General features: G+C 42.7%; 7 protein-coding genes across 27 annotated transcripts; 4 read left to right on the top strand and 3 right to left on the bottom strand.

Moving 5' to 3' along the window:
* Positions 1 to 62,151: 62,151 nt before the first annotated feature.
* Positions 62,152 to 89,481, top strand: iqsec1a (IQ motif and Sec7 domain ArfGEF 1a; the record flags this gene model as incomplete). Of its 4 annotated transcripts, none has more annotated exons than XM_083975493.1 (14): positions 62,152 to 62,202; positions 74,298 to 74,577; positions 74,907 to 76,186; positions 76,777 to 76,938; positions 77,206 to 77,328; positions 77,675 to 77,841; positions 78,116 to 78,255; positions 79,352 to 79,381; positions 80,977 to 81,102; positions 81,200 to 81,299; positions 81,546 to 81,707; positions 82,105 to 82,281; positions 84,027 to 84,076; positions 85,469 to 89,481. In XM_083975493.1, the coding sequence occupies 12 exons, from the start codon at positions 74,913 to 74,915 to the stop codon at positions 86,090 to 86,092; spliced, it is 3,135 nt and encodes a 1,044-aa protein (XP_083831619.1). In that variant the 3' UTR covers positions 86,093 to 89,481. The 4 variants fall into 4 exon arrangements, with proteins under 4 accessions (XP_083831619.1, XP_083831618.1, XP_083831617.1 ...); XM_083975492.1 differs by lacking the exon at positions 62,152 to 62,202 and adding an exon at positions 68,344 to 68,408; XM_083975491.1 differs by lacking the exon at positions 62,152 to 62,202 and adding an exon at positions 73,503 to 73,769.
* Positions 89,482 to 90,349: 868 nt separating this feature from the next.
* gp9 (glycoprotein IX platelet) lies at positions 90,350 to 91,508 on the top strand (the record flags this gene model as incomplete). The annotated part of the gene is made up of 2 exons (XM_083975504.1): positions 90,350 to 90,480; positions 90,800 to 91,508. Exon 2 carries the CDS (start codon positions 90,801 to 90,803, stop codon positions 91,506 to 91,508), a length of 708 nt encoding a protein of 235 aa, XP_083831630.1. The 5' UTR covers positions 90,350 to 90,480; position 90,800.
* Positions 91,509 to 91,961: 453 nt separating this feature from the next.
* Positions 91,962 to 98,061, bottom strand: LOC310988774 (haloacid dehalogenase-like hydrolase domain-containing 5). Its single transcript, XM_083975500.1, has 8 exons — positions 96,970 to 98,061; positions 95,877 to 96,080; positions 95,642 to 95,754; positions 95,448 to 95,541; positions 95,306 to 95,339; positions 94,702 to 94,876; positions 94,407 to 94,595; positions 91,962 to 93,248 (listed from the first exon to the last, which is right to left on the bottom strand). The coding sequence occupies exons 1-8, from the start codon at positions 97,087 to 97,089 to the stop codon at positions 92,852 to 92,854; spliced, it is 1,326 nt and encodes a 441-aa protein (XP_083831626.1). The 5' UTR covers positions 97,090 to 98,061; the 3' UTR covers positions 91,962 to 92,851.
* Positions 98,062 to 98,151: 90 nt separating this feature from the next.
* On the bottom strand, positions 98,152 to 102,369 carry cnbpa (CCHC-type zinc finger, nucleic acid binding protein a). 14 transcript variants are annotated; one of them, XM_083975512.1, is made up of 5 exons: positions 102,265 to 102,369; positions 99,919 to 100,039; positions 99,589 to 99,654; positions 99,239 to 99,455; positions 98,152 to 99,140 (listed from the first exon to the last, which is right to left on the bottom strand). In XM_083975512.1, the coding sequence occupies exons 2-5, from the start codon at positions 100,034 to 100,036 to the stop codon at positions 99,023 to 99,025; spliced, it is 519 nt and encodes a 172-aa protein (XP_083831638.1). In that variant the 5' UTR covers positions 100,037 to 100,039; positions 102,265 to 102,369; the 3' UTR covers positions 98,152 to 99,022. The 14 variants fall into 14 exon arrangements, with proteins under 14 accessions (XP_083831638.1, XP_083831632.1, XP_083831641.1 ...); XM_083975506.1 differs by having other exon boundaries at positions 99,239 to 99,437; XM_083975515.1 differs by having other exon boundaries at positions 99,925 to 100,039.
* On the top strand, positions 101,035 to 116,013 carry raf1a (Raf-1 proto-oncogene, serine/threonine kinase a). Of its 4 annotated transcripts, XM_083975496.1 has the most exons (19): positions 101,035 to 101,658; positions 104,074 to 104,174; positions 107,146 to 107,372; positions 107,536 to 107,648; positions 107,791 to 107,893; positions 107,984 to 108,141; positions 108,590 to 108,679; positions 110,290 to 110,443; positions 110,926 to 111,045; positions 111,228 to 111,252; positions 112,070 to 112,179; positions 112,301 to 112,418; positions 112,622 to 112,706; positions 112,825 to 113,001; positions 113,086 to 113,132; positions 113,257 to 113,375; positions 113,461 to 113,592; positions 114,508 to 114,642; positions 114,752 to 116,013. In XM_083975496.1, the coding sequence occupies exons 3-19, from the start codon at positions 107,172 to 107,174 to the stop codon at positions 114,890 to 114,892; spliced, it is 2,028 nt and encodes a 675-aa protein (XP_083831622.1). In that variant the 5' UTR covers positions 101,035 to 101,658; positions 104,074 to 104,174; positions 107,146 to 107,171; the 3' UTR covers positions 114,893 to 116,013. The 4 variants fall into 4 exon arrangements, with proteins under 4 accessions (XP_083831622.1, XP_083831623.1, XP_083831621.1 ...); XM_083975497.1 differs by lacking the exons at positions 101,035 to 101,658; positions 104,074 to 104,174 and adding an exon at positions 104,933 to 105,424 and having other exon boundaries at positions 110,926 to 110,985; XM_083975495.1 differs by lacking the exons at positions 101,035 to 101,658; positions 104,074 to 104,174 and adding an exon at positions 104,933 to 105,424.
* A 7,816-nt stretch (positions 116,014 to 123,829) lies between these two features.
* syn2a (synapsin IIa) lies at positions 123,830 to 134,751 on the bottom strand (the record flags this gene model as incomplete). Its single annotated transcript, XM_083975501.1, has 12 exons — positions 134,628 to 134,751; positions 131,955 to 132,324; positions 126,536 to 126,593; positions 126,335 to 126,426; positions 126,002 to 126,158; positions 125,799 to 125,888; positions 125,604 to 125,666; positions 125,298 to 125,440; positions 125,131 to 125,205; positions 124,469 to 124,571; positions 124,182 to 124,328; positions 123,830 to 123,964 (listed from the first exon to the last, which is right to left on the bottom strand). Exons 2-12 carry the CDS (start codon positions 132,314 to 132,316, stop codon positions 123,830 to 123,832), a joined length of 1,425 nt encoding a protein of 474 aa, XP_083831627.1. The 5' UTR covers positions 132,317 to 132,324; positions 134,628 to 134,751.
* Positions 134,752 to 135,312: 561 nt separating this feature from the next.
* vgll4a (vestigial-like family member 4a) lies at positions 135,313 to 142,815 on the top strand. Of its 2 annotated transcripts, none has more exons than XM_083975502.1 (6): positions 135,313 to 135,419; positions 136,009 to 136,165; positions 136,916 to 137,078; positions 137,728 to 137,947; positions 138,905 to 139,019; positions 140,449 to 142,815. In XM_083975502.1, the coding sequence occupies exons 2-6, from the start codon at positions 136,084 to 136,086 to the stop codon at positions 140,646 to 140,648; spliced, it is 780 nt and encodes a 259-aa protein (XP_083831628.1). In that variant the 5' UTR covers positions 135,313 to 135,419; positions 136,009 to 136,083; the 3' UTR covers positions 140,649 to 142,815. The 2 variants fall into 2 exon arrangements, with proteins under 2 accessions (XP_083831628.1, XP_083831629.1); XM_083975503.1 differs by having other exon boundaries at positions 135,383 to 135,502.
* The last annotated feature ends 472 nt before the right edge of the window (positions 142,816 to 143,287 follow it).

Here is a 143,287-nt window from a genome sequence, read left to right as displayed (position 1 = left end):
GAACGACTCGGTGGTGGTTCGACTTGATCGCTTGTACTCGTACAGTTGTAGAGCTGTGTTTCTACAGCGGCTGCCAGTGTGCGCTGCTGTTTTGTGTTGCGTGTAACCTCGACTTTACAAGAGATTCTGAGAACCGCCTTAAATCCAAGCAATATGTTGAGGAATGCAGCCGGAGTGAAAGTGAGATTTCCTTGTATCCAGCTCTCGGTGTCGGGTCAGGTGCTTGCCGCAGTCAAGGTTGGATCGGTCCGCCCTGTTCAGCATCAGCAAGAGCTTTTAGGATCTGAGATATAGATGTCGGATCTAATAAGATCAGACTCAAACATTTCTGAAAAACAGACACAGAGGAGTTGTTGTTTGTTGTTCCTTTTGGGCACTTTGTTCAAAAATAACAGAATAAATCTGCAGATCTGAACTGCAACTTAAAAATGTCAGATTTCACCTTGGTGTGCGTAACCTTAAATGTGGCCAAGACAGATGAAATGTCTTCCCAGTCATCAATAAAGGCACCGCTCCCAGCTTGACAACGTTACTGATGAGTGACAATGAGTCGGTGTATCAATCTGTCCAGCAGCCCCCCCCCCTCTCCCTCCACCCTGCTGGGGCATCTCACACTTCTTGGCATTTGTTTAAACAATATTCTCTGTCGAATCGAAGGGCAACGTCAGCTGAGAGGGTGCGATGAAAGCTTTAAAAAAAAACGAAGGATGCAGGTGCACTATTTTGAGCTTTTTCAGCAATTGCACCAGTATGTGTGTGTGTGTATGTGTATGTGTGTGTGTTTGTAGAGGACTGCCAGCCTCCTTTTGTGCAGGGGCAGACAGCAAAGTGAGGTCACGCACCAGTAACTCCTTAGAGATACACAATTTGACAGCAGCATGAGAAGCAAACCACTACAGCGGACTGGGCTGGCTCATTAGATCTGCTTTGCCAGACACGTTTCTTTCTGTAATTAGCTGCTGATTAATACAGATCATTTAGGTCTCAGTGCTATGGACACCACAAGTACAGTATAAGCTATAGCGCGCCGAGGAGCCTAACACATGATGAATACCTTTCATTTATGCACTGGACTGAGAAAAAGCTTTAAACCAAGGGACGGAGGCATAAATCCACACATGCATGTCACTGGAGACGCGAGAACAAAAATCTACATCATGAAAAGCCCCGTGCTTCATCTCGGCCCCTGTTTTCTTTCTTGGAGAAATGTATCTTATAAAATACTGACAATAAATATGAAATACTGTACAAGAGCGTCAAGCTTCAGTGTTCCTTTGAGGAACCTGTCAGCGTGAGTGAGCTGTTTTAGCGGACCGCAAGTTCAAGTCATTGATCATTTGGTGACATCGTAGTGAATGGAGGCAACAGCCACAAAATTGCAAGATGTGCTGTGCTTCTTCTTTTTTTTTTTTTGATAGAAAGTTTTGTAAATGCAGCGTTACTTTGGAAGTGATTTATAATTCTTTCATCACAGCTTGAAGGGGTTTGTTTGCTAAAGCTTAAAGTTTTATGGTCGTCATGGTTGCAGCCACATGATAAAGTATATTCAGTAAACCTAATAACTGTTGGGGTAACTTTGGAAACAGCTGTGTGGCTCATAATTAGTTGGCAGATTCAGAGATGAAGTTGTGTGCCCTGATTTTTGACTTGAAGAATCGAGGAAAAAATGTAGCAGGAGGAAAAGTTGGCATCATTGTTTTGTGTGCGCTATAATTTCCAGCACACACACACACACACTTACTTGGAAAAAAAGCCCCACTTAGAAACGTCTCATGAGTCACACAACTTGGACAAACTGTAATTATCTGATTTCCCTCTGAATGGAGGGAAGGAAATAGCCACACATGTATTTCCTTTATTGCCTTAGCACTCTGCTTTTCCTTTCTTATTGCCTTAATAAGGGCGGTAATGTGATGAAGTGCTAGAAGCCATTTCTTCATACTCAATATTTTACAGAGAAAAACAAATAATGGGTTTATAATTACAGTGGTGCAGGTCTTCTCTGGGGGGGGGGGGGGGGGGGGGGTGAATAAAACAGCTTTAAGAGAAAGTGTCCGTGCGGCTTCATGATGCACGGTGCCGTTTTTGAAATTACAGGAACGGTTGCACTATAAATAGGCCACAAACACTTTTGAGAACAGGGGAGCGTGGACATCAGGAATGGCTGCAGCTGTGTGTGGCCTACAGTGTATATGATGTTCCAGTTCATTTGAAGCGAGGCCGGGAGCTATGATTAAATGAGCCGGCTCGTGCGTTTCTGCGGTCGTGTCCAGTTGCACTTACTCTTGCAGAAAGGCAGATTGATAAACTCTGACTCAGCATTTTTTTTTTTTTTTTTTTTGCGCTGGGTGTGCCCTCTGTCCAGTCTCTCTCTCTCTCACACACAACAGGAAACAGACTGCCCTCATTGCAACAGACTCTACATCTGAGGCACAGAAAGGGAGTATACCACATGTATACCACACACATGTGCTCATGCGTTAATGTAAAGCGCAGGCCCAAGACGCAGACATGACAGTGAAGACAGCAGTGTAAGGTTTGATTTAAGGAAGCAGCAGCTGGGTTGGAGTCTTAATTCTGCCGGTTGAGATCTGACATCTCTGTTTGGCGCTGAGGGGGAAACCAATCTCACAGCTTGTGGAGGCCTTCCTGTGGAATGATACGTCCAATGGGACTCGACATTTCATGCATTATTTAAAAGGCTTTGGGAATGTACCTGAGTAAATCTCGGCTGAAAGTATTGTTTCTGCGCAGTGCAGGAGATAAACAGTTTAACTTCCATTCTAACTTCCAATTGCATATCTATCATCATAAGGATGATGGATTCTGCTCGGATAAGGCAATAAAACGCGGAACTCATTCATTTCATGACCAGACAAATGATCCTTGTCTAGACAGCAAGCCATATTAATAAATACTTCATCAAGGTGCCTGCCTCATATATTCATATATTCTGAAAGAGCTGTGTCACTTTTGTTATGCCCAATATATGGCAATTTACCTCAAATCAAAAGAAGCACATCCCCGAGAGGTCTCTTGATTCTCTTTCACTCATGCAAATTGCAGCTCTGCAGGTGCCACAGAATTTGGGAATAAAAGAAGATAAGTGAAAGTAAAGTGTGTCTCTGTTGTCCCCCCGCAGCTTTAACTTAACAAGCCAGTGGCTCAGAAATGAAGGGGAATGAAGTGATGAAGTTGTGCCTGAAAGCCAGTGACTGGTGACGCCTCGCAGTGAGGAAGATGTAGCAGACTGTCCAGCTGTTTTCTGAGCAGGTGTGACACTCTTTGCACAATGGACTAAAAATAATCGAGGCATGACCCAGATAGTTGTAGCGTAGTAGTGGGAGAGTTGTGTCTTTCTTTCTTTCTTTCTTTCTTTCTTCAGGACAGAGGAGCTGTCCAGGGTTCTGACCACTTCTTCTTCTTCAGCTGTGTCTTTTTGCCCTGAGGATGTTTGGACTGCAAGAGTGGGCAGGAGGCAGTGTAGAAGATGAACATATCAGTCAGTGAATGATTTCTGAAATATGGGTTTGGTTTGATCATTTCCTTTTTCTTTTTTTTTTATGGATGATGCATTGTATACACAGCAATCGATGGCTTCTGTAATTGCCATCGGATCTGGACTGCAGCATGCGTGTCAATTAATCTCACTCTACCACTGCATTATATTGACCCAGCTCTGGTTTTCAGCTGAATTCCACAGTCATAATGTGGGTTTTGCTGTAATGAAAGCAGCACTGCCGGCCGGTTTCAAGTTTATTCTGTGCTTCATGGTGTAATTAAAGGATACTTGGACGTCTTTGTCGATATGAGAGACGATGGGAAGTAGATGCTCAATCGCTAATCACTCGTCGTATCCCACCAGTGATTCTGGAGTAAAGAGAAAAACAAACAAGTAAAGTTACCAAGAGCGGTGAGAGAGGAGGGGGAGAGAAATCACCCAGCCGACTGAGATTTAGCCAAAAGCATTACGCAACAGAGAGCATCATTATCTCCTCAAGCCAACTCAACATGAAGCTGAACAGTGCAGCCCTTTGCAGCTACAACACCTACTGGTATCGTCAGTCCCCGTATTGTCTTCTCACCATGAATACCTCATTGTTTTCTTCATGTGGAAAGTGAAGAGGCAACAAGGGAGGGGGGGGCTCATAAATGTTGCCCTGATGCAGCCATGCAGTTGTTTTACTACTTCCCAGTGCTATGGTTCACGGAACAGGCTATGTTTTATTTCTGTGGTGTAAAGAGTACTTCCCGTGCTGTTAGAAAGCCATTTACTGCAGACCGTCTCTAAAAAGGGTCTATGATATTTCACGATAGAAACGCAGAGTGTATATAGCAGCATATACACTCACCCGAAGATGCATCAGACTGATGGGTTGATGTGTTTTTACTAGTACTACATGGTGCGTTTAAAAAAAGGTTTGTTGTAAAGTATGTCCTCAAAATATCCATATATACATCCAAGTAAAGTGAGCTCTGCCATTGAAACACTCAGCACTGTTGGAGGCTTTATTGCACCTGCAGCAGAATGGGAAGAGCACCAGGACACAGTAGCGTTAACTACATAATCCATGACAGTGTGACAGTGCAACGACGTGAAAGAATCGGGTTGAGACGTTAGAGGAGCCACAGATTCAGAAAGTGTTTCTTCAGTCTTTCAACCCATTTCATTTGATTAAATCCTCAATGTAGCTCATTTCGGAAACACAAGTCTATGGTCATATAATGTTGCACTACATAGGCGTATAGTATTCATATGCACACACTGTATAGTATACAATACATGAGCCTTGGCTGCTGTTGCTATGGAGAAGAAGCTGAAGAAATGCTTCATCATTGCAGCTATAGGAATAAAACACAGCCCCATCACTGAATTCATCCAACGTCGTCCCAGAATCCAATTTTTTAAAGCTGTAGATTGCCTTTTCTGTTTTCATTAGAACTTAATGTAACAAAATTTTAAGCTCGGTCATTGTAATTTATGTTTTTAAGACTTTTAGCGCCACGGTCATTGAGGGCATGGAAGAGCTCCAGCTCTGAGGCTTTGAAAATTGTCTCTGGTGAAAATGAATAGGACTTCAAAAAGCAAGGCCACCTGGAACAGCGCTCACATTGTAGCTTAATGGAATTCAGCCATCAGTATTTGTATTATTTACACTTCTTGTTCTTTTTCCTACTTGTGATGTGTCGAAATATTTTTTGATGAAACCGAGCTGTGTGATGTCTGAGACCGCACAGGTGACATTGTTCTGTTGCAGCAAAAAATCCCCGGCCGGTCATCAGTCACAAACCATTGAAGGAGTTCATATGTTCAGTAAAGGACACATAGAGTAGTGGACCCAGGAAATTCACCTTCCTTCCTTCCTTCCTTCCTCTTCCCACCATCAAACTGATGGGAAACAGAGAGAAAAGGTTTTTTTTTTTCCACAAGCAGACCTGCTTTTAGTGCTTCAGAGAGACGTACGACCAGACCATGGGTCAAATTGTCAGAGCCATGAGGATCAACAAATAGACACCAGGCAAAATTGGAGTAAACAAGAAAAATCTCCCTTTTGTAACAATATGACTTTATCCCTGGTGTGATCTCTGGACTCACACACTCAGACTCACACTTACACACACAAACTACTCTCAGTCCCTCTTAAAATAATAGAATCATAAATCATAAGCCACACGCCAGCCCTGACTAGAAACCTGCAGTTTCCTCTCTCAGACACACACCTAAAAACATAACTCTCCAACTATTCTGTAAATCATCTAATGTTTTATATATAATGTAGCTCAATTTACAGAATATAATGTATAATATTATTATTATAATGAAAACATTGCTGAGTAATGCACATTCATTTATTTTGAATTTTGACTGACAAATATTATATCCACATGGGTGTCGATTATAATAGAATATTAATGCTGTGCAGATAATTACCTGCCTCAGGTTTAGACTAAAGGAATAGACCTGAAATGTGCGGCGGCCCAGAGGGAAATGAAACAGCTAGAAACACTTCTGTAATGTTTCCTTTACTGGAGTCGTTATCATCCATGTGTTTTTTTTGTTCTTTCTTTGTCACGTTTCCCTTTGTTCTTATGCACAATCTTTTACGTCTACAAGCTCTAGTCCAATGCCAACTCCAGCAGAAGAAGTGCATTAGAACATTTTTGTAATTTTTCATTATTTTCAGGCTCTGACCAGGAAAATGTCCATTGAGGCATACAGAAATAAAGATTATATAATTACCATGCTTCATAACTGGGTTAACAATGAGAGATGAAAATATTTAAACTTTAAAATATAACTTGTAGGTACAGTATCATTAATGTACTAATAATGTATTTTGGCTATTTGCTATAAGACTTTACTGGTATATATGGCTGTACTGATTAGTATAACCTTATAGTAAATAGCCAAAACACATTGTTTCCCACCATCATTCATTACACAGTTCATTTTATTAGCTATTGATTAAACCTGTTCTTTTGCTCTTTGTCTCTTGGTGATAATCAGACATTAATCTGTTATTACTTTTCTTAACTGGTTTCAGCCACGGTTCATTAGAATACCTTTGAACTAGAGATCTGAGATAATTAACAGCTTTTGGTATTAGACTGATTGGATTTATAATATTAATCAATAATTCCCTTATAAACTGGAATTCAAGTGTGGCCTTTGAAATGACATTGAACTGCACGTTAATAATAATAGTAGTATAGTAGTTTCTCCTTATCCAATATCATACAGCTGCTAACTATGGCCTCAGAGATGACCATAAATCTGATCAAACCTAATAAAGGAAGCTGTTTGTATCCACACGGGCAAGATGCTTTGTATAAGCACGGCATTGATGGAGGAGACATTTTTTACACATTCAGAATATCAATGTTGACATATCTGAATGTCAACATTTAAGTTGTTGCAGGAATTTAAACTGCAGCTATGTTTTTTTTTTCTTTTTCTGGGGAGCAGTTTGATCTTCTTCAAAGTGGAAGACAGCTAAACTTTAACCACTATAATGCAGTTGCTGAATCAAGTGATGGTGGTCACTGAGTCGTTTTATATCACTGTACATGTCATTAGCTTCATTACAGCCGTAGTGCAGCACCCTTGTTTCTATCTGCTCAACAAAATCTTTGAACCAGTGTTTTTTTTTTTTCTTTCTGTCTTGCAGGTCTGAATGCGACGCATCCAGAATGGTCAGGTACGTCCAGCTTGAAGAACTTATTCTGTCCTCATCTTCTCTGGATTTCACATCAGCCTGTTGTTGTTATACTTCTCCTTTTAAAGTCAAACTGCTTGGAAAAAAAATGTACTGGTGAAGACTGCTGGTGTTATGTAAGTCTTTTGATTCGGCATAAAGCTGAATAACTTAAGGATCATCGTGCTGTTCAGAGTGAGCTTTTCCTCTGTCTGAGGGATTGAAGCAGGCCTGACGTGATGCCACGTTGTTGGTGTTTGTGGAGGAAATGATGAGTTTTTTAGTGGAGTGGAGGCCAAGGTCACATTCCAGTGTTGTTAGCTTGTCAGGCCCTGTGAACTTCTGTGGCTGGAGATTTGTAGGGGTGTGTCTGCTGACAGTGAAGATGGATTCACTATACAGCTTTAAGGCGGCCCACATCTTCACCCTGAGTTAAAGAAAATATTGCTTGCATGTAGAAAGTCGATGTTCTTCTCTCAGCTGGTAAACACACACTTCTTATCTGCAGCTTCTTTCTCTTCAGGGAACCAAACAGCCTCTTCCTCTGCCTCCGTTGCACTGTGTATCAAGGACCCGACGGTGTCTAGACAAGTTGAAGAGAGTGTAGCAAAGCCTGTCCCGTGTTTTAGTCAAAGTTTTTCAGGCCATGCTTGTTCTTTCCTTAGGTGCTCCACTGTCTGTGCTGCTCCCCAGGCCGCGTTCTCTTCTGCTCTAAATGTCCCATTACAAATTTGAAGCAAATCTACAGGGCCACAGCCTGGAGATGTGTGTCAGTCTTTGTCTTTGTACCATCCCAGCAAATGCTGTGTGCATGCAAGAGGGAGAGATGAGAAGTGAACTCTGTAGCATCCCCACCAACTGTAGTGTGCCGGGACAAAAAAGGAAAAAAAGGCGCAGAAGTAGGTTATATCAAAGTTTAATATGAACTGTATAAAATGAGTTGAATAACAATGTACTTCATGAGTTTTTAACACCTTTTGTCGGAGGTAGGAACTCACCCAAAATGGCTGAATGATGCGATGTGTGTGCTGTTTGAAGATTCAGAAAGTTAGAAAGTGTTTTCGGTTGCAAAACTTTTTTGCCTCGGGTGGAATTGCTTGTGGACAATAGAGGGATTTTCAGAAATACTAAGCAATTCAGCTCTCAGTAATGTACTGTTTCACACTGGTAAGTCTTAAACATGAGGGTTGCACAATCAGTTTCACCGCTATCACCGGCGTTCAGTGTCACTCTGCAGCCCCCAGTGTTGATAAATGAAAACCGTCAAAAAGTATTTATTGGAAAATGGGACCAACAAAACAAAACAACCAAAATGTTAGTTTCCGGCCTTTTTTTCCGACTACATTTGGGCAACATGATGTGGCTGAAACCCTGTGTGGTGACTGTAATGATTTTTAATTTTGACCATCATCATTATCGACGGTTTCTTCAATTAATTAAATGAATAAATGTCATGATTCAATTGTCAATTAAAAGTGTCAGATTGGTAAAATAGCATGCCATGCTGAAGAGGAAATATTTTTTATCATTATCATGCAGAGGAAGTCGTTTGGGCTATTTTCTTCTTCTCCTGCAGACAGATGCAACAGATGTGTTATAAAGTATAACTATATTGACATCATGAGAAGATCTAATCAGATCAGGACACATATTTTTTTTCTGTGTCTCACAGGCCGAGCTGCTGCTGCTGCTGCTGCTGATGGTGCTGCAGTATAAAAGCATAGAAATAGAAATAGAGGGCAAGGCTTCAGAAGCAAACAATCCCATCTCACCAAATTGATGCTTTGATGTGGTCGGACACCTCCGGGATGGCAGCGGCGTTCTGTGTGCCGTCCTTGGTTCTGAATTTGGCCACAGTTCCCAGAATCCCCCCTTCATTAATATGAAGCTTGTGTGCCAGGACTGTCGCTGTGCTACTGAGCTGCAGGTTCAGTCCTCCAATGCCACAGTTTGGATCATTGGACATGTTTGGTAGCCTCATACATGAGTTGGATGCAAAAAAGCTGTGACATTTTTGAACTGATCTGCTGATTGTAGACAGAGTGAAGACACTGACGGTAGAAATCCGTGAAAAGTCTCAAGACAATCAGACAAGACTAGATCATTAGTCAATAACAATTTGGCAAACCTATAAAGAAAGTTGAATGGAAGACATCACAAAGGCATCAGTTAATGCATTCAAAGGGAAATTACGACTTTAAATTATAGTAGGCTATGTGTATTTTCTTATTTAAAAAATCATGTAATAATTAAAGAGGAATTGCCGTTTTTTACAAACTGGACCTTATTTCTAGCATAAAATACGATCATTAGCCTAACTCACCCAGAGAACTTTGGTGTCATTACAAGTCCTTCCGACGAAATTATCCAGGTCAGAGGTTACAGTAGGTAACCCCGGACTCAAAGGGGAATAGCAATGGCGTATCATAACAAAATATTGGTGAAATGAACAAGTTTCACTGTAGATAATGTAGGCTGCATTCCGCTGCCTACATGCCTACGCTGCCTTCCGCTGAGTGGATTTATACAACAGGTTCCGACCGTTCCGACCGGTCCCAACCGAGCAATTTGATTGGACAAGAGACGTTCCATGAGTATAGAGTGCCGAAGCGGAAGCAGGAAGTAACGGCCCCATGGGTCCTCAATTCGAAAAAAGGCTCCATAGAAATGAACGAGACTGCAAGATTTATTTCGTGATCCGTTTGAATTGTGCCATGACAAAAAAATATGTCCTCTACCTGTTTAAAACATCACGTTTCATCCCGAGAAATCAGCAGTTTGTTGTAAAACTATTGTAAAATAAAATTCGGAAGAATCCGTAACCAGAAAGACTACAAGTCGCGTAGGTGACGTCACACACCAAATGCCGCCCTTTCCCGTGTCAGTTGGTGACGTATTTTTTGTGGGACACAGATCTGTAGTCCGTAGAGCGTCGTCACACAAAATACATTCTTCTGTTGCCGTTTTACGATAAACTGCTGATTTCTCGGCATGAACCGTGATGTTTTAAACAGGTAGAGGACATATTTTTTTGTCATGGCACAATTCAAACGGATCACGAAATAAATCTTGCAGTCTCGTTCATTTCTATGGAGCCTTTTTTCGAATTGAGGACCCATGGGGCCGTTACTTCCTGCTTCCGCTTCGGCACTCTATGGTGCTGATATACACTGCGACTTTTTACAGACATTATCACTCCGCTGTTCAGCTGGACAGGAGCTAAGTCAGAGCCACGCTCCCCATACAGGAGCTGCCCCATCTCTCTGCTGCCTGCTACTAGAGTTATAAACGAACCTGAACATTAAAACCCGGACCGGACCTGACCTGGTCCGTCTCATTGGCGATAAATCTTTACTAAACCCGGCTGGAAAAAAAATCGCCGCGAGGGTAAATACGTTTTGACGGCGATGTGTTTTGATATTAGCGTTAGCTGTTGTTAGCCACGTAGCTCAGCTACTTAGCTTCAACTGTGTTTATATTGATTACATAGCAGATAAACAAATGTAATACGGTATCGATAACGTCTCTGTATGTCTTCACGCTGTTGTACCGTATGTCTACACGGGTGTGATTATCTGCGGCCTCGTGCCTACTACCGAATCACACCCGTGCTGATATACAGTACAACAGCACTCCCTCTCGTGTGATATTGCTTAAATACGCGGCTCTCGGCTGGAGCTAATTTCATCGGAAGGACTCATAATGACACCAAAGTTATCTGGGTGAGTAAATGATCATATTTTATGCTAGAAATAAGGTCCAGATTGTAAAAAACGGCAATTCCCTTTTAAATAAATTATGGGTTTTGAAACTTATCCTACAAATAGATTTTAAAATTAAGCATCCCCACTCTGTGAATGATCAGTTTAATTAAAAGTTTTCCCTAAATTTCTTTGCCAACTGGTTATTTATGTAGTGCTCTGGGGCTTAGTTTTGGTTGAAAGTGGCTGATTCGATGAGGATGCACCAGGAGCCCTCATTGGTTTTCATACTTGACACACACACACACACACACACACACACACACACACACACACACACACACACACACACACACACACACACACACACACACACACAAGGACAAGTAGCACAGCAGAGAGAGCTCAGTGTGGATCAGCAAAGTGGTTCCTCAACAAAGACATTAATGGCATGCTATAAAAAACAGGCCCATATATTCAAGAAACACACCAGTAGCCAGAGAAGAGCTCCAATACCTTTGCTGCTGCTTATGGAGGCAAAGAATTTGAATCATGTGAAAACCTGAACACACATAACAGAATTTGTAGCATAGAAATATTTCACTAAATTTGTGCAGATTGAGTTCCCCTCTTTAAAATTTCAAGAGGACAATTTCAAGTTGTACAGTCTCAAATACTTGATAATTAGAGCCCAGACACTGAAGAGTGTGGACTGTTGAGGCCTTACTGTTTCTCATTATTTCTGAATGAAAATCATAATTTGACAATCTTCTTAGGCTCAAATACTCATGAAACATTTAGCACTACTGTACACCACAGTGTGTTTCACCTACAGTACATGCATGAAATTCAATAGGCACATCTACCATAGCAAGAAAACCAAAAGAAGGTGCCTCTTGCACCTACTGTATAGTCTAAACTCAACAGGAAATCGGCCAACATCTTGTTTGACCAGTTTAATCTTAAAACCCTAACAGTGTTCAATTGCAAAGCTTTTGAGGTTTCGTCACAGAGCCTAACCTGTGACATTGCTGCAAATTTTGATGATTCACCATGAAAAACTCTGGGACACACTGTCCAAACTGCTCCTCCAATATTTCACCAAGACTCCCACTCTTAACACATTTATTTGCCAATATTCAGTAATAGTCATAGCAAAGCCTAATGGCAAAATGAAATATCATGTTTCACTCTTTGATTTACTCTTCCAGACCCTCTTCAAAAATACTTTGTCAAAGTCTTGATGATGATTTAGTGCAAACATTGTCAGCAGTTTTATAAGGACATGGTCATAGCGGTGTCTTATATTCCCGACAGGAGTTGCATTTAGCTCCATTATATTTTGGTGTCTTGGCGACGCCCCCGCTGCTGATGCTACATTGTGAAAATTGTAGCATCGCCCTTGACTACAAAAGTTTGTAGTCAAGGGGAGCTGTGAAGTTTGACACAGGAAGTGGCTTTAATTACATCATATTGTCAGCAGCAATTGTTGGATGACAATATTTTGGTTTATTTTACATTTTCTTTGCGTGGTCTGAAACGTGCTCAGTTGTACCTGTTAAGTGGTGTCCAGCTCTACCTAGTGGACACAAGTGAAAGTTCATAATTTGTTCCGATCCACACTGTTTGCAGCTTAAATAATAACTTTTGTTTCATTTATCTATTCTATTCTATAACAACATACAGTAGTATAATCCAGTCAAATTCAGTTTGTATTTTTCTTACTCTAAATTTCAAGTAAAGTAGATTAAAATGCTCAAGTTGGATTTGTGAAATTTTTTACCAAAACCAAGCAGTCAGTCTCAAATGGGTCAGATTTGGGTCTGATCGGTCAGTCGTTCCAAGGAAAAGCATCTAGATAATTGAAAGCTTGAGTTTCAAATTAAGATAGATAAGATCCAAAGGAAATACGTCAATGCCGTGATTTCAATTTTTAATATTAAGTACTCAGTAGTGGTTGAATTTCATAATTGGGTCTCCAGTTGCTCATAAAAAAGTCCATGATTTACAGTACGTATCTCCGTCCATACTGTGCTGCACTATTATAAGCGGCAGTGAAAAACGTAATGCTTTCCCCTATGATATGGATACAGTATAAATATATCTGTGTAAATATTCAGCAGCGTGTCTCTTTAGTGTGAAGCATCAGCCAGTTTCAAATTACTGTGACTGTTACTGTGAATTTCTGTCACGTGGCTCATCTTGGCACTGAGTTCCCTTTTGTATCAGAGCTGAGAGCTGTTTAAAATCGCTGCAACTGCCAGCACAGCACTCAGCTGACAACACACAGCAGACTTACAGTCACTTACATCTCTCGCCCTGTTAATATGCCACACCATGACACAACCGAGCTCCGACTGTTCTAAAAAAAAATGTGTGTGTTACATGGCTTGGTAGGTTTCATTATCATTAATAATGGAAAAGCCACTGAACTTGGCACAGGCGCTATAAATAAATAAACCGGGCTCCCAAAGGATTTCTTTGCACTGGTTTGATAGAAGTTTGAGTGTGCATGTGTATGAGTGTGTGTCAAGAGAGAGAGATTGGCCCTGTCGGTGATTGGGGGGGGGGGGATTATTCGCATACACACTCCATGGCTAATGAGAGAGGAATAACAACATGGCGCTGTTTAATTGGTGTGCTCTTCTCTAATCAGAATGGATGGCTTCATTCAGACGTGATTAGAACCTGGGTGAGATAGGCAGCAACGCAAAGCACTCAACAGCCTCAGTGACCCGCTTTTATTGGATTGTTCTTCAGTGAATGTCTGATGATAAGATGTTCTCCCGCTCCCTGATGCACTTCTGTACAGCCCCTCATTCATAAAGCCAGACTGACTATAGCAGCACATGACAAAAAGCCTTCATCTGAGGACCAACCTGACACTTTATCACTCCAATTGCCATGCGAGTGGAGGATGAGAGTGCTCTTGTCTGCTGCTGAACAGTTTTTGAAAGTCCATTTGTGTTATTTATACCTGTTTACTTGTGCCTGTTGAGCTTGTGTATTGTGATGGATGGGAGTTGTCTCATTTGGAGTGGTCGGCTACAGAGAGACTAATTGAAATTTCATGTGGCTTGCGGTGGTATATCCATGACTGCCTGGTCTTGTGAACAGTGCACTTTCTCTCTCTCTTTTTTAATTGCACATGCTTGGTCTGATACATACGAAGGCCAGAGCAGCTTGTCAAAGAGCTGCAGTATAGTGACTGACTGGGGCTGTTCTGGAGAGCTTCTGCGGCTCTTTATTTCCCAATAAAAATCCACAGAGAGTTGGGCAAACAGAGGCAGGGATTATAAAGCCCTCCCTGCATTATTGTTGAGATGACAATGAGGAGGGTAAAGCTTTGCTTGGCTGTTGTTGTGGAGGTTAAACCCCCCTCTAACAGTGTGTCTCTAAAGAACTCTAATAAGCAAAGTGTTTCCAATCAATTTAAACATTATTTCAGGCCAACTTGTTGTCATATTTACAGCAAAAGGATTGTGGGATCATTTATAAAGCACAATGACACGCTATAGGAATTACCATACGCTTTTCAAATGGAAGCAAAGAAGCTGTGCTCATGCGACATCTTTTGCTTCCAACAGACGAGGTATTTGCGGAAACGGCTTTGGAGCTGCAGTTTCCTACCTGCAGGCAGGGCATTTCTCTAAAACGCCACAATGTGTGGACTGAACTGTGTTTAATTCACACACAAAAATCTAACTTTGAAAGAGGCAGTGCGGTCGCCTGGTGCAGCAACAGTACGTGTCAGGGCAGCTGAGCTGATTTCTGTCTGCAAGGATGCGAGCGGTGACAGTGCGACTGTGTTCGAGGACCTGCCTATAGTTCTGTCTCTCAACCTCAGCCTGCGCTCTCCAGAGGGATCACACAAACCTATCATTTTCTCTTGTGTCCTTCACTATCTCTTGTTGCTATGGAGAGGGATGCTTAACCTGAATGAGTGGGACTGAGCCTGCCATCTTTGTGCTTGTACGAGTCTCTTTTGACTGAGCAGACTGGATTTCAGCGCTTTCCATCAGGCATTGTGCAGAAAACAACTTCCCTCCACAAGAATCGTGTTCAACGCAGCATGTCTGTGCAGTGTTTGCAGAAATAAAGTAAATACACTGAATGACATGGGTGTAAAAGTCATAATACATCTCTGTCTGGTGTTTTTTCTAATGAACCATGGGTGCTTGTGCTTGAGTCATTGCATTGACAGGTCTTGAACAAGGCCTGACACTCTGCAGTACTATTACACTAACTAATTGCGGAAATTTCAGACTAATTCAAGGTTCACAGCTCCCAACTCAGCCAGAGCAGAGACATTAGCATTTTTGAAATTAATAATTCATTATGCCGAAACAGCAGCAAATAGCAGCAGCCATGACACAATTAGCCACTGATATTACACAGGGCTTCAGTGCAGGGTTTGTTATACAGAGCCGCAGTACAAGCTGTGTGAAAGAATGAAGGATAATTATATTTTTGGAACAAATGCTTTTTACAAAGTGTTTAACTGTAATTTAAAGGGATGAAGTCGAGTGTTATGTAATATTTGGAGTGTGGTTTTATTTGCTTGGATAATTACCAGTTAGTTGTTTTTACATCTTCACTTTCTTCATAGGCTTGATGGTGCTCTGTATCAAGCCAGATGTAGCTTCATGTTTTTGATGAAGACCTCACTCCCGCAGAGAGATGGCTCGGTTTTTGGTGTTTCACTCCAAATTGACAGCCTGAGAAATGTGCCTGGCCCGTCGTGGGACAGCTCGCCCAAAGGTGGCACGGCTCAGTGAAAACCTTAACAAACAACAGTTTGAAAAAGAAAATGTCTCTGCAGAAAAGGTTGTCCAGTGGAAGGAGATGAGACTTTCACTGAACAATCAGGAGGATCAGAGGAGGACGAAAACGCTTTAACCTCAGTGCGCTGAAGTGTGAAGTCGCACATTCACTGCAGATGAAGCTTCCACACATGAAACCTTTTCTTTGCTCTGGTCAATTCTTTTTTGTGTGTGTAGCGTATTCATATTTCCTGAGCGACTTTCAGCAGTGGTCTGTTACTTTCTATGTTTTTCTATGCACTGGTCCCAGAATCCAAAAACATTTTATTAGGACTACAGGATAAGCCAGCGCGCAAAATACATTATCAAAGTTCAACTTAAATACACGGTACAACTTAATAGTTTTTCAGAAGATGTGCACGTAATTGTAATAAAGTTCATGTAAAGTTGTACAAATAATGCATAGGTTAAACTTGGGCTTTATAAACAAAGTAGCTCAAAACATTTAGCCTAGCATTAAAAAAGAATGACATTTTAAAGGAGACATTTGAAAGATTTCCCACTGCTGTGTAGCCAGTGTTAGCAATAACAGCTATTTAATCGCCAGCCTTACTTCAGTCATTGTTGCTCTTAAAGACAGGAGGTGATTATATTCCCACTGAGCAGCGCTGCTTCCTCAGGTCAGATAGGACACTACGGTGACTCAGTATCGGAGCTATCTGTTCAATAGGAGAAAGGAAGTGATTCATTTCCGGCACAGGAGATGAATCTTTGAAAAAATATAAGGTTTGATGCAAAGCTGGACTGGTATAACAGCTGTAATGGTCATGTTTGCCTTGTAGCAATAGCAATACTTACCAATAAGTAGCAAGTCTGAATAAAACAAGGCAGAGCTACTTTGTTAGCTTTCCAAAAGAGTGGATTTTTTTGGATTCATCTGTGGGTTATGTAAGAATACTGTAACAAACAATTATAAAGTGTGATAGATGTCTTTGGATGTGGGGCTGCACGCACCACCAGCAGGAAATACACATTTAATCCACACAAAACACTGATTTTGTCTTTTAGGTTGTAAATTTTACAATAAACTCAGCTCAGCTTTGCTCTCATGTGTCATTATGTATCAGTCATGTCACATGTTATGGCGTGTGCTCTGGTTAGACACATGTTTTACTGTTTATCCTGTGATCCCCGCTCTGTTACGAAGAGGCAGTGACATGTACATGTTTGCCACATGTATTATATAACAGGACAGGAGTATGATACAGCACCGTTCTGCAATGTTGAAAAATGAAGAACACAAAAGTGAAAAACAGACCAAAGTCAAAGAAACCCCCAGTGGGAACCCTCTGAGGGAAAAGGGATGATTTTCATTCAGAGCGCGGTTTCTTTAATATCTGTCCTTGTAAATCAACAGTCTGAGAAGTGTGCCCTGTTGTAATACGTTTTGTCCTTCTGCAGGAGACATGCGTCCCTGCCCGTGGAAGTCAACGAGAATCCTGGGAGGTTGGTGTCTGCAGGCTGCAGAAGAGTCGTCCCCTGCCGCAAGTGGAAGTCGGCCTCCTTTGGGTACAGTAAGATATTATCTTAATGATTACGTCCATAATGTTTTAGTTTGCCCCCATGAGCACCGCAGCATCTCCAGTAATGTTTTCCTTGTCCTGCTCTGGCCTTGTTAATGTTTACAAGTCAGCTCTTCTCAGTGGCCCGCTAATTAGCCTTTCTCTGGCAGATGCACTGCTCGTAACAGCTTGACAGTTGCAAACTTTGCTTCGTCCTATAACGTCCTGAGTCTGGAGCAGCTGTCCCGCAATCAGCAGCTTTCTTATGACGCAGCACTTTTTAGTTCTGCAATGTTGTGTGTTTCACTGATGTGTACAATGAAGTCCAGAAACCAAAATGCACTGCAAGGCGCGATCATTTAGCCTTGCCTTAATGAAACATAATGAAATATGATCCCTGCGAATATGAGCCTTCATTTGCCACTCGCCCATTAGCCGAGTGCTGAGCTCGGAGCTCGAGACAGCCTCCGAACAAACGAGGAGAGATGAGCGCTCAGTCGCATCGCTGGGACAGACGAGAGGGGGCTTCAAAAGGCTGGAGAGAGTTTCAAAGACGCCTCCTACTGCTGTGTGCTTCATCATCAAAAAGCAAAGTGTGCCTAATCCATAGCCCACTTTTGGCTCGTGTGCAGTCCAAAAATAAATCCCAGTGCATATTGGGAACATATTCTATTTTTAAAGAGCAGTGTTCAGAGGTTTTCTGAGGAGTAGAAACATCTATGGGTTGTTTTTAGACTTTGGTAACATTGCAGAATTGAGGAATTTGCTGTTTCTTGCTGATTAATACCTCACTCATTTGTGCTCTCCCTCTATTTGTCTCGGAGCGATTGTTTCTCTGTAAGTAATTTTCAAGCGCAGCTGAGAGCTAATAGGTTAAATGGATCATGACTGTAAACAAGATGATGGCTGCGATCAGGGGTTGATTGCTTTCCTCTCCAGCTCGGCAGCATTGTTTGCTCCTGTTGGGGCTTTATTATGCATCTCACACAGGCACACCGTTGAAATCCCTTAATTGACAAACATTGACAGTGCAAGTGAAGCCCCCGTCAAACACCTGATCGTTTTGACTTTGCAGATTTATTTCAAATGGATGTTTTATTACTGGGCTCCAGACGTGATCATTAAATCAGATGAGTTTTCTGTTGCTCTTTCACCCAAAATCAATAATTCACCAATTTTCTACTCACTGTCATGCCAAGGAAGGGTTTGGAGAACTTTCGTAGTCATCAAAACCCTTTTGGAGTTCGGCGGATAGAGTTCACTTTTGAATCGTCCAAAACACACACTATGAAACATCCAAATACCTCCATACTGCTCGTCCGTAGCCTACTGACCCAAGTGTCCTGAAGCCGCCACATGAAAAAATTGTTTGGAAAAAATGTATTTGATCTCTGTTTTTAGCCTTGTTCTAGCAATAGCTCCCAGTGACTGCGTGAGATGCGTGAGATTTGTTGCAAGATGTTCTTCTGTGTTTACAACATACTGTAGCTACATCCAATGGTTTACAACGACGAATGAACATCTCGCAGCAGATCTCGCGCATGCGCATCACAAACATCAACAGAGTCACTGGGAGCTACTGCTACAACAAGGCTTAAAACAGAGATCAAATTTATTTTTTCCGAACAACTTTTTCATGTTGCGACGATTCAAAAGTGAACTCTATCCGCCGCCATTATATGAAAATCCGTTGCAGCCGGACCCCCCCTGGAACTCCAAAAGCATTTTGATTAGGGGTGGGAGAAAAAATCGATTCACATAGATATCGCGATATCTTTTTTGACGATTTTTAAATCGATTTTTTTTGTCAAAAATCGATTTTTTTTTTTTGGATTTTTTTTTTTTTTTTTTGGATTTTTTAAAATATTGTGCAATGTGTATTTGTTACCCTCTTTTACATACAGAGAGTACAGGCTTTGAAAAGGGTTCACTTTATAATGGAGTATGTTAATGTATAGGCTCCTACAGTATTTGTGTGCAGATAAATGTTAAAAATGCAACTAAAAATCGAGAGAATCGGCAATATCGTAGAATCGCAATTTAAATCGAATCGCCATCCAAAAAATCGTAGAAGAATCGAATCGGGAGAAAAGCATATCGTCCCAGCCCTATTTGATAACTCCAAAAGTTCTCCAAACCCTTCCTTGGCATGACGGTGAGTAGAAAATTGGTGAATTACTGATTTTGGGTGAAGTATCCCTTTAATTTGGAAAATAGTCTGTGTCACAAAGCAGCAATTTGAAGAATGATGATACATGCGGGTGGGCAGTGTTAATACTGACACTCCCTCACACTGAACAGAACATAACTCGCACTGAAATCAAACAGTTATCATAAAGGCCTTGGTTACTGCTGTTTGTTGTCATGTCTGATTCGTTTTTGTGCATCATTTCCTGTAGGAAGACGGGAAGCTCGCTCCACATACCATGTCAAAGGTCCTGGGCCAGATATGAACCCAGGATGTTACAGTTATGCACTATGCACTGCTGACCATTGAATCAGAAGAAAACAAGATTTTCCACATTGTTTTTCAGTAGAAATGCCCAAAAAAACAAGTGTTGGGTAATAACAGTTATTCTCCACTGAAGCAGAGTGGCTGCGTGAGGCTCTCGGTGAGCGATTGATCTCTGTGGTTGTATTTTTGTTTGTGTGGCAGTAAAAAGGAGGGAAGGCAGGAAATGAAATATTAATTATTATGCCATTTGCGAGGTGCTGTGCCGTGCCCCGCAGTCGTCTGAATCACTCCACTTGTTTTAGATATTTTGAACGAGCATATTGGAAAAAATTTGAAATGAAACTTTAATTATAGGAAGTGTTTGTGGTTTGTGGAGTGTTATTCGGGAGAAACGTCTGTCGCGAACAGGAAGTGTGACTTGCATTTTAGTTATTGCAGCCCAGTCACTCGAAGCCTGCGTATAGGTTAGATGCTGTCATTGTCTAAAAGGTTCAGTAATTTCCGCAGACTTTTGGAAACTGAGTTAAAGAAGGGGAATTAGGACTTAATGGGGTAAGTTCGGTGTCGAAGCAGGGTTGTTCACGGAGAATGGCTCGCTCAATGTGCTCAATGCCAGAACAGGGGCGATCTCAGGGGACGACCAGTAACACTCAGAGCAAGCAGAGAGGCAGCTGGATGTAATAGCAAAAGCAGACCCCAGGGATGGACTTCAATAGTTGCTTCTATTATATATTTTTCCTCACCTCTCTCTCCTTGTGACGGCCCCTGGGCCTCAAGACCAATTTCCTGTTTATTTGGTTGCTGGGATCTGGGGAGTGGCTCATTAAGAGTGCTAGCTGACGTGACCGCTCACCTATATACTATAGGAGCCTTCAGTCTCTCTCTCCTCTCTAGATTACTAGGCTTGGTTGGACTTCGGTATCTTTGTATCTTCTGCACATATCCACACACTGCGCTACACATAACTGATGAACCGACAACACCATTAATTTACTTCAAAGTCACGTGTGGTCTCCGCATTTTGTCCTTCCTGCGAGCCGGGATGGGACATCCTTTTATGCATTCATCATGTATAACTCTGTACCTGCTCTTTCTCGCAGTCTGTCTCTCTTCCCTAGCTGGCTCCTTCCTGCTACCAGCCACAAAACAGTCCCTCACAGAGGCAGTGTTTAATCAGCTATAGTGCTGCACAGACACTGTAATAGCTCAGATTTTATAGCTTATTTCACAGGCCTGAACGTGCATATTTGAGTCAATGTAGTTAACTAATGATGCAGTTGTTGGACCGCTGGTTATGATGATCCTGCCACTGAGCCTGGCAAGCAGTGGGAGTACAGAGTAAATGAGCTCAGACTTAACTTCACTAGAGTGTAAGAGGCAGCTCATCCAAATGTATGCAGTACAAAAGGAAAATTAATTTCCTTGTTATGTTTTTGCACAAAACCTCTTCAAATATAATACAGTAATTGCAGGAAAACGAGTAAAATCAAAGGGAAGTTTTTTTTTTAACTGTGTTTTTAAATTGTGTCTTGCATACATCATATTTTGAAATGTAGCATTAAAATAGTTTAAAGCTACATCTAAATAGTGAAAACAGGTTTTTAGATGTCTTGTTTTTCTTCAGCAGTCCACAGTCAGCGGTCCATAAAATTATATTGGAATTAAAATATAGAAAAACAGCAAATCTTTCATATTTAAAAAGCTGGAGCCAGATAATATTCTCCTTTTTCCTTGATTTAACAACTGCATTATTATTTAAGTAATTATTACAACAGATTAATAGTCACAGCAAGATCTGGTTAATTAACCAAATCACATTGCTTTATCTTAAAAAAAACAAAAAAACAAAACAAGGTTTGCTTGAAAACAGGATTTGCTCAGACGATCCAACCAGATGGTAATGGGGGGTGAGAATAAAATCTGAGATTCAGGACCTTGGACAGCGAAATGTCTCGGAGGCCTCACATTGCTAAAAGCTCTTACCATCCAGCCAGTTTAATTACTGAGATGTAACAGGTAAGAGATGCTGCCTCTGGTTGGTGCAATAGAATATCTGAACCAGAACAGGGGTGGGAGATTACCTGACCTCTGTCCAAATAACCCACATCAAATCAACGGACGTGGTCCTCAAGGTGTTTAATGTCTTTCCATTCTGAACTCTCCGGCACAGTCAATCAGCAGCCGGCAATAAAGCTGAGCCTGTAGAGCCCAGAGCAGAGAGCAGAGAGCAGAGAGAGAGAGAGGAAGAAAATCCCTGCAAAATAAAATGTGAAGCATAAAAGATGTAAATGTTAAAACAGTGAATAAAATGAAAGAAGGTGAATTACTTTAAGACATGAATTATGAATCAGATACTTTAATACTTTAGTTGCCATTAGGCACCAAAATGTTTCAACTGGCAGTATAAGTAAAAGAAATGAAAATGGCTTCTTGATTTGCTCCACTCCATCTGAATAGAAATCTGTAGTCAGACTAAAGCACTTACATGTAGACGCCTTGTACAAGACAATTTTTACTAGTCAGAACTTAGAACTTAAATTTTTATTCATCCAGATTTCCATCAGTTTAGCATATCGCCTTAATGTAAACAGAATGAACGTGCTGCTGTGTTAGTCTAGCAAACAGCTGGCATTAGTGAAGGACATATTCAGTGTGTGATTTGGTTCAGTACTGAAACACATGAAATAGAGTGAAGCGACTGGTTGGTAGTAAATCCTAGAAGAAACTCCTGCCAGGAGCCTGTAGCTCCAGCAAACAAGATGGACGTGTCTCTGTTGTGCACCACAGGAGTTTTGTCTGTGGGGTTGTGTTTATGTGCATGTGCAGCTGCTTGTTTACTTTGGTGATGTCCTTGTATGTTACTGAGGCTGCTACTGACAGTTTTTCTCATTACTGACAGAATTGCAGACCATTTTCTTTATCATTTAATATTGGTTCAGACTATGAAACATGATAAAATAGTAAAAAATACCGATTACATTCTCCCAGGCTGCTTGTTTTCCAGCTAGCAGCCCAGAGACCATTTTGAAGACTTCTGCAGCTATGTCAGAATTAGCTCACAAGTTAAATGAAATAGCTCCACAGAAATCCCAATCTAGGTTTGCAGTCATTTATAAACCTCATAGTTTGTTCACCAGTGAGCAGAAACAAGATGTTCTTTTAACCTATCAGTCAAAATGATCAGAGAAAGACAATTGAATGATTAATCGCAATTATTTTTATGGCAATTAATCAACTAAACTTCATGATTGTGACAGCCCTAAAAACAATCAATAAAAACATTCATTTCTAATGGGACTGTGTCCAAATTGCTTAAAGTCACTGGCTGATCTAAATGTGAATATCAGTATTCAGTGTCCCTCTGTGTGACGACCCACTAAGCAGGCCTGGTGCTGCAGGAGCAAAGTGGGCGGAGCTCACTTGGTCTGGCTTCATGTGTGGTCTCCCCTCCTTTTGTCCAGCCTTGTCTGTGTAAAGTTGTGCCAAATTGTGGGCTCATCGTTTTGGGGTGTAAAATAAATCAACAGTTTCAGCTTTAAAATGTTATAACAAAATAAAAATGTAAAACTCAACAAATGGGGGTGGAATCAGATTCCAAAATTGGGTTGCATGGGCCTCCAATAGCTGGGTTTACTCCGAGTGAAAAATATGTAAATATTATAAAGAGATTTATAGCCAACCCGACCCAACTCGGTATATGTTATACCTACTGAATATAACATCAACATTTCAACTGATTATGAAGCCATTTCTCGTCCACCTGTCTTTTTCAGTCTGAGATATTTTCTTGTACCCTTCTCTCCAGTCATCTCCCACACTGCTGTGTAGGAGTCCATTTCAACAGGAAACCCTCTGTGAAAAATACCTCTTTTGTAGCTGCTACTGTTACTGTGGTAAAGTCTTGTGGCTCTTTTTTCGTTTTGACGACGACTCTCCTGCTCTTATTATCCTCACATGACTGTTGAGTGTTATGTGAGGTTCTGTGCAGCAGCGAGAGGTGAGAGCAGGAAGGGTGAGTGAAAGTGGAGCAGTCGTTGGCCCGGGCCAATAGAGATGCAGAATGGCAGCTTATTGTTGAGAGAGGGGTAATTGCTCTGTATGGTTTACAGAGGGGTAAAGAATCACAATTTATCTGAGGGCATGTGGCTGCAGCTCGGAGCCGGACTGGCACAAAAGCAGTTTTATGACGTGACTTTTAATTTAAATCATAATCAAGAGGAAAAACAACTTACTTCATCTTTTTTTTCCAGTTCCTCTGTGATAACTGCCACATGAACAAAATGCAAGCATGTTTTAACTGACTGGGGCGCTGCCTGCCTGTGCAGTTGTATTCATTGCCTGCAGCTGCTTTCTAGTTCAGTCCTGTCCAGAGTTAAGACCTCTCTGCTCTGATCAAGCCCAGCTCAAGGCTGAATGAATGCTTTTAAATACCCAAGATGCTCTCCCTCTCCTTTTTTTTCCTCTCCCCTACACGCCTTTTGAATCCTTTTTTTTTTCTCCAGATATTCTCTTTCTTCTTCTACTCAATAAAAAACCATCTGCTGCTCTGTATTTTCTGTTAATTGTGCTGCTGCCTGTCACTCTCATAAAAGAGATTTCTCATCTCAGGGGCACTTTTTTCCCGGTTAAATAAAGGTTTTCACCTTCTCTCACTTTGTTTGTCTACCTAGACCTCGTTCTCCTTAATTGAAAAAAACATGCCTGACCTGATTAGACACAGACAGGGGCTATAGGGAAGGTAAAGGTATAGGTATAACTATGATATAAAGGTATAATCATAGTGTAGTGTTAATCTTTCTCCAAGTGTCACCCCCCTCCTCTATCTTACCAATAGGTCATAAAGCTTCAACTATCACACGGCTGTATTTATTAGTGTTCTGGTTTCTGACGTGACCATTAGGACGGATCTGAACCAGGAACTCCATTTCATGTATAAATAATTCAGATGCTTTATGATCTTCATTATGGTGAATGACTGTTTCAGAGCAGAACCTGTGATTATCTCCAGGCCTTCTAATAATACCACTGCAGAGCCCGTATTGATTCATGGGAATGGCCTGCATGCCTTTCCCCCGGATCACAGACCCCCCAGCCCTGCCCATGCTACAAACAGCCCGTGTGTTATTGGCTGATGGTCGGAGGCTGTTCATGAGGCTGTGGTCCAGCGGCTAGGGTGAAGAGGCTGCATGGACAAGTGACACATGCAGCAGGAACGGAGAAGTGTTACCCTGTGTAGGTTCTTGGATGTTAAAGGGATAGTTCACCCAAAATTCAAATTTCACTCATTATCTACTCACCCTCATGTCGACTAACTGTGCGTTCACACCAAAAGCTTCCAAAGCGTCAAAAACGCCGGAAGTCAATTCATTTTCAATGAGCGCCCGGAGACACCGAGCGTCCAAAGCGTCAACAGGCGTTGCCGCGCTTCCAGAGCGTCCAAAGCTTCCAAAGCGTCCAAAGCGTCACCAGATGAAAAGTTGAGCCAGGTTTAACTTTAGGGTAATGAGCTATGACGCGGTCAAGCGGCAACCGGCGGCAGCCTGTCAGAATAGAGATGTCCGTCGGCTGCCTTTTTTTTTTTTCTTTTTTTGTATTTCGGCTCCCCAATGACCAGCGCGATCGAACTTTGACGCCAGTCACGTGACGAGCAGCCAAAGCGGCTGAAAATATTTGCCGTTTTGGGAGCTGTCTTGTCTGACGCCCACCCTCGAGCGTTTTTGAGGCTTGGAAGCTTTTGGTGTGAACGCACAGTAAGAGCTGAGAGAATTTTCAGAGTCCTCCGTGCCTTCTCTGAGTTACGAGGGGGTCCGCGCAGCAGTATTTGTCCATATAATGGTTGTGAATGGATACCAACTTTCTTCGTCCAAAAAGACACACCAAAAAACATCCAAATACCTCCATACTGCTCGTCTGTAATGTCCCTCTTGTATTGAAGCCCCGACATGAGAAATTGTTCCGCCGGTCAGTGCAAATCACGCAAGATTTGCACTGACACGGGAAGAGCAGTGAACTGAGACACTGGGAGCTTCCGCTACAAACAAGCTTAAAATATAGACTTACTGTATTTAATTTTTTTCGGAACAATTTCTCATGTCGGGGCTTCAATACGAGAGGGACATTACAGACGAGCAGTATGGAGGTATTTGGATGTTTTTTGGTGTGTCTTTTTGGACGAAGAAAAGTGGTATCCATTCACAACCATTATATGGACAAATACTGCTGCGCGGACCCCCCCGTAACTCAGAGAAGGCACGGAGGACTCTGAAAATTCTCACAGCTCTTAGTCGACATGAGGGTGAGTAGATAATGAGTGAAATTTGAATTTTGGGTGAACTATCCCTTTAAGGGCGGTTTTCGTGTGTTTCCTCCTGCAGCGTTCCTACTCTGCGCAGCCTTGACGACATCAGAGGTCATTTAGAAGAGGGCTTAACGACACAGTTAACATTTATTGTATGTGGCAGCAACCAGTCCTTGGTAAATGAGGGAGCAGTTGTTGTGTGGAAGAGTTAGTGTTGGTTGAAAAAAGAAAAGAAAAAGCGGCAATGAAAATGCCTTCCGCTTCCCATAAAATCCAGCCAGTGGTATGAATTTTTCTTTATTGGCCCCTTTTATTTACTGCTGGTATTATTGTAATGTTTTGATTTCACCAGATGGGAAATTGCAACTGCACAATGATTTTTAATAGGCCTATGAAACACAGGGCCCACTTCCATAATGTGTTTGAACTCTTGGGAAAGCTCTCCGTTGTCTTTGAAGTTCCCAGCTTCTGTTTCGTCATCACATTCTCTAAGAGTTAATTACAGGCTCCTTGCTGCGCTATGAAGCTGGATCGCTGGAAACACACAGTTTTGAATCTGGCGTGCACACGGTGCCATGTGGCTTGTGATAAGTTGCTTTCACTCGAAGTAACGGAGGAGAATGTGAGGCTCTTTGTACCACGGGGCCTTTCACTTGACTCAGTTTTGCTGTTGATCCTTTTTTTGGCCGAGAGAGAAAAATGCATCAATTGTGTGTATTTGCATGAGTCATTGTTCTGCTCTGTGTATGTGTGTGTGTTATGCATTGTAAACAGTTTTGTGGGATCATGACACAAAGACTGGCCAGCATTCAGTTGTTATAACTGGCAGTGTTATTTTGACTCCCAGTGGCATTTTATGATTCTAGATCAACTTAAATTCCTATTGTACACAGATGAATTTGTGATAATATGATACACAGTCATATTCCCACTGCAAAATCTATTTTCATAAAGAAACTTTTTCTTAAAATTGTCAATTGTGCTTAAAGCAGAAGTAAGTGATATATTTGTGTTAATATAAGTCTTAAATAGTTATATCTTCCGACAGCAATCACTTACATAGAGTGTTTGGTCTGAATCACGGGTCTCTCAGTCCCTCTGCTCTGCTCTGAGTCGAGGAGAAAACATTTATCGTATCCTACAGTTTTTATCCAATGAGGAGAGAGAACGGCATGCAGGGCTGTGTGTGCAGCCAAGGGACGCCGTGAATGTGGCGACGTAGCGACGAGGACTGTTATGGTGCGTTCAAGGAAACTCGTTTTTTTCCGACCTGTGAAGTCATACCAGTTCGATCTGGTACATAGACTACAAAAAGACGTACTGGTACGATTTCACGGGTCGGAAGTTACGAGTGGCCGTTATAGTGACTTTCACCGGTAAAACAGGTCGGAAAAACACGAGTGGGTTGCCTGGAACGCTACAAAGTCGTAAGTTGTGACTTGAAGCTGTAATTTATGATTTCAAAAGCCTGCCTGGAACGCAGCATTAGCGAAAACTAGGGATGTCCCGATCCGATATTGATATCGGATTTATGTCCGATATCAGCCAAAAAAACGAATATCGGATTATATCGGACTGTATCTAAAATCTCCGATATAAACGCTCCGATAAAAGCAGTCCATTATTCCGCTCCAGCACTTCTGTCCTATATGAATAGGTGACTCTCGTTCACACTCCAAAACAGTAGGTGGCGGTAATGCACCTTAATGTTGGTGCGCCGCCCGCCAGAGAGGAAGAGCGGCCGGCTCCAGCATGCAGAGATCACATGATCACAACAACAACAGCGTGTGTGCGACACACACACACACAGACACGGGTGCATGGACAGGTCGCGCTTGCCCGCTAATAAACGGTAAATGCGCTATATTGCTCTAGTCTAAATGTACAGTTCAAATTAACCACCGACGGGGTCGGTGGTCAGATTCTTCTGGAGGAAGACCAGCTGGTCCACATGTTGTGCCGTGTTACGGTGCGTTCACACCGGGCGCGAGTAACAGTGCTAAAGTAACAGTGCTAAACCAGAATTAAATTAATGATGCTAATTTCTGTTAGCCCGTCTATGGCGTTTTACATTATACGTTAGCATGAAGCTAGCGGGCTTTATGCTTAGTTGTGACACTGGCTGTGTGTTTTGAACGTTGTTTCAAACTATGTGGGTTTGATTAAACATCTTTGATGCTTAAATATTGCTGCTTAATATAATAATGCATTTTATTTATAGGCGCCTTTCAAGACTCTCAAGGTCGCCTTACAATTGCTTTACTCCTCTTTTTATTGTATGTATGCCATTTTTACTGTAGGGCAGGCTATAATCTTCAATTTGGAGTGACAAATAAAACCTTGAAGCAAGAAGATTTTGCCTTTTGTTTGACATTGATGTACATACAGTAATTCAATAACAGTTGTAAATAAGGTTTATTTTTTTTAATATTTTACAGTTCAAAAGTAAGCTCACTACTGTCTGTCCCATAGAAGAACATGACAGCAGCAGCCCAGTCAGCAACAGGAGGACTAAATATTGCTGCTTAATATAATAATGCATTTTATTTATAGGCGCCTTTCAAGACTCTCAAGGTCGCCTTACAATTGCTTTACTCCTCTTTTTATTGTATGTATGCCATTTTTACTGTAGGGCAGGCTATAATCTTCAATTTGGAGTGACAAATAAAACCTTGAAGCAAGAAGATTTTGCCTTTTGTTTGACATTGATGTACATACAGTAATTCAATAACAGTTGTAAATAAGGTTTATTTTTTAATATTTTACAGTTCAAAAGTAAGCTCACTACTGTCTGTCCCATAGAAGAACATGACAGCAGCAGCCCAGTCAGCAACAGGAGGACTCTCCTTTGTATTAGAATATAAAAAATATAAATAATCGTTTTTTTTCACCACCCCTAATATCGGATCAATATCGGTATCGGGCCGATATTGAAGGCTGCAATATCGGTATCGTATCGGAAGTGAAAAAGTGGTATCGGGACATCCCTAGCGAAAACGACCGGATCACTCACTTCTGCTTTAACTTCTCAGTTAGTAAAATTGCCTTATTATAATCACATTCAGATAAATATCACTGAAACTTGTCTATTCATTAGTTGATGACCAAATAGCTAATTGCAGACAAGTCAAAAAACTGATTAATCGTTCCAATCATTTGTCAAATAAAAACAATAAAGACTTGCTCCATCTTTTCAAATGTAGAAGTTTGCATCTTCTCTCAGTTTTATAACATTGTATATTTGATATATGAGATTTGTTGGTTATATCATAATTGGTAATTTCAGTGGAAAAGGATTAATTGTATGTTGCAGGCCTCATGATGAGTCTGGTACAATCCTCAAGGTCTGCTGCTGTGGCAACTTGTCAAGACATAATTTTCCTTCAATAATTTTCTATTCAGTTTATTCTGTGCTCATTCAAAGGCTGAGAGCTGTGAAATACAGCGGAAACATAACATTACCTTGACTGCTTGTTGAGCCATAATAACCAACATGTCCTTTGACTCGCTGTTATCACCACAACAAACACACATCACAGTAACAGCTGCAAGCTTGAACCTTTGAATCACATATCTCCCAGTAATTAACCATGACATTATCTATAATGTAGTCACGGCTGAAGACGATACACACGACGAGTGTTTATCAATCCTGAATCTTGATGTGTTTGGAGAAGTGTCTTAATTATAGGCAAGTGTGCACGTTTTTGCTCCTTCTTCAGAAAGGCAGCAGTTTATGTTTGAGTCAAGGTTGAGTAAACCCAATGTGCCTCCGGTAAGTGTCCCTTCAGCGGTAATGAAACGATACCAGGTGTGTGGTGACAGTGCACAGGTGTTACATTTCACCACAAAATCATATGTGACACGAGTGTGATTTTAAAAGCCATTATCGTGATAAAAGCACAACCGATGCACCTCCGGCCCAGTGGAAACATGTCAGAGCATCCGTTTTCCTCTTTTCTTAAACAGCGCTTTGCTCGCAGTGTAATACCCACTGCCTCTTTCCCTGCTAAATTAGATGTATTGGGAGATTAGTGATACACTCTCACATAGCTTATCCTTTCATCAGCTCCATGACACAGTAATATCAGGCAAAAAAAAGGGGCCTCTGAGCGTTTCAGATCTCTCCCCCCGGTCCGATAGGAGGCATTTGCAATTCTGCAGCTGCATCAGCGGTCAGATGGAGCAGAGGGAGAGCTGCAGGCGGTGAGGTGAGGTAGCAGGGAGTCGCACACTTTCCCCCAGGAAATAAGAGTGGAGAGCATGATCACTTGTTCTCAGCCTTTTTTTTTTCAGCTCTAGTACTCAAGAGGAGGGATTTGTCTGTGTATATGCGAGGCTATAATGATATACAAGATGCTGCCGCCGCCGCCGCTGCTGCTGAATGTGTGATCTATTTGTGTGTGGAGGGTGTAATCTTCTGAGAGTGAGGAGCAGAAAGTGCAGATGACAGTGGGATTAGATTAGGAGAATAGATTTTTTTTTCTTTCTTTTTTTTTTTTATACTTCATGGGCCATAATGAGAATAAATGAGACATGCACGAGCAACGCAACCTGTTCAAGGAGCTCTGCTTTTCATTAGGCCTTTGTGTGTGTGACATTGCATACTGATAGCATAATAAATACTAAATCACCATCTCATTGGACTTGGACTTAAAATTCACAAGCAATACAGTGGAAAACACACACGAGTCAGAGAGCATGGTAAGGAAATAAGATAAATGACTTATTATTTACAGCAGAAAGCAGTGGAGGAGAAACTCAGGCATTGAAGTTGATGAAGACAAGATGATAGACATGAGACCCGTGTCAGCTGCCAGCTGGCTGGAATGATCTTTATCACTGAAGGAGTGATGAAAAATTTTGTAATTCCAATGTCCCTTAAAAGCAAAGACATTTGGGGAGCATAACTTTATTATTTCTTCTTCTTTTATCATCTCACAAGTCCACAAATGTATTTTTTGGCCCTTTGAAAGGAGCCTGACCCCGTCACCATCAGTATTACTGCTGGCATCAACTTATTGAGAAGACTAAACTTGCGCAATGGCGGCATAGAGCATCAGTGGCAGGCCTGAGGGGTCAAGAACGGGTTCTGTCTGTACTTCACAGTTCGCAGCAGAGAGAAAGCTCTTTGTTTGGCCTGCTATGAAAAGCTCGTCTGTCTTCTGCCTCTGATGTTCTGAGGCTTGAGGCCAAGTCAGTGACAGAAGGAGCCTTCTGCACAGCGCTGTGCCCTCTGCCAGGGAGCTACAGAGAGGCTGAGCTGCGCTGGTACATGGAAAAACAGCAGGGAAAGTAAAAAACCTCTCACCTCCCAGCTCCAGTGTAGAGAGCAGAGGTCGCTAATCACTGGGGAGTTGAGTTTTTCCAGCTGCTGAGCCTAAGAGGAGTGCTTAGAAAAATGTTTTCATGGAACAAAAACTTTTATTTGTGTACGTTTTAAACAGAGCAAGTCACTGATATGTGAACATAACAAAGCTGAAATAACTGCAGGTAACAGGCGGAGTGGTGTTTTTCTATCTGCTGTGATGAAGCACATGAGCAGGACGTGTGTCTGTTCGGTCCCAGGACTTTGTGCAGTGTCTTCAATCTGCATTTTTTTTCTCTAGTTGCTAAAGCAAGCAGGCAAGGTGTGCTTTGCCTCTGTTGGCCTGTCACATGTGGCTTAACAATAACCCTCCTGAGGGAGATGTTTTCCACACATCACTAACGGTATCGATCACGCCAGCGCAGCCGTTTTTCTCACTCAGAAGAGGTGATGCACTGCCATCTAGTGGTGAGCCGTTTCTAGTGCTCTGATAAATGACAGCTCCCTCCCACTTCTCTCTCCCTCTCTCTCTCTCTCTCTCTCTCTTCTCTCTGATGTGTTTGAAATGGGAGGAAGTCTCATGGGAGGAGACGGGACCCCTGCAGAGCGGCTGAGCTGACGACTAAGTAATGCTTCCTGCTGTTGGTGCACAGACAACTCCACCACCACGACCACCGTTGTTCCCACATACAGTATGGTGCAAAAACAGACACATTCAGATCACTCCACCCGGAACATACAGTTTGTCACCAGGTTCAAGCCTGATAAGATCCAAGGAGGAAAAGCCACCATGAGGATGCGCTGTCATGGGAATAAAAGTGCCGCCGTATCAGATGTGAGAAAGTCAGGTGTACAAAGTGTACATGTTGCTATAGGTCACAAACATGATGTTTTGTGACCTCACAGCTTCACATCTCTTATCCGCCTGTGGTCGTCAGTCTGAGCTGATACAAACTGAGTTTTGGAGCTTTGCTCTGTCAGGAAATACTGAACTGTGTGATTGTCAGTTCTATCTGAGCAACTGTAAAGTGTCTTTATTTTGTTTTGCTTTACAGTCACAGTTTTATATAGCAACAGCTCAAGTAACATTCAGTCTGATGATGCTGTTGTGCAATAGAACTAGAGTAGTTTTTCTACTGTGCACTGATCAACAGAAAATGAATCAGCACTCATTTTGATAATGGATCAGTAATTTCACTCATTCACTTTTCAAGCAAGACTGCCAAGCATCCCCAAGTTTTCAATTTTCAATTTGTTTTTTTTATTTTCTCTGAAAGTTTAGTATCTTATGATTTTAAGCTCATGAAGTCAAAGATGTAATTTCCCCACCATTAAAGCAGAAGTAAGCGATCCGGTGGTTTTGGCTAACTTCCTGTCAGCAGATGGAGTTAGCAGTCCCCGCCCTCGTCCCTACGTCACCACATTCACGCGCATCCCTTGGCTGCACACACAGAGAGGACCGCCCCTTTATGCCGTTCTCTCTCCTCATTGGATAAAGGTTGTAGGATACAAGGAAAGTTTTCTCCTCGGCTTACAGCAGAGCAGAGTGACTGACAGACCCGTGTTTCAGACCAAACACTCTATATAAGTGATTTCCGTCGGAAGATAGAACTATTTAAGACTTATATTAACACAAACATTCTGCTTACTTCTGCTTTAAGGAATATTAATGATCAAGCTCCTTATACATTTTTTTAATATGAATTGATTCTATAAATGTCAGATAATGTGACATCTCTCAGTATTTTGTCTTTGACCAACAGTTTGAAAAGGTAAACCAACAAATATTCACATTTAACAACTAATTGATGACTAGTTTACATTTTGACTTATTGTCTAAGCATAAGCTCCCTCTTCATCGTCTGCTGGCGCTGTGCTGCTCCTCCTCTGAGCTTATCAGGCTGCCTTCCTTATGTTCAGAAAATGGGGGCCTCGCTATTTAAGTTCTGTAGCTGGCTCCTTCTTCAAGAGGACGAGCATGAGGCAATTAGGTTGGCGCTCATCATTTCAGTGACGGAGACATCCCTCCATACTGCACTGTACGTGTCTGTGTGTGTGTATGTGTGTGTGTGTCCTGCCAGCCTGCAAAGCCTTCTGCACGCAGCCCTGCACCAAATCCTACTGCTACAGTCCAACAGCCCACATCATACACCCAGGCCAGCTGGATTAAAAGGGGCCATATGGTGACGGAGGAGAGTGTGGAGGCCAACGTATGCAATATTTGTGCATCTTAAAAGGCCACAGAGGAACATGTCCTGATGTGTGCAGGGCCACACGAGGCCACAGGAATAAACCGCCGTCTTAACTATTAACTTCAGTGTAATCGTGTGCATGCTGGTGTTTGCTCAGCATGTGTGCGTTGTCCGCGTGTGGAAGCATCGAAGCCTGTGCTTTTCTGTTGAAAGGCTTATTGCCGAAACCATGAATTTAAGGTTATTTGTCAATTTGAGAGCGTATCTTGCTCACCGCTGTGCTCCTCTATCCCTGTGTGTGCCCTGATTGCTAACACGCTGCTTGGGGTTTTGCCAACACGGTGCTCAGTGTGTATGAACAGAGTGGAGCTCACCGTCGCCCCAGTCGGAGCCCTGTCCTCCCTCACACAACCTTTCACCGCGCACGGACGCACAAACACACACACACACGGTGATGAACATTTTACAAAAGAAGGGGAGGCAGGTTAGTCGACAGGAAACCTGCAGGATGGTTTACATGCCAGGCTTTGGTGGAATTGTCCTTGACTTTCAGCGGAACGCCTCACTAATTAACCATCTTTGTGCTCTGTAGGTGACATCCTGTTGAGGAGCGGAGTTAACAGGTTCTTATTGTGTGAAGGTTCTGCTTGTTAGTGACTGTGAGGCTTCAGTCCGGCTGTGGAAAATGTTAAAGAGACGTGTCGAACTCAAAGTTCGTCCTTGTAGCTAGTTATTAAAATGAGGGTTGTATCTTCCTGCAGACATGAACAATTGCTGGAGATTTCATGGCAATCAGCACATTTTGAGATATGAGGGGTGGGAAAGGAATTGTCTCTGAAAACACAAGAGCATTAGTATTCATCTGGGGAGCATGAAGAGCCCGGTCATCAATAAAGATAAGACAAGATAAGAAATACATACAAGATCTAAATAAAAAGTAAAAAGTCTTCTGCGGTGTAAACCAGGTATTGAGAATAGCGATAGAGAGTCACACACTGCACAATTAACAGCTGGTGAGATCCATGCTTGTTTGAACGGCTACACAGCCAATGTAATTGCACCACTACTTAAGTTCATTGACAAAAACACAAAGGTCTGACAGTACTAGTCACCTTGGTATTAACCCTCGATACATCGACAGCACTGTGTGCCGTCGAGTCTGCCTGGGATGAAACGCATCCTCCCCTGGAGACTGTAAGATATCGGCCCAGGGTTCCTGCCTCTAGCCTACTGTGTGTGTGTGTGTGTGTGTGTGTGTGTGTGTGTGTGTGTGTGTGTGTGTGTGTGTGTGTGTGTGTGTGTGTGTGTGTGTGTGTGTGTGTGTGTGTGTGTGTGTGTGTGTGGCTTTGTGAACTCCTGATGAGAGCCCGTCTCCATAGACACAGTCCTGCCTGCTTTGGATGCCGTTACCTGGTGAAGATATTTATTTTTTTTTTATTTAAAGGTTTATTTGAAATGGGACCTCACATATTCATGAACATACAAAAAAACAACAATTAGTTGTAGTAAATATGTCGGATTTAGCTAGGAGCTAGTTTCCATCCGTAGTCCCATGACACTTAAATAAATAGAATTACAATCAGACATTTAAAAACGATAAACATATCAACAATAGTGACATCCATCTCACTACACTACACTACACTGTAGCTGTAAAGGAGCTGTAACTCACTGTACACCATCTACAGTTTGGCCCATCATGAATTAAGATGCAATCTTCAATCACGTTGCTTTATTTCTACTCAAAATTTCACACTTTCTATCTGGTTTTGGAATCACTTTGTATGATGCAATGTGTGTGCAAGCCACACAGTTTCACTTTCACTAACTTTGTGTGTGTGTGTGTGTCTGCATGTGTGTGTGGTGATATGAGGAGCAAAAGTAGAGAGGCACAGTGCATAACTCTTACACCACATGACCATCCTCCAGCTGATCACTTGTGACATTTTTTATTTGCACAGATTAACTCATTTATGTCTCAGTTCTGTGGCATTTCTTTTTTCTTTTCTTTTTTTTCTGCAAACAACCGTGCAGCATCTTTAGCTGTTTGCATTGCCATCGGACTGTAAGAGCCTTGTGTGCTCTTGAAAGACACCACAAAGAAAAGTGCATTGATTCCAGAACAGAGGAAGATGGAGAGGGTAGGTGTGTGAGTGGAGGGGGGTGGGGTGTGGGGGGGTATGTGAGAAGAAGAGAAATGAGAAAGGAGTGAAAGAGAGAGAGAGAGAGATAGAAGGCGAAAACAAAATGGGAGGGAGGTTAGAGAGAAGGCATGATAATGAGCCCTACCTCTGACACATCCTCCTGTTTCTATGGAGACCAAGGAGCCAATCCTGTGGCCCTGCTGAGGACTGTACTACTGAGAGCAGATAAGAGGGTGGAGAGAGGCATACGCAGATGCTTCGCTGTGTGTGTGTGTGTTGATGAGAGGCAGTCAGATCTCCTGCAGGTTGTGTCCTCTTGCTTTTATTTTGAAGTAAAGAATCACCCTTCATCAGCCAGGCTTTAGGAAAACAGAGGCTTCTCTCCAGTGATAGCTCCTGTACTGTAGCCTCTGGGCTCTATGACACTCCCTACACCACCACCAGCAGCAGCAACACCCCTCCCCTTCCTCTTCCTTCCTCCATCAGCATCACCAGCTATACCACAACCTCCTCTCCCCCCCCACCAGCCGCCAGCCTCTTGGACGCTCCTTGTTACATCACACGCACACCGCTCTCTGGCAGCCCCGTGTTTGTGACTGGGAAGGGAGAGAGGGAGAGTGAATGCGAGGAGGGAGCCTGTGTGTGCGCACGCCGTCCCACACCGTTCGAGTCCCATTGACCAGCAACACAGGATGGACAAGCCAAGCGTGTGGCGCGCCGTGGTGAGCAGCACGGACCCCAGGCGGACACGAGACCCCGCCGGGTCCCACTCCAGCAGACCGGGCTCTGCCATGGGTTACCGGCTGTACGACATGTGAGTAGCATGTTCAGTGATGGATGATTGCTGTCTGGTCCGGTGTAGCTCCCATTCATGGAGACGAGGCAGTGGAGTGGGAGGGAGGAGGAGGTGGCGTAAAAAAAACAAAAAAAACACGGCGTCTACCTCTCTAGTGTCTGTGCTGAGTCACCTATGGAATCCAGACCTTTCCGTGTCGCTCTCATGTTCCCGTTCCCGTGCTCTTTGTAAACAACGTCTCTCTCCTGGCTGGGGAGGAGGGGGGTGCATGATGGCAAAGATGTTATTGTATGAATGGGATGCTCATATTTCAACGTGATCAATCACTGCCATGTGCCTCTGAAACCCGAGCGGTCGCTCTCTCCTCTCCCTCTTGGATTCGTTAATGTGAGAGCTGTACATTATGACTGGAATCACAACAGAGTCATGTGAGCGGTGGTGGTGTTGGAGCCTCGGGTGGCTGAAGGGGGGGAAATGACTCATTTCTGGATGATGCTGTGACAGCTCTTACAGAGCACATGAGTTCCTTGCAGCCTCTCTGCCATATATTTGTGGGTGTGAGTGTGTTCCTGTGTGTGATTGGTACGATGTGTAAGTGTGTATGTGTATGTGTGTGTGTGTGAGTGGCATTGCTAGAGTGTGTGTGTGAGTGTGAGTGTGTGTGTGTAAAATGCGGCTGCTTCAGAGCTGTTATTTTTGGGATGGCGATGAGTCCTACATTCTGTGTGTGGAAACCGTGCATTTCTCCTTCAGTAAATCATGAGTCACTTATGCTGGGAGGACAGGAAAGACAAATTGATGTTGTCTTATCTTTATTTAATTTTTTTCATGGAGCCATGTTAGGGTTTGTATTTTCATTACAGTGAATTCTCTGCACACATCCTGTCCTTACCTAGTACACACAACACAATTAGCATTTGGCTGAATAAGCACTCTGCTGCCTTATTTCTCCGCAGAGGCACATTTAAGTTTGTTCCCCCTTGTTGTCACGTGTGTGTGTATGTGTGTGCGTGTGCTGTCTGCAAAGTGTTGGACCCCCTGATTCCTCTACAGCCCCTGTGTTGCATTTTTCACACATGTACTCGCCAGCTGGTGCATAACGTTGAGCTGAATTACCCTGTCATGTCATGATTTAAAATACCGTAAACGGGGATCAGTCATCTTAATGAATATGAGACCTTCACGGGTCTCCACTGAGTCCTTCACAGGCAATATCCCGCTGCCATTCACTGGTTTACAGTAAATCTCTGCCTTGTTTCACATGTGTGAGACACACAGTAATATGCACGGGACCATGAGACAATGCTCACATTCTCAAGTTCTTTCAGCGCACCACTAATTATAATTTACTTACATGATTGATTCTTGTTTTTGTTGTTGCGTAATAAGCAATTGAACATTTCCATCTGTCTGTGGTTCTGGAGATAGTGGCTGATTTATTTCCACTCTGCTTCCTCGCAGCCTCGATCCAAGGAAAAGGCTTTAACCACAGAGAGTCACGTGACCGGGCCGAGGGCCAGAGCTCAGGAGGTGAAAGCTCGGTGCAAATCGATGACTCTGTGAAACATTCATTAGCTGTTGTTGTTGTTGTTGTGGGACAGAGGAGATGTGCTGCAGACTGACTGTAGTATATGACAGAGGCTCCCCGTGTCTGGTCAGTACTCATTCTGATTGGGATCTGGAGCGGGATGAGTTTGTTCTGTTCTAAATGTCATTTCATCATCACTGGCAGCAGCCAAACCCCCCCTCCCCCCCTCCCCCCTTAGTCCCTTTTGGATTTCTAATGCTGTGCCAACTACACTGGAAAGCCAAGAGCAGGACATCCTGAGTTTGGCCTTTAAAGATACTACACTTCACTGCTCTGGCCTCGAGGGATGCAGAGGTTGCCTTGGGCTGAATACTCTTAAAATAATACGAGGTGTGTTGTCGCGTTCGGTTCATCACCGTGGAAGTTTGCTGCCCCTGAAAGTGCATGTTGAGCATGCAAAGGGAAGCTGAAGCTGAAATTACTGAGGCATTTTACTGTAAGTAATCAAACCATGTCTGTTAATGTGCCTTCATGTGTGAAGCCATCTGACAGAGAGTTTAGGGAACTGGTTGTCATACAGTTTGCTGGTGCAGAGAGACTGTACAGCTGGGCCTCACAGCAGGGAGATGCAGTGTATGTTAACACTGCATACAATCATTGCAACAAAATAATCAAATTTGTAGGGGTGTGCATTGGCACTGCCCTCACGATTCGATTCGATTACGATTCAGCAGGTAACGATTCGATTCGATTCGATTCTCCGATGCATTGCGATGCATTGCAATGCATCAAAATTCTACTGCACACAACATGGCAAATTTTTCATCAGTCATGAAATATTGAACAACAGATTTTATCGGCTGCTATGTATTATCACTCTCCTGTATCTTTGACATAAATGTCATAAAATAAAATTGAATGGTACAGGTATTGGATATGGCATTTTCAAACCTGAAAAAGAAAACATAAATCACTTCTAGGGCTGCCCCCAAAAATTAGCCGACCAAAATTTCATTGGTCGATTGGTCGCAGGAAAAAACAAACAAACCTTTGGAGCCGTGTCTTGTCAATATTAGCTAACTCAAAATCAATATGACTTAACTATATGAAAGACTACGGGGCTTTTATTTTGAAGGGCCCGATACAGGAAGTCGTGACACTTTCTGTTGTGGTTGTTTTTACAAGGCACGACAGGTCTCTCTCTCTCTGCATCAGAGACCCCCCCAGCCTGAGCTCAGTCACTCACCCTCCTCTACTGTGTTTATTGGTGATAAACGGGCATACTTCCTGTAGTAGGCTAACGGTAAAACCCGATCGGCTTGTTGAGTCTCGGACCCGACACGGCCGGACTCACGAGCGTCAATTAATTAATTCTCGACCCGACCGCGGGTGAAAAAAAAAGGAAAAAGAAAGCCAGCGGCAACACTGCTACTGCTGGTGCTGCTGCTTAGCCTGTAGCTACAGGCTGCGCATGTCGTTGCTCCGGAAACGCCCCCGGAGGTAGTTGAAACTTCACAACTTTATTTGAGGCCAGAAAATAAACAGTGACATAATCGATTATGGCACGTTGCCGCATCGATGCTGAATCGTGCATGTCCCGCATTGCAATGCATCGCCGAATCGATTATTGTTGACACCCCTACAAATTTGGTGCAAAAACAAGATTTTAAAAAAAAAAGACTGTATTGAAAAATCCACATTCTATGACTTTTTTTGTGTCGTGGGCGTGTGAACACTTCCCATCTTGCCTCCATCTTTGCTTTCTAATAATTTGCAAATGTTTATTCTTCCAGATGATGGAAGATGTGCACTGGAGTTGAGATGTGAACACTTTCTTTGAAAGCCAACGCTTGGTAATCCTATTGTCCCTGACATCGTGATCCAGGAGGTTTGATCTTTGTGCGTGGATTATTTTCTGGGATTCACAATCACTTTTCTGTGCCTGACACACACAGCGAGCGTGTACTGTATCACTGCACGGACAAGGTGGCTAATAAACATCAATAGGCTTTCCCCTTCATTTAGATAATGTCACGTATTCTCAGAGGGCGCTCATGCCATAAAGCCGTTACAAATTTCCTATTATTGGCTGAGAGGGTCTTAATGCGATGGCCCTGTTTAAGTGACGCCAGCTCTGATGAAAAAGTGAGTGCGTCACCAGAGCTGTAAGGCACTGACAGCACATTTGAGCCTGAGCCTTTTGACGACACAGTGTGCGAGGACAAAGACAACTGCTAGCATAACTCTGAGTACGTCCACATTTGAGGACGCAACTGTCGGATGCATTGGTGTTATTACATAAGACAACAACTGTATATAGTGCATGGCACTGCCAGCACATGGGCTGGCATAGAACATGCTGTCAGTTCGTATAGCATCAGTGGATGAGGTGGGGGGCATTGTGCTACAAAGCTGGAAGTGAGTCATTTGTTAAAGCAGGGATACATGCTGAATGTATGTAAAGGCCTGTCATCATGATGAATCTTTGCTTTTTCACTTGTCTTGCTGCACTAGTCGCCCACTGCCATTAATGACTGCTGCCATTCTGTAAGTGAACATAATTACAGTCATTACAACACTGTGTTTTTTTTTTTTTTTTTTAGCTCAGTTATTATGTCAAGGACTGTTTAGCGTTTTTATCAATCAATGACTCTGACAGATTCAGAACTTTCCCACTGAGATTTCCTCTCACAGATGAGCAGAACTCAAGAGATTGTGGAATAATAGATAGTGAACAGATAAGACTGGATTACACGAGGGTCGCGATTCACCTCGCTGAGGTGTTTTGACATTGCAAGTGTAAAAGGATCTCTAGTAGTAAAGCAGCTTACTGTACTATTTTTCCCCCCATCAATTCTACAGTGGCATTTTGGCTTTTGCCAGAATAGCACAAACTTGGCAAAGGCAGAGCTCGGTCAGCTCAGAGGCTGTCATTTGCACACTAAAAACGTCAGCAGCTGGACATCTGTGGGCCGGCACCGAGTTGGCTGAGTCTGCAGCTGGAGCCGTGTCAGCCATGTGTAAGGATTATCAAACCAACGGGATCTGCTGGACTCTCGAGGGCACATCTCAGTGAGTTCAAGTTTCTTCAGGGGAGAAACTAGTGCTGATGCATCCGTGGTTTTTTGAAAACAGCCCATAATAAGCCCCTTGCCTTTGCCAATAGCAGCATCAGAAGCGACAGCACGGAGGAGAGTTGGTTGCATCAGAAAAAGGATGCATCTCCAGAACATTTTGTTCCTCTGGCAGAAATAAAAACAGATACGAGGATATGTTTATCAGCAACAATGTTATATAATAATAAGCATACCAAGATATCACTGAGCGCGTTATCAGGCATATTTATTCTTATTTCCATGGGTTTCAAATTGAAATAAGCTTTTCTGCAGAGCGCTTAAAGATTGACTCATGCTTATACAGTATATTCTTTCAATGCATGTTTTTTTTCTTGCCATCATGACTCTGGACTTTCTGTATGTGCAGTGTTTGCTTACTTCGTACAAGATACGCTAATCCTGTCAGGGATTTTACACGGCGAATCATAGCGATGTGTTAACAGTGGCTCAGTTATAAACCCAAACACATTATTCGACAAGCCAATGATTATTAAAAGGAGACCCTGTCTTCCTCTGTATTTAACAGGAAGCTCGATTAATGTACTTCCTGGCAAATACTTCCTTCTCTGCTGGACACGTGCACATGCGCTGGTGGTCCTGGGTCTAAGTGTACCCCCACTCTTTGACAGGGGAGACGGTTGTTCCTCATCAGCTCTGGCCTCAGGTCATGAAAGGCCCCTAAAGTAGCTGGCAGAAACAGAACAACGATGGGATCCACCTCCAACCAGCCACAGAGGATCTTTTCCCCCGCCCGCTTTGTTCTCCTTTTCTTTTCCTCGGTGTTTGTCTCTGTTTGTGCTTTCTCCTCTAATACAAAGCCAAAGCTGGAGGAGTGAGTCGGCTGTTATTGTGGATCTCTCCCGTCCTTGTCCTCCCTGTCTCTTCCTTTCTCTCTTCTTAGTTTTGTCTGTCACCCTCCTTCTCCTTCTATCCCCCCCACCATCCACCCCCCACCCCCCCTCTGCATCTTCTGCATGATGTCTTTCAGGCTGGCGGCTACACAGCTGTACTGTACAGTCTGTGTGATACAAGAGCCTGCGCTCCTTCAAACTGTGCTAACTTTCATGTAAGATGATCTCCCCAGAATCCCTCTGTAAAAATGATATTATCTGCCCTGTAGTATAAACTAACATGCCTCTGAGATACTGCCTCCCTCTCTGCCGGGTGTTGGTATCTCCCTGCTCACTGCAGGAATTTGGTTTTCATCCCAAACAGAAGAGGAGGCGTAACTGTGTGTCACATCAGAGCGGCACATATGCAAAGAGCCGAGATATGACAGTAGAAATGAAAAACAAATCAATCTCATAAGGCACACTCTCAGCTACATTTTCCATTTAGCGGCCATGAATTGAGTTTAACGATCTGAAATCTTTTCTCTTTTTTTTATGTAAACACGTCCAAGTGAGCCACTAGAGGTCCGAGGTCTGCCATTCATTGAATGTGGTATGAATAAGAAATAAATGAATTTCCATTATGTGTTGATTTGCTGAGTGAATCAGCATGCCAGTCAGACTCCTCGTTCTCCCCGATCACATCATCTCATTGGTCGATAAGCTCCTAAAGCAGTGGAAGCTTCTCCGATCCACCACCAGGGGGTGAACTTTTCTAACACATCCACTCAGACAGGCTGTCCTTCACACAGACATTATTACCAGCTCATGTTCTTCTGTGTACTTAGTGAAATCCTAGTTATCATGATGTCTTGATGGATTTACCTTTTACATTTTTCTCTGTGATCCCTGGAGATTAGACCTATATCCTCTGCTGCCTTTACATAACCTCCCAGTTCCCCTTTTGAATGGATACGTTTTTTTGGGATAACAGGATGGGCATCAGGTCCAGAGGAGGGTTAAAGGGATAGTTCAACATTTTTGAAAATTGGCCCATCGCCATGATCCCCCTAGTAATAGCAGTAGGTTCGTTACCTTTAATTGTTGGTCCAAGCTGCTTTTAGATCGGGGGAGAAGAATACCGAGCGGCGCAGCTACACTACGGAGGCTAATGGAATTTCTTGGTTTTGCTCATCAAACTCAGCAAATACACAACCAAAAAACTCAAAAACGCTGTGGTGGACAAGTTGTGACCTGCACATTTACCACGCTATGAGATAATAGCGGAAAGTTAAGAGAAGTGAAGCAAATACTCGGAACTACTTTCTTCAGTGAACCACTGGTCGGAGGGACACAGTGTGCGCACCTCAGCCAGTGCCGTAGTATACGGACGTATCTGCAGTAAACAGGCGCTTTTGAAATCACTCCGCCGAGCAGCCGTCTAGAGTGTAAAGTCCGACTTTGCCTCTAAAACAACTCCATCTCGCAACTTTCCGCTATTATCTCATAGCGTGGTGAATGTGCAGGTCACAACTTGTCCACCACAGCGTTTTTGAGTTTTTTGGTTGTGTATTTGCTGAGTTTGATGAGCAAAACCAAGAAATTCCATTAGCCTCCGTAGTGTAGCTGCGCCGCTCGATATTCTTCTCCCCCGATCTAAATGCAGCTTGGACCAACAATTAAAGGTAACGAACCTACTGCTATTACTAGGGGGATCATGGCGATGGGCCAATTTTCAAAAATGTTGAACTATCCCTTTAAGGTTATGAAATCAATCTTAAGGTCTACCCATAATCCTCATCTTCTTCCATGTTATGTCTGCAGCTTCTTTTTCATGCAGTGTTTACCTGGACCTGAATGGTGCGCCCTGTCCACACATTCTCAGCTCCATCAGACCGTTGTAATGTTGACCAGTAGATTTTCCACAGCAGGTCGTCTTCTATTGGAGCGTTTATTGACTGCACACATCTCCCGCTCAGAGCAGGTCATGGTGAAATCCTCAGGGCAGCTTATCGGTGATTGACCGGGTCATTCGCAGGGACAAGTGGACTCCCTGTGCTGTGATGCTCAATATCAGCCTGTATCAGTGCACTACAGTACGAAGCCGCAGCAGCAACGGGGAGACAATAAGTGCTTGTCCCAAGGCTTTTCACATGAGGTCACCGATTCAGATTGATGGCTGGGCAGATATGATTTTCTGTGTTTTATAGCCTTTTGATCTCTGAGGGAGTGTAGATTCATATTGATCCACCTGCAGTGCAGCTGGGTTTTTAGTCAAGAAGACAGGAAATATTTGTTATATTGTTTCATATCCTCTCTCTGCCTTTTTGCAATGATTTTCACTTAACAAACACATTCTTGGTAGCTTTATGCAACCTATTGTATAACTGACCTTGACTCTGACCTCTGCAGACATGCTCTGACACTGGTTTTCAGGATGTGTCCTGCTGACAATCACAAAGAGCATCAGAAATAATGTTGTTTTTTGTTTGTTGGGACAGTCCTGCTGGGATTCTGGTCTGAGGCATTTACTGACACGCTGTAAACATTCATACTCATCTGGTACCTATTTCTTCTCATATTTCCATTCGCTTCCTGCATTGCATTAAAAAAAAAAAGTTAACTCACAAGTAATCTGTCACTGTAAACACAGAACCTGTGTCAAACCCTGAAAATTGCTGGCGGCCCACGTGTGTTATAACTAAGGTGTGGGTGCAAATTGTGACGAGTGGAAAGAATGTTCATTATGGGCAGTTCACACACACACACACACATGCACCAGTTCACCACACGTATGGACATGCCAGTGCATGGCATGTAGGAACAATCCATCTACTCATTAAATCAGATTCCGTCGTGCTTAAATACGCACTTTCTCTCAGCTCTTCATCCCATAAAAAACAAATAATGGCCTGTCATGTGCGTTTGAATCAGAGACAGATGCCAGTTAGTGCTGCAGTAATTGCTCTTCTTTGCCTTTGACAGACTCTAATTCTGCTCACAGAGCCAGTGGGGTTTTTCACCCACACTCACCACTCAAGGCAACTTCACGTGAATTAAAAAGAGGCAACTACAGTAAAAAAAAAAAAAGGGTTTTCCATCTGGCCTGACCCACATGAGGACAACAGGCATAATGTGCATGAACAACAACAAGCGTGATGTGCATTTGGAAGCAGCGGGGGACTGCGTTTTTTTGTGTTTTTTTTAAGTGTAGTTGCTTATCTTTTTAACTGTGGCCTTAATTGCGGTTGGTGGATTTTATCTCCAGCGTTAGCCCCCTATCTCTGAGTATTATCTGATTTAATCGGCGCTAACTTCAGAGTGCAGAAACTTAAACAAAGATAATCACACTTGTTATGTAGGGGAGAATCTGAACTGGTGAGTCTCGTGAAAGCTGTTTTTCATCAAGGCAAATTGGGATGAAGAGCGCAGATAAAAAAAAAAAAAAAAAAAAGATCATCAGTGTGTGGTCATTTTCTGATGTGAGATGTGTTTAAATCAGGAGGCTTAAGAGTGGTGACAAAAGGCTGATGGATGGTGTGTAGATTAATTAATTCCTCGGTGTCCCTGCTGTTCACACAGTATAGCCTTTGTGCCGCTCTGGCCTTTCTATATCTCGCCTTGGGAAAACAGAAAAAGTCCATATTGTGCCAGGAGGTGTGAGTGAAAAGAGTCATGTGGAGACGACCTGTCAGACCGAACACATCTAACTATACCAATTAGGGAGTTAATGTGTAAATACGCACACGTATTAGTGCATGTTTGTGTATTGGCTGTCATTGTGTATGCGTAGCACAGTCCACTTGTTTTGGGTAAATATGCAGCATTTTCAGTGTTTGTGTGTTTGGACACTGACAGTGGTTGAATATTGATGAGAGGCCCCTCCACACCCCTTTCCCATGACTGCTGGGACTGGGTGGCACTGCAGTGTGCCACTGCATCTCAGCCAGAGAAAGAGCAGCACTGTGCTTGTGTTCAAATGCACACACACACAAAAAAAAAACTTAACCAAGAAAAGACAGCAACAGCCTGTGTTTAGGTCTAGTACTGTAGCTTTGCTAAGCACTGTAGCTCATGTTTCTTATGAGGACACACACTTCTTTGATTCAGGTTTAATACACATGGGTTCTTATGCACAGAAACAGGAATTCATCACATCTCCCTGCACCGCTCCTGTCTCAGCCTTACTATTTCATTCACTTCATGAATCACTCTATTGACCGTAAATGAGCATTTGCACAAGTGATTTAGGTGCAAATGTATTTTCTTTAAAGCCTCCGTGACCTTGATGAGGCAAATAAAGGAGCATTTACTCTTCTTTTGCGAGACATTGACAAAACATTAGGGCACTCGAAGCCCATATTTATTTGAACAAAGCATGTGAATAAACTCATGTGGTCATACAACATTGCAGCCGCCCCTCCCCTGCTGAAAAGCCGACCAATCGCAGGCTGCTCGGTGAGGCTTCCATTTGAAGCTTCAGTAGTATGGTAGTGTTGCCCAGCAACCAGAATCGGCACATTTTCTGGGAGGTCCTGAGTGGATGGCAGCAGCTGTAAGAGGGAAACAGAGAGAGCAAGAGGGAGAGAGGATCAGGAGAAGGGGACCGAGATAGGAGGAGAGAAGGTTCAGGATTTCACCGGTGGAAGGAGAGAAGGAGGAGGAGGAGGAGGAGGAGGAGGCAGAGCAGGAGGAGGAAGAAGAGGAGGATGGTCAGGCTGAAGCAGAAGCACGCTGAGAAGTGAGAGAAAGAAGCGACCCGGGGCTCTCGACTCAGGAGAAAGTTTGTGCTCACACACAGTGAGAGGAGGAGACAGGAGAGGAGGCCCTTTAATGATCCCTGTTGCGTCTGCGCTTGTTCAAACAGGGATGAGCGACTTTTGGAGGATTTCCTCTTCCTCGTCTCTCCGAGCTCCCACACATTCCATCACCTGTGCCTGCTGGAGCCGCGCAGAGCTACGGATGATGAAGCCATGATGTCTCAGAGGATCCTGTGGGCTGACGCACTGTGTGGAGGGACCGGCACAGAGGACAGACAGACCGACTGACCTGGATAGGAGCTAAAACGGAGCCCGAGCAGCCAATATAGAGCTTTTTTTTTTTCTTTTTTTTTTAGGAGGTGGATCCCAAGAATTAATACTGGAGTCCAGTTGAATCCTATCGAGGCTCTCTGACAGGGCCTGGCTCTCTGGGTTGGTGATGACTGAGACAGGTCCAGGAGTGATGTGGTCGTTCTGGGCGGGCTAAAACCACTCAGGCTGTTGTCCAGCAGCAGCGGCGGCGGTGGTGGTGGTGGTTGAGGCTGGAGCTCCAGAGTCGACATCCACGCGAAAAAAAAAAAAAAAAAGGGATTCACTGGCTGAAAAGAATGAGCAGCAGGGTCGTGTGCCGGTGGTGTCATGGTGCCTTTTAATGTTTAACTGGAATCCCACTGCTTCTCTGCCCTGTTGATCGCCTGAGCCGAGGATGTGGAAGTTCAAAGCGTTTTGCCTCGATTACTGGCACGTGCTGTGCTTGCATCCGCACAACAACTTTTACAAGAGGTAGGTTTTCTTAAAAATGGTGGCACCGTGCTGTCACGTTTAAGCTTCTACTCCTTCTTCGCTGTCAGTCGTCACAGAGCGCTGTCAGTTTGCTGAGGCTGCTTCCTGTGCTGGAGGCTCTTGTGTGTGTTTTTAAAACAGACTCTGGAATTAGTTCATCAAGCATGGCTGATGGATGGAGCAACTGTTGTGCTTTTTCGGCTCTGCACGCTGACATACTGCCTGACACACAGAGAGAAAGAGAGAGAGAGAGAGAGACATTACTCAGGGGTGCGTGAGCTGGCTGAGCCATTATCGATTTACTTAGAGAGAACCGGGTTACAGCTGTTATTTTGTAGAAGCACTTGGTTAAGTAACTTGGCGCTCCGAATGATCTTGTTTGTGTCGGTTGTCTGTTTAGCATTTGGCACTGCTGAAAACAACAAGATGAGCTGGCTCTGACTGAATTCATTCATCTCTGTCCCACTGGGAACCTTCTCCCTCATTCACCTTTCACCTACTGCATAATCTACGCCTGATTATCGAGCACGGCGCTGCGGCTCGCATCAAGTTTGGCATCTGGAAATCTATACTTTATGAATCCGTAATGCGTTTTGGGATTTGGTTTTCTTTTGACTTGCAACGCGTCGATCATGTTATCAGATATGATTTAGTGGCTTTTGGGGATGCTTCAAAAACTGTAAATCACAGCGTTGAATCAGGAAGGATGCAAGATGTGCCGTGTAACAGCTGGAGGATGGTTGGTTTCCTTTTCTTTGAGCGCAACATATCAGATGTTTTATTGAGTCTGACTTGTGTTTTTCACAGCTTCTAGGTATGTTAAAAAGGTGCACGCTCCTCTCACACGCTCACACTGTGTAAATTACTCACCCCATCCCCCTGCTGCTGTGTTAAGACCATAAAAAAAAGGAAGTCATGTGTTTTACTGCCTATCACGACACAGATATCTGATGCTCCACATTCCATACGCTCATCAAACTGAGATGCACATCGAGCTGGTTAGCACGCAACAACTATTATATCTGTTGAACATGCACAGAGAAGCACATAGGTGGATTATAAAAGTGCCTTAATGTTTGGGTGGTCTTCACTGTTGGCGTAATTTACCCTCTGTCTGATGCTCTGTAATCTCACATGTGTATATCAAGCTGCAATTTCAGCCTCGCAGGACTGTAGTTCTCCAGAATTGCTACTTTCCTCTTATACAACATAATTGAGAGACCAGTTTGGAGTTGTACAGACAAGAGCTGCAGTATTTTTGGTTCCATTATCTTCTCAGCTACACCAGAGAGACGAGATTTAACCGATTTGTGTTTGCAGAGGTTCCCCCCTGTGAGCAGCACACGCCACCTCCACGATGTGTGAAAAATCGCAGACACCTGCCTTCTGTCACAGCTCTATATGCTAATTCGGTCACATATACTATATATAAACATAGTTTGTCATAAGCATTAGCATTCAGAAGGAGAGGATACAGTATGTCCGTCATTCATTAATAATGCATCGCGGATTTAGCTGGCAGCTCCTCTTTGAACGTGGGCTTGAGGGAATCCCCCCCCAGCTGTAGGTGTTACCTCAGTGCCAAACCACTGTGGTAATAAAACCACTCCTTTAGTCTGATTTTTTTTTTTTTTTTCCCATCATTTAATTTTTTCATCATTTCCCAGCCTAGACTACAAAAGGTGTGCCTAGATAATTAACAATAATTGTTTTCTAACTCTTGCTAACAGCTGGTTTCAGGCTATGACTCAATGGCCTTTGGACATATTTAGGACTATTGTTGCTTTTTTTTCTTCTTTCCACACACTGTGAATAACTCATTGCGTGTCTAATCCAACCAAGTCACTGGAATATCTTGGTCATTTGGGTGTAACTCATTACATTACTGGCTTCTACTGTACAGTATATAACAAAATTCAGATTGTGTCCCAGGACTGAGGCTGTGTTGTTGAAGCAAGGTCGGTGTAGTAACTCGAAACAGCCTCTCCCAGCTGCTGAACTGGGCTTCACCCTCCCTCCTGCGTGGCCATCCCACTGAGAACAGTGTGATTGTTGGACGTGGGTCCAGGCATTACCATACACACACAGGGACTGAGAGCTTTTCTTGCTTCTCCCTATCTATCTCAATCACAATCTCACTCTCTCTCTCCCTCTCTCTATTTTTCTTTCGAAGTCGTTTTTACATAAATAAGCACACATCAAACACACATCATAGGCCCTGCCCATCAGCGCTGGGGAGCATGCATCATGGGAGCTCCAGATGAGTGAAAGATTGTATTGGACGGCACAAAAAGGAACAAAAAGGGAAGGGGTGTCTGCAGAGAGGAGAAAGAGGACTGGTGTGTGGTTCGTTGTGGGTGGAGAGCTTTTGTTAGGAAGAGGGGATGATTTTCTTCTGCTATACGTCCTGGGCCTTTACCTTACTTGGTCATCAGGCAGCTTGCTAGCAGCCCAACATAAACTGGGGCAGGGAGAACTTCGTAAAAAGGCACAAAGTAACTTTAGCAGCAAAAGAATGAACTTCTTTGTGGCTTTTCTATGGAAAGTGAAGGATGTGGGGTGTAATTTGTGGTTGAGAAGGGAGTGAGCACAGACTGTACTCCTTCTGGCTCTTTTTTAGGGGGGAGTTGCAGCAGTTTTGTGTTTTTGAAAACTTTTTTGAAACTTCCTTTTCGGGTGCCATGCGCATTTTTTTCGGGCATGTCTGATGCGTCCAGTGATGTCACTGCCGTGTGGAATGCGATGTGGAAGTACTGCATTTCCAGCCGAACTATAAGGTAGGAGACCATCTGGCATGAAGCAGTGTGGATGGCAGTGGCCTGCAGTATAAGTGGTGGTTGTCTGTCCGGCTGACCGCAGCAGCAGTCTGTGCAGATATTTCTGACGTCTGACTGATCAAATAACATTCCTGTCTATATGCTCAAGCCTGGTGGTTTCCTCTCCAGAGCCATGGAAATATATTATCACTGGTGCACTAGCTGAATGAGGCAAAACAGGCAATAATAAAGACATTTTCAAGGTCTTTCAGGGCAGTGTACTTTATCAAGGACATTGGTAATAAAGACTTAAGAATAATCTTTCCATTCTTTTTATCCTCTATAAGCCTTATTATCGTCTTATCTTTGTCTTCCCATGGACAACTGCAGCAGGAATGTCCTCTGACACAGTCTTTTAAATTCCTTTGTGAATGAACACAGGAGCTGTGACAGATAACAATTGTTGAAAGATCCTCTCTTTCCTCTATGTATTATTCCATGCAGAGACCATAGACCTGTTCGTTTTTGTCTCTGTACATTTGTTCGTGAACATTCAGCCTGTGATCTGCCAGAAAATTAATCTCCTGTACCCTTTTATAGAATCTGTCTCTTTTTAAACTGCTTTTTTTCCCTTCTTTTTCTTTTTACTGTCGTCACTGTTTTGGTTTTGGTTTTATTTCTCTTGGATCAAATTGATGTTTCTCCTTACTGGCAGCCAACGCAAATACACTGGAAAAGTTCTTAGTCACTATGCTAGTCAGTCACCCACCCAAAAAGACACACACACATAATACATACATAATAGACACATACATGATGCAGTATTCATACACAGAAACGTTACCACAGGCATGACTGTTTGTCATCCAATACTTCAGCTCGCAGAATCTGCTGATATCAAACACCACTCCCACATTAAACCTCTTTTTTTCTTTCTCATATTTAAAATCTGTATACACAATCTCACTGAGAGGTAACATGAAGCCAGCAGCCCATGGTGGAAAGACTAAATATTGTAATAACACTGACAAAGAAACTGTGTTTGAATGGGGATGGATGGGTCACATCTGGCAGATATCAGTATGGACCCGTGATACTAATCTAGCACTGGTCTGGTGCATCGCCAAATAAAAATAAACAGTCCGGATTATGATCCTTTTACACATTTGAATTGTGACCAAGATATATACTGAACAGGACAATTGACAGTTGATATGTCTTGGACATGCCCATATATATTACTGCAGTCATTAAATGTCCAAACTGTCCAGTCCTTTGTTCCCTGCCCTCCCTCCCTTCCCCTCCACACCCACATCTCTGCTGTCTTGCTTTGCTTTTACATCCCCCTCCTTTCCCACTTTGCTTGTGGAACATGGGTAAAGAAGTAAAGAAATAAAAAAATAAAAATCAGATAACACAGGTGGAAAAGAAGGTTAACACTTTGCTTGAATAGGTATTCATAAGATTGACATAACACTGTCATAACCATGACATAACAGCTGTCATAAACATCAATGAATACTCATGACAGCTGTCGTTAAGTGTCATTCGGTAAGTTATGTCACTTTTAATGCAAAGTTGACATTATTTGAGATGTTTTTGTTCTGACAACTTGACATAAAGACAATTTAAACTGTCATAGCAGACCTAATAGCCAAACTTTAAAAATGATGCCAAGTTCTCATAACAAGGACATCTCAAATAATGTCAACTTTGCATTAAAAGTGACATAACTTACTGAATGACACTTAACGACAGCTGTCATAAGTATTCATTGATGTTTATGACAGTCATGGTTATGACAGTTTTATGTCAATCTTATGAATACCTATTCCAGTAAAATGTTACCAGAAGAAGTCCACCAACTCGTTTCTGTGACAAAAAAGGTCAGTACCAACCTGTGAAGTACCTGGGAGGTTAAAGTAAGAGGGTGATTTATGTATGACAGACCGTGGCAGGGATCCTGTAGCAGTGACACCGTAGACATGATAGGGTTCATCTGATCTGAGTCTGGTTCTGTGTCACAGACTGCGACAACTATGGCATTACTTATTTAAAATGTGTGTGGATCTGGAGCTTGTCACCGGTGCCTCTCAGTCCCACGCTGGATATCCATGGGAGGAAGCGCTGTAGAGTCTCAACTGAATGAACTGGCATGTTAAACCCTTCCTGACAGACCTCGACCGCTTCATGATAGGTAAATGGCTCCAACTGGACTCGGGTTTTGGGCACATTAGCACATGACATGGGTGTTGTTCCTCCTGAACTGGACCTAGCATTGTAGAGTGTGGGCGATTCAACTTGAGAGCAGGCACTGACCCCTCTGTTTGGTTCCCTGTTTTGGTACGCTGGCTATATGACAAGTGAGGTCTTTTTCTTTTTCTTTTTTTTTATTTGAGGGGGGAAGTTGGGAGGAACTGCTTGTAATGGAAAAGTAGCAATCTGCCAAAGCGAGCTTGCAGTTCCACTGTGGTGAGTGAAAAAATACTCTCCGGGGTGGAAAAGCTTAGACGTGTCTAGGATGGAAGCCGTACTCTGGTCAGAAATGTCAGGATGATGGAGATGTGAAGAGGCTGTTATAGTAGTTCATGAGCTGCAGTTAACCATAACATACTGTAGACGGGGCCTCCAGAGCTGGTGCTGAATACAGTACGTTGACGTTGTTTACAATAATGTTAACGTTTTGTGGACCACAGTCACACAAAGTGGTGCTGAGTCCAAATGTATGTGATTGTAGTTGATTCATCATATTTCTGGTCACCTGTTTGTAAATTTCATTCCGGCACTCATGCTTGTCCAAATGCTTAACCGAGTGGAAAATAAGTTTACACGGCAGCAATCTGTAGCCTCCAGCTATTTCCATGAGATGGCTTTCACAGGGGGGGACACATCATTATGTTTTTTAAAACATTTTATCAATGCCCACGATCAGAAAAATAGCTTGGTATGCCTTTTGTGCTTTGGTCTATCTGCGGTTTACCTAATATCTAAAGCTCTTATACGTGCAGGCTTTTTTTATTTATTTATTTTTTATCCATGCTTAAGTTGCAGTCGGTGTCCACACACCACTGAATAATTCAAACTCCTGGTTCTCCCCGAGGGACATCAGCACTGTGTGAGGAGGAGATATTTAGTTCTCCTCTTCATATTACCTCTTTCTGTAATAGTTTGGCTACCTTGTTTTGCTGAGAGGACATTTGAACATGACATTAATAAATGGGCTGCTGTAGTTTGGCCATAGGGGGAAAGGCTTGGAGGGGGGGAGCAGGGCAGTGAAGGAGGAGGGGGAGAGTAGAAGAGTGATGAGCTCATGCTGCTGCACTGCAGCTCTTGCACACACACGCTCTGCACCTTGTGGTCTTGGTGCCATGTGCACACTCTTGCACATGCACGGATGCATATACGCGCAGTCTGAGTGTGTGTGCATGCAGCCGTCAGTCTACTGACTGATTCTCATACAAATCCGACTGCACATGCCGACACTGGCTAAAAGAGAGCAGCCAGTCATTGCATAATTAGAACCCAATTTAGCTGCAGAATCTGGAGGCTGGCATCTCCTCATATCTCTGTCGCTACTCTCTCTCAGTGCTTTGCTTTGAATGAGAATTAGCGCGTGCACCCTGTCTTTTACCTGCATTGCTGTAGGTACAGAGAGCTGATGCCCAGCTGTGAACGAGCTGAGCTTCCACAGCTCAGGTTGGTAATTGCTACTAATCCACGGACCGGTTTCTGCAGCAACGATCCCCATTATCCAGAGTGTGTTTTGATTTATGTCAGAAATGAGCGCGGTGGGGTAGGGTCAAGGGATGGGGGAGTTGATAATGGCACAACAGAGCATTTACTCTATAAAAACAGAGTGGTCCCTTTGGGGGCTCTCCACTCTGCCTCAGCCTGCAATGAATAGATGAATAAATGGATAAAATACTGCTCTTGGCAGAGGACTAGGCATTAAAACGCCATTGTCCAAGATTCTTGATGCTGATATCATAAGCACATGGATCATTTGTAGTGGAACTGAGAGACATCCATCATCCCTGTGCTATCTCTGTCTGTCTCTATCATTCGAGGCCGATTAGAAACAGAATTTGACATTTTCTCGTCTATTAATATTTGATTATGAACTGAATTGTTTTGCATGCATTGTGTGGGTACATGACTTGTGAAATTAGCACACGCTCAGCATGAGAGTGAAATAAGCATGCTGTCTAGGAGGCTGGGACTGTGGCTGGTAAACAGTCATTAAAGTTAAATGTTTATCCTGATTGGAATAATTACTCCGGGCTGTGTGTGCAAATGCAGGACTTTTTTTTTTCTTCTTCTTCTATTTTTTTTTTTAGCACATACACAAAAGTCCATATCTTCATCTGTGGTACGGACAGTACATTTATTTATTTTTTTCTGTCAGCCTTAGCCGTTGCCTTGACAACTGGCCTGGGCGATCTGTGCACGTGCAAGCAATTCTGATAAGTCCTGCTTTTAATCTATGAGGAGCTGTCCACAGAGATGCATCTAATGCCTTTATCACTCAGGTCCCCGAAGTCACATGACTTCTTGTTCCTCGCTTCCAAGTGACTTCATTCACAAAAGTTCATTTGTTTTATTCTGATATTTTTTTAATGTTGTTTCCCCCCCTTATACTGCAATCTTCCTAACCACAGGGAATGAATCAGTCATTGATAATTATAAGTACCACACTAATAGTGATTGTATAGGAAAAGAGGAGTTGTCAACTAACTATACTGTGTTGGGGCTTATTAACCACACTGGAGACAGTTCCTTTCAAAATAAGGGCCAGTCAAGACTGGAGCTGAAGAGTCATCTCTGACAAATGAGTCTAAGAGATCAAACCTGTCTCGTCATACAGACCCGAACATGTCGGCCTGCAGCTTAAATGAGCTCCCTCGGGAACCACAGAATAAAGTTCCTCTCCTCCGTAGCCCTAACTCTCTCTCTCTCTCCTGTCTCTCTGCATATTCTCCCATTTTTTTTATGACAATAACCCTCCCACTGCTGCTCTACTTTACATCAACTTGTTTCCTTGCTCCCTCTTGATAAAGACGAGTGGGAGTCTTTTGATCAGTCATAGATCCCAAAACCCCTACATCAGCCACAGTGTAGACAAGAGCGGCGACTGTACACCAGCGCCATCTGTTGGTGGACATCCCTCAGGACAGAGCACGAGCCACAAGGTGTGAGAGAGGATCTCCTGTGACCACTTGATAGAGGTCTTATGTTAATCTCCTTCCCACTGTGCGGATACTCCATGGCTGTGGCTGCATACTTCATGAAGGAAGTGGAAAAAAGTTGCCCATCAGAGTTAATGGCCACTCAGTCAATGATCCGGGCAATCCGCTGTGAGTTAGTCAAGGACAGAGAGGGAAGAAATTAAACAATGGGAGATATTTTCGGTCAAATAAATGAGCAGTCCTGAATTCCACTGTGATGCACTGGTGAGTGGAGAGAAGACAAATGAAGGCAGATGGGGGCTCTTGCCCGGTCTGGAGTCCCACCGCGACGACTGCAGCCTTAAGTCTGTTTCTCTGGCTTTCCTCCCAGATATACAGACATTTACTGCCAAGGTTTATCTAACAATGATTTTTTTTTTTTTTTTTTTACCTGGGAGCAAAAAGAGTATTATGTTTGTTGTAGAATGACTCACAAATCTGTGGTTTCTGTCCTGAATTATTCTTAGAAAATACAACAACAACAAAAAAAAAAGAAATATCTGGCTCGCTGTTGACATCATAGGAAATGGCACCACCAAGAGTGTGTTCATTTCTGAGAATTTTTCTTTTTCTTTTTCTCCTCAGTCGACATGTTTTTGTTGGTAGTGGCCAACAGGACAGAACTGGTCTGAGCAGGACACAAAAGCAGAGGAAGCACAGAGAGGTGGATGTTCACAGGACAGTGTTACTCACAGATACACTGTCAAGCTCACTCAGCACAAAGCGCCACACAGAAAAGTTTATAATGAGGATACACTCTATGTTAACAGGAAGTGATATCCCACCTGTTTGTACCCGTCGACTCTTTAGGGGTTTAATCTTAGTTTGAATCAGCTTTGCCATCGCTCTCCAGATTCAAAGTGATTGCGAGATGACCTGTTATCTAACTACATTTTTGGTTCGTGCTCTGGCTGTCTGAGGATGTGTTCTGGTTGAGGGCTCAGATTCTCCCCACGGCAGCGACATGTGTCCTGAAGAGAGAGAGAGGGGAGAAGGGAAAGGGAAAAAAAGAAAAAAGAAAAAAACCAAACAACAACAATCAGTGACCTTGCAGAGCTGCAACACGCAGGCTCTCTGGGACGTGTCCTCGCTGAACTACAGACATCAACACAGCAGCTGAATAAATGACCACGGACTTTTTAGGGTAGAGTGGCACGTTGGGGGGTGAGAGTGCAGCAGACAGCTGACTCTGAAGATAAAAAAAAGAGAGAGAGCTAGAGAGAGAGATTCAAAGACAGTGAGAGTGAGGCTGTGAGGGACACCGGCTGAGTGAGGCAGGGGGGAGGGTGGGCTTGTGTGTGTGTGGAGAGAGCCTCCTCTTTTCATTGACGTTTAGGGGAATGTGCTGGTTAGTGGAGAGTAAATCAGTCAGATGGAGGTTCCCGGTCTCCTGCGCCCGGCAACAGCCAGTGTAGCTTTCCAGTAAAAACCACCGTCACCTCAACATCCCTTTACACAGACAGAGCAGGAGAGATCTGTCATCAGAGGCTGGATCGTCTTTCATATACAGTCAGGGGGCGACCCAGAGACAGATGTGTGGAGGTAGGTGGGCCCCTCCTCTAAAGGTGTGTGCATGTGTGTGTGTGTGGCTGTGGAGTACAGGTTGTGTAGCACACACACACACAGCAGCTGTTGACATTGTCAGACGCTGCAGGTGTGTGGTTAGCCGGTGTGCAATGCATGACAGTGATGCTGAAAAAGGAATTACAAGCAGTTTTGGTAATTGTTTGTCATTTATCAGGCAACTCTATAATCAACAGATGAGTCGAAGATTAAATTTTTTTTTTTTTTTTAAAAGCAGCCCACCGTGAGAGATTAATAGAATTAGCTTGTGTTGTGTGTTTGTATGGGGGAGTGTGCAACATGAAGCCATTGATGCTTGCACACCAGGGTGACAATGGCGCTGCTCTGTAGTCTGATGTCACATGCACGCTGGAGCACAGTGCCAGGAGGGAGGGAGGGAGGGAGGGAGGGAGGGAGGGGGGAGAGCAGAGAGGAGGGGTTGTTTGTGTTTATTAGTGTTTCTAATTTTCGAGTCGAGACGCATCTTCATCAAATTGCGCTATATATTTAAGCAAAAATGTGTGTGATTTGCCACCCGCTGTTTTATATATAAAACATTCAGGACTCCACACAAGCTTGTTCAGACCTCTCTCTCATCTCATTCTGCTGCTGACTCTGGACCAGCCATGCAGGCCTCTCTCTACTCCTCATCATCTCTCATCCTCCTCACATGTTTTCCGATTCACGGCACATTCCTGCTTGATTATCCCGCTCATGTCAAGCATCCTGTTGACATCTTTTCAATGAAACCTATAAGCAGGACCTCCGCTGAACTGTTTTCCCGACAGTTTGTTCATTAAGGGCTCGGTGTGCGCTCGGTGCACCACTTGGACCTGCTCTCATTAGACCTGTTAACAGAATGGATGGCCTGCCCGGGCCCATCATTAGAGCCTGTTAGAAATGCAGAGCGTCAGAGCGTGAGACGGCTCCTTTCCTCATCACTCATACACTCGTACGTGAGAGTGTCAGTGGGAGAATACAGAGCTGCACTGTACTTGGGTAATGTGTACTGTTTGTTTGCACGCTCTTTACATCACATGCAACTCGCCCCTTCTTCTTCTTCCTCTCTGTCCTTCCCTCAGTCCATTTCATGTCACCCTCACCCCACTCCCAGCTCGTCCCTCTCTGCCCGCCCTGTGTTTACACTCCGTCAAGTCACATGTTATCACGTTGTCCTGGTGCAGGATGTTGCCCAGTTACGTTTTGTGGCAAGGCAAATAATAAAAAAAAATAAAAAAAGAAAGAGGCAGAATTCCCCTCTGGGGTTATTAAGTACAGTACAGCAGCCATGAATCTCAATAGGTTTTTTTATTACACAGAATTCCTCGGCGTTTCATCATTAAATGCAAAGTAATGTCAAAAACGGCGATCCGACGACTTCCCTGGATACGATGCTCATTATTCTGTGTTGTGTCCACATGGGGAAATAAGGTCTCACGGCTGCTTTAACAAGACACTCAGGACTCAGGGAGCAAACGTCTATAGGAATCTTAACCTTACGCAGAGCAGATGTTTATGTAGGAGCAGGAGAAGATACAGTGAACCTGTCGCACTCAGACTGAGTCCTCCTTAAGCAGCTGAGGACAAGGAAACCAGGAAAAGGATCTCATCCTGTTTCTCAGAGTTGGCTTGAGGATGTTACATGTACCGTGCTGCTGACTCACCAGATCCCTCCCTCTGAAACTGCTCCTCCCTGCTGTCACTGCACCGTTTGTAGCATGTTGTACAGCGTGTTCGAGCTTTAAGTGAGGCTGTTGACCTCGCGTTCTCAGTGGATTTGTTGGAGACGGGGGGGAAGTATCCAGAAAAGCTGACAGTAAATACAGGACACAGTGTTTATCTTTTTACCTGCACATTATTAATACTCAGCGTGAATGTGATGTAAACTCAAAACAGCAGACGTGAGGTTAAGGACCACAGAGCATTAGCTGAGGTAGACCAGATGTAAAACAGCATCAGACTGCTCTGTCCCATGGATTAAATATTCCTTTTTCCACCCACATAGTTATTACTTCACCCAAGTCCTGCCAAGCCAATATATCAAATGTGGAAAAAAAAACGAAGGCCAAGTGAACTCCGGGAATTCAGACTGTAACTTTAATGTAGAAGCAGCTTGAGGAAACAGGCTCCACCAAAAGAGAAAACATTCTCATATTGGTCTGTGTTGATCTTCACGTCAGTCATAGATTAACACATGGGCGTGAGAATTAACCTGCTGATACAACTGCCTGTTTCTGATTGACACCTGAGGCCGTCAGGAAGTTCATTTGATTAGCTTAATGGAATTAGACCAGTATTCATTTGATCGAAACAGCCCAAAACCAGCATGTCGAAACACATCCGTCTTCCTGGCCGTGGCCCTCTCCGCCTCTCGGGCAGATTTGTAGGATCCCAGAAAAAAAGGGAGGTAGAGAAACATCCTCTCTGCCCTCTGATATTTCCACATCCTCGTCCAAACCGCATTTATTTTGGAAGTGGGTGTGATGAAAAAGCCTGAAAAAAAAAAAAAGTCTTACTGAAGTGAAAAAGACGTGAATATCAGCGATCAACCGCCGTTTCTATTTCTCACACATATTATTCACTTCTCTTCAGGCTGACGTATCTTGACGTGAATAGGCTACAGCTTGTAACACACAGAAGCAGCTGCATAAAGAAGCAGTTTGTTATCCTGTGGGCTCAAAGAGCTGGGACAGGGGGCCTCTAATAAGTTACTGAGGGTCTACAGATCGATAGACCCTGCAGCCTGCAGAGCCCTGGGCTGTGCTTTCAGTCAATACAGTAAGCTCTGTGGAGCATATACATCAAACCTCGAAGGATATAAGCAGGGCAGCAGACAGACGCATTCCGTGTTTGAAATTCATTCCTCTGTAATGACAGGTACGCCTTTCTTTCTTTCTTTCTTTCTTTCTTTCTTTCTTTCTTTCTTTCTTTCTTTCTTTCTTTTTTTTTAGTTCTTAGGCTCCTCTTATCAGCCCTGGTGTGTTGCAAACAAAACTGGGCAGCTGGCCCCAGAAGGCCTCGCGTCTTTATTGAGTTCCAATTCGTGCTAGAGACCATCCAATAAGCTTTGATGGTGGTGTGAATTAAATGGAAGCCAAACAACATTAGCTGCTGTCAGGTAGTTTGTCATAGGCGGGGTGAATGGATCCATATGCTCCTCTCTGTAACCCTCTCTTCTTGTAAAAGGAAAAAAAACAAAAAAAAAACAAGCATTGGCACCGTCTCAAGTGGAGGTTATTGGAGGCATTGACAGAAATGAAACAATAAACACGGTGCAGCCTGGCTCCTCCTCACAGGGGTCGCTCGTTATCACGAGTTCCAGTCTGCTTGTTATTCTCAGAATCTCTCTCTCTCTGTCTCTGTCTCTGTCTCTCGCCGTGTCTTCACGTCCGACCTCGCCCGCCTGAATGGGGGCGTATGTTGAAATATAAGATCTGCTGACTTGCACCCACCAGGTCTTGGGGAAATGTGGTATGAATGGAACTTGCACACTCAGGATATCTTGTTCCAGTGGAATATGTCAACATGAATTCATTCCTCAGCACTCTCGTGACCTGCACAAAAGGTTCCATCAGCTTCCTTTTTTTTTTTACATTCCTGAGGAAGAGGAATGTAGATGGAGCACGACCGCTTTATCTCTGCGCTTTTGTTCTGTGATTGATTGCTTCCTGGTTGTCTGTTAAACTTTGAAAAAATATATATATAGATATATACAGTATATTATCTGGTCATTTTCTGCTTTTTCAAGTTCTTCTGGTTCGTTGTCAACCTCCCCAAAAACTTTGACATGCATGTGTGGTGGAGACATAAACAAGAGTGATGGGGGGTTCATGAATTATTTCTTTTTTAATCCTGCTTTCATTGTTTAGGCGCTTTCAACTGTGGCTCTGCATTAATATTTAAACAGAACTGATCAAGTTTTCATTGCCTCTGGGCAAAGTTCTCATCACATGTAAACTGATCCTGAGTTTTCTCTTCACTCTTTGATGACTTGGAGTCTGGAGAGTGGAGGTTGTTTCCTGCATGGATGTGCAAAATGGATGGAGGAGAGAGAGGGGGAAAAAAAAAAACCTACCAGTCAGTATTTCCTTTGACAAATGGGATCCTGATGCAGCAGTTTCCCTCGGATACTGACTTTCACTATTGGTCAGACTCAAGAAATACGGAAAATGCTCTTACTTATTGAACACATAGAGCCAAAAATCTTGATAATGATAAAGCATCATTATCCTGTGGTGATGAGATTTATTTATCACAATGACTCCTCCATGTTGGAAGTTGTGTTTTCAGGTAACTTGACAGTATTCGTGCAGCGGATCGTAGCTGCCTTCACTTCCCCACATCTGTATTCACTTCACCACTTTTAGGCACGTTCTCCTACAACAACATTGTGTTTCCTGAATGATTCTGTCACTGTCAGTCTAATGAGGGCCATTAATATGAAATACGTTTCGGTGCTTCAGCTTCCAAGTGGAGCAGGAAGTGAAAGGAAATCTTTCAATTCTTTATGATGCTGAAATCGCACAGTGACGCCCTCAGGATTCTTGACTGCGTTTTTTTTTTTTTTTTTTTTTTTTCGTGTCCCAGCGAGAAAACAACAAATAGGAATTTGGCAGCGTCTGACATATTGACACATCTCATCACTACAGGCAGCCCCCTGTTGTTTAGTCACTGTGTTCCTTCGCGAATCAAAGACTGAGGAGTCAGACATGAGAAAGGCTGCCTTTATACACTGGGCCAACACAAACAATGGCCTGTGCCAGTGTAGACGGCCGGGCCGGGAGGCGCTCCTCCTCGGGGCTCAATAGCTGTAGTGTTTCTGCTGTGGGCTTTTTCGGACGCCACGGCGGCACCGTCAGCTTTTGCCAGCCAGAGAAAGGGGCGGCAGAGCACAGCGAAGTCTATCTATACCTGGAGTCCTGGCTGGTGGAGTTGAGGGCTTTAGGGGAAGGCGAAGGCGAAGTGAACTTGTGCTAAAGTGATTAGACAGCTGCTGTGTGCGGAGAGGTGAGTAGTGGAGGAATGTAAGCCATGGCAGTCTGAGTATTGTAGGAATGTAAAGGTTTTGATCTGTGCTTCCTCCCCTTCATCTGTTTCTTCTCAGCCTTAATCCCTCATCTCTGTCAGCACATTGTGGAGCGGAGAGTGGGGCTGTGTGGTTCGATTCACAGACCGGTGGAGCCGATGCAGAATCACTCATTTAACAACATTCATCAATTCAGAACCGTCAGTGCAATTAAAATCTCTGTCTTACTAGAAACCTATTTATACTAGAGTCAAGTCTAAACCATAACACCATTTCACGCTTGGCTGCTAATGAGATCGTGTGAGTGTTGTTGTTGTTTTTTTGTTTTTTTTTAATGATTTAGCAACACAACATGTTGAAGACGATCAGCTGTTTATCTGATCACTGATGCAGTCGACAATGAATGGAATTTGATTGAAACAGCAATTACAGTCATTGTAAGCCTTCCAGTCAATTTACCCAGTTCAATGATGTCATTTAGCTCATGGCTCCAAATTGATTGCATTTCCAGGCACACACACACACACACACATCCAACCACACACACACACACACACATAATTATTTTAGGAACATGTCTGGTTTATGTCGAAGCAGAGATATGTTTCTTTTATTATTCTCTGGGATTATGCTGATGGATGGCTCCTGGAAATCAGTTTTGGAAGTAGGGCAGCAGAGAGACGGAGGTTTTAAAGTCTTTGGCTGATGTTTGGCTATATGCAAATCGTGAGTCTGTGAGATGATTGATGGGCCACTGTGGTGCTGTTAGGTAAGAACGCAGATGCCGTAGGAAGGTTGTGATTGAAAAGTGTCAGAGACGTCTGAACATTTTCTTGTTTTGTCATTTAAAATGTGCATATTTACATCTAGCCTATAGTTAATTCAGAATTGAACAAGTTGACGTGCAGTTGCAGTTGCTTGTATTGCAGGCTGTGTAGTTATTTGCTTTCATTTTTGCATTAAAATAAATTAGAGTTTAATACAGTACATTACAAAAAAACAACAGATTTTCAGTGTAATCTCTGAAGAAGAGTGATGTAGATGTAGATGTAGATGTAGGTCACGCTGTGCCACCTTGTCCCAATACATGCACAGTGCATGCAGGACTTTCTCTGTGGGGGCCTTGAGACAGGTGTGAGTCTGACACTGCTTCAAATAGATTATTGCAGTGACCCCCAATCCACCCGCCACCCCCTCCCACGCCCACACACGTCCCCCCAACCAGAAAAAGCCGGTCGGGTCTGCTACATCCTACAGCCTTTTAAACAACGCAGGCGCCCTCCCGACTTGAAGCCACGACAAACATGTCTGACCTCACTCGTCCTAAATGACATCAGTGCCACATGCCCCCACCACAACACCACCCACTGGCCTAGTATGCAGTCTCCTAGGGAACATGTAGTATGATTTCCAACCAGTGGGTGGCACTGTCCCTCTGAAAGCTCGCTGTGTGTGGACTCGTCAGACAACAAGGTCTCTTGACAGGTCTGTTTTGTCGGGGCCTGGATGTCCTGTCACGGTCCTGTGACCATCCTGCCCCACCGCAAGTATTTATACCCACTGCGGCTTGTGTCACATTTACAGTCCAGGCTGCTCTGGGCACTAAAGGCAGCAGCTAGGGACACCATCTTAAATCTTGCACTGTTTTCCAAGCTGACCTCAAAATTTCACCGTGTCATCGAAAAAAACGCCGCACACTGATCTGCCACAAAGTGAGAGATAATGAGAGGAAATCAGCGGGGCATTCAACGGCCAGCTTTTTGTCTTCGTCCTCTTGTTCTTCACAATGTTGCTCATCTCACATACGGTGTTTACCAGAGTGTGTCGCCTCACATGGGTCTATTTATAGCAGAGGAGAATTGTGCTGTAGTGTGTTTCTGTGCTGGGGAGGGGCTGTGTGCGAAGGGCTTCGGAGAAATACAGTATCTGGTAATGGAGTGAAGTGAAAGGGAAATATCGTAAATGGACAAACAGGGCCGGCTTCTAATAATGGTAACCGCACAAAATACATGACCTCTATCTGCCTTTTGTGGAGAGCAAGGGAGTGATAACGTGTGCGTGCAATCAGGAGGGGTAGGCCTTTGAAGTCCTGTGTTTGCCGTGGCTCCATGAAATGTATTTTTCTTTGCAGAGCTGCATACACAGACAGAAGTGCACAAACATGTGGTGGAGTTGTAAAGTAAGTGTTTGTTTGGTTTCCAGCGCAAGGGTGTCATTTTATCCATGCATTCTCTCTGCCCACTAAGTTGTTTGGAGAATGGAAGAAGAAAAAAAAATGGGAGGAAAAATGCCCAGGAACAAGTCTCTAGATGCCCACATTCATGATTTTGGGCAGTTTAGCGTCTCCACCCCACCTGACTTGCATATGTCTTTGGAATGTGAGAGGAAACCAGAGGACACCTACGCAAACACAGAAAAGAGAACATGCAAAAAAAAACTCCACCCAGAAAAGACTGAGGAGCTAATCCAGATCCCTCTTTGCCTCAGGTGCTACTTTAATGGTGCTGATTTAATACCTAACCCCTATAATACTGGTGATAAAACTGTGAGTCAAAACAGTAAAATATTTGGTTGAATGTTTGCCCTCAGTGCAGCGCTGCAGCCAAGAGAGCGGAGGCTAAGATTTGAAAAAAAAAGAAAAAGATGAGCAACCAATATTACAAATTACAGATACCACTTTTCATAATTTTATGCCAATCTGGTTGCAGTTTAGTGTTCATGCGTGCAAATGGTATCAATCTTCTCATCCATCCCAAAGCCCCAAAACGTCAAGCTGTACTCTTTTCAAGAATAAGTTTACAAGCCCTCGGTCCTGACCAGATGTTCAACACCAGCTTTTTTTGCTATATTTGACAATTTTTTGGTTCTTCATGCTGCAAAACACTTTCCAGTCTTTTCCGTGTGTCTGGACAAACAGATTGTTTCTGTCTGGATTGGAATTACTCAGCGATGAACAGGAGAAAAAGAGAAAAGCCTCTGAGCCATCACTTGCCACTGATGAACTTTGATCATTCCCATAGGATCCCACAGGCAACACATCTGCTCTAGCTTTGCTGCCAGGATGTGATGAGCAGAGGCACCATATCCTTTAATTACTCTCATTTCAGCTCTATTTATACATCTGCTGCCAGATTGCTCCTATGTACAGAAATTCTTTGTTCCTGAGAATTTACAAGGAAAGTGTGTTTCTTTTTTTTCTTTTTCTATACAGATTCGTTTGTGTTCACAAAGCTATGCTGGGCCACTACATCTCATTTAGTATGCTCTTGTATCAAACGATGACATCAGCCCGTTCTAATTGTTTCCAGACCAGGCCAGGGCTGAGTTTTCCTTTTATTTTCCATTTCTTAGCACAAGTCTCAGCATCCAGCAAAGAGAAGCAGATAATGAGAAACGGTGCATGATGTCATGTAGACGAAGCACGCGCGGCGCCAAAACCTTGTGACCAACCTTCCAGGAAGTTATCACTTTCCTCTGTCATTTCCTCTGCTGTCTTTTCCTCCAGCTCTGTCTTTTTTCATTCTGTATGCTTTGGGAAAATCCGAGTTTTCCCTGCTCTTCGGATAATGTTCAGGTGCTACATGTGTGGGAACGCACCCGATAAAGGCGTTTTTGTGTTTGTGGGGTCTGACCTGCGGGTGACCCCCTTTTGGCCTCGTCCCAAGTGTAATATATCAGATTTTTCTTGACTCTAAAATGAGAAGGAAGAGGAAAAGAAGGGAAGGCGCTGAAAGTAAACGGGAGGGGAGGGGAGTGGGCTCGAACGCAGGGAGACCATATGTATTGAGTTGAAGAAATGGCGTTTTATGAGCGCAGAGTGGGCCTCAGCCTGGAATTCTCAATGACATCATTCTGGAGCAGAGCGCTGTGCAGCCAGGAGTCAGGAGATGGAGAGGGCCTTCGCTCAACCCGAGGGGGGGGTTGGAGGGGGACTACTAGACTGCAGAGCGAACCTCTAGAAGAGGAGGACAGAGACACAAAGACAGGCACATAGAGAGAAATATACAACCTCATTAAGTGTTTATAAGTTTGTCAGAACTCTTTCACGAGGAATTCAACTAATTTGATCATTTCGGCGGAGCTCTCTCCGTAATGCTGCCCTTGAGCCTCAGACTGAAACAATCACGACAGGCTCGGGCTTTTAAAAAGCATCACATGCTTATACCTTCGAAATGAGACCGTCGTGATATTGCCTCATATCGAATTCCCAAACAAATAAAACTCCAGTTAGACAATCCCAGTGGTCTGCAGACACAACAAATCCTGCACTGGGGCTAATATCTAATATCATGCACACATTTCAGATGCTAAATGCCTGTCTCCATCTGCACCTCGTTGGTGACAAAATGCGACTAAATGACAGCGATAATGAGCCCGCCAGTTTTATTAAAGGGACTGTCTTAAATGTCTTCTGTTCCTTGTTTTTTTTTTTTCTTTCTTTCTTTTGTTTTGTTTACAGGAACTCAGGAACAAATGGATTTCAGTAGGAGTGGAGGGATCGCGTGATAGTTGAGCTCTGTAAGTTGAGTCAAGTGTCTGCAGCTCTACGCGGCATTAGCAGCTGTAGTCACCAGAGTAGAGGGGCCAAGGTCTCCAACTGAAATAGATCAGTTGGCTCGGGCCACTGCCTGTCTGCCTTTCTGTAGTGCATATAATGATTCTGCCTGAGTCACACATGGCAAGTAAGTCTGTGCATATCCTCTGCTGTGATTTATGCCACATGTTAAGATATGCAAACTTTTTTTTCCCCTCCCCCTCCTTTACAGTAACTCTTTCCTTTCGCCTTGTCTTTCATTCTGCATCTCGGTCGTTTGAAGGCTCAGATAAAACAGTCCAGGGAAGGTGATCATTTTAAGGGCTCTGGTCTGTAATTAGGGGACATCAACATCTCCCTCTTGAGACTGGTGTGTGTGTGTGTGTGTGTCTGTAGATGATTGGTGTCCCTGTAAACTGGCTCCATGTGGGAGCCATTCTCCTCTGTTTCCTGTGCCTGTTGTCATTAGATAGAAAATACCTTTGACTTGGGGGCAGTTTACCCCAACCCTCTTCCCCTCAGAGGGGTGATTAGTCTCTGGCCTGTCAAAACGACTCTGTGAAGTCCGGAGACAAGACAACGTCACTTCATGGGTCTGCTGCGGTGTGGGAAACTGGATGGACGTCCTGGTGGGCGCAGCAGCAGCAGCGATGGACGATGGTACAATATGGGGTGGGCATCTTAGCAGCAAAACTGGTTTAAAAGAGGTAGAAAATAAATGGAAGTGAGAGGAGAACAGCCGTTATACTACTGCAGCAAAGAGGCGCAGAATCCTCTCTGGGTCTTTTCTTAGAGCCCATCTTGACAGTCACTTCTCAGCCCTGAAAGGCTCTATTAATAGAGGTGCTCTCTTGTATTTGCCATCTCTACCCACTATGTCCTTTTTCCTCTGTGTAAAAAAAAAAAAAAGACTAACAAAAGATACCTCTGACATTCAAACACTCCCTAACCGCTCTCTATCTCTGCTTCATGCCAGACTCCCCATACGCTTTGTACCTTTTTTTTTTTTTTTACCTGTTTCACTATTCTTTCATCTACTATACCTATATGCACCTAACTGGATCAAGCTGTCACTCTATCCCCCCCCCTCCTCCCTCCCTCCCTCCCTCCTCTATGTGCTTTATCGTTCATGCCTAGCTCTCGCTGTCTCTCGCTCTCCCTTTTCATGTTTGACATTCTCTGATAAAATGCCTGAAAATTGTAATTTTCTTTTCTATGTCACTTACTCCAGGGTCACTCATGTGCCCCCCCCCCCCCTCCCCTCCTACCCGCACGATTAATGTTGTGGCAGGAGGTGTTTCATCCCCTTCTCTCTCTCTCTCTCTTTCTACCCAGCTACAGAGTCACCACCACGCTCTCACACCCTCTCTCCCTCCCCAGCACCCCGCCCCCTTCCATACTGCTCAGGGCCTGGCAGAAGCCCACACTCCCCGTCTCCGAGCCTCCGCCCCCCATTCCCACCTCTCCCACCCCCCCGCTTATACTCCTACTAGCCCGGCGCACCGAGGACAGAGAGGAAGAAAGAGGAAAAAGAAAGAGCCCCACTTGTCTGTCAGAGATTACAGGCTGCTGCCACTTATACCGACCATCCACGCCTATAACTGTGCATAGGAAGCTGCTTTCACAAGGCAAAGACATGGGAATAATGTGTGTGAGGAGCAGACAGCTACACACACGCGCTATAGTAGTAGATGGCAGCTTTGTGATCTGTATGTGTAGTTGGTGAAGCCTTTTAGTGCAGAAATGGGGACCGGTGAGTGGGACCACTAATGTTTTGGAGTACATCGTCTTGTGAGTGCCGGCCAGCATGTGGTGTTTGCAGTGTAACTCAGAGAAGACCCAGTCACTGCTGGAGCTGGAGCTGAATGGCTGGTAAGAGGAATAAGAGAGTGTGAAATGCGAGTGTGTTTGTTTAACTGTGTGTGTGTATGTGTTTTTTTGCGTGCGTGCATGTGCTCGTGTGTTTTGTCATTGGATGAGGTTACACCAAGCTGCAAGAGCTCATAAGGCTTTGTTTAATAAACAGCACAGGGACAGTACATGCGTGTGTTGTGGAAAGAGCACATTACACACTGTTTTAAATGGCTTCTAATGTGTGTGTGTGTGTCTGTGTGAGTGTTTTTCTTTTTTATATAATCCACACTAGAAGATGACAGGATTAATGTGAAGCCTCGAGCTCAGTCACGAAGATCAGGAATCCTAAAGTGGGGTCTGCCATTTCGACTTTGACGCCCTCACAATGGAAAACAGATCACGTCCCCCTCTCTGAGTCACTGTATGTGTGTGTGTGTGTCCTATCATGGTGTGTTTAGTCTTACTGTACAGAATCCATCTGTGAGTCTGATTGCCCCCCTCCCTCGGTCCCTGTCTCTGTCTCTGTCTCTCTTGTGTTCGGTTGAAGGGCATTCCTGTGGTGTGTCGTGGCCCTCCTGCTTACTGGCTGTGACTGTGTGGTTTTTCATAGTCCCGTCTTCAAGGGCAGGTGCTGAGTGTGGAGGAGAGTTCAATTATTCATTATTGGGAGATAATGACAGCAGCTCCGTTGTACGTTGTTGTTGTTGTTGTTGTTGTTGCTGTTGCTGTTGTTGTGAGAGTGTTGACAGGAGGAGGAGGAGGAGGAGGAGGAAGGATGTCTTGATTCAGACAGAATGAGGCCTGGTAGTTCACAAGGGAATAGTATTGATTTCCGATTACTTAAATTAACAAGTATGTGGATAGCATTAACAAAACATCAGTCAACTGCTCATCACTCGTTTGGAACATCTGTGCTGCGCTAATGAAGTTGTTGAAGTTATCGTGAAAAAATCTGGAGACTTGAATTCATCCATGAAAGTGTTAAGACTGCTAATTGCCTTCAATAGGTTGTGATAGTTGGTCGAGTGACGGTCTACAATATGATAACATAAAAGTTTGATCTTTCACATGCAGATGGAAGTCATCCATCAGACTGTTGTCCATGTGGATGCATTCAGCACTGTGAGGTTCAGTTGGGTTAGCTTTACATTAATAACTCATGTGTCTCTGTTCAGTTTTAAATGACATGGAAGATGACAGGCTTCTGATTTGTGGAGACACCGGAGTCCTAACAGCTCTAAAAACTGGAGTAGCTACACGACTTACAGTAGTTACCATGACTCAACCATGAGTCCTCTGAGGCTCCAGTCGACTGTCTGCTGTCTGCTGCAAACTCTCAGGAGTGACTCTGTCAGTGCGCCGGCCAGCGCTGCTTTCCAGTTTGCAGCTGTGTCAGACAGTAAATCCCCCCGACCCGCTCCTCGCTGTCTTTTTATTGCTGTTGCAAAATCATCCATTAGTTCTGTTATTGGTGCTGAAGTGGCCGATACATCCGAGTGTTTACTGGCAGGTTTACCTTTTTAATGCCGTGCTTCATTAACATGTTACTGTGTGGTCTCCTCACCTCACATCTGTATTTATGAGCTCTCTCTCTCTCTCTGTGAGCAAGAGCAAACATCTGCTTTTGTTGTGTTTGGAGGAGCACATGTTGTCGGTGCGTGTGTGTGTGGGGTGGGAATTTTGATTATGGAAGATTGTGTTTGGTTTGATTGGAAGGGTCACTTCACTGGCTGTGTGTTTACATACACACATAAAAATATGGTAATTGTGAGAAGTCACGCCAAGGCCGGAAAAACTTATGTTGCTCTAGCATCAGTGCTTTCAACTGGTCAAAATAAATCAAGCCACAGTAATTTGACTACTCTATATCCTTAACCTGAGGGAGGTTTATTTAATTTTATGTTAATACAAATGTTCACCAAATCAGATTACTGAGAGTTAACCAGATTAGGCTACTGTTGCATGCATGTAAGTACTTGTATTATCTGGAGAGACTTTCCCATAAATATATAGCATATTTCTAATTTGAATGGTTTCTAGAGTTCACAACTAAGTGAATGGGGAATTCAATTATGCTTTCTTAAACGTATATTAACTGAGAGAGCAGACGTGTTAAAATTGGTGGACTCTGTGAGCCTTCGTTAGGGAGTTGTGTTAGTTCCACACTGCAGCTTTCTCTTCCTCCATAGCTCCTGCCTGCACTTCATTAGCCTTGTTCTATTCCCAGAACTCCTGTAGATGTGACTCCTCTTTTCCGGGATGGAGGAATGTTTCTCCCCCAGGTCCGACTGATGGAATGGGTTGAGGCCTGGACAGGGGCCTGGGCCTGTTTGTTCAGGATGTGTTGAGAGGGAAGAAGGGAGGAAAGAGAGATGGTCGAGTCCCCCCCCCCCCAACTCCTCCCCTTCTCTCTGGCCCACCCCCCAAATCCCTGGATCCCATGGCTGAAAATCACTGCCAGCTGAGCTGACATGCTTATCCTTGCCTACATCAGGACTAACTGGGGGCTCCAGGTGGATAAAGAACCAGACACCGTTAGCATGCGGTTGCTAATACACGTCAGATCGTATTTCAAGGGGGCTGAACTGTCACCACCAGGAAGTGGTCTTGAGACAGCCGTCGTTGCTTCATCCTTTTACCACCGACAACACAACTCGTTGCAAGTTGTGTCCGAGCCATGTGTAGTAACTTCTGCCTCCTCCGTGCAATAACGTCGTCACGTAACTTCCTGATCCACTGTAGCTCACTCCCTCTCTTTCCCCCTTCAAAATCCATTACAGCTTAAAACATCAGCTCTTAAAACGCTGCTCTCTTTTCCCTCTTTTTCCCCCCTTTTTTTCCCGCCATCAGGAGCAACTGACCTCACTCTATACAGAGTAATTCAGTGACCTCAGAGCAAAAAGTACTGCAGCACTTATTCCCACTGTACGCCCACAATATCACTCTGGATGCTTGGTTGGTAGAAAGCGAAGCAGAAAGTACAAAATGGAAGTTGAAAGATGCTGGCTTCAGGTCTCAGCGGAGAATGGCAAAACCTATACTTACTTACTTTGACTTTATTTCAGCCACATAGGTCCATATTAATATACATAAAATAATAAAATAAAATAAAAACATAGGCTACAGGACATATGGGAGAGCAAACCTCAGAGGAGCACTGTAGTAGCTATTAAAAGCAGCTTGTAGTTTATTGTATTTTCATTTATTTAATACTGACTCATTCCCACAGCCATGTTGCCATGTTGGATTAATTGAAACATTAATTTATTTTGGTTCATAAATAATTACAAGCAATTATGCAAAACAATGGCAAGGCAATTACTTGCTACAAAATAGTTCAGTAGGAAACAAAACAACATAATATAATGAAACTGAGCATCTGTAGCTTTGCTAGCTGTTATGTGAGGCTGGATAGAGAGAAGCTCTGCTTTGAGGTCAATCTCTAAGAAGACATACAGTGCACGACAAATAATGTTACAACAGACTGAACACAGGAGTTTGCATCAAAAGCAAAGAGCAAACAAAAAGTTAAAAATACTCTACTGTACTTGATCACATGTTTTTGCTTGAATTCCTTCTAACAGTTTTAGAATATATTTAGCGTAAGTGTGCGGCATGGTTTCACTTCCTGTTTCATAATATTTCACCCTCAAACTGACATTGAATTATTATTTTTTGCTTGTCCTTTCCACCAAAGTCATATAGGATTTTTTTTCTTCATTTCTATGTATATAAATACACTACCTGTCGTCATCACGTTATTCAGGCCAGTAATCAAAATCCTAATGAAGAAATCACAAAACGAAAAATTACCACCGGCTGTATCCTGGTGCTGCGACAGCATGCAAGGTGTGACTTTTAACTCGAGGGACGGCGGCTTCACAGTTTGTCATGACAGATGGTCGGGGAGATTCGTCCCAGTGGCGGTTATGCAATGGAGTATGATTTTCAGTGTGTGTTGTGCAAGGTTTTATGTTGGTCCAGCAGCATGAAGGCCTTCTCTTTCGGCTTGGTCGTTATGCGCTGGTCCCCACTTTCAAACACTGTGTGTGTGTGTGTGTGTAACTGTTCCCCCGAGGGACTCACTAAGCATTTGCCTACCATGTGTGTCACCGTGGCCTTGACTGACTCTGAATGGGTCATCTCTTCTGTGACAGAGAGGCCACGTTATGTGATGCACAAGAATTCACTCTGCTGCAGCATTTGGTGGAATAAAACACCTGCACTTCTTGGAGAACATCATAATATTTCCGTATTTGCATCCAAGCACCATCTGAGCTGTTGGAACCAGAATAAAGATTTTCTGGAAGCTGTTTATCATAACAACAATAATTGGTGGGACTTTGGCAGACAAATTCAGGCTAACATGTTCATCCTCAAATATTTGGTTGAAAAACAATAGTACCTTTTTTTGGACGGGAGATTATTCCCTAAAGTATTTCTAGAAAAGTGATACGTCTGAGATAAACAAAGTGATGTATGAGTCACCAACATTGAGCTTTTTAGTTTATATTTACTTTATATTACATTTCTATGTATGTTTTTTTACACTGTAAGACATGAATATGCAGACATATGTGTGAAATGGAAGTAACTGACGAATATGTAGTGTAGTACATATAGTGACAGGTTACACCCTCGAGTCTGATATTTTTCTAGGCTTTACGGGAACAGAGGTTGTATGTATGTAGATAACTTTGGTAAACATTTGTTGGCATGCTGTGCTCACTAATCAGTAAATCTATAGGAGGTAAACAGGACATGACAAACTCACTCAAAAGAAAAAAGAGTTTACAAAAGCATCTGCTGTGCCGTCTGAACTTTTGACCATGTTCAGTTCCACTTTTTTCACTCCGCACTGCTTGCCGACGAGCTCTTCTCTCCGAGTGTTGATTGGAGGCTGTCTAATGAAGGAAGTGGATTGTGTACACTGTATGGGTGTGTCGAGTCACAGTTCAAACACATTAGTCTACCAGAGAACAGTGAATGCACTGTACCATGACGGAGAGGAAATATTGCTGTAGTGTATAGTGTTAGTTGTTGAGCAGGTGGTCACCACATACACCCACATCTCAGCTATTTCAAAGGCACCGCTGGAAATATTGTTTGCTGTGTCACTCTTCTCCAAACTGGACTTTGTAACATGTATTGGAACAGCGTGTCGTCGCTCCGGCAAACATGATGCAACTCCCATTGGTCACTGATTGGCTCATAATGTGGCATAAACTTTAGTTTCCTGGAGGAGCCCGTGTACTCTGGACTTGACGAGGCTGAAAGAATGGTGGACAAGATATGGAGGAAGAGTTGGCACTTTATAGAAAGTAGACGGTCTTTTCGCAATAAGCAAAGCCCTAGTAAAACGGCAGAATGTAAGAGTGAGTGAGTAACCTCTTGATTTTTTTTTTCAACATTAATTATGTAAGAGTGGGAATCTCTCGAGGACGGGAGGATGTGTTCAATATTTGGAGAGTTTTTATGTCGTGTTTGAATATTCTGCCTGTAACACAGCTACGAGAGCCTGTCATCATTACAGAAATACTGACCAGCTTAAGGCATCTTACAGTTCAGTAAATTGCTGGTTATATGTATATGATGAAGAAGCTGGGAATCAACACATCCGAGCTTCACTCATTTACACACTCCACAGTTGGCCTAATGCCGTACTCATACATTACAGACTTAAATGACTGATTTTAAGACTTTCTGGTATACAGCATATTCATAACTTCCTGTAGTTAAGATACATTTTGGTCACATTTCCATCTTGTGATGGGTGAGCAAGACAGTGATTAATCAGATGACACTTCAACATCACAGTATGACTCTGAATTCTAGTGAATTGTCATTGCACAACTCTCTCAGTGTAAAGATGAAATCTCTAACCATCCCTGTGTTCTCTCGCTGCAGTGTGGAGGGGGATGGACGATCCAATGAGAGTGGCCCTTCCCTGGATGGTGGAGCCAGCTACGGCCAGGGCCCGGTGACTCACGGCTCGGCCATCAGCCCCGACCGATTTGACAGCCCCCTTTACGGCCACGGGGTCCAGCCCGGGCCCCAGAGGCCCCGTCGGCCCAAGCTACAGCACTCGCAGTCCATCCTCCGTAAGCAGGCTGAGGAGGAGGCCATCAAACGGTCACGCTCGCTCTCTGAGAGCTATGAGCTCTCCGCTGACCTCCAGGATAAACAGGTACTTCAAACAGCTTTGCTGCAGAGTTTGTTTTGGAGTTGGCCCTGGTTTCACATGCTCTCACGACACCAGATAGATTAAGACAGCTGGGTTTTTTTTGTTGTTGTTGTTTTTTTTTGCAGTGTATGTATTGCTTATCACCAACCCAGCTGTGTGAGATGATTAAAAAGTGAAGTTTTATTGCTGGATTGTGACAGACCCGCTGTCAACAGGGAGAAACAAATTATCAATAACATCCAGGAAGATGACAACAAGTTAAGAAAACCAATTAGATGTTCCGTCGGCGTCATAGTTTCACAGTGTAATTGCTCTGCTTTCTCTCTCTCCAGGTGGAGATGCTGGAGCGTAAATATGGGGGACGATTCATAACTCGGCATGCGGCCCGCACCATCCAGACAGCTTTCCGCCAGTACCAGATGAACAAGAACTTTGAACGTCTTCGGAGCTCTATGTCCGAGAACCGCATGTCCAGACGCATCGTTCTGTCCAACATGAGGATGCAGCTCTCGTTCGAGGGCCCCGAGAAAGTGCACAGCTCCTATTTCGAAGGCAGGCAGGTGTCCATGACTGAGGACGGCACCCCGCTGTCCATGGTGCAGTCCGAATGTGGAGATATAGAGGTTCACCAACAGGCCAACATGGCGTCTCACCCGCCTCCGCAGAGCGACCTGACGGACGCCATCACGGAGCTGGAGGACGCCTTCTCCCGGCAGGTCAAATCTCTGGCCGAGTCGATAGACGACGCACTGAACTGTCGCAGCCTTCAGGGGGACGAGGGCCCCGACCCCGAGGCCATGGGCTGCTCCGAGGTGGAGAGGGAAATGCCCTATCAGGTGAAGTCCCACCGACGGGCGGCCGGACGCATGCACGACGAAACGCTGGCGTCGTACAGCGATGTCACTCTGTTCATCGACGAGGAGGACATGTCCCCCTCTATGGCGCTGTCGAGGTCGGGGGACCAGCCCTCCAGCACGGAATCAGACTTGCGGTTGCGGTCGGTCAACTCCTCCCAGGAGTACTGGCCCATTGACCCCAAAGACGAGGGTCGTGAGACAGACACGAGCTGCCGCAGCACTCCCTCTCTGGAGTGCCAAGAGCAGCGTCTTAGAATGGACCATCTTCCTCTGTTGACCATCGAACCTCCCAGCGACAGCTCCGTGGAGCTCAGCGACCGGTCCGACCGAGGCTCCGTCAAACGGCCGCCCGTGTACGAAACGCACGGCCACATCGTGACGTCATCCCAGGCGAGCCCCAAACACATTTCCCACGGGCCCCCGCCGCGGGCCCCCTCCCGCGACGACGACGCGCCCCTGCGTCACCGCCACCGCCAGCTGGAGAGCCACCTAGCCATTAACGGCTCGGCGAACCGACAGAGCAAGTCGGAGTCGGACTTCTCCGACGGGGACAACGACAGCATCAACAGCACATCCAACTCTAACGACACCATCAACTGCAGCTCCGAGTCCTCGTCGAGAGACAGCCTGCGGGAGCAGACGCTCAGCAAGCAGACGTACCACAAAGAGACCCGCAACAGCTGGGACTCGCCCATCTTCAGTAACGATGTGATTCGCAAGAGGCACTACCGCATCGGCCTGAACCTCTTCAACAAGTAGGTGCTCGGCTCTGATGGAGCAGGAGCTTGATCAGTGTGTTTGGAGTTAATGATGTTTGAGAGGAAGTCATTCACTCACCACTCTGAGTGTTGACCTATGAACTCTAATCAGCTGCATTCATATTCAGATTTATAGATATTTTGACAGATCTTTGCATAGGAACACGATCTGATCATTTGCATCTAGTGTAACTGTTTTTCTCTTTATGATACTGATAAAACTGAAATTGTTATTCCTCCAAACATCTGTCCTAAAGAGAGATCTATAGAGAGAAACTTTGATTCAAACTGAAACAGCCACATGAGGATGACGTGTCAGGTTGAGAGAAGTCAACTGTTTTAGGGCTGTGGTAATAATTACCTAACTTCACTGCAATGTAGCCCTTTCAATTCAAATTCAAATCTTTATTGTCATATATACTGAAGACAGCGTCATACAGTACAATGAAATTCTTACTCCGTGATGATACCTCCTCCATTTACCTGTTTGTTTTGTGTTCCAGATACTAATTCACAATGAGAACTGGATTAACAATTAATAGATCATTATTGATCATAAAATTGCGTGTCTACGTTTGATTTTTCAGGAAGCCGGAGAAAGGCATCCAGTACCTGACTGAGAGGGGATTCATCCCTGACACACCGGTCGGTGTGGCTCACTTCCTGCTGCAGAGGAAGGGCCTGAGCAGGCAGATGATTGGAGAGTTCCTTGGTAATCGACAGAAACAGTTCAACAGAGATGTTTTAGAGTAAGTTTTTTTTTTCACACACCTCTTCCCTAAACTTTAATACAATTAGATACAAGTAATTAATGTAACCAAAGCTATTAAACCTAAATTAGTTTAAATATACAGGATCATTGTCCACATGCATACTCCAACACAAAGATAAAGATATCCTCCTGTTGCAGCTCAGCTCTGTAAGATAATTAGAATCGGTGATGATGAGCAGGAAAAAAAAAACTTGTTGTATGCCATGTTTGTATTTCTCTCAACATCTGTCTCTTTGTGCACCAGCTGTGTGGTGGATGAAATGGACTTCCAGAGCATGGAGCTGGACGAGGCCCTCAGAAAGTTTCAGAACCACATCCGTGTCCAGGGCGAGGCCCAGAAGGTGGAGCGGCTCATCGAAGCTTTCAGGTGAGATGACTCACTCACTTATCAGTTATCAGACAGATACTGTGTTCATACTTTGTGTAGATCCCTGAAATCAGGAAGGTTTCAAACCAAGAGCCTCTTAAGGGAACATTCCCAGGATTATTAAACCACAATAATAATCCCGAACACATACTCTATTTACATGTATTTCCATACTGTTTTTGTGTTAAGAGAACCGGCTCTAGCAAAACTTCTGCTTTCCTTAGGCAACATTCAAAACGACATTTCCTCTCTGTGAGCACAATCCGTCTGAGTGTATTTTGTAAACTGTGTTTGGTCGTGAGTCGAGGGTTTGATCACGTTTTTTTCTCCCCTCTCTTGTCTCCAGCCAGCGCTACTGCATCTGTAATCCCACAGTGGTGCGACAGTTCAGAAACCCCGACACCATCTTCATCCTGGCCTTCGCCATCATCCTCCTCAACACTGACATGTACAGCCCCAATGTCAAGCCGGAGAGGAAGATGAAGATGGAGGATTTTATCAAGAACTTAAGAGGTAATAAAAGTCACTAATGTGAGGCAACGTTTCCGATTTTCTGTTTCCTGGCATGTCAGAATGTGCTCCACGTGAAATTTAGCTATTGGACATAACATAAAACTTTAAATTTCACCTCAGGGTATTTTTTTGTGTTGACTGTTACTTTGAATGTCACTTACTTACATTTAACTGATTAGCTTTATTAACTCCTTTCAAATGAAACCATTTCTGGTGTTTCCAATGCCAGTGACTCTTTACATGGTAACTCAGCTCCTCGCTGCGTCTCTTCCAGGTGTGGACGATGGCGAGGACATCCCCAGGGAGACTCTGGTCGGTATCTATGAGAGGATCCGTAAGCGTGAGCTCAAAACCAACGAAGACCACGTCTCGCAGGTGCAGAAGGTTGAGAAGCTCATAGTGGGAAAGAAACCAGTGAGTAATATTTATTATCTCTTCTAAAATAAATCACCAAAACACAGATCAATATCTTTCTTTTTATTCATTGTCAGTGAAAGGCACAATTTCACTGTGTTGAATGTAATTTATTAAGTGCTTACACTGCTATATATCCTGCTAGAATCACTTTATATAGATTTCAATGCAATTTCTCTCCAGATTTTCTAACCCTGAACATAGATAGATTCAGTCTTAGGAGGGATAGGGAGATTTAGAAAGCCTTTAGTACCAGTGGGTGTTGTTGTGCGAATAGGGATTCACGCCAGGGTTTAGACCTTCACGCTGGTGGTTTTAACACACCCAAAGCCCTTGAGCAACGTCTCCCTGCGTTACAGTCCAATGAAAAATGGACACATGCTGCCACCTCTCTACATTACTGTCCCCACCTAGTTTTGGAGGGAGAAGTAGTTGCAGTGTTTGACCGACCACCATATGTTATATTGCAATAACCCATCGTTTCTGTAATTATTACTCAGTTTATATTAAAACTGAACCCGAGCTATTATCAAATTTAGTTCTGACTGTGCTCCAGCCCCTCAGGAGCCGAGAAACAGCATTTCATGCAGTATTCTGCAGGTAATGATGTCTCTCTCATGTGTGAAGGTTAAAAGCGTGATTAACCTATGCAGCCTCAGGGAGAGGTTTGTCTTGTTTCACTCTGTTTCCAGTGGGTTTTGAATCTCCTCTGTTCTGCCAGGAATAATTGAATGTATTGAAAAATTATCCCTTGTCACTATTTAGCAGCAGAATTAAAAGCCCGGGAGGTTAAAGCTCTTTAACGCAAAAACCACAATGGAATTCCACCTCATAATAATCTGGTCCACTGGTGCAGCACGGAGTGAGTTTTTAGAAAAATGATCCCTCTGAAGCGCAGCACAGACAGACAGACACCTTGTATACAGAACTATTAAGGAGCCTGTATCATTATAACAACTTCAATAGTCTTTAGGTGAAGAGTCTGCAAGGAGAAATCCTTATATGAGCTCATTACTCTCATGTAATCAGAGGCAATAGTGTAAATAATGCAAACATAACAGCTGCATATAACATCATCGTTGTCTTCTGTTTTTAGATCGGATCGCTCCATCACGGCCTCGGATGTGTAAGTAGTCAAATACTGTATATTGTACTTGTAATTGTACTGTATTTGATTGTCTTTCATTCATCATTTTACTACCATGTGCACAACGTTCTGCCTCTGTCCCTGCTCATTGTAGCTAATGCACATCACACATGTAGTTTTAGAGTCAAATTACCTATAAAGACAAGAATGTTTGACCCCCCGAAGCTCCACATCTGTTATGGAGAGATGAGCAGTTGTTACTGAATCCTGTCGACAGGATCAACAGACGTGAACTCTTAGGCAGCAAGTCTGTGCCAAGCAGGGTGCACGCCACACTGATGCCTCTCTCTTACAAAATATACTGCATTTAGCCTATTGTGTAAGAGTGATTATTATCAAAATGACAAAGCCAAATAGCATTTGCGTCCCTTGCAACACATTAACGTTTATTATAGAGTATTTTCCATCAATATGTCTTTTCCTGTGTGGCAGGACACAACTAAGTTCACTTTAACAACAGAGTTGACATCAGTGCATGCGGTAACCTGTATAAAAATAAAGGTAACCCTAGCAACCATACATTTACCAGTTATTTTTCAGTGGTGAAACAAATCTCTGTGTTAAAATAGCAGCAAATGAAACATGGATTTTGTTTCCTAGCTTCCACTTTCCATCTCCCTGCATTATACATTAGACTATACAATGCACAGTGAGATAACAAAAGCATATCCTATTTTTCCTGCAGGGAGTCGTTATTCACATAGCAAGGTGTCCTGATAGAAAAGAAATTACATCTTTCTGCTTTTTATTCTACTTTTCATTGCCAACAGTTTTGTGTATATGAAATAATGTATTGTTGCTAACACATTAAATCGTTTGCGGTAATACATCATCCCACATGTGGCTTCACTCCTTGTTCTATTGCCAGTCCACAGTTTTCCCCCGAGTGCGGCGTTTTGAATAGAAGTGCTTTTACTCTCATGATTCATGTGATCTGCTCGTGAACACTGAAGGAGAATGAATCGCGTCTTAAATTTTTGTTATTGTCAACAAATCCCAAGACAGAACAAAAGCGTGTTGCTGCTCGACCTATCAATAATGCTTTCCTCACTTCAACTCTAAACCCGCCCCCCCCTCCATCCCACCGGAAACCTAAATCTATAAAAATGAGACCAGAAGGCACACTTTAATTTTAGAAAAGAGCAGACAGTTTCTGAAAGCAGCTGTCCGCTGTGGTTTTAGTTAGTGTTTCTCTGTCAGAAGTAAACGGTGCATTCATTTAGGGCTATTTTCAGTTGTGGATTTGGTGCATTGTATTTACTGTATTCCGCAGCAGGAAAATGCATGTGGGAGCAATTTAAAATCATCCGAATAGTCGCCATGTTGTGATGTTACCTTTGACTTGATCCTTTCGTGGTGCATACTAATTCGTCAGGAGCATCCAAATTGAAGCTTATAGGTTCTGTGGTGAATGCAAAACACATAGGTGGAATAACTAAGTCATGCTTGGCTACAGCTTCTTTAAATTCTGCTCAGGGGGGGACAGGGTGACTTTTGTTCCTTATTACTTTGTGGACTGAGGCCATGATGACCTCTGAAGTGTTGCTATCTGTGCCCTTTTTTCTACCTTGTAGGTGCTGTCACTGCCTCATCGCCGACTGGTGTGTTACTGCCGCCTGTTTGAAGTGCCAGATCCCAACAAGCTTCAGAAGCTGGGCCTGCATCAGCGGGAGATCTTCCTGTTCAATGACCTCCTAGTGGTAAAAGCCCTTTCCTTCCCTCTTCCTTTTCCTCTCCTCCTCTCTCCTCTCCCCTCCGTTTTAGACCGATCTCTCTCTCTCTCTCACATTATTCCAGGTAACCAAGATTTTCCAGAAGAAGAAGAACTCGGTGACGTACAGCTTCAGACAGTCCTTCTCTCTCTATGGGATGCAAGTCATGCTGTTTGAAAATCAGTGTAAGTGGCAGAGAGGGCGTATTCTTTTATTTTTCGTTTCATTTTCTGTGGCATTATTGTCATAGCCGACAGTGTTTACATCACAGGTTTTGATTCAGCACAGCGAACGGGGAAGTCAAAGCGATGGGCTGTGACATTGTTTACACTCTGCCAACTTCAGACAGATTCGTCCAATGTGTTTTAACTCGGTTTTGATCAATGGCCCGTGTGTAAAGTTCTCTCCCTCTCTGTTTGCCATCACCCCAGATTACCCAAATGGAATCAGACTTACATCAGCGATACCAGGTGCGGACATCAAAGTCCTCATCAACTTTAACGCGCCCAACCCCCAGGACCGCAAGAAGTTCACAGACGACCTACGAGAGTCCATTGCCGAGGTCCAGGAAATGGAGAAATACAGAATAGAGTGTGAGCTGCCCCCCTTTTTCCTCCCATCCCCCTCTTCTCTTACTCTGTCTACCTCAGGCTGTGTAAAGTAGAAACAGGGCATGGTCCTCATTACTCAACTGTGGCAGTTTACGAGGGAGAATGTTTACAGAGTTCACAGGATGGCGAGCAGCAGAGAGCTGTTTTTTTTTTTTTTTTGGACATTAAAAAGGCAACTCCACTATGACCTGCATAAGCAGGATGTTGGAAATGGTGTTCAATAGATCAATAGTGGACATTGAGACATGAGTTTCAGACAAGCAAGCTGTATATGCAGCTGAATAATGTTAACTGACAAGTTTGAAAGTCGGCCTCTGGTCAGAGGGAGCTGCAAAACCACTGCCACTTACCTCAGTCTTTCCTTGGCTCCTGTCCACAGCCGAGCTGGAGAAGCAGAAGGGGGTGGTGAGGCCCAGCATGTCTCAGAGCTCCGGGCTGAAGAAGGAAGCTGGCAACGGCGGCATGAACCGTGCCAGTCTGGACGACACCTATGCCATGGGAGAGGGCCTGAAGAGGAGCGCCCTCAGCAGCTCCCTGCGAGACCTCTCCGAAGCAGGTACAGCCAAACATCTTTGTTTGTTTTTTTTGTTTTTTTTTAAAACCGGCCGGTTCTTTCATGGAAAAGTGCTCTACTTCTGTCATCCGCCTCTCTGTGATGACACCAAGGGGATAAAAAAATAGCAAAATGTTGTTTTCTCACGGCACCATACATTGACTTCAGAGTTCTCCCCTTTAAATCCACTATCTAACTCACTCATGACTGGACAGTTTGGTTAAGACAGTGTTCTTTGTTTTCTAGAGACTTAAGGTGTTGCTCCACCGTTTCACAATCCAAAGACTGAATACAGACCTATTTGAGAAGAAGCTAATTGTTGAGAAAGTTAAGATTGATTTCCTTAGATCTGTCTTCTCAGTGGTGAATGAAATTGATGGGCAGTTGTCACCCCTAATCATTTGGATGAGTTTACATTACATTCCCATTCATGTTTTTAATGTCACTTTTTCTTTGTCTTTTTTTTTTTTTTACTCAGCACTTATGCATTCCTAAATTTCTTTTGATCCAAAGACATTTCATGATAATCTTAATGTTTTCCTCAAAAAAAAAAAAAAAACTCATGCGACATCTCCTCTCACGTATATTTGTGAACCAAACAAAGCGCTGATGTTTACCATTCTTAAGCCGAGACGAGATGGAGATCTAGTTTCAGCCTTGGCGTTAACAGTCATCTCACATCCATGAATATCAGTGTTTAACACAGCCGCTGTGTCTCTGAAGCAAGAATACATTTCATTCATTACAGATAACAGCTATGTGAAGTTATCAGGTGATTAACTTGATAACAAAATGAAATCCAGTCAGGGGTCTGCCTCACTGATACTTGCTTTGTTCTTATGATCACTTCTTCAATGGGGATGATAGGTCAGACAGTGAAGGAGTCCCTAGGAGTCCCTTCGCCCTCCTGTCTCCTGTGATTTTTTTTTTTCTTTTCTTTATTCCCGATGCAGGATGTGGCATGTTAGTGGGGTCATTTTTGTTAAGTGTTATCATTTTGTTTGTTTTTTTGTTCTTATTTTTCCTGCCATACTCCATTCCATGTGTATTTACTGTGTTTCTTTCTCCATACACATCGGGTATTTCCCTGTTTATGTGTGATTATTGGTCATGTATCATTGGCTGAGTGTGCCTAACAACGGCAAAAGTGCTCTGTTCGCCCTCAGACCTGTATATGCCTGTACATCCCATGTGCAACAACCACTGTATTGCTTTTGATGTGTCTCCTCCTTTGTGACTGTCACTGAGACTGGCTACCTTAGACCCTTCAGAAAATCTACATCTGGTGGCAACGTTAACAACCAGTTGTCATATTTTCTTAATACAAAAATCTGGGAAAACAAATTTGCATAGGCATCAACCCAAGTTTTTTTTTTTTTTTTTGTAGTATCCTGCAATCTTTTGGTAAAACATTTTCCTTGAGAATACATTCAAATTTTTTAAAAAGCCTCCAGTATAAAGTGCGTTTTCAAATCTTAAACCCACTTAAATTTCGATGCAATATAAAAGCTTTCAACCCAAGTGAAGATGAAGCTTCGCTGTACAGTTAGCCACAGTGCCACCTCTCACCCACCACACACTCCCAGACCTGAACGCCCTCTCCCCTTCCCGCCCATATTTGGACCTTTTACTCACAGTCACAATCCATTGCACTGCCCCCTACGGGACGGGTGGGCGGCCTTAAACGTCTGTAGTCGATCCAGGAGTGCTGTCGATCTCTAATCTGTGGTATTGCATGTCTCGGGCAGGCAAGCGGGGGCGTCGCAGCAGTGCAGGATCACTAGACAGCAATATGGAAGTAAGTTTGAAGCAGCTGGTATCCAAGCTACTCTCTATGTGATGATGTGCACTGTGAAAACATACCATTTATTTTTTGGTCTTACACCTTTGCTTCATAGACTCAGTCCATTTGTTTGGATCATTTATTTTTCTTCCTGGGATGCCTTATAACCTGCTTGCCTCAGTTAGTGTGCATGTATGGGTTGCCTGCCTCTGATCGTGCCCCTTTTTTTGGAAGCCAGAGATCTCCTGTTTTGGTCATTGGTTATATGACCGATATACACTTTTATCTTCAAACAAGCATGACTCTACTAATCCCTCCTCTAATCCCTCCCCTTGTCGCCTGTCTCTGTCCTTCATTCAATCACATCCCAAGCGGTTTTCATTTGGTTCTTCTTCTCTGTGGCAGGGTGGTAGCTCTGTAAGACACTAGAAACCAGTACCTGTCCTGCAGCCTCTCTCCCTGTCCGGGTCTTTCTTTCTTTTTTTTTGTTTTCCCCCTTTTATCCCCGACTTCTCTTTAATGCTGTAAGTTTCAGGGAGGAACTTAGCCTTCTTTTGTCTATGAGGTCTACTGATGGGTTTCACATTGACTTCTAAAAAGATGTGGATTTCATTCATTCATCTTTCACTCATTTCACGTGTCCATGAGTTCATGTGTTGGGTTTGAAGTCTGGGACCCTGAAAATTTCATTCTGCTTTCAAAGTCGTCATACAGTACGGTCTTTCTCCAGTCTTAGATGAAGCATGTGGCAAAGTAGGGAAAAGCTCTTCTTTTTTTTTTTTATAGGAGAATTCATTCCTGGTTAGTGAGTAGTGTTGGACCAGAGCAGGTGGGGGGGAAAGTGTCCAGGCCTGTTGAGAAGTCTGCACACAAGAACGTAGCTCCTCCTCCTGCCTTCTGACGTCTAGTTGAATGCTAATGTGTGGATGATGAGTTTGCCTGTCACATCCTCTGCATGTGGAAACTATGCCTCCATTGATTATAACATGTTGCATGTGTGACTCTTAGAGGGTTTGGCACACTGACTGCAATGAAGATGAAATGTTGTCTTTTCTGCCCTTGTCGATGTCATTATTTGTGTTTCTAATGGTGATTACTTTTGTTACAGATTTACTGTTTTCAGGCCAGTTAGCCCCTTAACAACAGCTGCTTTGAATACAAGCTCCTCTCATCAGGGAGTGTGTTTGTCCCAAGCTGAAATATTCCTAGTGTTGCTGCTGCCGATCATGACAACATTTTTAGTTTCTCATTTGCATGCCCTATAACATTTTGCTACTTGTTTACCTAAAATAAGACAAGTGTGAATTCATCCTGCTGGTGCCTTGCAGCTGTAGTTTAGTAGCTGTTGTGCAGTAGCACGGTGTCTGACTCTGACGGACATGCTGTTGCCTTGTTTCCTTCCTGCAGGGGTCCATCATTAGCAGTCCACACACACGCCGGAGAGCCACCACGCCGCGCGAGGGCGCACCCCGCGGTGGCGGCGGCGGCGGCGGCGGCCAAGGCCAACAACAACAACCCTCCATCCCTAACTCAGCATCGACTTCCATCCTCGGGTCGCTCTTCGGCAGCAAGCGAGGCAAACCGCCATCCCAGGGCCACCCCCCTTACCCTCCGGCCGGCCACCCCACCCTCATATCCCATAAGCCCCACCCGACCAACCTGCACCACACGGCACAGGTGGTACACACAGTGCAGACCTCCCAACACCCGGGTCACCACCCCCAGTACTGCCAAGTCCCACAGAACCCGCCGCCTTACCACCACCACCACCACTACCACCCGCCTCCGCACACGCAGTACCACCAGCACCCGGCCTACGCCTCGCACGCGCACCAACACGCCCACTCGCAGCAGCAGCAGCAGCAGCAGCAGCAGCAGCAGCAGCAGCAGCAGCAGCACAGCCATTACAGCCAGCATTCCCATCACTCCTCACACTCGTCCCAGCACGGTTCCCACCACCACAGTCAGCAGCCGGGTTCGGCGCCTGGCGGACCCAAACCCAAACACAGTGGCATCAGCACCGTAGTGTGATGCTCCGAACACGAGAGAGGAGAGGAGAGGAGAGGAGGAAGCGTAGAGGAGCGGGACTGTAATGAAAGAAGGACAATTGCTTACACCAAAGGGACTGACAGCATAACTCTATGGCCTGTCCACTGTGTTTTAACTGCTGCTGTGATGGAAACCGGTCACACGCAGTCACCTTTTTCACCTCCAGGTCCAACAAATATGCAGGATGGAAATCGGACTCAAATCTTCCACTAGGGGCCTTTTACTAGTTTGCCTGATCATGGGCTCGGCCCTATCAGGGTTTTGGGAGTGGGTGCGGGAGAGGGGGGGGGGGGGGGGGGTTCTGTACAGGAAGATGCTCTTTGTTTTCCACACACACAAACACAAACACTCACAAAACGCCCGGCCGTGTCGGCTGAAGAGAAAAAAGTGTTTATTTTTTTCTCGGCAAGTCGCTCCCCACTGCTTCACCCCCTCAATAGCCCCCCCCGTCTTTACCTTTGCGTAATCAGGAGGGAAGACGACCTGGGACCGTGAGAACATGGCTGACTGTTTTCTCTGTCACAGTGACGGCATAATAATTCCTCGTGCACAGCCTTTTTCGGAAGTCAACTCTCAACTCCTTGGTTTTTGCAGATCCTCCCCATCATATGAATGCTATTTGTTGTTGCCTCCCGTAGAGCTCATACGTAGTGAAGAACCTAGGTATAATCATTTCACACTAACTTAAATCAAAGGACAGGTAAACAACTGAGTCGACCATCTCAGTCATAGTAGTTCTAGTGCTGTATTTACTGTAGATGACAGCTATATGTGTTGTCTCCTAGTTCTCATAAATAAATGTGCCAATTATTAATGCATAATCTATTTAGTCAAGACTTCATGTACAGTATATATTGTGCGTAAAGTAATTTGTAAGATTATACTTACAATTATTATTATCAGCAAAAATGAATTTTATCAGTATTATACTGACTCTGTGGTAACGGGATGTAGACCTGAAAGGAGTGAACTCCCATTCAGTCCAGCCTATAATCTATTAATCTATTCTGGAAGTTTTTTTGCCTTTCAAATGGATCAGACAGAGACTCTGGGCGGCAGCTGTTGCATATGGGCCTGACAAAGTGCTGTGCTGTCACAGCCGAGGCCTCGAAGCAGACTTCCTGTCAACTCTCACAAATGATACCACGGCCTGATCGGTTGTTTTAATCTCAGTTTATGGCTGCTTAAACTGTAAAAAAAAAGAAAAAAAAAAAGATGACAAATAAAGAGAAATAGCAAAAGACGCTCTGCGGCTGAGTTCACGTTACAGATGGACCCACAGACCGTGTTGAACACGTGAAGTCTGTCGCCTTTAGCGTATACAACAGCTGCTCTCTCCTGACTCTGCAAATCAAAAACAGAAATACTTTTCAAAATCTTCTTTTGCCTTGTTTAGTATATTTTTTTTATTCACCGACAAGGTTTTGATGAGTGAATAAAATCGGTTCTTACATAGTGAAGTATTTTTTTCATCGTTTTTCTATCATGTGTGCAATATCTTTGTACTGATTTTGTACATTAAGAACAAGCAAGGTGTCCCTCCAATTTGTGCGTTTTTTCATGTTGCGTCCTTATTTATTTATTTTCTTTTTTGTTTTGTTTTTAACCCCGTCAGAGTCTTTCAGTAAATTAATGTGTGGCTGTCCTCGTGGTCTTACGAGTGGTACAGACTCGGAGTTCAGTGGAATATCTAGTGAGTGATTTTTTTTTTTTCAGTTTTTGTTTTGTTCTGTTTTTGTTTTGCATGTAATGTTATTGATGTGAGGCTATCCTCTGCACATTGTATAACAAAATCAGTGTTACCATAGCAAGTTTAAGTGCAATCATGTTCAGAAAATGCAGACTTGTACTTAAGAGTGGAGGGAAGTCTGTTATCTTGTTGTCCAGGATGAGATTCAGGTGAAAAAAAAAATCTTTTCTTTTTTTTTTTCATTTAAGAATATATAAATACTTACTTATACAGTTCACAGTAGAAAGAGGAATGTGTGTATATATTTTAATAAAAAGGAATATGCTTCTCTTTGGGCTGAACAGAAATATTTTGCTGGATAAGCACATATGAAAGAACACTTTCATTTTTTTCAGGAAATGCAGTTATAATATACAAAATGCAAACTGAACAAAGGAACTGGGTATATGTAAAGAATAACTTTATACATTCTACAAATAAGAGTCTATTCTAGTGTGTAAATTAGTGACTGTAATCTGTTTGTCCCAATATTCAGGTTGTAAATGTATTTTAACATTCACAAAGAAAACCATTGCCATAAGTCAGGCTTACTCTCACACATTAACGAAGAAGGTTCAGATGGCCGACATATCACACATGTGGGACATTAATGATCAGCTGAATGTGTCTTTCCATTGATTCCAATATTTTTGCTATAATTCTGAAATCTTGGGATGATGTAAAACCGAGGAATCTGTTTCTTTTATTTCCGTGTGTGCGTGCGTGTGTGTGTGTGTGTGTGTGGTTGTTGTAGTGCTTCCAGTGTCTACAGTCATTATTTGTGAGAAAGTACCCCAACAATGCACTGCATGGATCTGATGCATCATGTTGTCCTATTCACTGTGAGCTGATGGGATGAAGAAAAAAAAATCAGCCTATAAATTTTGACTTCTGCTTTGTTTTTTTTGTTTGTTTTTTTGTTTTTGACTAATTGTGACTTTTTTTTTTTTCCTGATGTTGACGTGTTCTCGTTGTTCCATGTTAGGCTGGTAGTTATCGAAGCTCAGCATGCATTTCATCAACAAAGCCATTGTGTAAATTACAAACATAAAGAACATTGCACTTCTGTTGCTGAGGGCTCGCATCATGTAAATATGGGATTTTGATGTGTAAACTGAAACTGTGTGGTTCTAAGGGTTTGTCTTTATGAAGCTGTAAAGGGACCAAGACAAAGGGGCTAATGGAGCTGTACATAATGTGTATATGATCAGTACTCTATTCTGATATCTGCAGTCAAGGTCAGGATGTATATACATCACCTCATAGACGGATGTGAGGGGTGATATATGAACATATCGATTGTCTCCGCCATTTGCTGTAGAAATTAAAAAAAACTGACTGTTAGAAAGTTTGTTGCCATTTACATTCAGCTCTTTTCATACATCCTCCCTCACACACACACACACAAACACACATACGAACACATGAATACGGTTCACACGGACACATGTACACACATCCTGCTCCGAGCTGTTCAGTGTGGCGTGAGACACTTTTTCTTTTCTTAAAAAAAAAGGATAAGACGAGAACGGCCTCATTTATATGTGCATTCTGTTTGTACAGTGAGTAGTGAGTCAGTAAAGACCCCAGTTATTGTAAAACTTCAACTGTGACAATGTTGAGAACGCAAAATAAACGAATATATGACTTATGGTACCCATGTGTTGTTTTGTGCTCTGCGGTGCTTTTCACACTTCATTATCTCGTCAAGAGCTGAGTCACCTGCCACTGAAAAGAAAGTGAAATAGTTTTATTCCCTTTTTTCTCTTTGTATAATGCATTTCCCATCAGAGGCTTATCTGCAGGCCCTCATATCTTCCACTTCCAGCCTCCAACAATACTTTTTTTTTCCACCAGTGTTGCAGCATTTCCACTGGAGGACGTGCTGCTGTGAAATGAAAAAGAATATCTGTGCCATTACACCACCTATAGGTGAAAATAGATTATGCTGCACACAGCTCCTCCATGGATCACCGATTGAAAAATGACTGTTCATACACTTTACCTCTCAGCTTTAGACCAATTCTCCGAAGCTGTGGAAATGTGGTATTTCAATTTGTTGGATTCCTTGGACTTGCGGTGTTCAGCCTCGGTCGATGTCCATTCTGCTTTTGTGGCCTCAACATTTCCATTAAGAAACATTTTCCTTCTGCCCTCGAGCTCATTCAGAACTGGCTGCAAAAAATATCTCATTCAAATCCACATAAAGCTGCACGCGCTCCCAGCTGTGCACTGCGGTGAAGTGCCCCCCACCCTCCACCCCCACGTGCCCTCAGCACTGCAGTGGCTGTCAGTAATGAACACTGTGTAGGAGAGCCTCAGATAGCCCCTGCCACTCTTTTTAATAGATAAAATCTTATCTCCTGTAAGCAGATGGATTCCCTACATGTCATATGCGCCATCGCTGTGCGGTGTCATTGGTGCACTCCTCACAGTGACGTGGTTTTGTATTGGGTGAACTGGGGGGTTTAGGGACACGTCAGTTACAAAACAGGGACACCGTGAGGTCGGGAGAACTTTGGACAGACGCTTAAAACTAAAAAAAACAACATTGGGACAAGAGCAGTGTGGAGACATGATGGGATTTTAAGGATGACTGGCACCACAAATAGAAACAACCAAGTTGGCTTGAATCTAAAAGGTTTGGTTTGCTTGTTTTTTGTTGTTGTTGTTGTTGTTGTGAATCTAACTTTTACTTTGTCATTTGGCCACATTTCAATACTTGCTTCTATTACAGCTCCAGGCTGCACAGGAATGTTTCATTCAAGTCACGTTCTGGACCAAATGAATGTTAATCTTGTCCTTATGCACAGCCCAAGTAAAATATAACAGTTTGCCACACACGGTGCTGCACTGTGAACAATCTCTAAGGCGTTCTCATTGTTTTAGATTATTTACTATTTTTATACAAACTGGAAATTACAATGCAAATAGGTAATCACATTTTCCTGAACCTGCAGGATGCTCTCTGGTTTGAGCTTAGCTGTCTTCCTCCTCTTGGCCTCATCAGGAGCACATACCGATGGTCAACCGCGCCTCTGCACAGTCCTGCTGTCTACTGGTGTGAAGATGAACTGCAGCTCTTCGAGCCTCATGGAGCTGCTGCCTCCTCCTCTGCCCTCAGACACCACAGAGCTCCATGTGCAGGACAGCGCGCTCACCTCAGTGGCTCCGGGCCTGTTCGACAAACTGGTTGGTTTGAAAAAGGTTTCGCTATCTGGGAACTTCCACTGTGACTGCAGGATCCAATACCTAAGGAACTGGCTGCTGAGGAACAGACATGTTGTTGTAAAGAAACCAACCTGTGCCGGTCCGAGCTCTGTGGCTCAGAGGGCCATCACTGAACTCAGCGAGGACTTCTTCTCCTCCTGTGTCCCAGCCAGCTGCACCGGCGGGACTTACAACACGCTGCTGGGCCTGATGCTGTGCTGCGTCATCGCTCTGCTTCTGTGGAGCCTGAAACTGGCCAGAGTGTCCACTGTCATTCTGTCCATAGATGAGAGACACTCAGGGTTTGAAGCCCACCTTCTGCGCTCACTGAAGCCCAAACACAGGAGGAGGCGGCTCACGGAGGAGCTATCACAGGGGCCGATTTTAAACATGGAGTTACTGCCACAGGTTCTGGATGTGTTGAACAAGAAGCACAATATAAAGATAAAGGCTACCTGAGAGACACCTTTAACTAAAAAAAGGAAATATTAAAAAAACAAAAAAACACTACAGGTGACTAAAGCTAAAGGTGAGGCCTGTGACATGACTGCACAATGAATTTATGTTTCCTGTGGAGTTGATGTTCTGCTAAACCTCCATTTCTAACAGTGCAACCTAATATCTTACTCATTAAGGCCAGAAATGCACCAGATAAATCCCATTTATAAAATATTTTGACTTTTATTGTGTTGAAATATCCACATATTATGAATCAGCCGGCATTATATTTGTCCTCTATTTGATCTATCAAACCTATGGGCCTTTTAAACTGTGCACTTCTGAAAAGACTGAGATAATTAAACATTTACATTGAATTGTGCGGAAATGCTGTATATCTTGGTAATTTTGGTTAATTGTTGATCATCTCTGTTAAAAACAAACACACACACACACAGACAGTTTACAGCGGTTGTGTAACTGTTCCTTTTATTTTCTTAAGTTAAGGTATTTACAATGAGGGAATTACTACAAATGGTCAAACATGGGAAGGTAAAAGATTTTGATTGGCATTGTATTTGTATCTAAATAAATTCTTGGTTAGCTTTTACTTTTGGAATTACTACACCATTATAGGTTAAATGTAACAGGTTATGGCAGGAGGATGATAATGATTGATAATGATGACATTTAGATGAAGGTCTCTGATTTGTGCAAATACTGGTCAAGGTTCTCACAACTAGACATAATTCAGACAGACAGTACTATTAGAGGACAATATTGCACATCAAACAGTTGTTGTTGTTTTTTTCTTTTCTTTTACAGTACAAGTATTACTCTTATATTCATGCATAGATTTTCCAGGATAAATGGTAAGGTAAACAAATGACTAAAAACGTAATAATAAAAAGTCACCTTGAGAATAAAGGTCAAATGTTTTCTGAATATGCTTCTTAAAAACACTGGTAAAATCTTGTAATAAATATAGGATGATTTCAGGATTTGTAATAATCTAAAACGTTACTATCACTAAAAAAATATTTAGTAGGGTCAAATAAGGCAGATCTTACACTTTTCCTTAATGAAAAACATGTAAGTAAAGACTATCACAAAAACAATAGAAAAAGAGCAGTTGGCTGTAACAGTTACATGATTAATTTTCTCTAAAGTTTTTCTCAGTGTTGAAAATTTAGAAGATGACCCATATTTTTCATATTCTCAATGCCCTATCAGGTGGTTAAACGATGTCCACAGTGTTAGGCTCCCACAGGTTTACGCATTAAACGGTGTACCCGGTTTAACGCCTCGCGTCTCCTCTACTTTTGTGCCTCCACCCTCATGTAAAACCTTGTTTCCTCAAAACTCTACTGAGGCACAAACTTCTCCTGCTCAAAGATCAGGTTGACGGCTTCGGCCACATCCTGCACGATGTGGCCCGGCTCCACCAGCGCCGGGTCGAACCTGAAGTCCCGGTGGCCGTGGAACACAGTCTCTTTGATGCAGTGGCTGGCGTCGCTGGGCACCTCCGCTTTGGGGTTGTAGACGCCCGTGCAGACGAGGACAGACTTACAGGACGTGGCGGACGGCAGCGCCAGCTCGCTCTCCCACAGGTTGTCCATCTCCTCCTCCTGGGGCACCGCCGTGGTGGATCCAGTGGCGGCCACCATCTTTGCGATGGCTTTGGGGTTCTTTCTAGCTACTCTCTCCTCCAGGTGGCGACTGTACAGATTGGCGCCATAGATGTCAGTCATAAGGTTATCCCTGAGAGAGCAGAAGGGTAGAGGTTACTTCGTGTGCAGCTACATACGTATAATATGGATAAATAGCCTATTAATGGACAATTTGTGCAAGAATGTTTTCTGCTGCTCTGCAATAAACAACGACCAAGCGCCGACACACCACCACAGAAGAGCTATACCAGCACAACTGTGGTAAAAAGCTGAAGTGAAACATCTAATGGCGCATTTCCACTAGCACGGTTCGGCTCGGTACGGCACGGCTCGGCGCGCTATTGCATGTTTCCACTAGCACGCAGTACCTGCAACCGGGTACACTTTTGGTATCACCTCAGCCCTGGTTCCAAGCGAGCCGAAGCGTTACTAAAACGTGACGTCAGCCGACTGCCTTCCACTGATTGGCCGATGAGTGTCGTCACTGGAAGCGACGACCGACAACAGAATGTTCCTGCTGAAGCCTGTTATTATATGTCCTGACACTTTTGCGACCAGCTGACATGGAAGTTCTGTTTTTCACGAACATTTTCTCACCAAATTCATTTGGTAACACTTCAGTAATGTTACCTCCATGTTTTGCTGCAGCACTTTTCAATTTACTTAACACTGAATAGTATAAAAAAAATGGGTTCTGATCATAGACTGTAAAAAATATGGACGTAGCATCCGTGACGTCACCCATTGGTTTTGGGGAGTCGTTTTTGTGACTCAAATATGGCGGCCTGAACAGCGCCATGTTGGATTTACCGGCCAAGAACCCGCCCACTGGCCTCGAAGCAGCTGTCCACTGACCTGTTTGGACCTGTCACTCAACGTTTCCGCGCCCTAATTGGCCAGAATTTTAAACCTAAAAATAGTAAAACGGTAGAGTTAAAAAAAATTCACCCCCCTCAGAGTGTGTGCAGGGGTAGAAACTATCGGTTGAGACCAAAAAACGTAATGGCACCAGGCTGTAAATATGTTTTTTAAAGCTGTTAAGTCGGCGATTTTAACATGTCAATGGTCAATGGAGAGATGCTCCCTTCTGGTACCAGCCCCCAGCGACAGCCGACGGGATTGCAGTTTTTTGAAGGCGGAAGTGAGCTTCACTTCTCAGACCGACAACTGCCCCCTGGGTTCTGATCCCGGTGCAAATCGTATCTCTATCTCATAAATACATAGGGCAGAGAGAGACTCTGTGTCTTACCCTATGGCATAAAGGGAAGTGATGGGAAGTTTCCATTGCCGCTGCATGGCCTGGCTTCTGATGAGGTATTCTGCAAAATGGTAGGTCATCTCACTGGGTTTTCCCATGAGCGCCTCGTACTTCAGGTCTTTGCCTGTTATCTTCTTGTAGATGTTCTCTAGGCACACAAGAAACGTCCCATGGCCAAACCTGAGAGACAATGACACGGAGGAAGAAAGACAAGACATTCAATTCATGCCTTTAACTCCCAAGTGTTCAATTTTCTGTGTAACAGCGCTTGTTTTTAAAAGGTTACCGTGGAGAATGTGCCTCAGCCATCCACATGAGGTCCATGTTGCAGGCGAGCAGGGGCAGGTGAGGCATCTTTTGGGTTTGGTGAACACTACTGAGGTTACCATTGGTCAATAAGACATCAACTATCAGCTGCAGGTTGGTCTCCCATCGAATCGGCTCCCCGAACAGCACCACAGCTGCACAGGAAAAGGTTAAATCACTGACATTTTATCACAACTAGAGTTAACGCCTTGCAGTTGTAAACCTTCACCAACCAAAGTTACATGTTATACAGTCAACAAACTCTTCATGTGTTACGACATTAAATGTTTTTACTGATCATTATGAGGCTGACCTTTGACTTCTTCCTAATGAACGTGTGTGTAAAATTGTGTCATAATCAGCACATGAATTTTTCAGTTTTGTGAGGTCACAGTGACGCTGATTTTGACCACCGAAGTCTAATTAGTTCATCCTCAAAATGATTGTTTGTACGCAATTTAAAAGAACCTGCTGCTGTTACTGTGATATTATGTTCATAAGAATGGGACTTGTGTATGAACAGATATAAAACTGAAACACCAACAGCTATAAAGATGTGAGAAATAAGAGGAACGTGCTCTTACCTTCGACCTTAGGAAGGTTGCTAACAAGACTGGACTGAAATGACAGAAGGTAAAATAAACATATGGTGCTAAAAATGACAGAAAAAAAAAACATTTCAATATTTCCACAATCAACGTCTAAATAAACATTTAAATATCTCACCGGCAGTTTGGGTCTCCTGTTGTGATCCACCATGTCCATCAACGGGTACGATTCCCTCAGCATATCAATACTGACAACGTTGTTGAAGCCCAGACTAAAGACAAGAGAGTTATGGATAAATGAGGAGGATTAGGAGTCAAGTACATTAAATATTAAGCATAGAAAATATAACAAATCAGGATTTCCAGGATTACTTTTTAGCAATTTCCAGGACCGGGCCTTGTCCTGACACCAGCACACATTTATCATGGAACTTCTTGAACATCCTCAGGGGGCTGTGGGACATGATGACTTGATCTTGTGTGATCTGCAAACAGATGAAGTGTGAGGGGTGGGTTACTTCACAGTGTACACCGGATAAATACAAAAAACAGAAATGCACATTTAATGCACAAGGCTGCATACAGCAGTCGTCTTTAGAAAACTCACAGGTACTCCCAGGATGTGAGAGAGCTGGTCTGCTTTAGTTTGTCGGAGGCAATTCCCTGCGTTTGTGACAAAGACAACTGGCACCACAAACTGTCCCTGAGAGTCGACCAACTTCTCAAACGCCTTTTTTGCTGCAGGGATTGGCATCCTTCCCCGGACAAGTACGCCATCAATGTCAAACAACAGCCCAAAGCCTGGCTGTGTCTGCAACAGGGGAAGGACAAGAAGAAACTGGTTAGTCAGCTAAACTGAAAGCGAGACAGTCAAGGAGCACAGCCATGATTTGAAACGTGACAGAGCAATGTGATGAGAAACTATGGGGGGTGAAATTAGGAATCGCTTAAATCACTAATGGTCTTTAACGTGACAAATTATGAAAGGGAAGCAAACAGGACTTGTTACCCAAGCACACAGCTCCATTCTTACACCAGAAGAATTACAATCAGAATCAAGAAGGAACACTTTGTCATATGAAATGACTTAGGTTCATTTTATAGTATGTGCAATGTCTGTTTTTTATTGTTTAAAAGCATGACAGTGTATTTCTTACAACATTAATGATGGATTTGTCTCCACAGTTTAAAAATAATAAGGGCCTTTCTTTACATTTCCAACATACAGCACACAGTGGGAGTCGTGTGGTGACACAGCAGTACAGAGGGATATTTGGTTGCACTCTTGATATATAACAAATAATCTCCCCGGCTATGCAAACACACACACACACACACATGTAATTGGATCTTTGTGCTTCTTTCCTCACTGTTGTTCCTGTATCTGGGGCTGAGGCAACAAACAGGGAACACAGTGTTTCAGTGTTTTTTTTCCTCTCTCTCTCTCATGAGGGAAAACACAGTAGCCTAAGCTGCATCTGGTGTCACATCCTCCTTGCTGCTTGCTGCCTTCAGCCCCGCCAAGCGCATCCACATCTGACAAAAGTTGCGTGCTGCTACATTGTTATGCAACGTCGACCTGCTACATTCTAACAAAAAAAATAAAAAAAAAGATCTGAACAAGACATCGTCGTGTCAACAACGTATTGTTCACGCCGAGCCGAGCCTATCGAGGCGGCAGCAACAGCTCCAAACCGTACCTTGCTATTAGACTGAGTTCCGCAAAACCCGCACCGAGAACCGACAATCCCAGCTTTGCGTCTGGCTTGACGGTTACTCAGGCTGTGCAAGCCCCGGTAAAACGACACGAGTCCCCTCATCTCCTTTATTAATCACCGGTTTTTAATTTAAAAAAAAAAAAAAAAAGGATTCAAAAAATAGATATAAATGGCCCCTGCATAGAGCATGAGCCGGCTCGCTCCGGCCGCGCAGGCTGTTGTGCTGCTCTGCTCGGCTTGGTTTTTTTTTTTTCCGATAATTTCCTCGTCTATAATTTGACTGGGCGAGACCCGGTGACGTCATATGAGGAGTAGGAGGGTCTTTTTCTCTCCGCATCTCAGCTGGGGAAGAGCCGTAAAGCTGCTGCATCTGCACTGCAACCCCCGCTGCCATTTTAGACTCCGAGGTGGAGCCTAAACTCAGTCTTGCGCGCACTAAAACACACCCGCATATTACGCACAGAGACACACACATACACAAGCCAGCGCTGCGTTAAATACAGCAGCTTCGTTGGTCCTCCTCATTAACCTGAACCACGTTTTGTTTGTGTTCGTTTCCCCACCTCCGCAGGGTTTCTATTAATACATATAAACGCATATATCCTATGATGAGTCACCTATACGCAGCACGTGGCACAACATGGATCCTGGTGGACCTTCAGACTTTTGTTCTCCATTTTGCTCCTCGGCTCTCATCTCCAGGACGCAGCTCTGATCTCTTCCACCCTCGTGTCCCAGTAGTGCCGCATTTAGATTTTTTTTTTTTTTTTTTGCTGCATGAAACCAGGAGGAATTTAACACGGAAATGTGACTCTTCCACTTTTTTTTTTTTTTTTACCGGAGATTACATGTAAACAAAAACGTGCATGTGTGATTGCACGAACATGTCCGGGGCACGTTTCAAAAACACACGTGGCTGAGAGTCGAACAAAAGGCACAAAACACCAGAAAAGAGAAATTTATGTGGTTCAAAACAAAGCAAAAATCCACTGAGTATATCGTTTAACCTACAGTTGAGACTCAGTGTCTATCTTGATATGGACTTCTTTGAAGACTTAAATCATTCAGGCAGATCACCGGAGACCAAACACCTGTAAAGGAAAAGCATTTTAAAAAACGAGCTTTAAAACTTGTATTTAACACAGACAAGACAGACACAAGCTCTTCCCCGTGCTCCTCCAGCTTTATTGATAGTTTAAAATTACATTTCTATTTTCTAGGACTTCAGTTGCACTTTCCTTCCGACTTAAAAACTGAGTACAAGCAAATGGTATTTATACAGTAGTCTAAGTGATATTGTACAAAAATAACATTTTGATTTCTGTGAAAACATTTTTCATTCCCAAATAACTCCTAATTCTGCTGTTCTGACAACTGTTCTTGATGTTAAATTTTGCCAAGGTAAAAAAAAAAATTCCAAAGCCATTTTTAAAAGGAAAAGTCTACCTTGGACTACCAAGTGATATTTAAATTGTAAACAGATTTCTATAAAAGAACGTGTTTCTTTTAATACCTCCAAAATTGTATATCTTAGCAATATAACATGTAGTTTGTTATCGCCCTCAATTGCTGCGTGTAGGGCTGAAATGCATCATGTTATGAACTGTTTCCATGTCATACTCTCTTGGCCAACTCAGATCCCACTAAAACAAACCAAAATAACCATACATGGAAGTTCGGTTTCTATTTACTCCCTTCTTCTATCTCATTTTACTGAGACACACTTCCACAAGCTCAGAGGTCCTATAGATTCCCATATGTTTAGTCCCATTTACTCATCTCTGATCACCAGTGGCTTGGAAAGGGGGGTTCTTTAACAAAGCATTATACATAACACCGCTACCAAACTAAAACATTTTTTGTATTGAATGCAGAAAGATATTTTTTTCACCCCTTTCATTGTATTACATGTCGAGAGGCTCACTGGCCTGGGACTAGCCTCTGTTAGCCAACCTTTGGCCAGTGAAGAGGATTCAGAGAAAATAATACAACCAACCATCAATCTGAAAAAAGGAGGGGCAACAGAGGGCACTGATTATGCGGTGGCTTCAATGGTGCACTCTTTTGCCAGGTGGCCCGCCTTTCCGCAGTTGTAGCAGTTGGTCTCGCTGGCTTTACTGCAGTGGACAGCAACATGACCAATCTCGCCACACCTAGGGGGAGACGCAACATTATAGAGTTAATATTCTCAAAAGTGAAAGTGAAAGTAAGTGAGATTACTAGAATAATAGAAAACTGTCAAATCACTCACCTGTAACATTTCACCTTATCGCAAAGTTTCTGGATGTGGCCAAACCCACCGCATGAGTAGCACTTCTGCTCGTTGGCATGATCACAATCACGGGCCATGTGACCAGCTTTGCCGCAGGTGTAGCACAGCTGCTCCCTCTCCTTTTTGGGCTCCTTGCAGTCCCGGGAAATGTGGCCACTCCTGTGGCAGTTGTAGCACGCTGCAAGGGAATAACTTCCTGTCAGAAGTTTTCAGGGAAAGGCCGTTGGGTTGTCAACATTTTCTTATTGTTATTACTTTTGTAATCAAGTACGACTTCACAGAAACTGAGCAAACATGAACGAGATTAGAACCAGCATTAGGAAACACACCATCCTCAGTTTGGTCACAGTCCCTGGCCATATGTCCTTGGTCTCCACAACGATAGCAGAACAGCTCTGTAAGGACAAAGGCACACTGGTGTAAAAATTTGAAGCGACAACATGGTTTCCTTTTACCCCCCCCCCCCCAAGTGAGTCTCCTCATAATATATATATACACACATATACCAGCAGAGTGCTGTGCTGAGACCCACCCATAACCCCAAAACTATCACTATAAGTGAGTAACACATGCAGTACTGTTAAAAATAGATCACCGTGCACCCTAAGTATTCTGTATTCATTATCTCATGCTGGTGCAGCCTGTATAGTATATAGTACCCTTGCCTCGTCCCCGACCCCTGCCGCGTCCACGTGCACCACTGGCATTAGGACAATGCTTGATCCAATGGCCGGAGCGGCCACATCCAAAACACTCACTGTTGCTGCTCATCTCCATTACCTAAACAAAAAGAAAGAAAAAAACACATGACCCATATTAGTAAACAGAATTCAGCTTACAATAAAAGTATTTCTAAGCTTTTATGAACACCCTGTGTAGACTGGACACACCGCTGCTGTGTTTTTCAGCGGTCCATCTTACCAGGATTTCACACCAGCCACACAAAGGAAGTCTAGTATCACTTATTAGATTGGCATGTACCATCTTCATTTCCCAGAAGGTTTTGTGCTGACTTAAATTAGCTTTGACCCTCAGCTAGACAAGGAGTGCGTGCATGGGCATTCTTGCAGACAAAAAGTGATGTTTTATTGATGGTAAATTTAACTGCACAATCATACCTGTCACGAGGAATTACACAGAGATATCACTTAATGAGGTTTTCATATTCCAGATTCTGGTTCAAATGAAGCTTAGCAGGCAGCTTCTCAAACAATTAAGCTGCTTACAATGACATTAAAACCTAAAAACATTAATATAGCGCATGACTCTTGTCAGGGGCAGCTAAATCTGTTTAAACTACTTACACACTTATTGACATAATGCGCCTAGGCTCTACCACTGGGATGTTGTATCATTTGTCATATTTGGTGTGAAAGCCTCAAATAATCTGGCACTTCACTGGATTGCAGCTGTTCACACCAGCACTAACCGGTAAGTGAACAACTGATGCACATGTAGGTTTTTTTTTTTTTTTCCTCCTTAAATGGTGCAGCCAGTGTACACAAGGTGTCATCAACGAATAGAATCAAATAGCATCTGGGGGAAAAATGATTTTACCAGTTTTTCCATATCAAATTATAGTGCACAACTCACATCAGGACTGCAGGAGTCAGTGGTATGACTATGGGATGGGAGGGGATGGGGGGGTCTAATCTACAATCAGACAAAAGGGGTAAATTTGCAGCTGTGGAGTCTATCATAGTCGGCCATCGCACTACAACTACCTACTAAACTAACTTACACGATTTCCTCAATGGAATCATGTTGTGATCGGGCCAAACTTCAGTTTGCTGACTGCTGCTAAAGACATCAAGTCAGGAAGAATGTGAGTCAATGAGTAATCAAGGTCCACGCAGTGAGAGCCCAGAAGACGACGTGGGATGATGACAGCACGAGGCAGATAGATAAGAAAGAGAAAGAAAGAAAGAAAAACTACTTTGGTACAATCGGCTAACTTGTTGCTTATAATTTATGCAGTTGGTCATCCAAATGTCCGCCGGGCCTCATATTGTTTAACTTACATAACTACATTTCACCACCTAATCAATAAAATATTGTTTCTATTGTAGCCACATGGGCGCTCGTTTCCACCCGTTCTTCGTCTAGGATTAGAGACAAGTAAAAAACGCATCTTATTCTCCGTTACTCAGCCCCAATATATTGCTACACGCTGCTGCTGCTGCTGCTGCTGACTGCTACAGAAATGGCTGAGGGAGAGCATGCCGTGGTGGATTGTATGCTAACTTAGGAGAGCTAACTCCAGAGGGCAGTCAACACCGCGTCGTGTTGTGTTGATTTAACATCTGCTAAAACATCCATGCCCAAAGTCTAAACCACGGTTAGGATACCTCGACTGGCCTTTTTTACGCGTCTACGGCGGCGGCGGCCATCTAAGCTAGGTAAATAAAACCTACACACACCTACTCCGTCCTGTCTTTTTTTTTTTTTTTTTTTTTGAGCTCGCAAAAACAGAAATCAAATGCCAAAGGTTGAAGCTACGCTAACGTGGGCCTAGTCAACTTGTGGTGGTGCTGCTGCTGTGTCTGTGCTAGCACATGATGCTAGCAGCATCACCTCACGATCACGACCAAGAAGCACGGTACCGTCGACGATCGAGCTTCTTTTCTCCGTTGAGAAAGCGAGGATCCAGCTCTTGTAGCGATACAGATTTACCGTATATTATTCCGCGTCGGCTATTCACGCGAATATACCGTGAAAACAAAATTTCCCGCGCAGGGCGCACATACACACACACACACGTACATACACATAGACGCACGCACACACACCAAAGTCGTTGTGACGAGCTAGCGTTAGCAGGCCGGACCGAGGATCCGATGCTCCGTGAGTGAGACCAAACCAAACCAGCGCGTTTGCAACAAAAGAAAACCCGACTACACACCTCGTTTTCCGCTGTGGTCATTTTTAACACGACACAGTTTCAAAGTTTAGACACACACAACATTTCATGAGTAAATGCATTTTAGTACCGTTTAATTGCTTACCTCGCTTGCTACCTAACGTTAGCTATGTCAGTGTTTACGCCTCCTTCTTTGCGCTACATGCGGTGTGAAGCAGGAGTTCCTGAATTGTCATTCAGTAAAAATCTGCACAGTCATTGGCCACCTACTCGGCCAGCAGCCAATCAGACACGAGAATGCCTGGACACCGCCTCTATGACTCAGCCAATCACGGTGATGGAATGGCCCTTTTCCCTAAATCGACTAACCTCGACTAACCTTATTTACTGCCTTACTTTTAAACATTAAAACATTTTTTTTTAAATTGCAAACCTTAGGCCGTGTTATTGCGTCATTAAAAGCAACATAGTTACATTAGAATTACTAAATGTTTCTACCATTACAAAGATCATTAGGTAATGCAAATTATTATGTGTGTTGTATTGATTATGTATTTATTGTCTATTTATTGTGGGCCATGTAGGCCATACAAACCACGACAACCTGCTGCTCAAAATGAATTGCCCCCTGTGGGATTAATAAAGTTGTTTTGAATTGAATTTGAATTTGAATTATAATAATTCATGCAATATTTTCCAAAATATGAAAACAAAGACTTGTACAAGAGCTTTAAGATAAAATCACAAAAATGCCACTGCACACATTCATCAGGAATTGCTGAAGGTTTTAATATGATCATTATTTTTGTCTTGCCTTAATTTATCAATATAAACTGCTTGAGATACAGTAAATCTATAGGTAGCCTATAGTTTTTTTTTAAGCATAATGATGTGTGTAGGCTAATAACTTTTCTAAACTCTCCACTAACCACTTTCAGCCATTTTAATCAAATTGATTTTAATCTAGCTATTTAATTAATAGCAGTGCCTAAGGCATGCCTCTGACTCACATTTGTAGAGTCACAACTTGTACAGAGATGTCAGTGTATACGGTAAATCTCTCACACCTTTAGTGACAAAAGATAAAATGTGAATTTTGTCTGTGAACACCCCAAAGCTAAACTAATGCAACAAAACAGACATGTTTCTGCAAACTTAAAGCTAAAATGTAAAACAGAAACCATCTGGAATTGTAATGAGAGTGTAAAGAGGCCTACATCCGTCTGTGGTCAAAACAATCAAAGAGATGTGTCCTTTTGATTCAAAATGGTGATTTTCCAAACATATTTCTTGTTAACCCTGATGCAGACTCTTCTTGGTTAATGAGCCCTGGCTGCATCATATTTTGAATACAAGAGGACTGATAGAGGAAACAGTCCATGGGAGCTGCAAGCATCTCAGCTAACCGGCCTGAGTGCTCAGTCAGATCAATAAGTAGGAAAAAAAACATTCATCTCAGTCTTAAGGTGGCTTTGGTTATAAAGCACTGCGATAGCAATTTCTATTTCCTGCAGTCTCCATTTTACATCTCACAACCTTTAACGCAAAGTAGGGGAAAAAAAGGACAACCTGTGGCACATCGATCAATGATGAGCTCTTTAATCATGACATCCCACTGCTCATTGAAATACAGTGGTATTGTTGCATGTCGGGTGGGGTACCTTAAAACGGTCCACAATGACAAAGCCCTGCCCTCATCTTCACAGAAACAGTATTTGGTATTTCTGCTATTTGTTGGATGGGATATCTGTAAGAAAAATGCCACTTTCAGAAAAGCAGACTAAATTGTTAAGTAACATGGGAAGATTGAAAGTACAGTATTCTGTTAAATAGGGACAGATAATGGGTCTATGAATCTGATTCCTGCTGCTTTTGCTTCTTTATGGAAACAATGTGTCCTGAACCCATCAAGACATATTGACCAGGGATGTTTATGAGCCTGCTTTATTCTCAGATGGTGTCAACTCCAGCTCGTTGAGAGGACCTATGAGCCATCTGTGATTAGGGGACCTCAGGGGATCCAGACTGGGATGCTACAGAGATGGTGAACACATGGTGAGTGTAAAAGGCTATACGGTTTCACAATGGGAGACTGTTTCAGGGTCAGTTTGGGAAAAACAATAAGCCTATGTTTAAGCCTGTTTTGTTGTTTGGAAACATTTCATATCCATGTAAATTTAAGACTGCAATTCTGTAAGTTTTTTCCCCCCAAATGGGTTTATTGTAGGCTATAACTTTTTCTCCATATTGTTTCCCGCTGCTATAGCCTTTCTCAAGTTACAGTAACCTCTTGTTGAACATATGTGTAAAATGTAACATTGCTGTCATGAATAGCCTACTATAGGCTACATTACATCTCCAAAATGATCCCAAGGTTTCAGTGCTGCACTGTCCCCATGTGTCCAGATGATGGTGCACTTGGAGTTAGTTAACACTTGGTCACTCCTTCTCTCCAAACCGGTAGTGGGCCTCTTTTTTTTATGCTTTTCAAAAGATACTGTTGCAATTTAATACTTTAACGAATGCGCATTGAAATCCATTAACGTTTCATAACTCGCTGCGAAAACATAAACCTCCTGCAACATGAGCTCCTGGGACTGCAGTCTCAAAGGCGACATAGGTAACAGAAATAGACTTTAAATGTCGAATATGCAAAATGTTATCACGTAGTAAGAGCCTGACATTTAAAATAATCTACTGTAGATTTTCTATAAGAGCAAAAAAAAAAAGAAAGCAACGGTAATACCGAGGTGGGAGGGCTTAAGTTTGTGTGCTATAGTTGCGCAGTGTGAGTGATGCTTGCAACTCTTGTTATGACTGCAAGGTCCTGTTTCAATCACTGGCGTCAGACGGACGCACGACACCAACTCAAACCTTTTCACCTTCTCCTCAACAAAGTAAATATTGATTTGAAAAGCGAAGCACCGATGAGCGATTTACGGGAGTTTTAATTTGAAAGTGCTCCACACGGGACTCCAAAGAGTATATCCCTCTCGTCGTGTCACTTTGAGGGTCCGACGGGATTTTTTTTTCTTTCCTATTTACCGCGACTGGGAGATAAAAAACTTTTCCTCTTATTATTTTAGGTGGCCAGTAAAAGTGGAGACCCGCCTATGGTCTCGACGTCTCTCGGCGTCGCTACATTTGACCGGATACAAGTTTTAATTTGACACGGTTTCAGGGGTTTTTGTAGCAACTTCGACTTTTTTTCCTCTTTTCTTTGAATGCGTTGCAAATATGATGATGTCACCGACGCCACTTTTTCCTGAAGTTATGGCGGAGCACAACTTTTCTAACTTCTCTTGGTGAGTACACACAGGCTACAGGCTCCTAGCATTTGCTACATTTTGAGTTAATGGTTTGAAACGATTAACTACAACTGTTTAACCTCTTTCTCCTCAAGGCACACGGACGAGAAGAAAGTAGCGTTTGTGAAGCAGTGAAATTTGAATGGAAGGGGAATAGAGCTACATGCATTGAAGTTTTAGCGATATAGTTGGCCTCTTCTTGAGGGCCTACGGGCAATTTCACAGTTATATCTGGATCTGCTCGGCTCGGCCTTTGATAAAACATACGTGGTAGGTAGCAGCTTCTGTAGTTGTGCACACGTTTCAGTTGTAGTCGCGTCGTGTTGTCATTTTCCTAAGAAGTTTGATTTAATTGCGAAGGCGATCCGTAGTCATGCCCAGTGAGGCTCTCAGCCTTAACTCTGCCAAAATATGCTAACCTGCTGACATTGATCTCACCTACATTTCTGACTTTGGACACTGAAGTGAAGCTCTACTACAGAAAGTATTTATGTGAATGTGAATGTAGCACTTGCCGTGACTTTGCAAAGTTTAGTTTGACTGTGTTTAACGCAGACTGACCACTTTGTGTGCAACAAATCTAAGCAGATGAAGTCTAATTAATGTGGACTTCACATTCTTTGTGTTGATACCCTTTTCTGGATGGATCACAGCTCTTGTTTTGAACACAATTCCTGCAGCATGGTGGGAAGGGTGGGAGACTCACAGTCCTCCAAGTTCCTGCTTTTCTCTACTAGTGACATAGGCTACCGGTGTGTCTGCTGTGACAGCTAACCACTAACTACAGTAATAGTCGGTGTTAGCAGCTCTTTGTATAAGACACGCCAGAAATAATTAAAGAGGTTTGCAGGGTGAGAGTAAACACGCTGAAAATGAATACCAAGAATTAGAGAACCTTCTCTGTGGGTGTATATATACACACACACAAATATATATATTGCCCTACAGTTTGTATTGAAAACAAAGCAGAAGAGGGAAAGTACAACTCGAGTTGTAACAACTCAAGTGTTTTTTCCTCAGGCTGCTGCCTGACTGACACATGTCAAGTGTTCTCCAAAGCAGATCATGTTTTGTTTACCAGTTTTGTTCCACTGTGTGTAAAAGTGAGTTTTAGTTGTGTGTCGTCTTCATTCTGCTTCTCACTTGTAAGTAAAAACCCACCAAACTCTCTCAAATTCTGTAAATAACTAGTTCAATATCCACTAAACAGGTGAGATTGTATATATTGTGTTTAGTAGAATTGGCCCTAATCACACGATTATATAAGAGGGTTGTAGTTGGTGAGAATATTTTTGGAGATTATCTCTGATAAATCCTCAATGCCCCAAACCAGTTCTCGCTTTGTTTTGCTACCTTTCTCCCTGCTGTGAAAACTTGACACTTAGACAATCTGTTCTATCTGATATGAACATTTTAAAGCCACTTTTCAAAACTACAGGGCTTAATGTTTGATAATATAACAAGAGATCTCACAGAATCCATTTAAACTTTAATATGGAGGAGTGGGCTTATTCTTTTTATAATTGAAAAGATTTACATAGTATTTCATTTACACTTGCATGCTGAGTCTGCACATCACCAACATACTCGCTAAGAGAGCTTATGTAATATTAATTAAGAAGCCAATTGGTGATGGTGATGTGTGCCATCAAATATTCTGAGTACTAATACTGTTTGTGTACGTGTGTGTTTTTGCTTTTCTCTTTTTTTTTATTCAGACCATTGAGAGCACTTGGCTTTACTAATGGAGCACCTCCAGGGAGCGTGGAAGACTCTGAGCAACGGCTTCGGTATGAAGGACTCTGCGTTCGAGGGCCCGTGCCTTTCACCAACCATAGTGCAGAGCTACCCCTGCCAGCGTCGCTCCTCAGATGACAGCAAGATGCCCGACTCCAAGACTAGCAGCACCATCCGAGTCTACCTCCCAAACCAGCAGCGCACAGTGGTGAGTTAATTTGCACCGCAGGGTAGAAGATTTCCACACTTCCACTTACGGCCTCGGTAATACTGCACTGCTGCTCACTCAGTTGTTTAAAGGTCTATGAAGCTGTTTTTACTTTCCTGCAGGTTAGAGATTGAGTCCATCTGTTTGTTTGTTTGTTTCTCAGGTGAACGTGCGACCGGGTATGACTCTGTACAGTTGCCTGATCAAAGCATTAAAGGTGCGAGGTCTGCAGCCTCAGTGCTGTGCTGTGTTCAGGCTGCATCCGGGACAGAGGAGGTGAGCGCTGGACTGTTGTGGGTTTGACACCAGGGAAATGAGATCGGAGTTTTGCATGGCTCACATTCTCTTTTGTTCATTCAGTTGTTTTGGCTGCGGTGACGACCAATCATGTAAATCTTCTGTTTTTTGCCTGTAACAGTAAAAAATTTCGCATGGATTGGAATACTGACTCCACCTCTCTGATCGGGGAAGAGCTGCTGGTGGAGGTTTTAGATCATGTTCCTTTGACAACACATAATTTTGTGAGTACCTGAAGCATTTATATCCTCAACCCTCAAAGTGTAACTGCTGAAGAAATGAGTATACATTTTTTTTTCTCTCCTGTTTTTTAGGTTCGGAAAACATATCTGAAGCTGGCATTCTGTGATATTTGCCAGAAGTTTCTTCTGAACGGTTTCCGTTGCCAAACATGCGGCTACAAATTCCACGAGCATTGTAGCACCAAAGTGCCCACGATGTGTGTGGACTGGAGCAATATCAGACAACTCCTGTAAGTGTCTGCAAGTTGAAATGGAAGCATAATGTAAAAGGGTCATCGATAACTTGAGCAGAGAAACTTAACCCGTTCTCTGTGTGGAAGCTTCTAGTTTGATTAGATTTTAATCGAATTTAATCTGCATTGTGTAAGATGAAGGGGAAAAAAAGGAAAGTAAGCTGTAATGATATTGCAGATCTTGACTAGGTCAAAGCTTGCACACGCTGCATATGGCTTTGCATACTTGCACTGAGAACAGAGGCTTGTTACTGTTATTTTGCATGCAGGCTGCAGGACTATAATGATTCACAGATCTGTATCATTGATGGTGCAGTTAGAAACCCTTTTACATGACTACCGCTGCAGCCTTTGGCCGTCAGCTGTTACTTGGTCAAGCATTCACACACTCCAACACACTGTATGCTACGAACGTTTCCTACCTGGTTTTGCTCCGTGTGTGCAGGCTGTGTCCAACACCTGGTGAGAGCGGAGCCCCTTCCCTGCCACCACTGACGTCCCGACGAATGAGAGAATCCTTAACACGGTTTCCAAGGCGAGGCAAAGTTTTCATCTTGATCTTTTCATATTCACATTTAAGAAAATATTGTAACAATATAGCACATATGTACCACAGAATATAGATTACATGAATTGTGGGTATTGTGACCTGATGGTCTGTGTATTTCTTGGACCACCAACCCCCGACAAAAGCAGGAAGTAGTAAATCTACCTTTGTAGAGTCTCTAATTTTTAAATGACTGCATAATGAATTTGAAATGTTGGGTGGGTTATGAATTTGAGTTCTACATAAGCATTGACATCTTCTGTCGTTTGGCATGTTGATCGCCACGCAGTTCGATTTATATCTAATAATCCAAGGGGATTTACAAGTACTATTCACACTCCAGTGGGAGATGTAGGAATAATCACTAAGAACTAAATGCATTCAATCCGACAAAGTACAAGGAGATCAGGTAAATAAAATGTACAGTAAGTGCAACTGAGACATGTCGGGGTGTAAGAGAATCTGAGCAGAGAAGGTGTTCCTGAGTTTGTCGAGCGTCAGATGATTCTTTGGAGGAACGCAGGGGCTGAGAAGAATAAGCTGTATGATTGATTTATGTTCTCATTTCTAAAGTACCTTAATCTCAATTGAATCAAATCCAGCTTTTAATGACGTTCCCAGCTTTATGGGGGCTTACCAAGGCCGAGGGCTGATGTAGTGAAAAGAGCCCGTTGTTTCAGAAGCCCTTAAAAATGGTTAAAAAGCACTCTGAGCTGCCAAAGTATCAAGTTGTTCCACGCAGAGCAATCTCAAACACTCTTTTGAAACATAGTTTTTCGTTGCCAAAAGGGGGATTGTTCTGAAGGAGCACACTCCTATGGTCATACGCGTGATGTAATGTGATCTCTGTTTACATACCTCATTCAGCTGGAGTTCCACTGTCCCCATTTTAACCAGCAGCCCACAGCACAGTGTAGGTACTAGTCCACTTAAAAGAGGTGCACCAAGGCCTTTTGAGAAAAATACAAAGCTCTGTGTTTGATTTACAGACACTGTGCAGTTCTTACTCGTATTATTTTGGATGGTTTAACTTGATGTTACGCTTGTAAAAGGGAGCATCTCGAGGCAGACCAATATTTGGATTGTTTGGAGATTAACATATTTGGCTGGTGAGCTTTGTACTCCTCAGTTGAGCCAGTACAGATCTTGGCATACATCAAGGGCAAAATACCTCTGCAGTGTCAAGGAAGCCAAAAAAAAGGGGGTAAGAGGGAAGGCCATAATAAAATGAACCAATAACTACTTCCTCTTAGTGCAATTTTTCAGTCTGACTTGTTTTTTGAGCTGTAAAAACATTCTCCCAATTGATTTTTTTTTTTTTGCGTGTGTGGTACCAGTTTGTCGACGGCACAACATAAACAGATGAGAGGCTAAGTGAGAGAAAATGACAGAAATGAAACCAGAAAGCCCCCGCGCCAGCCGCCACCACCACACCCACAGTGGCCCAATTTTAAAGAAGTGACAGAATTCAGCATCTGTTATTCTGTTAAATGTCAGCGATGTGTGTGTGTGTGTGTCATTTTGAAGCAGTGAAACGAGCTCTAGTCAAACAATAGTCGCTTGATTTTAATATTTGTTCCTCGTTCCCCTTGTTCCAGCTCGGCCCATCGATATTCCACCCCCCATGCCTTCAACTACACCACGCCCTACCCACCCACAGGTGGCGGCCTCTCCCAGAGGCAGCGCTCCACTTCCACGCCCAACGTCCACATGGTTAGCACTACCCTGCCTGTAGACAGCAGCATGATTGAGGTAACTACACACCACATGGGCCCCTGGGTACTCCTGTAGGTTCAGGCGGCCACTCCTAAAATATCTCCTGCCTGAGAGTGATCTTGCCCTCCTACGTACATCTCAGGCATTCCAACTATCCTCCCCGTGCTCTTTTCTATCTTCTTATCTCACTCTGTGTTAAGTAATCCACCTGGACAGGGTTGAGCCTGTTTGTTTTTGGTGTTATTCCCCTGATGGCATCTTATTTTAGTGATTTTAAAATGTGTGACACTTGACTTCCCCCTGTTCAGTTCTAGTTTCTGCTTTTTCACTGCCACTGCTCTTGCATAATCGGCTCACTAGTGTTGCATGCTTCATAGAATATTTCCCATGTATTCTGTCCACACAGAAACCTGAGCATCACTCACTCTTTGTCATTGTTCCTTCCTCACTTTACTTTACTCTGTCCCTTTCCCTCCTGTCCTCACTGGCCTGTTGTATTGTACCCTGTTGGGGAGTAGCTAGACTGCCTGAATACCTCCCCCACCTCCTGGTGCCATAGATTCTGGCTGAAGAGGAAAGTAGGTATTGTGCACTTCTCCCAGTCTTTTGTTGAGGCCTCACCTGAGAGTCCAGAAAAGGTTAGAAAGCAGAGTGACTGTGTGCAGTCTGAATGGCATGCCTTGCAAACAGGCTATCTGCATTCACTTCTTAGTATTGAAGTCAAAACCATGAGTGACAGCAAACAATGTGTGTTTTTTTTAATGTTTGAGCGAGCTAACAGAACTGTCTCTGTGTTTTTTCTTCTTCCCCGTCTCTTTAGGATGCAATGCGTGATCATGACTCGGGTAAGTGCCCACTCTGCCTTTTCATTGGCCTCATGTCATGCACTTTTGTGCTGCATCACACCACCTCCTCCTCTCACCCTCACCAGCACATCTCCCCCTTCAATCGCGAATTGACGTCGTGTTCAAATTTCAAACTTCTTTTTGCGAATTTACATCAAAGCCTATCCCCTGCCCACAACCACTGAAACCGAGATGTTTCTCATCAAAGCATATGAAACTGAAGCCTACCCACCATATTTAATAGTCATTTCAAAATAGCTAAGCAGCAGAGAGTAATAATGTGAGAATAATCTGGACGTGATAGGTCATTAAACGAGAAAAAAGGCTCTGCACAGACTTTTATCATCAATCTTCATACATTTTTTTCCGTTCCAACGGTCTGCTTCTGTACTTGTCCATTATCAAATGTGACGTCTGTGTCAGAGATTTGGTTTACTGTTGCCAGACGCTGCTCTCCTTTTAGAGGGTGAGACTGATACAAGTGAAAGCTTGCAACTTGAGAAGGTGGAGAAACGGGACAAAGTCAAATTCTTCAGTATTTGCCATATAGTCCAGCACATGGTGTGTTTGCCCTTCTGTAGAGCATGGCCAAATGTGAATTATTATATCCCACTTAGTGTACATTTTATGGCCACTGTCTTGCATTATGCATTGTGCAGACTGGCAATTTCTGGTAGCTTGGGCAACGTCCAAAATCATTATTTGGAGTTAGCCCTCTGACACATCATAAAGTCCTCTCCTTATTCCTTCTACAGTGTAAATGATTTAGAAGTCACCCATCCTGAATTCCCTGTTTGTTTGTTTTTTATTGCTGAAGGTGGGAGTTCCCCCAGTCAGAGCCCCACAGGCTGGTCCCAGTCCAAAGCCCCTGCACCTGCCCAGCGAGAGAGGGCCCCGTCCTTCAACACGCATGAGAAAAACAAAATTGTAAGTACTTAGTCTTGTCTTGTAAGACGTATGTAGAAGAAATACCCCAATGTTGGCTTAAGAAAACCGCCAGTGTTCAATCTGTGTCACTCAACATCCGTTACGTCATTTTCGATTTCAGAGACCCCGAGACAAGAGGGATTCTAGTTACTACTGGGAGATTGAAGCCAGCGAGGTGTATCTTAACTCCCGCATCGGCTCAGGCTCCTTTGGAACTGTATACAAAGGGAAATGGCATGGTAGGAATGCATTTTAGATTGGGCAGGGCACTTTCAGGTGTAACCACAAACACTTTCACAATTACACATTGCAGGCAATCGTTTGACGTAAGTTAATTGATGCATGAAATGGTTGCAAAATGATAAGTGGGCGTATAGCATTGCTTTTTTGTTTGAGCTTACAGTAGATTTTCTGCATCTGATTTTGAGTATTTTTGTCGCAGGTGATGTAGCAGTGAAAATTTTAAAGGTAACCGACCCCACACCGGAGCAGTTCCAGGCATTCAGGAACGAGGTGGCCGTCTTGAGGTAAGAAAACGCTGGATGACGCAGCAAGCGTCGAACTCTGTGTGCGCATCATCTTCATCGTTCAACTTTTATCTTATCTTTTTGTTTTGTTGATTTCCTCTTCCCCCTCTTGTCGCAGGAAAACACGACATGTCAACATCCTGTTGTTCATGGGCTACATGACGAAGGACAACCTGGCCATTGTGACCCAGTGGTGCGAGGGCAGCAGCCTCTACAAACACATTCACGTCCTGGAGACAAACTTCAAGATGATCCAGCTCATTGACATCGCCAGGCAGACAGCTCAGGGCATGGAGTAAGTCCTGAAGTGTGACATTTTTTGCACTGAAGGAAAAAAACAACAACAACAATCTGGTCTAATTTCTTTCCTTATTTCCAGCTATCTGCATGCAAAGAACATCATCCACCGCGACATGAAGTCCAACAGTATCTTTTTTTTATCAGCTACGTTGAAGTCTGTACTTGTGCCTTATGGATGATGTGGATAAAATTTCTCAATGTGCTGCACACTAAGATTGTTTTAGCTGTAAATTCCTTGACAGTGGTGTAGACATCTTCTTGCACGAAGGGCTAACGGTGAAAATTGGGGACTTTGGCCTTGCTACGGTGAAGGCCAGGTGGAGCGGCTCACATCAGGTGGAGCAGCCGTCTGGATCCATTCTCTGGATGGTCAGTATCACAGCCTTAAACAGACAAAGTAGCAAAAAACAAAAAAAGAAGTACTCATGTTTTTTTGTATTTGTTGTGTCCGCAGGCTCCTGAGGTTATCCGGATGCAGGATAACAATCCTTACAGCTTCCAGTCTGACGTCTATTCCTATGGAATTGTTCTCTTTGAGCTCATGACGGGAGAGCTCCCATACTCCCTGATCGCAAACAGAGATCAGGTAAAGTTTAATCGTTTCTAGATGTCGTACTGTATTTCAGGCAGTTTGGCGGTAATGCAGCTCGTGCATTAACAGGCTATAATGAGACTCGGTTGTTCTGTCCTCCACAAACGTTATCTTTTTATCGTTTTATCTTGCAAAACCATTTTGCAGACGTGCACAATTTTGCTACATTGGTAGATTTGGTCATGTCAAAAATAGCCGTACACAGCCGCCACAATCGGACACGTGTCTCGAGCTCTGGTCCTCGCCTGGGTCCCAGTGTCGGGCTGCAAACCAGGCCAGAAGGTGGTGGAAAGACACTGGGCTGCTGTCTGAAGGGGGTTGTGGAGCTGGCCTAAGGCCCATCATGGAACAGAGGCGGGCGCCCTGGAGCCACTGGCCTAATTTTAGACCCCGTAACACAACCCTGTACGTGTGTGAGAAAAGGGGTGCTTGGGTGCGCATATGTGGTCTGTGGTTTTTTGTCCTTTTACAGGCCACAAGACCTGGTCTAGATCGTGTCTGCCTCCTTGTTCAGTTCGGTTTACTGCCTGTATTGGAGTCAGGCTAAAGTTGCTGTACAAAGTGTGCCCATAAGTGCTGTTATGATCCACTGTTGTACTCCTAGTCTCCTTGATACTGTAGAATGACTTTGTACTCAGCTGACCTGGCAAGCACATAGAGTACTCCTATCATCCTTTATCTCTGCAGCATCATGCACTCATGCCTTTACAATAGCTCCAGTGTTTTAGATGCCTGTCACCTTAGACTCACTGGCCATATTTATAAAGTATCTCTGAGGTGGACTGCTGACTGAGTATTGATCAGGTGTCTCTGACTATCGCACAGACCTGGATCAATAGTTCAACTTTAAAATATTTTATACATTTTCCCTCTGTCTCATCTGTTTTTTTTTCTGTGACTCTCCCTCAGATTATTTTCATGGTTGGAAGAGGCTACTTGTCCCCAGACCTCAGTAAGCTCTACAAGAACTGCCCCAAAGCCATGAAAAGGCTGGTGGCTGACTGCATCAAGAAGTCCAAGGACGAGAGGCCGCTCTTCCCGCAGGTGAGCCGCCTCTGTCGGTAGTTGTTTAGATCAAACTGGATCTGGATCAAGAGTGTCATATTTGACTTAATCTTTTATTTTTCTTCTCATTTATGATTTTTCTTTTTAGATCTTGTCCTCCATCGAACTTCTCCAGCATGCCCTCCCTAAGATAAACCGCAGTGCCTCAGAACCGTCCCTGCACAGAGCCTCTCACACTGAGGATATCAATGCCTGTACTCTGACCTCCACCAGACTGCCTGTTTTCTAGAAGCTCAGACAGCCCTGCCCTCCTCCTCCTCCTCCTCCTCCTCTTCCTGCTCTCGTTCCATTTTCCCCTCCTCTTTGAAATAGTCCAAATGCTCAGTGCAACCAAATTCTCTACATACATGATGCCAATATAGATCTATAAATGTACATACAATCATACATAAACCCAAGCTAATCAAGAAAGTATCAAAAGGAAACGAGGGGAGAGGGAAGAAGTGCATCTGAGATTAGCGATGGAAGGGAGTGAGTGATGATGGGATTGCAGCAATGGGATGTACACATGAAGAGGTTGGCATAAAGATACATGGAGGGTGGTGCCTTGCTTATCACTGCACGTATTAAGAAGTATTCAGCGGCTCCACGGTGGCAATGCATTTGGTAAAAAGTTGTAAATACATGCACGCACACCTACCTAAGACAGCGATAAATGGACATTGAAGGAAGCTCAAGACAGACGGACAGGTCTCTCTTGGTTCAGGTTCTGTGATGTGAAGCACACCCTTCTATCTGGCCGCGCTGGTTTCTGATGAAGAGGACCTTTAAAGCTTACCTGCCTTAAGAGGAAACAAAGACTGGACTAAGATCCTGCACAACTTCTTTTCCTCGTGTTATCACAAACAAAGCCGTTGGATGTAGTCCATTTAGTTGCACAATAGTAGTTGATTTTACATTGTCTTAAGTGATAATGGAGTAGATATGGGAAATTGTCCTTTTTTTGTTGTTGTTGTCATTGTCTTTGACTTCTTTCTATTGTGTTCTTGTTTTTTTTGGGTCTTTTTTTTTGGAGGAATTATAGCCTGTCAGACAGCGAGCATAAGTGATGATGGAAATCTTTGCACATTTTAGCAAAAGCAATGGTTATGTTCCAACAGTAAACACAATGGTTTCCTAGCTCTTGAGTAAACTGATCTGTAGATACCCACACATTCTCACAGTCCTGTCATGGGTAGGTTATCATGAGCTGGACATTTGGGCGGTCGTCTTAAATATTTAAAATTGATTTGGAAACTAATTTGTATTTGTTTATCATGTCTCTTTCAGGAGGTTAAACGTTTTATTGTGAACTTGGTGAGAAAGTTGTCTATTCAATATTTTAATAAAATTAAGTTAAATTTCTTTGCCAGAGAACATTGTATTGGTCATCCTTTGTTACTTCCTGTTAAAGAGAGAAGTCGGTGTGAGTCGGTGCATCTTCATTTGAAATGCCGCAGTAGATGCAGGTAAGATGGGCAGTTGACATCAGATTATTCTGTCCCCCTCTCGTTATTCACCAACAGCAAAATCCCACAGATGTGCAAGACTTTGTGGCAGGGTGCAATGTTTGCTGTAGCAGTGGCAACGTGGTGTAACCTCACAGGGGATCCAGTCCAGACACGCAACCAGGGGATTCCACCATTGGCTGATGCCACAGCGCGCTGCGCAGCCACTGGCAAGCCCAGTGGAACAACAATCATTCAGCAAGGGAGGGACGTGGTGGAAAGAGAGAGGACAGTTATATTTTGTTTTAGTATAAACATGCAACGTGTAGTTCCTGCAGGGCTGGACCACTCAACTCAACTGGTTTGGTCCCAAGTGCAGATGTATAAGTATGGGGATATTTGCTGTGATCTAAATATAAGAGAATGAAATAAGTGTTTTTTTTTATGTTATGTTGCTCTATGACTTCAGCTCAAATGTCCAAAAAAAGACAACCATGATGGAAGCTTTTTGGGAGCTTTATCTCATTTGAATCACATGTCTCAAAAAGCCCCATCACAGGGGAAAATAGCCCTGATGTCATCAGATGTGGAGCAACACAATAAGAGCAAAAGCCATCGGCTGACCACTAGTCGTCTATTTTTACAACACTTTTGCCTTATGTGTTTATCTGTTCTATTTCTGCATTCTGACAAGCCACACAGGCCGCCAAGATGAAATCAACAGAGCTCTGACTTCCCACGTCTCTGGTGTACAATAGCTCCACCAAGTGGAGTGTTGTTTCATGCTGTGAGTCAGCATATGCTTCACATGAGATCTGCATAATAATCAGCTGTGTGAGAAAAACTTGGATCCTAAATGTTGGTGCAGAACATGGTTGAGTTAGTTTGTCTGCTTCACACAGAAATTTGTGGTTTAGTCCACTGACTCCCAACCTCAGATGTTTGACCCTCCCATTGGGCCGAAGCGATAAACAAAGTTCTGCAATCTATTTATAACTGTTTCATGTTTTTTTGGGGGGGAAGTAACTGATCATTTGACCTCTTCTACCTTCTTTATCATCAGTCATGCTTGGTGGAACTGCTAAAAACCCAGACAACTAAAAGTAACAAGGGCTGAAAAACAAATATTTTTTGGACTGAAAAGGTTTGGGAGCTCTGCTTTGGTCCCTCATGAACATATCGAATGTCTTTTTCAGTCTTGAAGGGAGTAAGTAATGAAAGCGAATAAATGTAGTGGAGTGAAAAAAAAAAATTGGCCTCTAAAATGTAGTTGAGTGGAAGGAACAGGAAATGGAAATGGTAACATAAAGTCCACTGTGGTAGATGACCATAGTTACTATCCACCACTGATTATAATGAATCTTAAAGTAATTTCATTAGTGTAAGTTGAGAACAGAGATCTGTCTGTACTCAAAGGAAGGACAGAGAGACATTTTCTTTTAACATTAAGCTAATGTGATTTGACCTCCAGACACACTGGACCGATCCTTAATAGGAGCTCTTCAATCAGTTTAACAGCCTTTGCCAAGACTGCTTCTTGCCTCTCAGTGTGTAATGGCCTCCAACTCTAAAAGAGCATTCACTTCATGTGAATGTGTGTTTTCTAATTCCCTCTGTGATATAAGGCCGCATCTCTATCCGTGAGCAGCCTACATGTGCATGTTTCAAAACTCTCAGAGAGTACATGTGTTGTGTGCGTGAATATCCTTTCAGAGGTTGTGTAAATTCTGTGACAAAGTAAAAGCACATTTGACTGGCTGATTATGTAACCATAACAACACAGGGTCTGTACAGAGGCCGCTTGTGTCTCAACTTTACCACCAGATGGCAACAAGAACATACACGTGCATGTCCACAGAGGGATCCATGGTGTCGGCTCATTAAAGCAGCACTGCACTTGTCAATAACTTCAACTTGAAAAGATGTACCTAATTTGAGTCAGTTTCTTTTTCTTCTTTTTTTTAATAGCAAAAACAAAATATATTTATATATATAAGAAAATCTGCCAAACATTTTCAGATGTGTCTGTTATTATACTGTATTTTGACATTTTGGTGGAACAAAACCAGACTTGAAGATGTTGTGTTTGGATCTGGAAAGTTATGATCAACTGATTTGGCAGATTATTAATCAATATTGAAAATAATCAGCAGTTGCCACACTATTTGATTTTGTTCCATATTAAACCAGTGAAACCAAGGAGTGTTAAAATGTAATGTTACGCTATGGATCAGGTGTATTAACTTGAAATGTAACATTTACATTCTCCTTCATTAGGAGACGGAAGTGGGCTACAGTACATCTCTGCTGCTGAGTTTTTCAGCAGATGGTCAGAGCAGCGTGGCCCCCCCACTTTGCACACACACAAACACACACACAGGGGGCACAAGTTGTTCATGTTGTGTAGCAGCTTGGCAGACAGCTGGGAGGAGTCTAGACGGAAGCTCCTCAGCTGGAGCTCCAGGGCCCACAGTGACTTTTACTCTCACCAGGGCCAGGTCAGTGTGAGCTTGATGTGAGGGCAAAAACATCAGCAGCATCTGGGAGCCTGATATTGTGCATAATATGCCATGTTGAACATATTTTATCTGTGAGGGATGTTTGTTTATTTCTAAGACAAAACAGCATGAATGTGTTCAATGAATTGCCGCCTTTAAGACAAATAACAGATGTAATAGTCTGATATGCAGCGATCAAGTTCCACTCCACTCCATCATACTGCTCAGCTCTGCAGCCATTTCATTTGTGGTACTCATTGTTCACCTGTAGGCAGAAAGTGTGCCAGCTCTGACAGCTGTTTACACCTCTTTACAGCTCCTCGTGACAATAGAGTCAGAAGGCCAAGGCATCAACAAGTCATTTTGAACATATTCTTGATTGATTGATTTAATTTAGTCCCCACATCACCTGGACATCTGATCTTCACTGTGCAGATGTAAAGCGTGTGCTGGGTTTGTCAATAAAAGACTGTTTTCATACTCTTCTGTGGAGGGTGGAAAGTTTCTCTGTGGTCACCTTTGTTCATTTGTTCAGCAATGCAGAGAAAATGTGGAAACTCAAAGCCTCCAGAGCTCATAATGGACTTTCCAGTAAAGCGGGACTATTCTTTTTCTTTTCCTTTTAGTTAATTTCTTAAGATAAGCATATTATGCTTTTTCATAAATATTGGATTTTTCACTGGGAGAAATCATGTAGCTATAGAAGTCTTTTCTTTTCTTTTTTTGCTGTAAACCCAAATCAGACACAACTTATTGTTAAGGAGTGTTAAAGTAAAATGTTTTATAACTTGATCATGAATGCATTATTCTTCCTTTAGTGTGCATCTTTGTGCTCTCTCAGATGAAGTAGCTCGCAGGCAGAGAGAAGTGTTTGGCTTTCTGTTGCTACAGAAAGTCTCTGAGGTGGCAAATGGAAGTCTGGTGGGACATGACATTGCTGTCACCACTGAGCTGATACAATATAACTACAGAGGCAGAACATTCAAAGTGATAAAACTGAACATAAATGACATAATGGAGTCTGCAGGCACCTTCGCTAATTTTCCGAGATACCCTTAAATGTAGCAGAAGCATGACCCAGAGAATAATAAACATGGAGCCCTAATGATCTGTAAAAAAAATGCACCTAATAACGATAACTTTTTGATGTCTATTCTGAGTCAGGAACTCCACAATGTAATATAGAGTGTGTGAGTGTGTTCAAAAAGTTAATCAAAATGTATTTCCTGCGTTTTATGAGCCAGGATGTAATTTCCTGCCTCCTCTCATCTTATAACTTGGACTTTGAATCCCAGAAGGAAGTGTTCACCTCGACAGCTCACAGAGGAATCTGCAGTGTTGTGGTTTAATTAGTCAAGATCCAATAATTTGCTACAATGTGAATCTGAAGTAATAGTAATTAGAAATACATACTAATAAAGACTGCAACGTAACAAACAGTACACATAAGATGACAGCAATGCATTTTTCACCTATTTTGAAGAAAAGTGTTACATGTGTCAGTGATCCGACGGTTGTTGGTTTACGGAGTTTCACATGTATCAAAGGGAGAGTAACCAAAAATACATTTAGTGAAGCAATACAATCACAAGTCAAATATACTCTTAGTTATACTTTAGGGGACATGCATCTTACAGGTGAGATATTATCATTTGCAGAACACAACAATACTGTATATACTGATCAGTGATTATATTTCATGTACAGTTAGTTGGGGTTTTTTTTATTCAGAGAACAGACCTGCAAACGACTTCCTCAGGTTATGTATGGTCTCAGCATTCACTGTGTCTTCACTGGCAGTGCGGAAAAAGGACGAGTCTTTCATACCAAAGGCTTTGATCAGGGAGTGGGATTTGCTGCAAGACAGGAGGATCATGCAGAGAGAGTTAGGATATACACCCGGTTGGGACTGTCGTACAGTCCGATGCAAACCTGTACAACAGACCTGCTATAAATTCTTATTTCCTGCAGTCTATACAGTCATAGATGCATCAATTTAATTATGTTTTAGTATTGATGTTATAGCCAGTGGTATTGTCCAGTATATAGACGTGGGGGAGGTATGATCCAGAGTCCAATTAAAACAACACTTCAGTCAGTATCATCAAAAACTGAACTGTATAAACTTTGCAATGGTAAAGTTTCTGGCAGAGCTGTTGCTCTAAAGTTGAATTAGATTTGCTCAGAGGTGTTTGGTAAAGAGCATATGTGAATTTGGAAGTGGCTATGTTCTTCTTGAATAATTCAAATACCTATAGAGTCCTTATTTGGTCGCCAAAAATTGAAGGTATTCATTGGTTCTTACTTCAGCTGTGGGTGTCCCTGTGGTTTTTCCTCAGCAGCCCGATCGTCCTGCAGACTCTGCTGCTGGTTGTGATGATCCACAGTCGCCTTCGGCTGCGGAGGTGTGCTTTCTCGGTGAGGTTGAGCCCCCTGCTCCTCCTGGGCCCCAGACTGATGGTGGGACTCCACTCGGACAGAGGTGTCTGAGTTACTCTGGACCTGCTGCGGTCCTCCTGGTGTTAGAGTATCCTGGTTCACAGACTGAGAGGGCTGCGCTGTAGGGCTGAACTCTGTGTTTACGTCCTTTGCGGGAGATTTGTGGATCAACTTTGGCGCAGGTCTTTTTGAAAGCAATCCTTTGGGTTCCACTGGCCCCCCTAATTTCAGCATAAAAGATATTCATAATATTCAGGCATCTTAGTTATAGAGACAAGGATGCATGATGGTGTTAGTTTGGTGGTATATTATATGTTCTCACATCTAACTGCCTTACTCATCAACTCATCTGACAAATGTTTAGTTTCTCACACTGTAAACAGAAGGAAGGACGACAGACACCACAAAGTAACTCAGCACAGGGGAAGCAGAAGGAGGGATACATTATCACAGTACAATTATCTTTTCATGCATTGGAAGTAAATCATTGTGTGCAGTGCAGCGTGCGTGCCAAGCAGCTGAACAGTTGGAGCTGTATGCCCTCCCCGCTTGATGGTGAAATTGATAAAGTCTGTGACATTGTCAAGCAGAAGTGTCAATTACAACTATAACACATGGAGGATGATTACACAGACCAAACATATATTGCAAATGAAGCTTTATTGCCAGTGACAGAGGGGAAATATCCAGAATGGACTTTTTTCCACATTATATTGTATTCTGATCTTGATTGAAACAGTCCAACACCGGTTTTTAAAAGTGTACATACATATATAGCAAGTTACCATTGCCCATAAGGTCCTGCAGGTCTGAAGACAGAAGTTTCACCTCAACACAACAGCCAAATGAACACACCCGATTAAAATCTATCAGTCACTGAACCAAGGCCCTAACCATGCAGCTATTGAGACTGGGGTACCCCGGCATGATCCTCCCTTGGAAGTCAATGTCATGGCATATTTCCTATTAAACAGAACAACACATCCATAAAGCCTCAGGCATGGCTTTTACAAGGATACGCTCACAGATACAATGGCACTTTATACAACTTGGAAAAGAACTGCACACAGAGCTTGCTGAACATATTTCATATTATAGTAACAAACAAATTGTTGGGAAAAAAATGGTCCGGATTTTTTCTTTTTACAGTTGATTTGGTTGCTTTTTAGCTGTTTCACCATTCATATGAAGCGGCTTCCACCAAAGCCACTGGACAACAACTGAGTGATCATGACACTTGTGTTTTAAAACAATTCAATGAGTGGAGGAATATAGCTTTTTGAATCAATTCATGAATTAATGGAAGATCCGATTTCAAAATAAATGCACTATTAAGTAAAAAAAAACACAAAAAAACATAAAAACTTATATTGCACTTTCCATCAACTCACTGGAAGAGAGTGATGAGGGTAAACGTTCTAGATCTTTGAATGGCTGCAACACGGGCACGGGTCCACACCGAACCCCAGAGCACTTGCATTGTTGTCATGGAAACACCACCATGATAGCCGATAGCCAGTGTGAGGGCAGTAGGAGGGGGGGCTTTATATCTGGCATCTTACAGCAGATCCAACATTAAACACGTTTTTTTTTCATTATCAATTACAATGTCAGCCTCCATGCAACTGAATGCAAAAGACAACAATTTGAACGCAGCATCGGCTCACTGGTGTGTGATTTGCAACAGGCTATTTGTTCTGTTGGAGCGCTTCACTCTGATGAAATTACACACTCCATGTGACACTACAGCATTAACAGTCCCCTCACTGATATTTACATTGTGGGCTACTGGAGTGCAAATACTGTTATTGAAAGTAAATGATATACTGTATTCTTTGGTTCAAAATTATACAAATATATTGAAGTTGTGTTTGCAGGTACCTGCACAACGTCCTACATAATATTAAAATCTTTGATAAATCGTAGACTTATTTTAATATTTATTATGTGTTTATATACTATTATTCTAAAATCATCCTAATAATCTCTTCTCCTGTGACACTGTGACACTATAGATGAAAAAAATAACTTTATGAAAGGCAACATACTGCATGTCTCTGATGTGTGTATGCACGAGTGTGCACAGTCATTCTCTCTGTGTTAACGTAGGCCTATGTTTGGTAATGACTACATGTATCCTCTATATAATATACCTTTCTTATGACACATTCACAATGCATGAATCACAGGGTAAAACAGCGATGTTAAATGAACATCCCACTTGTTCAGACACTTACAACTGACTTACACCTGCCTTTGTGTCAATCATGCAAACAAAAATAAATATCTATTAGTATAAACATGAAAATAATCACCACTACAGCCATACACACCCACGTACTGTATACATATTGAGATATACACAAACTTCAAACTGCACGATAGTCCACAGTTTGAACAATATCTAAGGGTACACACCAAAATAGAAAACAGAAAAGGGGGGTCGGTGGCAAATGAAGGAGTCTTAGCTGGGTCAAACAAGTAGCACAGAGCAGCACTGAACTCAGTGTAGGCACAATCTGCTTTTTACATCATCAACAACAGCCCCAAAGAAAATCCACAGCTACTGAAACATAGGTGACCTATACAAGCACACAAATCAACAGGTCAACAAGTAGACAGTACATTTTGACACTGCATAGAGTTAAAAACACAGTCCAGGCCAGCTCTCAGCTGTACCGAGCTCACGGCGCCAAGATCTGATTCTAGCTATCAGCGTCCACACACACACGTCTGCGCTTGCGTTCAGCTATGGTACGTCATTGTTAGACTCTGAGACCTTTCCTTGTTCTCCTAGGTGACTCAGTTGGCCTGGACTGGTTTTGGACCCACTGCAACGCCATTACAGTCGAGTATGTACTGCAGACAACCTTGAGGTGGGCGCCCAGCACCGTTCTTAGTGGGTTCGCCAGCAATCTCTCCCTTCTGGCCAGCTCCCTAAAAAGACAAAGAAATAATTCACTCATTGTACTCATTATACTATGATAATTGTCTTTCAGTGAGATCTAAAATAGCTAGATTATTGTAAACTTAAAAAAAGACAATGTATCATATCATCATATCATATTATAATTAACACTAATAAGACATTAGCATAAGATGCAGCCTCCTGTCTCTAAGCTCTGAGAGAGCCTGTGCCTTTGTGTCTCTTTACCTGGGACGGCTGTATAGTGGTGGGTCTCTGGGGAGCATTAGCTTCATTCTCTGCTAACACGTTCATTCTTGCCAGCACCATGTCAGCAATGAGCTGCCGGTCCTCTGCCTGATGCTCTCCCACCAGAGGCATGGCGGAGCCTGTCACCTGCAGCACATGGAGGATGGTATATAACGTTGAACTGATACATAGAGAGGAAACTTTCATATCAATACATCGCAGCATCTTCCTGACGTTTCATTAAAAGTTAGCTGTAGCCTTCAAACTTGACAACCATAGACTCGTACCTCTGTGATGTAATCTTTACCGTCTTTTCCATGGATGGCTTTCACTGCACAGATATCCAGACCTCCAAAAATCTCTGAGCAGGTGTCAACCCACACCTTGTACCTAAACACAACAACAAATCAACACAAGACCCAAAGCCATATATTATATTATATTATATTACATTATATTATATTATATTATATTATATTATATTATATTATATTATATTATATTATACATAATTATGTCAAATGGCACTCTACTGACTTGCACTGTGTAAATCTTATGACTAGTCATACTAAATGATTTTTGTTTGTCTGCCTCGCTCTCTTTTTTCTCTCAACCATACACCCTGCACCTCATCAAACCACAAATCAGACATTTCTGCTCCTCTGCCTCTCATTTAGATGCCCAAGACACCCACACACATACATACACATACATGTACATTGCACTCACTTGGTAAGAGAACTGAACTTGGAAACCTCATCATTATACCATTTTATGTTACTGTCTGTTGATACATATGTCTTATTGTAATGTCTGTTAATGTATTCCCCATGTCACTATTTTGTCACACTATTCACCCAAAAAAAAAAAAACGAAACAAAACTGAGAATGTTATGTCAAAATAAATAAGTCTTTGTCTCACAGTGCAGGATACTGATAAAACACGTACCGGTCAGTCATGGCCACCTGCTCAAGCATAGCTGAGCCTGTGTTGGTCTTCCAGTTTCCAGAAATAGATGTTCTCCTGAAACGTGTGTAATTTGCACAAATTCAAACAAGGTCATGTCTGTTTTTCCTTCACTTCTTTAGTTCATAAATATGTTCAATCGTACATACATGTAGGCTTTGTAGTCCACGCCAATCTTCTGGATCCGGATGTCATACTTGGAGTCGATGAGAGGCTCTGTGGTGGTGTACGTCTGGGTGAGAGCCACGACACTGGCTATGTCCTGGAACTTACTGTGATTGTCCACCTTCACCTGTGCACAACAACAGACATACCCAGGACTTAAAGAGGCATCTGGCACTAAACTACTATACATATTTATTCATCAAGACTGACATTTGAAATATAGAGCTTTAAATTATAGAGGAAACAGAACAATGTATTCTGTCATATTGCAGCAGAAAACATCTTGGTACCTTTCCAACACCTGAGTGGGCATGTCCGATCTTCACAACAACAGGAAATGATGGCATGCTTACCTAAAATAAGAAAGTATAATTTGGAGTTATTGCCTTATAATTTCCTCTGGGCTTTCATCTTGCAAATTTCAATACAGGCAATGTGTTGTTCAATTTAAAAATGTTTTTCTTGCATGAGCCCAGGGTCCTCACCATCTCTTTGTAATTGGGATAAAATGTTTGCTCAATCAAAGGGAACTTCTCAGCCCCCAGTTTCCTGTAGGTGTTTATAAGCTGAGCAAACTGGAGACACAAAAAAACAAATGAATCAGAGACACAGTGGTTTGAAAATGAGTAAATCACTGTTACTTCAGAGAAAAAAAAGAAGAAAAAGACAGTGAATGCTGAGTGCTTACCGCCCAGGGCTTGTCACACAGGTTGTAGATTGACTCGAGGGAGTTGATGCTTGGGACGCCTCCATATTGCAGACCGATGATCAGGTTGCGAAAATCTTCATTCTGGGTCATACTGAAGGCGTGTTGACGAATGAGGACAAAGTCTGGCTTGAATGACCTAGAGGATAAAATTATAGAAGAGATGTGACAAAAATCTGACCGGTAAAATGAGTATGAGTCAGACACACACAGGCACACCTATATATAGAGAGTATTATCTTGAACACTGCACCAATTTGTGACTTTTGAAGGATACATGTTCCCTCCTCCTGTGTTAGGTTGTGTGTGACTCACCTGATGACCTTGGTGCCTCCTCTCCAAACCTGCATGTTAACATTGCAGGTCCCGTTGGCATGAGCCACAACATTGATCTCATTGAATTCAGCCTGTGGAGATAATGGTTACATTGGCATATGAAGACAAATTGCTTAAAAGTCTCTATTCTGTTTTACATAAGTACTTAAAATGGATCTTAAGTGGCTTAGGGAGACTCACCTGCTCCACTTTGATGTCATAATCCCCATATACTTTCTTTCCTCTGAGTAATTTTGCCCTGTTCAAAAAGAGAAACACAGAGAATTTATAAACTTTTAATGTGACCATAAATTTCAGATATTCCTCACAGAGAGATTTCAAATTGATTTTCAGACCAAGTGCAAATCTACTGCTGACAACCCACACTATGAATTAATGTCAAATACTGTATATGCCATTTGAGTTGAGTGCATGAGCAGCACATGGCAGAAAAAATGTTTCCTTTAATGCTTTCCAACTGCTGTTTCACAGATTTTCTAACTATTCTTCATTTCAAATAAGCCGCATAAGATAAAATATTACAACATTTTTTTCTGCACAACTCTTAAAGGCAAACCTTCCAGAACATAAACACAGATGCAACTCAGTATTTCCTTCTCACTTGTCCATTTGCAGCACCACCCAGCAGCACCACCCAGTCAGGGTGGATAAAGGATGCAGTGAGGTAACGCTCCTGTCGACCACAGTGAATCCACATTTTTATTTTCAGCAAATCGCTGCATTTTTCATAACTTGTGATTCATCACTTTTTCAAACAGAATAACTGCCTTTTCTTGCTCGAATAAAAGACTTTGTGTCCTTAAACACCTTTTCCCCTGGACCACTGCTGAAGAGGAAATCCTTTCCCATGTGACTTCAGATTAAGATGGCTCAGTGTCTGTCTGTCTACTGACAGTGCACGGAGATGAAAACTGCAGAAACTCACACAGTGACTGCTGCTGTTAACAGTGTGTTCAATTTCTTTTTCTTTTTTTACCCCTGACTGATGCTGGGTGCTGGACCTGACAACATAAGCTTTTGGTAGTAGAAACATCCAGGGACATCTACTGTAAATCATTATTAACTTTCCCTGCAGGAGGTTTCATTCTGATTTCCACTTCAACAAGTTTTGACTTCACACTTCAATAACGGCCAACATCTGCAGTGCGCCGGTGTTAAACTGGTGTGGTGTGGTAAAAACACAAATTAAACTTTAATCCAAACAACATTTGTAGAACATCTAAGTTTCAGTATGTGTTAAATATATTCAGCAGACATGTTTTCTCTCATTCTTAGTGTGTATCACCTTGCTGCCATGTACCCTTTGCTTCCTACTCATTTGGTGTGGAGGCAAAGCTGAATAATTCATCCTCAATCTAATTAGAGCATGCATGGGGATGTGTTTGGCTGTGGAGAAAAACAAGCATTAAAATATGAATCATTTCTCAGATATCTGGGAAAATGAAATGCTGTCTTCGCACTGTGATGGATGTTCTTTGCCAGTACATTCTGTAAGAGGGACAGTGTTTCCAAAATAACAACAACAAAAACACAAGACAAGACACAATAAGACAAGACTCTGCAGACCACATCCCTGCTCAGCCCATACTGAGCATCGAAGCCACATATCCAAAGAGGACACGATCCTATTGCTAAACATGATCTTTCAACATTGTTCACTGGTATGTTTTAGTATTTGGCAGTGACTTCAAAGTACCCATGTCCTCTTGTTAAAATCCACAGCCTTCCTTTCATCCAAAAACCAAGGACATTGTTATCACGCTGACCTCAAAAAATAGACTTAGTCACTGCTGGGTACTGCGTTTATGTGGGCTCACTGAGACAGAGACAGGAGCGTGATAACCTGGATCGTTCATTTGTAAGAATCAATATGTCTAGTCTTGACTTGAATTAAAGATGAGATGGGAAATAAATTAGATTAAATACATATATAAATGTTCCTCTATTGTCATATCAAATGTAAACGAGGTAGTACAGAGGATGAAAAATGAAGTTGTGTGGACGTGTTGCCAAATTTTACATCGCTATTTTTCATTCAGATGATTCACCCGAGAGCTCAGTAAGCAGGAGCCTTTGCTGAATTTTAATGTCCACCACTTAGCCTGTTTAACATTCACTCTCACATGTGGGTAATGTTTCAATAAGGTTAAACTCACAATACTAAGCTTTCCTATTCCTGATACTGGTTAAACAGTCCCCAGTGTATGTTTCTTTAGATCTGAACATTGAGTGACTGAGAATATAGAGACAGCACAGCTCAGTCATTAGTCTGATAAGTAAGACAGTGTGCCATCTGCTCCTCCCTGTCATAAGAGCAATTTATAGCAAAGCATTCCTGGAACAAAACAAAGCTCTCTGGATGCCCGGCAGCCTCATCTATCAAGTAAAAACACCAAATGACAGAATGTGTCTGTCTCTATATACTGTCACCCTGACAGTCGCCATGGCTCAGAGAGCACGCACTTTAGTCTATGCAGTTTCATTTGGCTTAACACAATCTATTGCCTTACAGAGACACTTTTCACACACTTATACATACTAATGTATTCTCTTATTTCTATATGGATAATATGAAAATTGCCAGACATTTTTCATTTGCTCACAGTAACTTCTGGAATCTAACAAACAAGTCGTGTAAGATTAAAAACATTTGTGCCATTTAACACAAATTGGTCTTCACTTTACAGAAATAACCGTTCGACTCTCATAGTAATTTCTTTGATTACTCAGACTCAATTTAATCACTATAATAATTATAACAATAATACAGTAATGGCATTGTGCACTTGAGTGGTGTCATTAAATGCAGTACCTTTACACAAAATCCTTCAAATCTTATGAGGGGGAAATTAGGACAAATATCACACTGCACACTATATATATAGCCCAGTATGTATCTGAACATAGGATATAGATCATCTTTGATTTGCTTGATTTGTTATGACAAATAGAAGCTGATGCCTGAGTCCTTTTCCTGATGAAATTAGTCTGGAGGCCACTCTCCTGATTTCATTCTGTGTATCCTAAGGGCCACGAGGACTCATCACTATGGTTTTCTGTTTTGGCAGCGACAGAAAAAAAAATGTCTTGAAACACACCGACCTGCAATGAGATACAGCAAATAAACAAGCCCTCAGACCCAAGGTGAGCCAACGTTACAGAGAATATTAGGTACTCAGCAAAACCTGCATTATAATAAAGAGAAAGTCCGTGCTCTTACAGCTTGCCAACAGCTATATATTTTTATGGTTTCACCCTGCCACGGTGAGAGCTGAATACAAAGTATGTAATATAACAAACACATCAGTAGTTGTCTATGGCTTTTCCCTTCGAGTCATTTTCAACATTACATTTGTTTCTTTGTTTTATATCTAATAATTGAAACGGCACCGTAATACGAACACATTACAAGCTACAGGAGACAGGCAGACCCAACTATACCGAATAAAACCAAGACTGATTTGTACTACCGTTGTGACTTACAACCACGGGGTGAAAGGTAGGTCTTATAAAAGCAAACAGAAGAAACCAAAGCTAGTGAGCAAACATACAGTAGCCTACACAGCTCCCCTGTCAGTGATATTGAGCAGCCATGAAAAATAGATGCAGCACTCAAGACAGAGGAAGCCTATTGAGTGAAGCATTTTAGCTAATCTCCCAGGTGAATGTGTACTAGATAGTATGAAGCGTGTAACTGGTAGTTTGTGGAGCGGCGTCATGAACTGACGTTTCATTGATCAACTGTGTCAGGTATCAGAAATAATGTCAGGCAGGGAGATGAATTTGATGAATATGTTTTTTTTTCCTCAAGCTTCTACACGCCAGATCTTGTTAGACGGTCAAAGTGATGGAGTGTAAAACATTGTCTTAGTTCTCAGCCCAACTTACACACTTTTCTCTGTTAGAACCACCTTTGATGAATGACATGGTTTTAGTTTAATATATTATATTGTGTGTCTCTGCCAGAAAACAGAAGAGCAGCGTCAGTGTATTGGCACACCACACTGTAATCCTTATTTTCCAACAAGTGAACTCATACGGCTGGCATCCATCCTGCTGACAGGGTCTGAGCTTACTAACATTGATCAAGGTTTCTATTATAGAAATGGCCAGTTCTGCACTCATACAAAGGGCACTGCCAGCCAGGCCACCTGTAGAAAGCAGTGAAATACACCTGAATTTGTGTGATTTGGTGTGTTTTTTGAGGCCAAGTTCCTCAGATGATTCAATTAAATTAAATCCAGGGGTAAATGCAACAGTATCAGTACCTTTATCAGCAATAAAATAAATAAAATCTTGTCACAGTCGCCATCTGGTTGTGGCCTCTACATAATGCAAAACACAGACGACATGTTAACCTTGATACGACACTCATACAATCAGCATGACTGCCTGCACAAATAGATGCCAAATGTGACTTACTGGGTTGAGTTTCAGTTCTCTGCTCTCTGGCAAATAGTAAAGGGCCATTGATAATATCCAAAAGGAGGCAACAGAAGTCACAAAGATGCACTGTGCACAATGCGTGAGCCCACCCACTGCACTATCCAGCTGCACAGCTCTAGCTAGCACACATTGCTGTGGGAAATATGTCAGCTGTGTAAACAAATTAAGAACATGAGGAGACAGAACTGACATTTTTATTTACTGTTCAACAACAGATCAGGAAATTCAGTTTCCTCCACTTTCACTCTTTATCACAATAGACCGCCCAAAAAAAATCCTTGTATTAAGCCGCCTCTAAATAAAAGCTCCCAGGGCACAGACTGTCAGTTCAACAGCCTAAATGCCTTATTGTAAACCCACCCTTAACATTAATAACAGGATGGCTCTTTTTCTCAGCATGCTGTGAAATATCTCTGGCTACTGCATGCCCCTTATGCATGACTGACTAATGGAAACCTGTGCACCGTGCTCTGCAGTAAGTTACATTAGCCGTTCTCTATGTACACTATGTGCAGGGCATGTCATGTGATCTGTTATCAGTGGTAAAGGGGGGAAACCCCATTGATAGACGGAGAGCACTGCAGTATCCAGGCTACCTCCAGAGAAATATCATGCATTCCTCCATTCTGCACAACCTGTGGATTGTCCACTGTTGAGAACAGTATAATGCCACATCATAGGACAAGACTATCAATGATTTTGGTTATTTCACCGTATTTTTATAGATTAGAGATACGATTTTATAGATCTGTATAAACAGATTAGTTTATACAGGTGAGATTCTATTGTTTCGTTATGTAAAACAAGACCACAGAACAACATTTTCTACAACAGAAAGAGAATAGAGGACAAAAAAAATCCTCCATCTTGGTATTATGTCATTACTGCTGAGAATCAATGGACCATATTTCCCTAAGTATTGGCTGCCTCCATGTATTACTGTAACAGAGACATGCCGTACCATCAAACCACAGCAGCAGTGCACATTCACATCTGCAGGGTGCTTCATATAAGATGTTGCTTCAATGGGTCTTTAAGCATTAACTAACTACTACAATCAAATGAAGAAAGAAGAAAAGCATTAAAGACCAAAGAAAAAACACAGTGTGTAGAAGACTCATACGTGAGTGAGTAAAGAGGGAGATTGTCTTACCACTCCTGCTGTGGTTCATCGATGACTAGGAGAATCTTAAACTTCTTAGGTGTCGTGACTTGGGTCTGCTCCACTAGCCCCGCTGAGGCAGCTGTCTGCTTCACAACGTTGGTGATGGAACTGAAGAAACCTGCTCCGGTGGACTGAGACTGCGGGGGTTTTCTCTCAGGAGCAGGGGAAGTGGCTGGAGGTGTAGGCCCAGCTGTAGGAGACTTGGCAGGGGTGGTGGTGGTGGTGGCGGTGGTGGTGCCGGCAGGTGGAGGAGGCTGAGCAGGGTCAGGCCTCTGGAGGTCTGTCATGTAGCCATTGGGCAGGTTGGAGATGAACGTGCTGTCCGAGAGGCGCCGGCGCAAATAATTCATGGCTGGTGCTGAGAGAGGAGCAGAGTCAACAAGCACTGGGTGTGGAAAATGATCTGCAGCGAAGTCCCTTCTCTTAGTGTAGAGCTGATAATGGCTGAGCTCTCAATGCAAACTCCCAGCGAATGTATTCCCTCCCAGCTCAGTGGAGCATCCTCAGAGCTCCCCCTCACGGGCAGTGACGCTACACTCCGGCTCAGCCAATCCCCTTACGCTGTGCTTTCCTCAGCCATTACAAACGATGCTCTAGCTGTGTTTCTCCTTCCTCCTCTCGTCCTCTCTCCTCCACACTCTCACTCACTGGCGTGCTTGCCTTCCCTACCCCTCCCCCATTTTCTACTGCCTCACAGGCGTCATGCTTTGAACCACAGCATGGAAAAAAAAAGAGGGGTTTCCAGTGCAAGTGCAAGAGGGTATACCGAGTGCTACATCATTGTTGCCTCACCCTCTGTTTCTCATGTTTTCTTTGCCTCGGGTCCATGCACAGCATCTGTGTGTAAAATGAAGCCAGGAAATCTAAAATGGCTGTTAAGACTCGTGGGCAATGTTGAATGAGAGGGAGAGCGTCAGCAGAAGTCCCTTGAGACACCAATGCATGCAGTAAACCCTGTCTCTTGGTTGATTTATCAGTCCCTTTAAAGCTACTGATTTAACAAATTAGAATTCCCTACAAGACATGCTATACCTCGCTATTTCAGCAGACTTTCCACAGCACTTTTCGCATACACATATCACGTGTGAACACATAAAATCTAAACAATAAAACAAAAACACACCTTTGAAACTTTCTCTCCATGTGCGGTGGTGATCGCAAAATTATGCAGAAGAACACAGATTATTTCTAATTAATTCCAATACTAATTCTTGATGACAACATTTATGTGACAACAGAAACAATTGCCACCGCTATTCCTCCTCATAAAGTACACTAATTGGCTGCTCTAACACGTTTTAATTAGTTTGTATGTAACAAAATTAAACAGGACTGAAGCTGTGTGGTGAAACCCCTCACAGATCACTATGTGTCAAACTCAGGTAATAAATCAGATGTTTTGAAAAGGGCCAGGAAGCACGTCAATAAATCAATAACTTCCAAAGCTCAGAGGGCACCACGAAATTACATGATTTGAATCTAATACACACAGATACGGGACCGCAAGTGAATTTAAAAAAAAAATTATAGTATTAATCATTACCTTGCATGGATATATTTCTCCCAAACAACCATAAAACTAAAATTATTAGCTGACTGGTGTCATCATCAACCACTGATCTTTTGATGACATGTAACCATCAGGGGATTTAAACTGCAGAGAAGGTCATAGAAAGGCCACGATGCTGCACTTAATGTGATGAAAGGATAATTGACTGAATGAATGAAACAAACTGGTGCAAACAACAGGCTGCAACAGAACAGCTCCTATGCATTCATACAAAAGGTGGCTTTAATATTAACTGGCAAATAAGTCAAAAGAGATTTCAAAACTATAATTAGAATGCATATTAATGAAATATCAATATTTTGTTGTGTCATTTCCAGAGCGGTGCAGCTTGGGACTAAGTGAATATTTTTGCTCAAATGACCTGGTTAATTTTGCATTATTTTGCAGTTATTATTTATGAGCCTAATTTGCCATGGGTTTGAAAATAATAACAATAGCCTACTTAAATGCAAACTAAACTACAGTTACACTGATATTTTTCAAGCTTTCCACTAAGTTTTCTTCAGCATACGTGTTCATGTGACATTGAATATTACAATGAAATGATATTTGTCAGAACAGAGCTTCACAGAAATAGTGGCATTTGTTGAATTCATGACAGTGACGTCTCCAGCTCTAATTATAGCCTTTGTGTTTGCATTTGGTTTATTATTGTCACAGTTTCACAATATTATAATTTGTCTGTCACTCTGTCTGTCTTTTATTTACAAAACATCTGTTGGAGAACGTATTTTTCCTGCTGATGTGGTGTAAAATTTGTCTTTATGGGGTTGAATTGAGGGAGGGTGTCCTCTGTTCTGCAGACTGTAAATTTAAGCATTTACAATTTTTGGGCTGTGTAAATAAAGGCTATACCATTCTGTGTTTGCATTGTGCAGGTTAAAGTGAAATATGGGATGCAATAATTTCTGACTAAATATCCATAGATCTGGACGTGTCTCATTTCCCCAATATTAGTCAAGCAATGCAATGATGACAGTCTTCATGTTTTATTCCCTGCTCAAAAGAAGCTGCGCTGGATCTTGTTCAAAGATGTTAGGGTGACACCGGCTGGTAGTAGTGGTGCAGTGAAAAAAAAAAAAAAAACTAACCTTCTCTTTGCTGTAGTATTTAGCCCAGCCTTTAGATGTCCGTGGATGAGAGGATCCAGCAGCAGCACAGGCACAGCAAGCATGCCCCCGACTTGTGTTGCAGTCAGGAGGTTGATCAGCTGCTTGTGTTGTGCTCTTTCCCCTCAACACTGTGCAACCTGTGTTATAATCGCAGAAAATTAAGTATATGTGCATACCTTATAGTATGCCTTTAAGTTTGTCCTGTCTGGCTGTGAATGCCACAGGCTGTGTTCAATTATAAAAGAGACAATGCAAAAAAAAAAACATAGGATATTAAAGAGTAGAACAGTTGGTCCACAGTAATGTAAAAATTATTATCATTCCCTTGGTGTAGCTACACAATAAGGCAATAATCATAATTTTAAAAATTATAACAACAAATTGGTTTAAACTCAGCATGAAAAATATTTTGTGTCACTATGTGCAGGCACAACTAGGGCCATAATGATCCCGTATTCTTTGACTGGCTAAGTCACCACATGAAATCTATACGCTACAGTTTATGACATGAAAAGTGGGCACGTTAAAGTACAATATGACCTAAACAAAAAGCTATCATCAGTACCTACACTTGTTGTGATTTCCGTGCAAGCATTGGCTTGTGCATGTTTACCTTCGCTACTATTCGCCTCGTCTCCACTAGGGCCACTCTCCACTCTTTTGTTTGAGGACTTGTCCGGTGGGAAAGTGCGTGCACTGCAGGCACAGAAGCTGGGGCTTTTAGCCATGATGGTGTTGTTGTGGCTGTAAAAGCTACATTTTGTCGATGAAGTGAGTAACATTGACTGTTTTTATGTTACGCCACCGTGAGGGGCTTTGTTGACGGATATAAAGTCACAGAACGTAACTTAACTGTAAGTTGTAATTGAAGTGTAGGTTAGTTCAACGTTTGCTCGTTTGTTTACTAATTAAATCGAGGACTTTTTTACTTTACGTTACTTCAAAGTTGGTGACAAGATGCTAATGGCTAACGTTAGCTTGTAGCTGAAGTTAGCTGGCTAGTCTGGTGACTCCTTCAAATAAGTTAACGTTAGCTAACATAACAACTGTAACAAGCGTTGTTACCGTTGATGGTAACATTTGCTATTGTTTTAGTGTGTATATCTCGAATATAACTCTTCTAACTAACTTGTGGATGTAGAAATGTAACGTTAGCCAAGTTGAAGCTAGCATAGTTGGTTAGCCGAGCCTACGTGTTTAACTAGCCTTTGAGTCGGTAACGTCAGCGTCAGGTATCGTTAGCCTGCAAACTGTTCAGATCAGGGAAAACATGCTTATTTTTTTCCCTATAAATTACCATAAAGTGAGCCGTGTTTAATTTTTGTTCCTTGTCTTGTTTTTCTCGGTTTCTCCTCTGTAGGAAAGACGCTTGTTCATTCTCTTCGTTGGTACATCTTTGCTAACGTCAATGTTAGCAATTAGCCTGTTCGTGTAAATGCTAGTCACTAGAATGGACCTGTTGAACTCTCAGTTCCTGGACAAGATGAACAATAACATTGGGAGACTGCACTACGAAGGTTAGTTTTGTGTGTTTGTTGCAATGTGTATGTCCCCAACACTAAGTGGTAACTTATTTACATTTAATTTGTAAATACTAGCCTATGTTTCCTGTCTGCCAGTATACACACACCACTCTCACTGAATGAAATGTTTTGGTTTGCAAATGACGGTAACTTTTATTAACTACCTCACGACTAGAGCCAAGCCAACAACTTTAAGTTACTTTACTCTTTCTGTGTCATCCCTTGTTGTACTTTTTTTTTTTTTTTTTTTTTTTTTACAAAAAAAAGATTTGTATTTGTATAACAAGTCTATTTTGGTGATTACATTTGCAATCTAAAGGAATATTAAGATAGAGTATAATAGAGTGAACACAGTTTTCCAACAGAAATGCCCTGACGGTAATAGTGTTTTTTGTAGTTGTAGCACATAATTCATGCTCAAGGAGGCAGTTTTACTCCAGAAATTTCCATTTCATTTCTCAATTGACCTTCAAGATCAAAGTCTCCATGCAAATTAAATTCAGCCCTTGACTCAACTTAAAACAGTCTTCTTCCCAAATTATAGATATCAGTAGGGAAATCTAGACTGCAGTTTTCTTTTATCAGGACATGAGTTCTAATGTCTTGGAACAAAAATGGAAAGAAAAAAATAGATATTTATATATTTTTTAAGAATAGAACATTTTAGAAATTCAAGTTTTATACATTTGTAATTACATGTAATCTAAATTTAACTATATGCATTGCTCACTCCTTTTTCCACAGATGAGTCCAGGACACCCTCCCTGCCCACTGGCATGTCCAACATAACTGGGCCTCCTCCACACTGTCCAAGCAAACGGAAGTATGGTGAAGAACAAATGGATGACCGAATTAACTGTGATGACGACCATATGACCAAAATGAGCAGATTGTTTGCCACTCAGCTGTAAGTGCCTGTCAAAAGTGTCAAGCTTTATTTTTTGTTGTGCCCCACCCGAGTACTTATACAAATATTGTATGTGATTGTGTGTGTTCTATTGTGAGAGCTACCACATGAGTATTCCTCAAACAATGTCAGTTTGGTATCATTTATACATACAAACAGTACCAGACCATCATTGATGTAGGCTATTTATGCAATTGTGGATAAAAAAGAGAGAAATTAATGCATCCACTGATTTTTCTCTTTTTTTTGTCATTTATTAATTTAGTCCAATTTTTTCAGCATGGAAAATCATCAAATCATTTGATATGATGGGGGGGAAAAGGTCTGAACATGACCTTGCATGTAGCCACCACCCGAGGCTGTAAAGCAGCTTTAAGACACTACTTGGACTTAATTGCCCAGATGACATGGTGTAGTCAAAGTGACAAATTGTGTGTGTGTTTATCAGACAAACAAGACTTGACCCCAGTCTACACACTGTGTGCTGGAATGTGTTTATAGACTAAAAACAGTGCATATATCAGGGAACACATTTCATGTCACATGACATGTGTTCCCTGATATATGCACTGTTTTAAGTTGAAGTTACTGTGGTTGTATGTGTTTCATTTGTACTTTCTTTCTTTCTTTAAAAAAAATAATAATCAAGGGCCCGTCCCTCTGCTGGAGACAACCGTAATGAGCACTGGAGTCACAGTCCTGTTGAGCACATTACTTCCTCTTCTAATGGTCTCCATGGGACCCACCTTTATGCTTCGATTTCGGGCTATGCTGTAGACCAGCCTCTGCCTCTGACCAAAAGCAGCCACGACATGGGAGTCAGCAGCAGAGAGAGGTCTGTCATGGGTGGGACAGTCGAGCGGCAGCAGGTATGTCAACTTGTAACACATATGGAAGATGCACCTGATAGTCATAGTAACAAAATTTAAACCATGGAGATTAAGCAGGGGATTTATGATAGAATAGATAAAAACACGAGTTGAATCATTTGGATAAATTAAAGACTAATTCATGCCTGTAATCGTCCACATGGCACATGTGACACCATTGCTGTCATTTGTCCGCATTTATGAACATCTGTGACCCCAAAGTGGGCACCAGCTTGCTGCCCACAATTTGTGACTGCCTGGACTGTAACACAAAGGTACTAATAGCTTGTACAGTTTGACTAAGCAGTGCCGCACTTTTTCTTGGTCAGCAAACTATAACCAGCAACGCATTTCCTTTGATGGAAGATTCTGTTTGTATCTGCTACTAAACGTTCTGCGTTTGAGTTTATCTGCAGTCTTGGCTTTGTTTGTCGAAACTTGTTGCCCAAAAGTTGGAGTTTATTTCAATTACACTATACTTTTAGTTTTTTAAGGATAATGGATGACACTTACTTCAAAGATAACTGGTTTTGTTACACAAGGTTCTTCTTTTTAAGACAGCTTAGTGGGAATAATAAAATGTGCCCAAATAAAAATTTGCTTCGCTTGATAGCCAGCTCAGGTTTAATGACCAAATTACCCTCAAGGGACACAGAGCTATATATCATCACACACCCAGTTAGAAAAAGATGTAGTTTCACTTAACACAGATGTTTCATTCAGCATTACTTTACTTAGTTGTGTGACTTTGACTATACAGATTCATGTAGATGGCTATCATCAGGAGAAAGCCCATAGATCGTAGCACTCTTATTTAGAGAGAAGCACTAGTTGTAGAAATGTTTTATTCATATATAAAGAGTCTCTGGGGGAGATCTATAAGTGTTGCACAAACTCTTACACTGTGCAGTTTCTCTGTGGTCGCTGATTATATGTTTTTTTTTCTTCCACCTATAGAATCGTCCCTCTGTTATTATCTGTGCCCCAGCGAGCAACCGCAATTGTAACCTCTCTCACTGCCACATGAATGGCTGCACTCCCAGCCCGTCTGCTGATCAGAGAAAGACCAACGGTAAGTCTGTCATTATATCAAAGTGTGCACAAACTTAGTATAGAATTTTCCTGTCGGTGCAGTATTGTCAGGTTAATAAAAAATGAAAGGGAATGTACTTGTGGGCACATAGCAAAGTTTAGATTTAATGGTGATTGATTACAAAAAAAAAACACCCCAACAACTTAACGATCTTACACTCAGAGCGTACACCACACCAAAACTTTGTAGAGCCTCCATTTGCTCTCAAAACAGCTTCAGTTTGCTTTTGGTCCACCACATCCCAAATATGTTCTAATGCACCCACATCTAGTGACTGAAAAGATCGTTGAAGAACAGTGAACACATTCTCATTATGATTCTTTGCTGAGAGACATGGTGTATGCAAGAAGGCAGCATGATAAAAAGGTTTATGATAGATTCTGCTCTCATTTACGGATCAGAAGATGGTACATTGTGGCCCAAAAGAGGTTAATGTGAGCACTGCAGCAGCAAAACTCAGATCGGCTTTGCCAGTTGCTCAAAGTGCCAAGAGCAGATTCCCCACACCTTCACATCACCACCACCACCACCACCACCAGCCCGGACTATTGACACATGACAGATTGGGTCCATGGTTTCATGCTGCTGACCATCTAGCATCTTGATCACCACAGTTGTAAAGAGTCAGAACCTGACTTACTGCAGCCGGTCCGTCAGCTCCAACCACTCTGGCCTCTTTCAGCAACAAGGCCACATAACAGCTGCTCAGTGTAGTTTTTCTTTTTCTTTTTTTTCTTTTTTGCACTATTCTGAGTAAACCATGGAGACCGATGTGTGTCAAAACTGCAAATCAGCAGTTTCAGAAACACTCAAATCAGCCTGTCTGGCACCAACAATCATGCAACGGTCAAAGTCACTAGGATCACATATTTAGCCTCAATTCTGGTGATGTTATGCACTGCACATGATTGACTGATATGATAGTTGATGAAATAAATGTATAAGAAGAGTACATCATCATATGCGTGACTAAAGTGTCTTTGGAAGACCAAAAAGAGCCTTTTCACAAATGCAGTCACCAACGGTATATACAAAAAAGGCTGAATTGCCTTCAAGATATAAAATGCCTTTATGCCAGTCACTTGTGAACATGTCCAAACAATGTGTTGTGACATTTCTGCTTTCTAAAAATAACAAACAACAAGAAGTAACTGGCACTCACAGTTCACCTCAAGTTTCTCGCCTAAAAGGCAGAGATTGTTGACTTTGTCTGCGTGACAGTGTGTGTATGGTTTTTATAAAGCTTGACACAAATGAGTTGAATGCCAAACAACCACAGCCGTGTTTTTCCATTTCCTTCACTGCTTCAATCAAACACTTCCACTGTGTTCTGGCCACACTACAATGTGAGTATATTATATATTGATGTATACTATTAATTATTCCTAATGTTTGCTTTTTATTTTAGCTAACACAGTATGCGATCCTGTGATCGAGGAGCATTTCCGTCGCAGCCTTGGAAAAAACTACAAAGACACAGAGCCTGTGTCCAACTCGGTGTCCATCACAGGTTCAGTGGATGACCACTTTGCCAAGGCTCTGGGAGACGCCTGGCTCCAAATCAAGGCCAAGGGTGGGGGTCATCAGGCCTCAGATGCAGATCCATGAAGCAGAGGGAAGTAAACATAACAACAATTGCTCTCTTAATGTTTGCTTCTTGCCGAGCATCAACTTCTCTTAGCAAAGAACAATATAAGACACGTAATGTGTTGCTCACCCAGGCTATTTACTTATGGACATTGAGGTTAAAATACTCAGCTCAGATTTGTTCTCTACAATTGAGGAAATGTCTCAATTCAAGAAGAGAAAGTAAATATTGCATAGTTGGATTGACGATGTTGGTTGTCAAAATTGTACAATCATAGATTTTTAGTTTAGTACATTTGAGATTCACAAAGTATTGGGTTGTTAGCTCATGTTCTGTTGTACCTGCCTTTCTCTTGCCTTGATAGCCAAAGAACTTCCCTGCCTTTTCCATCAACAGATAAGCCATAGATCTGGTCTTCATTGTTTCCATTCTAAAAATCACACTGCTTTTTGAATCTGTATTACTTGAAAAGGACAGCCGGGTCTCATTTGCACTATTACATTTCTGACCATCGAAGGTAGCAGGTTACCTGTTTCAGTTGGAACTAATGTGTTCAAGAGTATGTCTTGTGTTTTGAAATAGTGATAATGCAAATTAAGGCTCTGGTCCCCTTGCTTTTCTGGAGACACTAGATTAATCTGTCTTCTTTATGATCCTGAACTGGACTTATCCACTGTTAACTAAATAATTTTTTAGTTTCCTGTCTATATGCTCACTGTGGCTGATTACTTAGTAAACTAATATCAATCATAGTACATATCTCTAACTAGAAAGCATGTTTCAAATAGCTGGTTTCTATTACAATCCTTATTCTATACTATATATTTACTCAGAATTTATTTTTTATCTGTAACATTTTAGAAATACTCACTGCTGGTACAGTTGTACTCAATATATTTTTTGTATCTGGTTTTCATTACTATATATAGGTTTATATCTTAGCATCCATCTACAAATCACAGCCTCTGGCAAGGTTGTCTGAATGCAGTTAAAAAGGCTACATTGCTTCGTTACTCTGTGGAGCTGGATGCTTTATACATGACTGAATACAGCTAAATCTGACCTTCTGTAGCACAGTCTCTTAGCAGTGGCTTTATTTATTCACAACATGTCGATGTTTTCATGTTGACTTTTGACAAAATGTGGTGAAAACAGAATTCTTCCTTTTGATTTATTGAGAACAAATAGGATGTCTCCGTTGCTTCAGTGAGAAAAGCGATTTCCCAAATAGCTGAGATTTTAAAGCAGATGCGATGCAACGAGCGTCCTTACCTGTCGAGTAGACGTCGACGTTCCACCATGGCTGGCTGACGTCCATCAGTCACTTCAGTTGTGTTTAGCAAATACTGTTACAAGTACGTTTTTTTTTTTTTTTTTGATTACGATGATGTCATGGTGAGCTGCAAAACTCTTCCTTGTTATGGACAAAACGTTTAAGTGAGCCACAAAGTTTTTTTTTTCTTTTGTAATGCAGTTGAGTTCTGTTTAAATTAATTTCTCACCCTTCTGAAATTCTCTACTTATAGTAGCATAACCTATTTGTCAACACTGATTAAGATATGGTATTGTAAATTCAGATTTTTTTTTTGTATGTCAATTAACTGTCTGTGAAAACATATACATTTGTATTAATATTCAACAGTTTTTAAATTTGTTACATACACTAGCCTGTCTTTATATTTTATTTTACTCACGTAAGGACTATCATTGCGCCGCGCGGAATGATCATTGATATTTTTGTTTTCTATTCAGAGTAGTGTACTCATGTAGCATGGATGCTCATTATCTCCTAACCATGGTTCTGTCTTTCTAAAAGTTGATTCTTTTTCCCACAGATATCAGACGATTAAAAAAAAAAAAGTGCAGGAACACAACAGTCTTTCGATCAAAGACTTTCTTGGTGCAGTGTCAGAAAGACTTCTACACTAACAGTTTAACGAGTTTGTCTGTGTGTACCATAGTGGAGTTTTAGGGATTATCATGGGATCTGCTTGTTTGACACAAGTAGGTTTTTTTTTTAGTAATATGTTTGGGGTATTAGTCCATTTGTTATTTAATTGCTATGTTTAGACTACCTGTATCTCAAAGACTGTTAGCAGAGAGGACCTGCTCCAGGTGTCATCCACATGTAAAACATATGTTCACTTTTGTCCTTATTTCTCTGGAAGAAAATGCCACTGTTTGTACTTTTATTTCTTCCAAATAAACATACAAATGCCAAACTTTGCTTATCGCTTGTCATTTTTCTTACCAAATGAAGTGTGACGGCAGTCATAAGAGCAGCTGAGATACTTAATACTCCATTTTCTGTTTGCCTGCAGCATGTAGTAACAAGCTACAAACAACCAGATTGCATAATTTAACCCAGTTATTTTTGCCAGTATAGAGGCAAGGTTCGTGGCCTGCAATGAAGTGTTGCTAAATGGGTGTTGGGGCAGCATTTCAACTTTCTTTCTGCACAGTCACCAACAAAGACACTGCTGTTAAGATAAACAGCTGTCTCTGGAGTCTGTTGCTTCACAGTGTCCATTCAAATTCACTCAAAAACATTAATGTGCATGAAAAGTAGGACACCTTGTAGTACAGGTCCCTCTCAAATCCTGTAACATTGCTGTAAATTGTGAAACAATATGAGGATTTCCTTAGTAAAGCAGCTTCA

Source organism: Trachurus trachurus (assembly GCF_905171665.1).
Source record: "Trachurus trachurus genome assembly, chromosome: 7".
Classification (NCBI taxonomy): domain Eukaryota; kingdom Metazoa; phylum Chordata; class Actinopteri; order Carangiformes; family Carangidae; genus Trachurus; species Trachurus trachurus.
Note: the sequence above shows the minus strand (reverse complement) of the source record. Positions and strands in the feature narration are given on the sequence as shown.

Bases quoted from the DNA above. Each gene is read 5' to 3' on its own strand.
- LOC310988774 (XM_083975500.1), bottom strand. From the start codon at position 97,089: ATGAGGGGACTCGTGTCGTTTTACCGGGGCTTGCACAGCCTGAGTAAC. The intron at 95,755-95,876 runs GTGAGTTTTCTA...ATCTGTTTGCAG, and splicing joins CTCACATCCTGGGAGTACCT to ATCACACAAGATCAAGTCAT. The intron at 93,249-94,406 runs GTAAGACACAGA...CTGCTCTCTCAG, and splicing joins ACTTCCCTTTATGCCATAGG to GGATAACCTTATGACTGACA.
- cnbpa (XM_083975512.1), bottom strand. From the start codon at position 100,036: ATGGAGATGAGCAGCAACAGTGAGTGTTTTGGATGTGGCCGCTCCGGC. The intron at 99,456-99,588 runs GTGTGTTTCCTA...AACTTCTGACAG, and splicing joins CTGTGACCAAACTGAGGATG to GAAGTTATTCCCTTGCAGCG. The intron at 99,141-99,238 runs GTGAGTGATTTG...GTCTCCCCCTAG, and splicing joins GATAAGGTGAAATGTTACAG to GTGTGGCGAGATTGGTCATG.
- raf1a (XM_083975496.1), top strand. From the start codon at position 107,172: ATGGAGCACCTCCAGGGAGCGTGGAAGACTCTGAGCAACGGCTTCGGT. The intron at 107,894-107,983 runs GTGAGTACCTGA...CCTGTTTTTTAG, and splicing joins CTTTGACAACACATAATTTT to GTTCGGAAAACATATCTGAA. The intron at 110,444-110,925 runs GTAACTACACAC...GTTGGGGAGTAG, and splicing joins TAGACAGCAGCATGATTGAG to CTAGACTGCCTGAATACCTC.
- vgll4a (XM_083975502.1), top strand. From the start codon at position 136,084: ATGCTAGTCACTAGAATGGACCTGTTGAACTCTCAGTTCCTGGACAAG. The intron at 136,166-136,915 runs GTTAGTTTTGTG...CTTTTTCCACAG, and splicing joins TGGGAGACTGCACTACGAAG to ATGAGTCCAGGACACCCTCC. The intron at 137,948-138,904 runs GTATGTCAACTT...TTCCACCTATAG, and splicing joins GGACAGTCGAGCGGCAGCAG to AATCGTCCCTCTGTTATTAT.